The sequence below is a fragment of the Haliotis rubra genome, unplaced genomic scaffold (genome assembly GCF_003918875.1).
Source record: "Haliotis rubra isolate DU_JTF1 unplaced genomic scaffold, ASM391887v1 Scf265, whole genome shotgun sequence".
NCBI lineage: Eukaryota > Metazoa > Mollusca > Gastropoda > Lepetellida > Haliotidae > Haliotis > Haliotis rubra.
Genome location: NW_025766725.1, coordinates 1,097,295 through 1,207,833, shown reverse-complemented (window position 1 = coordinate 1,207,833; position 110,539 = coordinate 1,097,295). Strand labels below are relative to the sequence as shown.

Here is a 110,539-nt window from a genome sequence, read left to right as displayed (position 1 = left end):
GGTGCTTTGATAAAAATAATCCCGAATACTTAAATCGTTTATTGTATATTGTCATTGTTTAGAAAATCATAAAAATATATATATCATCATATTGAAAGTACAAAGAACGTAGCTAACAGAATTGTGTTGCCTCATGTGAAGTATTTAATAAGGATAATGCCATGGGCGGTGAGAGATTCATATACACGTACGTTTGTTTACATTCGACTCTCCTGTGAGTGTTTTCTCGGGCGATATGCGAGCATGGTTTGGAGATTCTACGTGCGCTTCCAAAATATTTAGTTAATGCAATTATAAATAGCCATGAGTTGCAAAAACAATATATAACTAATCAAATTTAAACTATGTTTACATGATGTTTCTAGGGTCCTCAGTATTTAGTCAGCTTATTTATCATAAATTCCACCTGGGGTATGGCAGCAAGGTTACATGCAAGTTCAGACAACTGGTAGACACGGTGTACACTAATTCATGAGAGAACTCAAATCATCGTCATTATTATTATTATTTATTTAATAGGTTAAATCTTTTAATTTTTTAAAGCAGCAATTTTCGAGCTCGCTTGTAATGTATATAACTGTTGAAATTGAGTTGTCGTCCTTCGCCAATATCAAATCCTTCCAGAGGGGCACGAGTCGATATTCGGCTTGTCCCGGAATAACACGAGTTGGTCACGAATGGGAAAGCTGCAAGTGGTGACGAATCACGTGCCCTCGTGTCTTTGCGAGGATTAATGATTAAAACAATATTGTTTTTGAGATGACCCCCGACTCGAAATGCTTCACAGTACAATACATCATAATGTATTATACTGTGAAGCATTTCGAGTGAAGTATTTAATACATCATAATGTATTATACTGTGAAGCATTTCGAGTCGGGGGGTCTTCTCACATTTTTGTATATATTTTATATAATCTTTAATCCTCGCAAAGACACGAGGGCCTGTGGCGAATTGGGTTGCCAGCACTTGATGGGTTATTTCCCTTATATCTAAACTTCCTCGACATCATTCCGTAATGACCTGTGTAGAGGTAAGGTTTGAGAATAGTAATAGCATTGTCAGAATTGAGATACTTATCGACACATTTTAACATAGACGTTGTGAGACTTGTTCTACGGTATACAAGTGAAAGATGACTTCGTATTTTGACATGATTCACGACAACTTAACAACTATATCTTCCACTCCAAATACTACACTCGCATTTGTTATCTTGGACTTCAAAATGATGTGATGCAACCCGAATATTAGACTAACAACTAGTCTCTGAAATGAACATATTTTACTGAAAAAAGTTCATACTAAAAAAAATATAATATAATGAAAAGGAGCCCTGAGACTTTCTTCATTTTCATTTTTCTGAAGCTGAGGAAATCTAGACTTGCCACATTTTCTAGACTTGCGTGGGCTTTCTTGGATATATTTGCTTCAGGGTCTGTACGACAGACTACCCGAATATATACTGTTGTTCATAAATTAAATGAAAAATAATAATAAAAATAATTGACCTTGAAGACGATTATACAGAATGGTTTTCAACTGTATATGAAAAAGTAAGATAGTAATTTGCCTAGCTGACTGACTGACTGAGTTTGGTTTTACGACGCTTTTAGCAATATTCCAGCAATACACGGCGGGGAACACCAGAAATGGGCTTAACACATTGTGCCCATGTGGGGAATCGAACCCGGGTCTTCGGCGTGACGAGCCAACGCTTTAACGACTAGGCTACCTCACCGCCCCTAATTTGCCTGGTAATTTCTCAGCGTGCCGTATGTCATTGTTTGCTTCTTAAATGAGTCAGGTTGGTTGAATGGGGACCATTTCATTCAGCACGCCCCTATTATTCAACTGGTGGTTCCCTTCATAATCAACTGTCAAACTGTATAATACATAATTATCCTTCAAAGGTTCCACCAATGGGGCGGTGAGGTAGCCTAGTGGTTAAAGCGTTCGCTCGTCACGCCGAAAACCCGGGTTCGATTCCCCACTTGGGTACAATGTGTGAAGCCCATTTCTAGTGTCCCCGCCGTAATTTTGCTGAAATATTGCTATAAGCGGCGTAAAACTAAAGTCTCTCGCTCACACTTCGCTGAACAAGACTAATGGTCGACATAGCGGATAGAGCGAGAGACCGAAATGTTCGTAGTTCGAATGCTAAAAGGCGTTACAAGATTATCCAGAGGTGGTTACCATCCCTGACGTTCGGCATTAAGGGGTCTAAAGAAGGACTGGTCGACAGGGAGTCAGTGTATTGTATCTGAGTGGGTATCCAAGTTACGTAGACTAACATTTAGTCTCTGAAATGAACATGTTTTGCAGTAGAAATCTATAGTTAGGGAGATATCAAAATACTATGAAATTACAAAATATATTGCTTACTCTACATGCAGTAACAGCGAGTTCTTTACCTTCTAGTCATTCTTCCACAATCTCTTTACTGAATATATTAGGTCATAAAACATATTGTAAAGTGTATTTACAAAATCACTATTACCACTATCACTATGGCCCCCCTGGCCAGATGGTAAAACAAATGTTTTGCAGAAGAAAAAAAAGTTCCCAAATTATATTCATAAAATTTGGTTTGAAAAAGGGCCCAAGAGACTTGAGGTGAAACTGTAGAAATCTAGATTTGCCACATATTGTAGACTTGCCACATATTCTAGATTTGCCACATATTCTAGATTTGCCACATATTCTAGACTTGCATGGGCTGTATTGGGTATATTTGTTTCACGGTCTCTTTAAGAAACTACCAAGTTAAGCTGCGGAATGGTATCGGTGGTTGCAAGCACTACAATACCGTAAGTAGTTAACGCACATGACACACAATCACGCACATTCGCACATACACTACGTGGACCTATCTTACATCAGACGTTAGATCCCAGCCCAAATCAACTCACCTATATTTTATTCGAATATTAAATGAATACGTCGACATATAAACCTGAATGGATTTCGTATTCATAATCAGCCAAGAGAAATACACGTGAAGATCTGGGTTAGAAATGGTCTTGTCGTTCTGGTCTTGATCGCAGAGAAATAATAATGAGCTTGTAATCCATATCGCATTATGGCGGAAGTTCTCAAAACAAATGTAAAGTGATTTGAACCTTCCAACACAAAATGCAGCAACATCATTGACGCAGGGAATTGCCTTGTAAGAGTTATCTCCCTTCAGCAATCGGCCTGTCTTTATCAACACAAGAAATGCTCGTTTCCTGCTCTCTCAGCAAGGAATAAAAGTTACAATTATGTTTTCTCACAATTATAAAAGTTAAATCTGAAAAATGTCATTAATATTCGTTTAATACTGTGATAACATTAGAAAGGTTCGTTGCAAAGACAAAATAAATTCCATCGCTTAAATCGTTTTTTAAACAATGAAACACGATGCGCATAACGTTACGAAGTGGTCCTAAACTCCATGTGTGTGTTATCAGTTGCATCTCTACGCCTGTCACATTCTCCACAGATTGGGGAATCAGGATGTCCACGGTCTGATGGTAAAGGCCAGTGTAGGTCTAGACAATGTGTTAATGTAATCAGGGGCCTGGCATTTTAATTAGGACTGTGTGGGGTATATATAGGGTTACACTCTATAAATAGAACGGCTACACCCCACCATGGTGACTGTTGTAAACAAGCATATACCTTCAACTCGCGACCTCTGTCTGATCCCAGGTGTGGTTTCAGAGGAAAAATACATTTCCGTAGACGCTTGCTTAAAGAATGGACACAAATGTTGTTTGTGGGTTTGCTTGTTTGCTATTGGCTGTTTTTCTGGGATTTTGTGTGTGCGTGCGTGTGTGTGTGCGTGTGTGTTATGTTAATTGTTTGCATTTTGTTTTGTTTGTTGTTTTTAGTTTTGTGTGTTGTTTGGTGTGTTATTTTTGGTTTTGTCTTTGTTGGGGGGTAGGTTTTGTTGTTGTTGTCTTGTTGGGGAATCGTCGTTGGTTGGGGATTTTTTTTCCGTTCGTGTGTCGGATGAGGATCATTTCATTTTCTTCTTTTTTCGTGGTTGCTGTTTTTCTGTTTCTGCAATCAGCAATATTTTGTATCTGTCTTGGCGTATTGTGAGTATGTCAAGTGTGAGTCAATTAAACCAGTGGTTGATAGCCTCAACAACGTTTCATGCCTTACGGTACGATGACACAGTATTGGCCTTGTCACACACCTTAGGCCTTGTGGGTGCCGCTACACAAAGCCAGCTTACCGCTGAGAAAAACGAAACAAAACTACCGTAATATAATACATACTAACAACTGTACTGTGCACAAATGAATAGCCCTTAGATATCAGTGTGGAGTGAGTGGGTGAGTTTAGTTTTACGCCACACTCAGCGATATTCCAGCTATATGGCGGCGGTCTGTAAATAATCAAGTCTGAACCAGACAATCCAGTGATCAACATCATGAACACCAATCTACGCAATTGGGAACCGATGACATGTGTCAACCAAGTCAGCGAGTCTGACCATCCGATCCCGTTAGTCACCTCTTACGACAAGCATAGTCGCCTTTTTGTGGCAAGCATGGGTTGCTGAAGACCTATTCTACCCCGGATCTTCACGGGTCGATATCAGTGTGGAGCGGGGATCAGTGGCTGATGGTAGGAACGACCATCCACGCCATCGGTGTACGACTACACGTGCATTCAGTCGTATTGTATACACAGGCCTGTAAATTTCTGTTTCTTTTTAAAACAGTTTTAACCGAGAATAGCTCTCTATCCCTTGACTCAGCTGTTCGCATATAGTCTAAAAAACACAGTATTTCGCATCTGCATAAATACAGAGTATTTGCAGCGATATAAAATTTCGAATACATTTCAATTTATACAGATTCAATTATACTAGTGATATAGGACAATGTTTCCTACCAACTCCCCATATACATTGAAAAATAATATACAAACCTTCCTCCTGCGTATCCAACATGGGTACAATGTGTGAAGCCCATTTCTGGTGTCCCTGTCGTGATATTGCTGGAATATTGCTAAAAGCGGCGTAAAACTAAACTCACTCACTCTCCAGCATATAGACTCTCACAACAGTTTTAAGATTGCTGAAATTTAATTGAATGTTTCCCTCCCTGCTCCACGATATCCCCATATAACTGGATATTTAAACATGAATTGGCTAGTAGAGATCATGACACCCCGGTACATTACAAGCTGGTAGGGGTCCCAGTCATACGCCATGCTGTGCCCCTGACCATGGCAACACGTGTCCAGTACCATACTATAACTCAATAAATGATCTTAAAATATTATTGATGATCAGTTGTAACAAAAAGAATAAAAACGCTGACTGTTCTTTATCAGTTAACTGCCTGCCAAATGCCTTTGAAAGATGTGTCAAAATAAATTTCCAGGCGCTGCTTCATTACTTCGGGATTTTGTCCCCATCAACAAGGGGGTGCTTGGCCTCAATTACCGACAGCTGTCCTCACGAGTGGAGGTCCGTGCAACACAATGGATTTCCGCTTGAGTGACTCCCAATGCAACAATCACATTTGGCACGTGGTTGGCTCTATGTAACAATTGTCCGATTACACAATTCCCACGACCACGGCGTTTCTGACAAAATTCAATTTTCTCTCGTTTACAGTATTAGGAAAGTGTTTTTTCTGTGTAGAAATTCAGAACGAATTAATTCCTATTTAAAACGTTTCGGTTGGAATTATTTTTAAAAAATTACGACGTCATTCCCTTGACCTTTCTGGCGTTAAGAACGACATATGTACAATAAATGGCGTCCCTCAATTTTCATGACAATCAGGCGGGATATTTAGCGCCATCTGCCGCTCTGAAGCAAGCGAACACTCAAAGTATACGCCACGTCCCCAATATATATTTAACTCAAACATGTTCCCAAATTAAACAGACTCTTTGTTTTTCGTTGACTTTTAAACAAACATTTATTTAATATGTCGAACATATTAATGTCGTGTAATGGATACGGTTTCTTTCGATATATATCGATCAGACTAAAATTGTATTCAATCGTTTAAATTATCCACAGATTAAATTAACTGTAGATTATTTGAAATATACCAAGAATCTGTGAATCGCAGAGACCTCTTTCCATCTGGCTTTAGATGTGGTGTGATTATTGATTTCACGATTACAGCCTATGACAGAAAAGGGAAATCCACGCTGTTAAACTTGTGACGTCACATGATATTGCGAGTCACGTGATACACCAATATAGCTCGCCATTTTGGTTTTCTATTATGGCTCATTTGGACAGAATATGAGTCACTTAGAAAGAGTATATCTATTTTATTTCATTGGTTTTAGTCAGTTTTTACTCCACAGATGTTAGTAGAATGTGTAATAAGTCTGTCCAACCGATAAGGGAGCTTTCTAGACGAGGTGAGTAATGTATGTTGGTAAGTTAGCGAGGCCGACCCTTGTTTCGCTGGCCGCGACCATAGTATCGCTACATATGGCGACGATGTTGGGTCTGTCAAGTTTCCTTCGGAAATTTGTGCACCCACCCCGAGGGAGCAAACTTCGTGTTACAGTGTATACAATTCTAACCGATGAATTGTTCGCCCTCCAATTCCAACATGAGACCTTCAACGTAGCACCATTGATTTTTTTCTTCAGCAATGGGTATGTTTTCGCTTGACAACAAAGGCCAGGAAAGTAGTGTCATTGTACAATGGGATAATTTTATGTTGAAAGTACTCTTTGTGTTTTATATTTTCTGTTAATGGTACTGCAGGTAGATTACTAAATAGGTCTGATACACAAATACTCTGAGAATCACATTATGATCCTATTCTGTCTAAATCGTCAGCTGGGGAGACACGGCTTGACCTGAACAAAAGAACGTGACATTGTTTGGGGCATGTGTTGAGCGAACGCTGGAAAAGGCCATGTTAAGTAACAGCTGATCGAAGTGTCCTCTTCTTTATTCATATTTCATTGTGCATTAGTAACTTTAATTCCAATCAGCTAATTTGATTTGATAAAATCGACACAACAGTCTTTGTTTACAAACAGTCATTGAACAATGTTATGACTTTGGCATAACAAAGGCATAGACTACCCTTTGTCATAATCAGCTGTTCGGTGTCGTTCTTTTATTTTTGTTAGGCCTTAATGGTTCATTTCACTTTCAGTGTTATAGAATGTTATAAAGTATTATTTCAGTTATCCAGTTATGCTTACCAAGGTGTTGTACATATTGGTATAGACTTGAATATACAACATGATCAGACACATTTTGTCAATTGTTTGTTTGGTGTTTGGGGCATATTATTTTCACAGAAGAATGAGCATATGAAGAAGTATTAACCTTACTATCCTTATAAACATGAGTTAGTAATGTACCAGTCTGTATGGCAAGAGACTTGATCAGCTTGTAACCATATTTGTTTAATGCTCAGGAAATACCTATGTAAGTTTAGGCTTCTTTCATTTACACCTTCAGGTGTTATGAATGAACCTTTTTTATAATCTGTTGACCAGCCAAATACATTGTGTGCAAAATATGTTTTGATTAATTCAACTATTGGTTTAGTAATAAAAATTGTCCCATTTTTAACAAAATCAATTGTGTTCCTTCACTAATACAATATGTTTTTAGCCAAATATCTATAGATATCCTATTGAATGTATGTTATTATTTTATTACTCTACCCTTTAGTACTTCATTATGTATGAGGCGGTGGTTAAAGCGTTCGCTCGTCACACCGAAGACCTGGGTTTGATTTCCAACATGGGTACAATGTGTGAAGCCCATTTATGGTGTCCCCCCACTGTGATATTGCTGGAATATTGCTAAAAGCAGCATAAAACTGAATTATTTGCGTCAGCTCACAAGAAGGAACCTTTATAATTAGCAGAGGGAACTAAAATGATTCGCAATGTCTTTACAGATGATTCAAATAATATATATCCTTGGGTGTGTCTGTGTTAAAATTTGTAGTTCAGCATATATTAACACCATTATGGATTTTCCACAACTGTATGGTCAGGTTTCACTTTGAGTAGGTCCTTGTCAGTGTTTGTTTTGAAAGAATTAAGGAAATTACGATTGGATTGTACCAGTGTTTCATCTGGCACTTGTCAACAGTGATTGTGTCTGGAATAATAAGTAGTTTGCTTGTCTTGAATATTTTCCCCCTTAGGTTACATTTTTGCTCCAATTCACCACTGGGATGATTTTTCTCCAAAATGCTGAATCACCCTATAGTGGTTGTGCAAAATTCTTAGGTTTGTACAATTCTTGTGAGTTTTACACCAGTTTTAGCAATATTCCAGCAATATAATAGCGGGGGACACAAGAAATGGGCTTCACACCTTGTACGCATGTGGGGAATCAAACCAGGGTCTTTGGCATGACAATCGAACACTTTACCCACTAGGCTACCCCACCACCCATCTCAAGACAATTTGGGACCAACATATTTATGTGTCTATTGGCGGTATGAAACCATGAAAGCCCAGGAATCATGCACCATACATCAGCATGTGCATTCCAGGCTGAACAGAATGTCAGTAACCTAGGTTTGTCATGAGGTGACTGAAAACAGTGGGTATCTGATAGTCTGTCTTGTAGGTCTCTATTCCATTATTTACTGATATTTGTGCTGATGTCCGCAATAATCATCATTCACTTTGGGCAAAATATGGACCAAATATCAAAATAAGACATGTCCAGTGATATGCTTATTATCACTTGGGATTTTTCAGTTATGACAAATCAAGATGAGCTATAAACATTCAATGATTCATTGGCCAATAAATTGTGGATAGTAGTTATTTTATTGCCACTATCTGGTTGACCTCAGTTTCTTATACATCATTTCCTTTCCCTGTACATTGAAAGGTGACTCAATTTTGTGAATCTGACGTGAAAGGAAACAATATTTAGATAAAAAGCTATTAATATTTGTAGTCGAAGTAATAATTGTTTTGTGTGTCTGCACTAAAATGTATACCTGATAAATGATTAAAAAAAGCATGTCATGCGCAATTAAATACATTCCAGTGACGTGTCACTAACTATTGTACTTAAAAAATATTTGAAGATCCCAAAACACATATTCTGTTAATTTGTTCACATAAGCAGCCACTGGGTTTTCCTGGATCTACAAAACTGACAGATTCACGGGACCCCTTATGTGAAAGGGTCATATGTACTTCCGGGACAAGTGGGATAACCTAGTGGTTAAAGCGTTAGCTCGTCACTCCGAAGACCTGGGTTCGATAATGTGTGAAGCCTATTTCTGGTTTCCCCCGTCCTCATAGTGCTGGAGTATTGCTAAAAGTGGCATAAAACTAAACTCAATCACTTCAGTATAAGATGTAATAATTGTGTTCACAACAGAAACTTCACATTTTGTGTTGAGAATTTGGGTTCAGTGAATATTATTATGTGTCCATCGGGATGCAATATATATTTTTCTACAGCCATTCTAAACATTTGTGCATACTGGATGCCCATTTCTGCATCACATAGAACCCTGATTCATCGTTTATCAGATTTTATTCTCTCATGATTAGCAACAATCAAAGTTGTTGACTTAGTATGGAAATTACTTGAATGTGCATCCATGCATTCTACATCATAGATGTGTGCTATTAGCGATACATTAGTTGAAGGATCCCTCGGCTATTGAACTCGTTATGACCCAGTGCTACCCCCTTGTGGGCCTTCAGCTGATGAGCGACATGTGCTAATCAGTGGATTACGTAACGTTACTTCTAGAATTGTTGCATAAAGCTTTTGGGTCAATTCTCAGTCAATGATACTCAGGAGATATTTTTCTTTTCACTAATTTTGCATGCTTGCCACTTTTGGATGGTGGTTGACAACAGATGGAAGTAAGATTTTTGATCACTTTTTATAACACTTGAAAAAAGCTTCAAGTCTCATGACACGTGCGGAAAATTATTCTTATAAATTGAATTTTTAGGGTTTGGATGACTAAATTCTACAAACAGTGGTTTATTCAGCTAGATAATGGATATGCCTATTGCAGTGTTGCAAGTTCATATGGGTCTGTGAGATTACGATTGTGAGCGATATGATGTCGGTTTCTTACCACCAGAAAATACGTTTTAACAAAAGTGTAACCTGTAGATAAGCCAACCCCTTTCTACGGACTGCTTTTTAGGTCCTCAAAATTTTGGCTTATCTTATTCTTTTGTATTGTATTCAAGGGCCCTCAGTTTCATTATTAATTTTGAAACACAACTCAAAACAATGGTAAAAAGTCATCTTGATTTTTACCCAAGACGTGTGTGTATATATGATTTTACGCATCCAAAATACAATTGGTCACTTACAATGAGTGACAGGCTATGCACATGTCTAAATACCAAACAGTGTCTATTTTGGTGTATATTTCCCAGTACAGATTCTGAACGTGTATCATGAATGTGTACTTTGTGTCCATGGTATTGCCAGTTTTGTAACTTGTTTGTATTTTAAAGTAATGTAAAACAAATGGGTGTTTCTTTAAAATATGAAATACAGATCTTGTTGGACAAAGTGCTTTTGTTTAAAATAATTGGAACGTCGTTGTGCTTTACAGCAATATGACTCTAGGACCTTCTAAATTTCAACTCTTTGTTACAACAAGGACCTTACTTTCAGGCTTACTTTAAAGCGATAGTCACCGTAAAAATTGAGCTTTCTAGCCCAAACATCATACCTTGCATTATTAACAGTGTTTAATGTTGTTACATGAACTGTTGCAAGATCAGCTTACTTGACTTAAGAGGATTTTTATTAGTAGCAGGCTTCTTACCAGTGGCTAACCTCTCATTCTGAAACATTGAAATGTATTTCAGTTTACAATCATTAACCATTTGTCTGTGAAAACTGAGTAGAAATGGACTGAACTTAGATTAATTATCGAAGGATATTGAATTTTTGTTTGTGTATAAAATCGATTGTTTGTGTGTGATTAGTATGAAGATGAAGGTAAGTTCATGATCATGAGCCAGAAATGCACATTGTTGTTGGCATAGTGATATGGCAATATAGTATTTTATCACAATACAAGGCCTAGAATACATTGGTTTATAGCCTCTGTATCATCATCCATACAACACAATACAGGTTGTACTGGTGTAAATATGGGAATAATGACTTGGCTGTTCGACAACCAGCTGAAAAGTGTCATGCCCATTTCTGGTGTCTCTCGTCATGATATTGCTGGAATATTACAAAAGGCAGCATAAAATCGTACTCACTCCTCTACTTGCAAGGATTCTTAAGTATATCTCATCAACTAATTAAATGTTGAATCCATATAAAAATTTAACCCCCTACATAGTAGTGACATATTCATCATTTCACAACTTTACTGTATTGGTACACCTTATCGTCAGTATGTTTTTATGCTGCACTAGGTCCCAAACCACAAAGCGTTTGTAGCTTTACAAGCTATCGTAACTCGTACAATATCATTGGCTTATAAATGGCATAGTGCTATGAACGCTTTGAGCATCGGGCCACTGGTCACTTAGTTGTTAAAGATGGCTCACAATCACAATCACATCATTTGATCCCCTAATTATGTTTTAAGGTTTGTCAGTGTCATGCCTTTGCTTGTGTGTTCCACCAGTGTAGTTACAGACTTTCCTCTCACAAAGATATGCCATATAGTGATAAATCAGGAATACTGGTCAAAGCAGTGTTGGGGCGGTGGGATAGCCTAGTGGTTAAAGCGTTTGGGGGATCTGGATTCAATTCCCCACATGGGTACAATGTATGAAGCCCATTTCTGGTGTCCCCTGCCGTGATATTGCTGGAATATTGCTAAATGCGACATAAAACCCTACTCATTCATTCAAAGCAGTGTTACGGTATCTTTAATATCTCTAAAAATGTATGTAAAAATGTTCTGTTGGCCTTTGTCTCTAGCAAACTGAGGTTACCAGTGTTACTTACTTTGCTTCGTCATGATCAATTATTTGGGGTTTTTTCACCCCATCTTTGTGATTTTTTTTTATTTGTTATCTGAAAAAAATGTGACTTGTGTTTTCTGTTGTCAGGAAAGGTGTTGTTGCCGGAGCCAGGAATTGTGTAAGGCAGGCAGTGTTGTCCAGCTACCCACCCTGTCAAATGAGCAGTGCTAGTGTAGACTCAGTCTGCTGTTTAGGATCACTGTGATCACGATACAGTTTCCGTGTACTGGTTGTGTAGTTCAAGAAATGAACATGGGCCAGAAAGTATCGGGTGGTATTAAAACTATTTCTAATTCACGAGAACCAACATACAAGGCTATCAACAGAGAGCCAGCGTACAATCCAGATTTCCAAAAAACCTAGTCGTCTTGACGCGCTTCTGGACATGCCTCCAGCGCCAAGGGACGTGCAACTGTCTCATGCCTGGAATCCAGATGACCGATCTCTAAATATATTCGTAAAGGATGATGATGCCATGACGTTTCATCGGCATCCTGTTGCTCAAAGTACAGATTGTATTCGTGGCCGAGTGGGCTACACAAGGGGACTCCATGTTTGGGAAATTGTGTGGAGTACACGACAAAGAGGGACCCATGCAGTGGTGGGCGTGTCTACGACCGATGGGCCATTACACTGTGTGGGATACCAGAGCCTAGTCGGCAGTAGTAAAGAATCCTGGGGCTGGGATCTCGGCAGGAATAAACTCTACCACGATATGAAGAACAATCCTGGACTAACATATCCCACGCTGTTGAACCCAGATGAGAATTTTGTGGTGCCCGGACAGTTTCCTAGTTGTGTTAGATATGGATGAAGGAACTCTTAGTTTTGTTGTAGACGGACAATACCTGGGTGTGGCTTTCAGGGGACTGAAGGGGAAGAAGCTGTACCCCATAGTCAGTGCTGTGTGGGGCCATTGTGAAATCACAATGAGGTACATCGGTGGCCTTGATCGTAAGTATTTTAACATCAGTTTGCTTACCAGATTCTGCCTCTGCAGTGTTCTTATAAAAATTTCAGGAATTTATCCAGACCTGCTAAGATGCTGATATTTAATCCCATAATTTCGACAAGTACATTGTTTTCCAATTTCGTTGTTTTAGTGTTAACAAATGTAATGACTTTGTGGGGGTGACTTGTAATTCATTGATATAAAAGGACCAATACAGTGGAAGCTGTCTAAACCGGCACTCGTCGGGACTAAAGAAATAATCCGGTTTGGACAGCGTGCCGGATTGTACAGATGACACGTTACCTCCGACTAGAAGTGAACAAGTTTTGTCTGTCTCATATACATTGTTCTATCACAATAAAACATGTCAACTCACTCAGATTAAAATGTCTTTGTGGGCAACCATGTTGTTTCAACGCAAGATTAATTGGTGACAATAAACATCCAGCCGAATCCTCGCCACACGCCGGATTAGACAGCGCTGATTACAGCATAAACCCACATTCGGGCGGCTCATTTCATGCCGAGGTCCGGAATAGACAGCTGCCGGATTGCAGAGCTTTTAAATGATGATAATTGCACTAGCCACGGATGGGACTGAGATTTTATGCCGGTGTTGACAACTTGCCAGGTTGGACAACTGCCTGTTTTGACAGCTTCCACTGTATAGAGGAGTCCATGAAGATTCGGGTTAGAATTGATCTTCAGTAACCCATGTTTGTCATACGAGGCAACTAATGGGATAAGGTAGTCAGGCTCGCTGATTTGGTTGACACATGTCATCGTAATCCCTATTGCACAGATCGATGCTCATGCTGTTGATCACTGGATTGTCTGGTCCAGACTCGATTATTTGCAGACCAGCACCATATGGTGGCGTAAAACTAAACTCAATCAATCAATATAGAGAAAGAGGCTTTATTGCTTAGTTTATCAATAATGCATTAATGTTGCAACAATGTGATTTAGTAATATAGTATAGAGCCCCTGAATTAGGGAAAAAACAGTTTTCAACAAGAGAATTTTCCCCAGATATGTCCAATGTCTTGGTGACAGTGTTGACAGAATGACACGATCTAGGTGATATAGGACTTAGTAATGCTGACTCTGCATTTTGATGTAGGGCTGTTTGGCTGTAAAGTTTGTACAGCTGTCACCTCTGTCACAGTCCAGATACATATGTAAAATGATCCTAACAAATAATCTATTATTCGGCTAAAAGCAGTTTTTGTCTTCATATATTCTGTTTGATTGTTTCAGTTTAAGCGAGTATTTTGTGTCAGTCACAGTTCGTTTTCCTTTTGATTTTTGGCTATTTTTAAAACTGGAGAAGTGAAACGTAAAATGGCAATTCTTATTTTATGTGTTTAGGTGTAATGAATCAGATGTCATTAAAAATTTTGGCCTTTAGTCAACAGTTATTATGTTTGGCTAACTTAGTACATAAAGCATGTAAGTAGCAAACTAGCTGTCAAGCTGAATGTGACCTGAATGCCTGTTGGGTGTCTGCAAGGAAACATTGGGGCAGCTCATTCTGCTTTAATTTCAGTACTGAAATTTGTATTTTACAAATGCCAAACAACTGGTTTTGTGTTTCCAGGATCACATGCACAACTTTTACAAAGCAGTTTTATCCTGTTTATGTATATTTTGTGTTGGTTTTTATGATATAAAATTTACTCATCTTGGGTATATAAAAGGCTACATGGAATACCCCGTCAGAACCCATGGTTCACCATTAGGGGCGGTGGGGTAGCCTAGTGGTTGAAGCTTTTGCTGAAGACTTGGATTTGATTGCCAACATGTGTACAATGTGTGAAGCCCATTTCTGGTGTCCCTCGTGATATTGCTAGAATATTGCTAAAAGCAGCATAAAACCATACTCACTCCATTGCCCATTCTGTATTTTTTCAGTATGTGCATACACATTTTTACTAAAATTCACAACAGTCCTATCAACCATTATGTTGTAAGCTAGAGCTGTGACGATATATCGTAGTATCGATAATCGTGATACTTTTTCTGACAATAAATATATCGATACTTTTTTTCGTATCGTGATATGTATCGTTGACCTTAAAATTATTAATTTTTACCAGAAATTGGCGGTTATGTCAAAATTTACACTGTTACTTGCTATCAAAATATACATTTTGAAAGAAAATAACTAAAGATAGCATATCGTGATATGCATCGAATCGAATCGTATCGTTCCAAGATATCGTAATACGTATCGTATCGAGATATTTCTGTATCGTCACACCTCTATTGTAAGCGTGTGTTTGATAAACATAGTTTACTGTTATATTCATCAATTCCATTTTACAATTTCAACCCTAACAAGTCACCATAACTGTATGTTTATGAAGTGTTCATATCTATTTCAGCTGAGCCGTTGCCTCTTATGGACATATGTCGACGCACCGTTCGACAACAGTTGGGCAAGAACAGATTACATGAAATACACCGACTTCCTCTACCCAATTCCCTTAAGAGTTACTTGCTGTACCAATCATAGCGTGGACCGACGTCGGACGCATACACAAGAATAGTTGTGATCCAGGAACCCCATACTGTTTGTCTGCCTTGAAGCAGACCAGTTCATTCTTCTTGTGAAGGGGGTGTTGGAGATGGCTTGTTCCACTCTTCCATTGGGGAGGCTCTGGAATGCAATTTACACAACACTCCATATCACCAACTTTGACACGCTGGACAATTGAGCCAAATTAGGAACATTATATATTTTTTAAACAATGATGCCGCATGTTCTATGAAATGTGTGATTTTTTTTAATGAGTCGTGTGAATGCAGCACTGATAATATGTGATTTTTGAGATTTTATGTGGGTATGAACTTTGTTTTACAATGATTCCCAATGCTGGTAATTGCTCTAGGACAGACAGTTGCATTGAAATATGTCAGTGACAATTCTAAAAGTTGTTTTGTCTCATGCTTTTAGGTAGCAACTGATTTCAGTGGCCATACCTCGTATAACGCTTTTTTTAAAAAAGTCTTGGCTGCCCAATACTTCATTGAATTATCTTAAAATCGAAAGCATTTTCTGCTTTTTCTTTTATGGTAACTTGTTGAAGTTTTACAATTTTATTGTAACAATGGTATTTATAAGCCCACTTTTTGAGATTGAAATGTTTAAGCAGTGTGTAGCTGAGCTCACAACACACTGTCCTTGTTATCAACACCTTTACCATTAGGAAATCAGTGCATATTTGACAATGTTTGCTACTACAACTATTGCACAGATTTTACCAAATTTCCTCAAGTTCCAATTACCACATGTTTATTCCCGTTTGTCAGCAAGAGGGCGAGAGTGGTGCTCAAGATAGAATTTCCTGAAGAAACCAATTTACACAATGGTTATGTGACAGTAAGGTTCATGACAAGTTTTCTACACATATCAGTATGCAAACTCCAAAGAATGTCGAGATATCCATAGAACATGAATTTTATAGTTACCATGGTAACTGAACATCTGCTATGGTCATGTGAGATTGTAGTAGTAGTTACGGCATCTTCCTAATATTCACCAAGAACGCCTCCTTGTCAAGTTTGGTAAGTTCCAAAGGATTGCTGCTAAAGCTGAAGAAATGTCCATATGTTCTTTGTAAAAATATCCAATTTAATCTGTAAATATTTTGGTGCTACTGGCATAATTCTGTTAGTTTTATGTACATTGAATTGCAGTGTTTCTGTAAGAGTATCAGTACTGCTATTTACTATGTGCTGTGCTGCTATTTAAAATATCAACCTGACCATCTGTTCTCATGGAAGGGCATCTTGATATGTTTCACTGACATTCAGCATAAAATTACAGGAAATACTATAATAAGATACAAATTAATCAAATAAATTAAAATAAAATATAAATGACAGGCAACTGGAAACAACAGCTAATTCTTTGTTGCCAGTCTCAGGAACTGTTAGGTGCAAGCAGTTGTGTAAAACCCTTTTCCGTTGACTTGTTAGAAAATGAATATTCCTTCATCTTCCATTTTTAACTGACTACATAACTGACTCACTTTTTAACTGATCTCACATTTAGTATAAGATTTCTGGTGTCCCCTGCCGTGATGTTGCTGGAATATTGCTAAAAGCAGCCTAAAACCAAACTCAGTCAGTCAGTCAGTTTAGTATAAGATTCAACCATAACCATATTGATTTTATTTACTACCGAGCTCGTCAGTATTCTCTTATAAAGTTGGATTACAGTCAATATCACTACTGTTGAGGTGGAAACACTATATGAAGTTTCTACAGTACAGATCATGATAATTAGCACAAAATTTATATAATATTTCAGAGTCAAATGTTTGTAATTTACTGGCAGGAAAAGAAAATCTGTGTATCATCCACAACGTGTACAATGTGTCGATACAGATTGAAGCAGATTTGGAATTATAATCATGGATCATATTAGTGAATCATTACACCTTGTGGTGAAGGACAAATTCCCAGAGTGATGTGTGTTAGTAGGCTAACATGTCATACATAAGCTGGCAGGTTGTTGGCCTGTTATCTGGGGTAAAACAAAACAGTTTAGCTCCAAGAAAATAGGTTTAAGAAGGAATATGGAAAAGGTCACTTTCTACTGGGTCTGATTAAATCAATTCTGGGTCACCAAATTTGGAACATTTGTTAGGAATTACATCATTGGTCATTAATTGATAATCAAATTGTCAGTTGTGATATATATACTGTTCACACTTTGCTAAGGATCAAATCACTGATTCAACAGAAAAATATGATGTGGGGTCTAATTTGGTTTGAATATGTAAGCATGTTGTAAGCATGGATCCTAGATTTCAGTATGTCGCTGCATCTTGTGGATCCCATACCTGCTATTGACAGGTGTTGTGTACTTGTCAATGACTCGTTCCGTTATTTTCAAAATGGTTGATTGGTGCCATGAAAACCAGGTTTATGGTTACTCATGTATCAGGTGCATAAGTTTAGATTAAAGTGGCTGTTTGCCTAAAGAGGAGTTACCATAGCACTATTTATCCAGTTTTGAATGGATACAATTTCAAATTATAAATCTGTTTAATTAAATTTGGGAATTTTTGTGATCCTTAACAACGTGTGAGTAGTATAGACTGATACATGGCAATGCAAGAATAGCAGTTTGAATATTTGACTCATAACCAACACTTGATATTTTTAAAGATCATGGCCACGTTTCTTCAGCTATCAATTTATGAATATTCCTATCAATCTTGATGAAGAGGCAGTTCACGTATGCTTGACCCAGTTTGGGTTTTCCTCCAGTGAATGCTAGTCAAAGAAGTGAGGTTTTAGTCAACCAGTGTACGCGAATGGATAAATTAATTTAATTTTTTTACAAATGTGTCATTGTGTGTGTACATATGATGTTTACATGATGTTCTCACAATGCAGTGATGTTCTGTTGCCTTGTGGGATACTGTGCAATACTATTCATAGTCTAAAATGCCAGCTCCAGGAACAGGTTGGAGGTCATATTGGCTTTCTTCTGGCCAGAGCACAGGCTGCTGGGAAGGTTGTCTTCTGGGGCAATGGATTCTGGGAAGGTTGTCTTCTGGGGCAATGGATTCTGGGAAGGTTGTCTTTAGGGGCAGTGGATTCTGGGAAGGTTTTCCATCAGGCAATGGATTCTGGAAAGGCTGTCCATCTAGTTTTGAGTTATTATTTTGAAACAGGGCTATGGGGAAATATTGATCAAAAACTTTTTCAGTATATTTCTATTTATAAGTCATATAGTTAGGGATGGATGGCTTTTTAATTCCCTTTCTGATATATGGATGCTTTGAAAAATGGTCAGTTGCATTTAGAATCTTATGAATGAGAATAGTGATTTCGACTTTCCTCCCAGAATTTCTCCACTGATATTTGATCCAATTGCTGCTAATGGCTTGAAATTCTCAGTGCCACCTTTGCAAACATATTTGGTTGATTGAGTGTGTCTGTACTCCATGTCTGAGTGGGCAGGTATGTCTCTCCCTGTAACTGGGGCTGATAGTTTGGGCTGTGCAGTCTTATCTGTATAGCAACTCTGGTCACTGATTAGTGACAACCTGTAGATATGCGTTATATTTAAAAATTGCTTACTTATTAATATATATCTTTGTTGGTCATTTGATAAGTGTGCTTCTGTAGCAAGTGCTTCAGGTAGATGATGAGAATAGCTGTAGCAAATCTGAAGGTGTATGCTTCATGAGGTGTCCTGATGGACTTGGTTAACGGGTTAACATTACAGTTTTCATAGTTAACTCTTCTTTTTAATGACTTTGCAAACTCAGGAAATGTGCAGTGCTGCAAATATTTAGGAATAGTGACTATATAGTTCAGTATCACACTGGCATTATCTTGCCGTATTGCACCAGTGAGGACTAGACAGATTACTGCTTTGTTATTATCATGGGATTATCGGATGAACTGGTTATATTGGACATTCAGGTCAGAATGGTTACATTGTTTTGTTTAATTAAATGTTTTGGTTTCTTTTCTTTTCTTTTCTTTCTTTCTTTTTTTCAATTTTTTTTCAGTGTTTAATAATTTAGCTTTATGGTTTTTTTAACAGATTTCACTAGGTCAACAATTCTGTTAAGACTCATTTTCCTGCATTTAGTACATTATTGTCTCTTGGCAATTTTGTATGAGGAATCTCAAACTAGTTACCCATTGTCAAGTGCTTTTGATTTGTTTTAAAATCAATACATTTGGTTGGTCAAATTTCAGCTCATTGTAAGTTTCAAATTTCATTGTTTCTTTTTGGGGGAGGTTATCTATCATAATTGTCAGAGTGTCTCTTGTCATATCAACGTCGTCATCCACCAGATTCGCTTTGTATGTTCTATCGGATACACCCAACCATTTCATTTGTACGACATACACCTTCAGATTTGATAGTTTGTATGTATACTTTCACCATTGGTATATGAAGGAGCTACAGTGGGGAAGGAGCCACCTTTACAGTGCTGTTTACTTGATTCATTACTATGTTCCTTATGAAAGCCCTCTGCGACCGGAATCAAACAATCAGCTTTGTATTACTGTAGTACCAACTGCTCATATGTCATGTGATAAAATCATTCTCAGTTGACAGTAATGGCATTTAAAGGACTTTTTTCAGGCTTTAAATTGTTGACTGTGTCAGTTTAATTTTAAGACCTAACTTGGTATTCCATTGTTTAACATTTTGATGAAAATGTTTTTAAAATTTTATTCTCTGGAGATGTTGATGGATAAATCAAAACTCAAGCCTGTCAAGAAACCGACAATAAAACTATTATTCATGATTTTTTTTTTAACAACCAAAACATTTTGTTTAATTCTGGGATCTACTTTTGAAAAGTTGAAAACTTTTCCAAAGTGTCAGATTACACCTGGAACAAATGTTTGGAAGTATGAGCTCAATTACCAGATCATTTTTTAAATTTAACCCTGAGAAAAAGACAGTGGTTTTAGTGAAGGTATTGATTGAATAATCTGAAATATTTAAATCCGAATTATATTCCTACTTTCTAAAAATCACTGTTAAAAGCTTTTTGTGAAGTAAAACAGATAATTAGAAATAGTCCTCACAGATTGGATATCTTCCAGGTTCTAAGAACAGTTTTAGGTAATATGGGCATGGCTTGGTTTTGATTTTGAAATATCACTGGCTCTGTTAATTTTAGTTCATCATTTTATACTTTTACGACAATTATTTTAACCACCTTTATTTCCATAATAAAATGTTGATACTCATTTTAAGTTTTAAACATCTCCATAAGATGGTTCTGTGACAGATTGAAGATGATAGCGCTAAATGTTTCACACTACTAAATAATCCATTTCTTATTGTCAAATGTACTTGAATCTACACTCTTAATATTGTTCGAACCAACACTTGAAAGTTCATAGAATGAACATAGAAATGACCATGCCAAAGTGTAAGAATTAACCATTTGATGACAAATATCCTAGGCTGGACTAGAGTTGTGGTACTGTGTTGTTGAAAGGGTTAAGCTGTGTATAGTGTTGTATTTATTTGCAGCTTGCTGCTAGATAGACTGACTGGGAGGGAGTGTGGTAGTAGTAGTAGTAGTGAGAGAGTGTTGACGAGTGAGTGAGTGAGTCAGTTGGAGAAGGTGTGTTTGAGATGGATGATGACTCATTTTGTCCCAGCACAGCACAATGTCCTGGAAGTTTTTACAGCCGAATGTTTTGTACATCTATAACATAACTCCTCATACGTCATATTTACTGGGAAATGTGATTCAACCCAGCTCACTGTAATCTGTATAATTGTTAAAGATTTAGGTGTATAATATCATTGAATAAGAATTCCTTTTTTTTTCATTCTTGTGTATATGTTAATCTATGGTCGGACTATATTTGACAGATTGCAGGAAGCAATTTATGGGGTGGTGGAATCAATCACTGGAAATACTTTAAAATTTAGATGTCAGAGTTGATATAGAACATATTGTGTTGAAACCATTGGGGAAGAAAAAATATTTTCAACAGTCTCAACATTGCTATTTTCATTTTTCTACTTTTTAATTCTTAGGCTTGACTGTAAAACAAACAAAATTGGTCTGACGGTGAAAGAGTTTGTGACTGGAACTAGGTGAGTGTTGTGACAGGTGCTGTGCTGTGGATACTGTGAATGTGATGCTGAGCAAATTGTACATACATCCCAGCGTCTGTATGTTCGCGTGCATGTACTGCGTCCAGCGTCCCTGTCTATCTGTTGTGGGTCCACAGTCTAGATGTCTACGGTTGTCTCTGTGGCTCGAAGGTATTAATTTTATGTAATAAAACAGTCACGCAAAGCCTTACAAGTTGACTTGGTGTTGTTTTTACATGTTCTGTGATGGAACTCACTCTCACTCACTCAGGTGAGGTAGGAGGTTTGATAACTTTGTGAATAAATAGTCCATGCATCTGAAAGAACGTTGGGTTTTATGCCCCCTGGTCCTTCTTCAACAAAGCGGCCACAGCCCAGAGATGATCGGAACTCTTCACAACAGACTTACAGGATGATTGTGCTACCATAGCTTTGGGGAAAAGGGTGCCGTTCTACAAAGTGATGTTAGTGCTGAGGTGACCATAACTCCAATACCTTAACATTGACTTGGGACGGTGGGGTAGCCTAGTGGTTAAAACATTCGCTTGTCACTCCAGAGACCTGGGTTTGATTCCCCACATTGGTACAATGTGTGAAGCCCATTTCTGGTGTCCCATGCTGTGATATTGCTGGAATATTGCTAAAAGCTGCGTAAAACTAAACTCACTAACACTGACTTACTATAGTCTTAGTGCTAAGGTTTTGTACTACAGCACCCAGGAACCTTGATACAGTGTTGCAATGTTGCTTTATCTATTCTCACTGTAGCAAGGCTTATCTTTAAGTAATAATACAGATTTTGCTACATGGTCTGAAGCTCATTTCATTTGTCACTGTCAGTACTATTCCCTACAATATCATGGAGTAGTACTATTCCCAGGAATATATAGACTGCCCTCATTAATCACTGGTCTGTCTGGTCCAATATCCTACATTGTTGGGGATCAAAGACAGTCTTCCCAGTCATGAAGCAACATACATGTAGACTAAAAATATCAATCATAAATATCCACAAAGTGATCTTTGCTGTGATTATCGAACTCCCATACCAAGATTTACATAGCTGTAGTACTAAAAGGTTTTGTGAAGAGGAGCCCTGTTTGATATATTTTGTATTCACAACATTTATTCCATGTTATTGGTGACGCTTCTCTAACCTGGACAAGATGGTTAAACTTGATAAGATGTTCATTTTGTTGTCTGATAGCTCACAATTGTTTGAAAAGGCGACTATGCTTGTCGTAAGAGGCGACTAACGGAATCGGGTGGTCAGGCTCACTGACTTGGTTGACATGTGTCATCGGTTCCCAATTACGCAGATCGATGCTCATGCTGTTGATCTCTGGATTGTCTGGTCCACACTCGATTACTAGTATTTACAGACCGCCGCCATATACTAGTAGCTGGAATATTGCTGAGTGCAGCGTAAAACTAAACTCACCCAATCACTCAATTGTTTGAATGTTAAAATAAAAAAATGTGAATGGATTATTTTCACATCAAGCCGTTAGAAATATCTCGTGTATGTTTCACCCAACACTAATATGACTGAACCATCTTCCAATGGTTAACAGGTCCAATGTGAAGTGGTTAAGTGTGATCACCAAACACGGAGGTCAATATGGTTGTCAAAGGTCACACATAAACGTTCTTGTGGCACAAGTTCTCGAAAGTTCAAAAGCATTTCCTTATGTCTTTAGAATGTTCGGATTTACATTGGTTTGAAGATCATTTTCAAAGCATGTCACTTTAGTCACACAGTGTTGGAATAATGTGGAGGGAAGCCCAACACAATCTTTGGATGGGGTTTGAAATCCGCAGGCATAGGTCAAGTTCTGATAAACCAAGGATAATGATCAGTGACCCACTTGCACAAAGTCATCCTCATGCAATAAATATGCTAAGTCACTACGACAGATCTGGGCTGACAGATTCCTGGTACACTAAAGGGAGGAAACTGTCAATTACTGCACCTGAGATGGTTTGGCCATGAATGTTGGTTTGTTTGGTTGTTTAATGCCGCCCTCGGCAAAGCGGCCATATGTGAGTGAGTTTAGTTTTACGCCCCACTCAGCAATATTCCAGCTATATGGGTGTGGTCTGTAAAAAGAGTCTTGACCAGACAATCCAGTGATCAACAGCATAACCATTGTTTACACAATTGGAATACGATGATGTGTCAACCAAATCAGCGAATCAGACCACCTGATCACATTACTCGCCTCTTATGACAAGCATGGGTTACTGAACACCAGTTCTAACCCGGATCTGGGCCATGAATGACTTTGAGGGAGCAGCCCATGGCACTTGGGTTGTTGCACACTGCAGTCAGCCCTTTTTCAAAGTTTGGGATCCAGGATAGTTTTCTGAACTGAAATTTGAAATGTTAAGCATAAGAAGTGTTTTACAACACCATATACACACTGGACTTTCAGAATGGTTTTATTGTACCAATATAGGGACCACAACCTTAAGCGAACACTTGAACTACTGGCAACTCAACCACCTGTAGTGTTCTTTGAGAAGAAATAATATTTCAAAGAAAACATGAATACTTTTGAAACAGGGTGAGGTGTCACAATAGAAATTAAAACAAAGGACTGATGAATGCAGGATTATTTTTCATGTCCTGAATGATGGGGTTGTCCCATTTTATGTGTTATGATGGTTATGATAAGTATGTTTCAGAAATGGGTTCAAAACACAATCGGGGCAGGGGGGTGGTGTGTTAAAAAGCGTTGGCTCATCACGCCGAAGATCCGAGTTCGAATCCCCACATGGGTACAATGTGTGAAGCCCATTTCTGGTGTCCCCTGCCGTGATGTTGCTGGAATATTGCTAAAAGCGGCGTAAAACCAAACTCAGTCAGCCAGTCAAAACACACAATCACACCCTTGCTCACCCCAGCCATGGATTAGTACAGTCGAGCACCGTTGTTTCGAACTCTGATAACTCGATATCTTGGTTGTTCCGGCAAAATCCTTCATAATTTACCATTATTCAAGCTCTATTAACTCGATACGGATGTCTTGATATTTCGGATATCTTGATATAATTTTATTGTCCCAACAAGCAAAATTACCCTTTTAACTCGATATTTGCAAACAAACTCGATATTCACCTACCTTTCATGGGCAAGTATCCCTCTGTACTGAGGTTGTTTCCACACGTTTACACACGGTGCGGCATGAATCAAAGGGATGCGGTAGTGTAAACTAATTAGGTCTAATTGAGTTGAAGGTGTCACTTGTTTGTTATTTAATTAGGGTTAATTTAGAAAGAATTAATTAGGAAGTACCGTACTCACTGTTACGACTAAACTCTACTGATAATGGATTATAGTTTCGAATCAAAACATACTGAGAAGCGTTTTGTTTTCTTTCATAGAGATAAGTGATGATATTCCCTGGTCGGATGTCTCGAAGTTCGGATAACTCAATATTTTTTTCTTGGTCCCATGAATATCGAGACAACGGTGCTTGACTGTATATATTAGAAGTTTGAATCCTCATTTCTGCTGTGGGGCGGTGGGGTAGCCTAGTGGTTAAAGCGTTCACTCGTCACGTCAAAGACCTGGGTTTGAATCCCTACATGGGTACAATGTGTGATGCCCATTTCTGATGTTTCCCACCATGATATTGCTGAAATACTGCTAAAAGCAGCATAAAACCCAGCTCACTCACTCATTCCTGCTGCAGGTTTCAAATCATCGGTAAGTCCCCTCCATAGTCAACCAGCCATGGTGTGCACTTGCCATGTCACAGCTGTTGTTATTGCTTGGAATGATCAAACAGCTGGGACAATATTATGTTTGATGGAAGACAATGTTTATTGAGTTGTCCACATGAAGCACATTCTTCCTCGTGCCTGACATTGAAACTGTTTTACTCAGATGTATCCAAATGCTATGTTATTCTTTTTTATATTTCTTGCATTTAGATGGCTTAAAATTAGTTAAAATAACCAAGCACTTACTGTTTTTACTGAAAACATAAAAACTCAAGCTTGACACCTCTGAGTCAAAGTTTTACTGTCCCTTCATATGCTTAATAAGTCATGCGACACGTGAAGATCCAGGTTATAATTGATCTTACGACCAGATGATGGTCGTAAGAAGCGATTGGGTGGTCAGGCTCGCTGACTTGGTTGACACATGTCACTGTATCCCAATTGCGTAGATTAATGCTCATGCTGTTGATCACTGCCGCCATTTAGATAGAATATTGCTGAGTGCGGCGTAAAACTAAACTCACTCACTCACTAATAAGCAATGGATCTTTCATCCAGGAAGAATTGTAAAGAAAACAGACAGGAGGGTGTGATTGTAGTACTGGTGTTATTTCAAACAATATAGAGACGTAAAAGCACCTCGGACAATGGGCTGTCAGATTCATACAGTCAGATGCATTAAAGATAAAATTCATTTCCTGAGCAAATAAATCTGGCAATCTGATGAGAAAGCAAGTAACTAAACTGTAACACAGATAAGGAATAGGAATGTATAAAATAAAATAAGATAAAATATATTCATTTTAATATGCTATTTACAAATAAGAAATATTTACAATGTGTAAAATTTGATATATAGGACAAGAGAAAACTTAATACACAGAAAACAACAATACTGCGAAACTTAGCCTTCTCCAGGGCTGTAGAATATTCATCCCTCCCCAACCTGGAGAATAGAATTTTTCTGGGGTTTTTTTAACGAACCGAAAATGTGAAAATTTATTTTTCAGAATTACTATTAAATGTTTTGCTTGTTTGTTGTTTAACAATTATTACTCAGCAACATTCCAGCTCTATCAACAGTTTCGGTGGGCCGAAAATACAAATGCTTTAATTTCAACTCATATCCATTATTTGTGTATAATTTATTTGCAAACCATGAAGTAAATATTAAAAAGAACCAAAATCTCAGTACTGGTGTATTAAGTGGTAGAGAGTGTGTGTGAGCGGTATTGTGATTTGAGCCCCTGTTAAGACAATTAAATCAGTATATTATCATTATCATCAATATTTTTACAAATTCCATCTGTACAATCATTTGATGAAATGACAATCAGGGGAATGTTCTTGCTACAATCAGAACTGTTCCAGCAACACAATCAGAACTATTCCAGTGACACAATCAGAACTGTTCCAGCAACACAATCAGAACTGTTCCAGCAACACAATAAGAACTGTTCCAGCAACACAATCAGAACTGTTCTAGCGACACAATCAGAACTGTTCCAGCTACACAATCAGAACTGTTCCAGCGACACAATCAGAACTGTTCCAACAGCACAATCAGAACTGTTCCAGCGACACAATCAGAACTGTTCCAGCGACACAATCAGAACTGCTCCAGCAACACAAGCGACATAACATGGAACTAAAATACGTCATGTACAAACTGATCTGGTCACACAAGACAAAACATCCACACAAACAAACTCAACACAGATGTATCAACATTAGATATCTCCTATCATTCAAACATTGTGACAAATAAGAATGGCACCAATTAAGTACCATATTCACCATAGTAAATGACCTGTGTCTCAATCCACAAAGCATTAGTAACGACCAATCTTAACCCTATTCTTTATCATAGGCTTATAGAGCTGTGACGATATATCGTAGTATCGATAATCGTGATACTTTTTCTGACAATAAATATATCGATACTTTTTTTTCTAGCGTATCGTGATATGTATCGTTGACCTTAAAATTATTAATTTTTACCAGAAATTGGCGGTTATGTCAAAATTTACACTGTTACTTGCTATCAAAATATACATTTTGAAAGAAAATAACTAAAGATAGCATATCATGATATGCATCGAATCGAATCGTATCGTTCCAAGATATCCAAATTAGTATCGTATCGAGATATTTCTGTATCGTCATACCTCTATAGGCTTATGAATGGCATGGAGCTACGGACATTTTGTGAATAGGGTCCCTGGGCACTAAGAAAATTGACAGTATACAAGAAGTTAAGGATCAAATAAAAGTGAATAAATTCTTTCTAACCTGGTAGTGACAGGTGAATAAAACAGTTATGGTTAATAATCTTTTAGATTCCCTTTTCCGGACAGTTCCTCTCCAAAAATAATGTGTAATATGCACAAGCAAATATGGTCAGGTCAAGTTTGTTTAGAAGTTACACAGGCACATTTTTGGAGAGGACACTTACTACAATGAATGTGGTATTTGTTTAAAACGGACATGTTTTTACATCAAACATCCACACAATCTTATTAACATTAAAATCTATAGGGTTTCCTTGTATTAAAATATTCAGATCTCTTAAAACCTAAGTTTGTTAAGCGAAACATTACGGAGACACAAAAATACATATCAGATTCTCGGACAAATAAAAGACAACAATAAAACTTGTATTATGATTCAGCTGTTTGTTAAAAATACAGAAACAGAACCTGGAATGCCGACATTTCTCACACGTAGATACGAGGACTGGTCATCTTGGATTCGGTATAATGTGTCCAGATGGCTTCCATGTTAAACTGTGACATGGAATCAAAGTCGACATGCGCTATAAAAATGTGATACGTCAAGACTAGTGCAAGCACTCAAACCCATGCATATGGCTGACTCTATATAAGGCCACATAAAATAAAATTATTGTTTCCGATCACTTTTTTTTTTTAAATATGGGTCGGATGGGCAGATTTTATTTTTACATTTTATTTTATTTTATGTCCCAAACCCCTTAATTTCAGTGGAAATTTACACCTTTTCTGAGATAGAAAATCGAAACTTAGAAGTGTAAAAATTCATGCACATTTTGAAGTCAAAGTTGCATTTTCTCTAGTGTAAAATATTTGTAAAAATCGAGTTTCAGGTAGAATTTTTGGGACGGGTGGTAATGAGAAACAAGAATATTTTTATGTATGGCCTAAGTGCAGTAAGACGCTCTTATACATATATACATATTATTCAACAGAAATTAATTACACTGCAACAAAACATGTATACATGAAACAAAACATGTACTGTGTAGTGCCCCTGTGGTATACAAGCAGTAAGGTTTAACCGATGTTCTTAGTAAGGCAATATTCCAGCAATTTAACCGATGTTCTTAGAGTATGTACAAGGTGGAGAAACACTACATAAGCACATGACATTGAATCACAATTCATCAAAATTCATCCTTTCTGCTTCTTAAACTTAAATTTAATGTAAGTTAAATTTAATATGCATAAAAGTTTTAGACATACAAAATGGTATGTCACATAGAGACATCTATACAGTCTATAGCTAAGAATGAATTCTGTTATTAAGCATTGATAATAATACCTATCATGTATAGTCTACTACTCACACTTTGCTAAGGATCACAAAAATGTACAACTTTACTTAAACATAGATTTATAATTTGAAATTGTATCCATTTAAAACTGGATAAATAATAATATGGTAACCCCACTTTAGGCAAACAGTCTCTTTAATCTAACCTTATGCACTTGATACATGAGTAACCATAAAAATGGTTTTCATGGCACCAATCAACCATTTAAAAAATCATGGAACGAGTCATTGACAAGTACACAACACGTGTCAATAGCAAAAATGACATACTGAAACCTAGGATCCATGCTTACAATAAGCTTAGATATTTAAACCAAATTTGACCCCACATAATAGTTTTCTGTTGAATCCATGATTTGATCCTTAGCAAAGTGTGAATAGTATGTTTAATATTATTATTTTCTTTTAATGATTATGCCAGTGTCTGCATTTAAGACGACAGAACAACAGATATCTCAGTATCTAACTGGTGTACATTCCTTCATCACTGCTGAGTGCGCATAAAACTAAACTCACTCACTTACTCACATATGGCCGCTTTGTGGTGCAGAAATGATGTGTCTATTTTTATCACTTAATGAATGAGAATTTTTAACTCACAAATGTGAAATGAGTCTGTGCATGATTTATAAACCTTACCATTGCCTCATACTGAAACATTGACGGTAAAAAGGCTATGGCACTGTTATGTGAGAAACATGGCACTATGCACAACTTTCCCTAGAAGGGAGAGAGACCAGCTGGATCATCCACAACCAGTGAATATCACATGCCGTATGAGAAAAATGGCTGTTCCTCTGGAGGGTGGAGATGCCATAAGAGGATAAGGCCCCATTTCACAAAGCAGTTGCAGAGATACGACTAGTCTATGGCACAGGTTGTACGAGAAATATGGCATTTATAGACTCTTTTCCTCTGGAGGGTGGAGACGCCATCCAGAGGATCAGGCCCCATTTCACAAAGCAGTTGCAGAGATACGACTGTTGTTTTGTGAAACGGTGCCCTGCAACTAGTCTATGGCACAGGTTGTACGAGAAATATGGCATATATAGACTCTTTTCCTCTGGAGGGTGGAGACGCCAACCAGAGGATCAGGCCCCATTTCAAAGAGTTACAATTGTTACAAGTCTGTTAAACTGTGGAACTTTTGACAGTCATACACTACAATCGCTTTGTGAAACAAGACCCTTTAAAACTAGTCTATGGGACAGGCTGTATGAGAAATATGGCACATATAGACTGTTTTACTTGGACGAGAGCACCAATGAACATCTATGGCACATTATATACGAGAAATATTACTGGTTGTGAGATGAATTCTGGAATCTCATTGGTCAATGCACTCGCTTGAATCCCCTTGATTCTGTTTGATTCAGTGGTTTAAATTTTGCATTCACACATGATGTCTGTATACAAATTTGTGAAGTATTGATGGAGGACAGTACAATACATTAATCTCATAATTCTCACACAGCATGGGTAAGGATGTTTCAGATGTTCCATCTAATAATTACTTTTTCATTTTTAGCATTAATAAATACAAACCTATATTGATGCTTTTCATCAATAAAACAAATCATGTGATGTTGTCATCAATAAAGACAACTTAATAGTGATGTTTTTAACAATAAATATATATTAATTGTGAGTACTTCCTCATTAAACTCTACTGACTGTTGATATTTATATAAATAAACACAACATTAATGTTATACATGTATTTTCATTAGAGGTGTGACGATACAGAAATTTCACGATACGATACGTATCGCGATATCTTAGAATGATACGATTCGATACGATGCGTATCACGATATGCTATCTTTAGTTATTTTCTTTAAAAAAGTGTATTTGATAACAAGTAACAGTGTAAATTTTGACATTACCACCATTTCTAGTGAAATTTCACAATTTTTAAGTCAACAATACATATCACGATACGAAAAAAAGAATCGATATATTTATTGTCAGAAAAAGTATCACGATTATTGATACTACGATATATCGTCACAGCTCTAATTTTCATCAACAAACACTTATTTCTATTGATGTTTTCATCAACAAACACTTATTTCTATTGATGTTTTCATCAACAAACACTTATTTCTATTGATGATTTCATCAACAAACACTTATTTCTATTGATGTTTTCATCAATAAACACTTATTTCTATTGATGTTTTCATCAACAAACACTTATTTCTATTGATGTTTTCATCAATAAACACTAATTACTGTGGATGTATTCATTAATAACCACCACTTAATGTTGACGTTTTCATAAATAAACACAGCATGATTCTTATAGTTTCATCAACAAACACGTATTCATATTGATGCGTTCATCAATAAACTCCAGTTAATGTTGATGTTTTCAACAATAACCACCACTTAATGATGTTTTTATAAATAAACAAATCTGTACATTCATGTTAAAAGGCCAGACCAACGTAAGTACTTGTTTTACAGATCAGCTGTTATTTAGACATTTTCATAAACACAAAACAGAAATTCGGGAAACAATTACGTCCAGTAAATTATGATTACAATTGAAGCAAAAGACTTTTTACAGAACAAGAAGAACCAGCATATTATGCACAATAAAATACAGCAATAGACACAGTACAGTAAAAATATGTCAATTTTATCCTCTTAAGAGCTGTTTATTATATTCTCCCCCATCTGCCTGTATTTTCTGGATATACATCTGTACAACAATAATAAAAATTGGTCTGGCATAAAATTGATTTAAAGGATAAATAAATATTGGGGAACCATATCACATCAATAACATAATTATGGAATTGGTTCAATCACAAAGATACACGTTGGAAAGCACTGTCACAAAAATGCCTTCCATGAAAGACACAAAGGCATTCAAATAAGTCACACAACCTGTTGCTAGGCAACCGTCTAGGGAAAGCTTTGTTACCGTGGAAACAAAGGATTCCCTCCAGGTCCAGGTATATCAACAACTGTCCTTGAAACGACGAAAAGAATCAGCGTCAAAATGCCAATCACAACTGTCATTATTCCAAGGGCGATGCCAGAAGCTTTGATGGAACTCTTAAACTTGGCTGGTCCAATGGTGGTGAGCAAAGCTCCACACAGCAGTAGGGTGAAGATGATGGACACTGTGGTGTTGATGAGTACGATGTCTCCAAACTTTGAAAATGGCTGGATCGTGGTTTGTGTGAGAGGTATAGCTGCAATGATGGTGGTGATCGCAGAGCTGATGATGGCGACACCGATATGCCGGAGTGCGAAGCTCGTCCTCCATGCTCGCCTCTCAGCATTTTTCTGTCAAAGACATAAAGCATTTCATCACAAAATGTACAATAAAAACTCAAGTCTGAATGATGTGAAACAATCTATTTTCTGAGGATAGTGGCAATATATGGATGAATAACTTCTTCTTTACAGCGAGAGTGATGTTACGGTGTAGCTTCATCACTTGCATGATAACAATGTTAGAACCCACACCGAAGCTTTGGTCTCACTGTAATAAAGAATTCGTTCACCCATACATTGTCATCCTTCCTTACTGCTCCAAATACCTCTCAAAGAAAGAAATTAAACTGTTCCCTGTTTGTCAGTTTGTTCAAGGTTTGTCAGCTCAGCGAGAAAGAAAACTATTAATCCGTTGATGCTTTTGTTTATATAACACCACAGAAATATAATTCCAACAGCAATAAATCATACAAATGATAAACACTGGCTCTACATCATTCTGTCCTTTGTGTGATAAAAGAAAGAGGAATGGAGTTAAAATTCTCAATCACAATATGCAGCCACAAGTTAACTGAAACACACATATAATGTCCCTATATCTAAAGAAGCATTCATAAAATATTAAAAATTCCCCTCAGGTTGTTCTCTGACATATGCTGTTTTAGCCATCATCCAACCAAATGAAGTACCATTTGTTAAAGATAACTCATTGCATTTACTTAAAGAGCAGCAAACATTCAAAATGTAAACAGAACACCTTCGTAAAGAGCAGATAACTCTTTTCATTATATGAAGTTACCTCCCTTTGATAATTACAAACAAGCTCCTTTCCAGAGCACACTCCTTGTTCTGCTCCTAGTAGATTTGAATAGAATCTACGTTTGTCTTATCAAGTTAAAACTTGATTCAACCTAAATGATAAATTTAACTGATCCCACCATGAGACTAACTTTAAACTTGTTAGTTACTGATGGAATAGATCCGATTTTTAACCATACCAATACATGATAACTGAAATGAGAAATTCAACTTCACAAAAAATGTGAATAATTTAGCTGCAGGGAAAAGTTTTCAGCATGTTGACTTGTTTGAAACATGGCAGATATTTGGTAGTGAGTTAAACTCCACACATGGTTGTGGCTGCGTATTACTGTAGGGAGCTGTTTCTGGCAGCAGGCTTCATACAGAGAGCTCTACATAAGGGCTACTGCTGTGTGGAGTTTATAACATACATTTCGACGACAGCATTAAACCTAATTTCAAGAATTCCTTCTTACCATTTGCGCTGCTTCTGGTATATGTTTGATGGCGATGATGTAACCTTCCACTAGATGAATGCAGTAGTCGACCGACGAGCCCACTAGTATCGACAATGATATGGCCTCCACCGCACCCATCTCCCAGCCTGCTAGGTAGAAGATGGCTACCACCAGGCAGATCATGGCTGCAACATGAAAACAGATGTCAGACGCTTGATCAGTGTGAACAGTTATATTCAACGCTGTTACGATTCGCTCGAATTCGTTGAATTGAACCATATCCCTTCATGATTTCTGTTGGTTATTCACGATCACTAGAATCTAAGTCATGATCAAGTGGTGTTACTTCGATTTGAATGTTATTTATCAAAACAAGATATGCTTAATGGAATATATCTACGCCAGTCACAATAATTGTTTACACCTTTTACTTGAGAGTAATGTGGTCACTGATGATTGTCATGATAAATTAATACTGTTAACGTCAAAACATATCAAATAATATATTTTGTTATTGTTTCACTGAATATACTGTATAATACATCAGCTGACTTGTTACTGTATTCGCTAGCCAATACTCATCTTCGTTACCCCTTATTCGTGAAATGCATCATTTTCATCTCATGGTGGATTCGTTTTAGCCCTAGTCATATTCAACATCTTTGATTTCTGCAGTAAATCATTCTTCCTCGTCACGCCGAAGGCCTGGGTTCGAATCTCCACATGGGTACAATGTGTGAAGCCCATATCTGGTGTTCCCCCGCCATGATATTGCTGGAATATTGCTAAAAGCGTCGTAAAACCCAACTCACCAAACTAAATCATTCTTCCACTCTCTGACCCACCTGTTATTGTGATGACCACGATAAACAGCAGACCAAGGTGTCCAGTAAATATCGCTATGGCAATGATGCACACAAGCATCGACAGCGCTAGGCCGTAGATGGCGCTGCTCACAGCCACGACCTCCATCATCACCTACAACAAGTAGCAGACATGGTACACTTAAACAACACAACACAAACATTATCAAACATACTCATTTATGCTTCTTTAGGTCTGAATTACATAATTTCTATAATTACAGATTGTATTGGTCTATATATACTCCCCATCAAAAGGTTAGACTCACTAGTGAAAATGTAGCCACTTACTTCAGTCAACTGTTCTAAACTAGATTTTGCAAAATATTCCATACTGTTTAAAGCTACTGTTTACACATGAACTGATGTATTGTAAAACAAATTAGTAACGTTGAAAAAATTATTGTCATGACTTCAATAAATGATGAAACTCAGTGAAAATTGGCGAATTCTTAACAAAACTTTACACCAAAACGCAGTTGTTCACATGCACAATATTTGCACAGGCTTTTCATCAATTTGATGCATGATCCTCATGCAATTCATCTGCATAAGGTTTGAAGTTGGTTCCCCAAATTCATCGATGGAACCACATACATATACATAGCATATAGTGAATGCTTTGAGTGAGTCTAAACATTTGATGGGTAGTATATTATACGTTTTTCAGCAACCGATGTTTGTCTAAGAGGCGACTAAAAGTATCAGGTGGTCAGGAGCACTGACTTCATTGACAAAACATGTCATCGTATCCCAACTGCGATCAATGATTGTTTTAGTCAATATGTAATAAGAATGAAAGTAAACCTCTAAGAAATTAGAGTGAGTGAGTGAGTTAATATTTAACGTCACATCGTCCTAAGAAATTAGATGTTAGGTTGACATAAGATTAATTTCTCTTGTGTAAAAATACACAACCAAAAAGATTGTAAATAAACATTTCCAATCAAAACCATTGCCAAATTTTGTTTCTATCACTATTGAATTCCTTCAAACATTGATGAATCATATGAATCATGTCTGTCAAATATAAGTCTTTGACATTCACTGTGTAAGACAACAACCTGGAGATTCACAAAGAGAGCACCAACCTTCTTCCAGAAATCTGACGCCTGGAACATGTCCTTGAGCGGTGAGTTGGGGCTCAACTTCGTCTGCTTGATCTGATCAATGAATGTCTCCCACTTCTGGTACTGCTTGTAGGCCTTGAAGTACGACATGCCCTTGGAAGTTGTCTGTGATGTGAAGAAAATGGAGTTTAGTTGACTGAGACCATTGCAGTGACATTACCCATAACGGTGGAAGGGTAGTATGAAATAACTATATTTCCATGCATGTGTTAGCGATTCTCAAAGCTGATTGGTCCATTGAAGTAATATAAGCTCATGGTATAAATCAGTCATCAAACTTGTGTGGTATCGTAATGAAATTTCTTTTTATCAAGGGCATGCTACCAATGGTGATAATTATCCAACCGTCATGATCAAAATCAGTAATCAAAGTTGTGTGATATCATAATTAAAAAGAAGATCAGTGATGTAATATTCACAGTGGTATAATCCCCCAATTATCACAGCCAAAATCAATTTTCAGTTGTATGATATTGAACTTTCAAAAATACCCAATGAGGGCCACACTACTAACGGTAATATAATCCTCCAATTATCACAATCAATGCCAGGTAATGTACTTTAAGACCACATGATCAGGGACGTTCTATGAATGTTGATAAAACCCTTCAATCCTGGACTACTTACAGATTCGAATGCGAAGGCCAGCCAGAGCAGGGTGTTGTTGGGCGTCATTCCTCCCACAGCTTGGATGGGGGCTTGAAACTTGCTGAATGAGCTCGACTTGGGCAGATCCTTACACTCAGGTACCAGTTGCAGCATCATGATGTAGGACTGGGGTATCACTGTCCAACACAACCTTAGTATTATGATATATGTGGTGTGGAATATATAATATAATTCATCATCACCATCGTCATCGTCGTCGTCATCATCATGATCATGATCATCATCATCACCATCGTCATCATCATCATCAACATCATCATCATCATCATCATCATCATCATCATCATGATCATCATCATCACCATCATCATCATCATCATCATCATCATCATCATCATCATCATCATCACCATCACCATCACCGTCGCCATCGTCGTCGTCATCATCATCATCATCATCATCATCATCATCATTGTTGTTATTCAGTTTAATTATTATTATTATTGTTGCGGTTTACAGATTAAAAATATTTTGCAGCAGAGAGAGGTCAGATGGTCCTGGCATTATCATAATATATTATTATTATTATAAGTGGTCGTGGTAGTAGTAGAAGTAATAGTAGTATCCAAATAATTTTTTAAGGATAGACAGTTTTTTTATTGCAACGTATGTGACGTTTCAGTGTAGATGCTAACACTGTTATAAAGTAAGTAGTTATAACAGTGTTAGTATCTACACCGAAACATCACATCCATTACATTAAAGATGCTGTCTATTCATAAAAATTCATCCTTGTTCATGATACCAGCTTGTAAATGCCACTTGAAGAAGTAATAATGGTAGATCTATAATTTATGATAACTCTTTAAAAAAACTACGCCTAAATATAAGGCCATGTTGCCATAGTTACCTGGAGGAAGGCAGTGTGCGCTGCCTTTCTTCACGAGCTCTGTGTTGGCTGCGATCAGCTTGCACACGGAACACAGCTCCTTTAAGACAGGGAGGGTCATTGACTTCTGGCTGAATCCTTTGTCAAATGTGGCACGACCCTGCAAGGAAAGATGTACTAACTGTACATTCTGAAGTCACATTTCTACAATAATTAAATTGGTTGTGTTAAGGTAACAGTTAACACGATTTGGGAAAATATGTCACTAATATCTGTGCTCGTCTCCCTGTTGAGATTGCTGAACCGAACATGCATTCAGTACCCCATGCCCATCACCTTGCAATGATTTCGCTCAAAAAACAACCCCAACTATCCTGCTCTTGTCTGTCCATTAAGGTCAGGTCTACAGTGGGGGCGGTGGGATAGCCTAATGGTTAAAGCGTTAACACTAGCTTCAAGATCTGTGTGGAACACCAACGCCCAAAAAGTTGTCAGGCCGAAGGCCCGAGTTCGAATCCCCACATGGGTACAATGTGTGAAGCCCTTTCCTGGTGTCCCCCGCGGTGATGTTGCTGGAATATTGCTGGAATATTGCTAAAAGCGGTGTGTGACCATACTCAGTCAGTCAGTCAGTCAGTCAGTCAGTCAGGTCTACAGTACCAAACATTTCTTAACAAGCTGTCATGTGTGTCATTGTAAACTGAACATAGCTCAGACTTGACTGTTAATAAATTTAACTTTAATTCAATATGTGAAATACAACATTCACTCACTCACTCTCCTGCACACCCACTCAAACTCACTCACCCAACCATCCACTAACTCACCCATGCAGCCACTCAGTGATAGAACAAAGCTGCTCACTCCAGTTCCCACTCACTCGCTCACTCACCCACCCACCCACCCGCTCACCCACTCACTCACTCACCCACCCATCCACTCACTGCCCCATCCACTCGCTCAATGACAAGACCAAAGGTACTCACAGTGTATTCACTGAGAACATGGCCCTTCTGCACATTGCTTCTATCCAGTCCTTTAATTCCGAACACCACGTACACCTTGGTCCCTGTCCGGATGTTTGGCCGTTCCTTCAGATCATTGCATTTGTTTCCACCACAAGCATTGAAGTTCTCCGATACAGATCCAGGCTTGACCGTCGACGGGTGGTCTGCAGATACAGTAACGTGAAATTATAACATAGTTACACACAGTATCAGTTATATTCGGACACTGTAACACTGTGTACTAGTATAATATATACCCTGGACCAATGCACCATTATAGCCTGGTTTTGAGTGTGATACGAATAGCTCTCCATTCACATTACAGTGATCTTTCTGACTGAAATAACGGGGATATCACCTGTTCTTTATCTGCCTTGATGTGAAGCTTTCCAGCCAACGTTTCATTGCTAAAGTCTTCTGATTTGATTAAATCTATACCAGCATTTTGACAGTGGATATATGCCACAATTTTGAAAGTGGATCTATTCCAAAATTATGAAAGTGGATATTAGAGATTTTAATGTGGATCGATGTCACAAATTCAGAAAAGGCATTTTGATTATTTGACTGATTATTGATTTCGTTATAGATTTATTGATATTGAAGAGTAATGAAAGTGCAGTGGTAGGAGAGTTGGAGATGAAGCTATTACAGTGAAACCTGCCAACACCGGCACCTGTCTAATCTGGCATAAAATTTTGGTCCGGCCATTTTACAACGATATTATGATCATTAAAATATTGTCTAATCCGGCACCTGTCAATTCCGTATTCCGGCATGACTTTCCGGTCCCAACAAGCAAATTTAACTGTAATTACCACTGTCTAAACCAGCATGGGTATTAACAGTCCAATTAAGGACCCATAATCCAATACACTAATTAATCCTCTTGGCACGCTAGATAATCAGGAAGTAGTGATTGCGCGGTGAATCAAACGCTCTAAGCCGGCATGGGTATGAGCAGTCCAATCAATGTCCCTTTATCCAATGCACTCCTCTCGGCACGCTAGACTGAGAGACTGACGAGTGTGAATGGCAGCCATGTTGGAAAATGCTCGTCACTGTCTAATCCGGCACCCTGTCTAAATCGGCATTTTATTTCGGTCCCATGGGGTGCCGGTTTAGACAGGTTTCACTGTACTTCCTGAGTGTACTGTGTACCATAGCAGAATGAAAATATGACACAGTGGATAAAAAGGCTTTTGACCAAGTCTTTTCAACACAGACATGTCGCCATGCTTGGCAGCTAGCCTCATGAGCGTCTCTAGGACTTCAGTCCTTCCCCTGCTTGGCAGCTAGCCTCATGAGCGTCTCTAGGACTTCAGTCCTTCCCCTGAACATTGCACATGTTGTTAGTTTAGTTTTGTTTTACGCCGCATTCAGCAATATTCCAGCTATATGGTGGCATTGCACATGTAACACATGTGGTGTCCCCTTAGGTAAGTGACCTGCCTTTGTTCACCCTGCAGTGAATGGGTACCAGGTGGGATGAGACGGTCATATGACATTTAACCTTCTAGCGCATCACGGGCAGCTTGACCAGGGTGATGATGTTAGTTCTTTGTGCATACACCTTGTGAATCAGTGAATTCGTTTTACGTCATATGGCGCTGGGTCTGTAAATAATCGAGTCTAGACCTGACAATCCAATGATCAACAGCATGAGCATCGATCTACGCAATTGGGATACGATGACATGTGTCAACCAAGTCAGTGAGCCTGACCACCCGATCCCGTTAGTCGCCTCTTACGACAAGCATGGGTTACTGAAGATCAGTTCTAACCCGCATGGGTTACTGAAGATCAGTTCTAACTAACAAGCATGGATTACTGAAGATCAGTTCTCACCCGGATCTTCATGAGTCACCTAATGAATGATGTTAGTGTTAGTACACACATGATCAAAACACCCCACTATACCACTGATGAAGACACTCACCACTATAAGGATGGTGAGGTTGAATGTGTGGATGGTAAGCTGGCCTATGTGTAGTAGTAGTCGTTGTTGTTGTAGTAGTTGTTGATGTTGTTGTTGTTGAAGTAGTTGGTTTAGATGATGTTGTCGACGATTTTATACCTTTAGTTGAGGGGGGAAAGTTTGGAGCTCTTGGTGTAAGTGTTGTATGCCCAATAGGCATGTTGGTCGCAGGAGGTCTGGGGGTTGGGCAGGGGCTTGGGCTGGGGGCAGGGCTGTCGGGTTTACTGCTTTGGATGGCTTTACCTGAAAAATCAAATTTTAGATTTCATTATACCAAATACTCCACAAAGCCACAACATCAAGAAACAGGAAAATCTAACAACACTGTCCATTTTAGCCAAGAATTTGGCTCTAATCTGCTCCATATTCAACATAGGGTCAACCAAGCACATACATGTCCCTAACTAACATTGAGCAGTATGTCTCAAATCACTGAACCTGGCCACCTGATGAATTATAATGTACCACAAGCACAGATTACTGAGAATCAATTTTAGACCTCCCCCCTCCCCGTGATGTGTCAATGATGGAAGTTGGTGGTGATTATTATAATAATGATAATTTGGATGCTAAAAAAGATATAACAAATATACTGAATGCAAAAAAGTTGGGGGGCATGAAATATATTTTGCTTTTACATACTTTTGAATAAAAGTGCCCCTTCTAGAATATTCATGATCCCTTTTTATTGATGATGAGTGAGTGAGTTTAGTTTTACGCCGGTATTCAAGATGATGATGATGATGATGATAGGAAACATTATGATGATGGTCAGGATCATAAAATTATTGATCATAATATCCCTATGAAACATTGAGCAGTATTTTATATTGTTCGTACATTATAAAGAGCAGAACACTTGTAGCAGCTGAGAGACTCCAGCATGCTGAAGTTGGCCTTGAGGTCAAGCAGCTGTTGCAGGTTGGTGTTGGGCTTGAACAGCTGTGGTGGGTGTGTCGCCGGACGCAGCTGGACCATCAGACAAACAGAGCTAATGAGCATCACTGTGAAAATTCCTGAAGAGGAAGAATAATATATGAAGGAGATACGAAGAATTATACACAAGGGTGTGTCATGTTGATTCAGCAGGTTGTTTTTTCTTGACAACATGCAGAGTTTGGCGATATGATACTGACAACACCCCTGAAGATAAAGAATAATACATGAGGGAGATATGAACTATTATACCACAAGGGTGTGTCGTGTTGTTACAGGTTGATATTTTTATAAACAACTAGTAAGCTACATGCAGGTGTGTCACATTGTTTCAGTAGGTTTTGCTTATTTAAAAAACCCAATATGCATACATACAGTGAGTTTAGATGATTCAATAATAAGAGGCGTTAGTTTTGCACTATTGTCCTCCATTGTACTTTTTAGCTCCAAGGCTGAAAGTAAGTTTGCATAGCTCAATATTTTTATTTGCAGAAAGATGTTTGGGGTGGCCTATTTAAAAAAAGAATTACTAATAAAGGTAGGATGTTTAGTATTTTAAAAGTAACATAGACACATTTAGGGTCCAACTTTGTCTTTTATACAGTTCCTGAAGCATATTATTTCCCAAAACTCACTGACCCATTGTCCAATCAAACTGTCCAACTCACCGATGAGGACGTATCTCCCCTTCAGTATCAGTTTGGCCAGGTACTTTCCAATGAGAATTTGGAGCGCGCCTTCCCGATGTATAAGCTGTCGTTGGAGTCCGCCGCCGATGCTGCCGACTGGTTGCCGATACTGTAGGGGTCGGGGATCAACATGGGAACATCCCCATCATCGTCAGCTATGGTGTTCACCGGTGCTGTAAGACAAATTGATGTCTCAGTACAGTGAGCTTGCAGGTCAACATAGAATTAACAGTAGTGTAAAGTGCTTTTCAAATGATACATTTTGCAATATATTGGTGTGTTTCTGTATACATGTTATTCAGTAAAAAATTATGAAACAAGTTTCATTATTATTTATATCATAAAAGTACAGATTCCAGTAAGTTTGGGGCTTCAAACTCACACTTTCAGAGTGAAACACCTTATCAGCAGCACATGAAGTCAGCGATCTAACCCACTCAGCCAGCACACCACTGTAGCAGTGTATTTACCACAAGTAGACTTCTCAGTGAGATGATTATATTACCGATGTGTGATGTTCAAGATCACATTGTTTTCCATATACTGGTTAAAACTTAACTCTATTATGGGTAATATGTAATAAAGCATACAATTTTATAGATCACAACTTCTTGTTTATTGGACAGAGCTACGTTTCGGTGTAAGTTCTTACACCATGTTCATGCTAAAAGTCAGTGAATAAACTGTCTGCCTGTGTCAGTCTGTCTGTCAGTGTGTGTGCGTGTGTGTGCATGTCTGTGTTTGTCCTTCTGTCTGTGTTATTGTAAAGGGAACACCTAGTATAAATCCACCCTACTCATTGTGCGCAGAAACTCAGGAAATGTTCTGACAATGTATTTCTTGAAATGTTTAGGCACTTCTTTGAGGCTGACAAATGAAAATTCAGTTGTTATCTATAAAGTGTGTCTGTCATGGAAAGCCATTAAACGTTTAAAAACATTATTCTAAACTTTACTTTTGTTATCGTTTGGCAACCTGTAAACAACAGAAGGCATTGCTGAAGTGTACTCAAGCACACACACCAAACAGTGATAACATCTCGAGGGAAGACTAACAATTATCTCTCCAACCATAAAACAACTTTTTCTCCACGTTTAATGTATGTAACACAAAGTAAACTATCCGTGTCCAGGGATGTAAAACGTGTCGACATATCTGATCCAACCTGTCTGTGATTCAATGTGTTCATGGAGCATCAGTGATAGATGACTGTGTGACAGTTTAGGGGACTTCACTGAACATGTTGAAACAATGTTGTAACCTAACACACACTGTGAGATGTTACTACCACCCGCCATCTTGTTTTTGAGCAGACTATTGAGTTAACATTCAAAGTCACATGATTTGGGGTCTACACTGAAATGTATTGTTTCGTCACATGGTGTGGATTAATGGAGGATAATTAATAAATAAAGGTTGTATCATGATGTGACTAATCAATCAACATGAACCCATCCGTATCCATCAATGTGAACCCATCCTTATCCATCAAAGTGAACCCATCCTTATCCATCAAAGTGAACCCATCCTTATCCATCAATGTGAACCCATCCTTATCCATCAAAGTGAACCCATCCTTATCCATCAATGTGAACCCATCCGTATCCATCAACGTGAACCCATCCATATCCATCAACGTGAACCCATCCATATCCATCAATGTGAACCCATCCGTATCCATCAAAGTGAACCCATCCTTATCCATCAACATGAACCCATCCGTATCCATCAACGTGAACCCATCCATATCCATCAATGTGAACCCATCCGTATCCATCAATGTGAACCCATCCGTATCCATCAACATGACCAGGTTTTCCCCCTGTACACACCTGGAGCAACAGCGTTGTCGATGTGGAGCATGGGCACATCATCGTCTAGACCGGGGTTGAGGACGGTAGGGTTCGGAGCCTGCTGCAGTTGCTGGGCATCGAGGGGGTTGACCACACGCCTTCGTAGTCTACAACTGCATCTGCAACAACATCGGAGAGAGTGCCATAGTCAAGAATAGTTCCTAGATTTAACAAATTTCTTACAGAACTGATGATTTCTACAACAAAAACATTGCCACTTGAAGGCTGAGTGTTAGAGAGCGGTGTCTTGTGGTTAAAGTGTTCAGTTGTCACACCAAAGACCCAGGTTCGAATCCCTACATTAATACAATGTGTGAAGTCCATTTCTGTTGTCTTCAACATGGTATTGCTGGAATATTGTTAAAAGCAGCATTGAATGTAACTGGGCGGTAGCCTAGAGGTTACAACGTTCGCCTGTCACGCAGAAGACCTTGGTTCAGTTCCTCACATGGGTACAATGTGTGAAGCCCAGTTCTGGTGTTCCCCGTCGTGATATTGCAGGAATATTACTAAAAGGCATTAAACCATACTCACTCACTCAACTAAATATGAGTGCAGCGTAAAACCAAATCTCATTCACTCACTCACTCAAACTTAACTCACTCACTCCCCTGACTGACTACTTACAGTGTGAAGAAGAGCCTCTCACACTTGGAGAAGCAGATGACCCAGAGATACAGGGCTGGCGGCATGATGAGGATGACAGTGGCCCAGCAGGAACTGACAATCAGGGACATGAACAGCCCGAACTCGTACACAGCCGGGATCTGAAACAATACATCAGTGTTTGCCGGCTATATTCCAGTAAATATGTTGTCCCTAAAGCTTGCTTTATATTGTACTTCCAGGTTCTAAAATGCCACTGAAAGAAGTGATCATGAGTTGTGAATTTGTTGGTTTGGGGTCCTCTCAACAATGTAGTGATTTCCTAACAACCAGTAACAAGAAAGATACTAGATTCCACAAAACTGTGGAATATAAATTTTCAGTATTATTATCATTATTGTAAAAACTATATTTTCAATCTCATCATACACCTTGATAAAGATATACTACATATATTTTTTCTGGCATAACGGATGAGGCAACAAAGAAAATGTCTGGTAGTGAACTGTTTAAACGATCACATCACTATGGACTCACAGATGATGCAATGTTCGCTGCAAATGCTGCCGCAGTTGTCACTGATGTGAAGAACGTTGCCTTTCCTGCAGTCTTGACGGTGTACCACATCCGATCAGAGTTCACCTTGAAATGACTGGCTTGCCGGAATATGTTGACAAACACAAACACATCGTCCACTCCTGTAACAGGAAGAGTAGCTTACTCACTCACCCAAACATAACAAGCCTGGGTTACAAGGGACCTACTCTTTCTTGGAATCACTAAGGGGAGACAATCAAGGGGTACTACCTACCTAGTCTATCCAGTGTGTGAAATAGTTAACAAATTTTGCAAGCCTCTCGGACTAGCTATGCCTGAAAGCTATGCCTGTCAGGCTAGCTAAGCCTGAAAAATAATTCACTAGCCCGATGATTTAAAAGTGTATTATAACTTAATAAGTCAAAGAGCTTGGTATCTAGATGACCCCATGAAAATTAACTAGCCAGTTGGGCCAGTGACTGTGGAGATTTACTGCCCCAACTTGATTTTTACTTGCCACAGGCTAGCGGGCCAGTGGCTATTTTGCAAAATGTGACTATCGCAAACTTCTTACAGGTAGAGGGCAGTGGGGTAGCCTAATGGTTAAAGCGTTGGCTCGTCACGCCGAAGACCCGGGTTCGAATCCCCACATGGGCACAATGTGTGAAGCCCATTTCTGGTGTCCCCCGCCGAGATGTTGCTGGAATATTGCTAAAAGCGGCGTAAAACCAAACTCAGTCAGTCAGTCTTACAGGTAGAAGAACATTGGGTACTGGCGGTATGCCTGTATCTCCAAAGGGAGACTTGAGGAATCCCTACAGAAAGCAATACATCAGTACATGGGACCTATGAAGTCCTGTGGACATGTTCTGCTCCGCAATTCCATTAGGATGACAAGCATGGGTAAACAGGGACACTTTCTGGCTGAAATTCCTTGATCAACCTAATTTGAACCTCAGTGGGGAGACAATCATGAATTCAAGGTCTGGAATGCTTCTGTGAACTCTTACCGATCCCGATGATGACGAAGGCTGCAGCTCCGTTGAGGATGCCAAGTGCGTCAATGTGGAAGATGCGTCTGTAGAAGAAGAGGGCGAGGGGGAAGCTGAGGATGATGCTGAGCATCCCCCAGAAGGTGAGCCAGACGGAGAAGGAAGTGAGGATGAACATCAGCAGGATGATGAAACCCAGGGTGAAGTATGCCATCTTGATGTCGTCCAGAACGTCATGTCCACCTCGTAGTCGAACAGCTCATTTCCACCGTACAACACCTGGACCTTACTGTGAGGTAAAGAAATGAGGGTATTAAGACATAATTAAGTAGCATGTGTGTTGGGGGATTTGGACAAACATGGTATAGGCCAGTATTTCAGTTATATCAGTTTGGGTTTGGGAGGGTGGTGGGGGTTAGCTGCAACTTCAGTGCAATCAATAATCATTGACCACAATTTTCTTAATTTGGGCAGAGAACCAACAATGTGAGGACATTCTGGTTAAGGGAGGCAACTCTAGCAAATTGTGTTGCTTCAAACCACTGAAAACTACATATTGATAAGCAATAAAGCATATCATGTTTCACCTCCTACATGTTAACTCTAACTTCATGGCACCCTGATGCATTTGGACATTTCACCTTTGTGAAGTCTTCCATGACAGTAAAACTAAAGCAAAATAAAATGTCTTAACCCCTAAAGCAGCAATATTTATCTCCCATATTACAAGCAGTACATAAAGATCATATCTCTGTTGATATTGTTCTAACAGGATCTCTAATAACAAAACAAAACCATACAACATTAATATATAACATGTTTTATCAACCATACACGACTATTCATACACTTAAAATATATCCCTGTGAACAATTTTAATGCCCATTGTCGACAAGTTTTACTCTTCAAAATGTTTCCATCTTTATTGTATAAATTGTTTTTGTCACGATATGGCTGAGACATTGCCGATGTGACGCTAAATATTAACTCACTCACTCACATAAAACATATCCAGCCTATGTTAATTCCATTTGTTATCAACTCCACAAAACAACATGACCATGAGATATTGCCGATGTGACGCTAAATATTAACTCACTCACTCACTTAAAACATATCCAACCTATGTTAATTTCATTTGTTATCAACTCCACAAAACAACATGACCATGAGATATTGCTGATGTGACGCTAAATATTAACTCACTCACTCACTTAAAACATATCCAACCTATGTTAATTCCATTTGTTATCAACTCCACAAAACAACATGACCATGAGATATTGCCGATGTGACGCTAAATATTAACTCACTCACTCACTTAAAACATATCCAACCTATGTTAATTTCATTTGTTATCAACTCCACAAAACAACATGACCATGAGATATTGCCGATGTGACGCTAAATATTAACTCACTCACTCACTTAAAACATATCCAGCCTATGTTAATTTCATTTGTTATCAACTCCACAAAACAACATGACCATGAGATATTGCCGATGTGACGCTAAATATTAACTCACTCACTCACTTAAAACATATCCAACCTATGTTAATTTCATTTGTTATCAACTCCACAAAACAACATGACCATGAGATATTGCCGATGTGACGCTAAATATTAACTCACTCACTCACTTAAAACATATCCAGCCTATGTTAATTTCAATTCCATTTGTTATCAACTCCACAAAACAACATGACCATGAGATATTGCCGATGTGACGCTAAATATTAACTCACTCACTCACTTAAAACATATCCAGCCTATGTTAATTTCATTTGTTATCAACTCCACAAAACAACATGACCATGAGATATTGCTGATGTGACGCTAAATATTAACTCACTCACTCACTTAAAACATATCCAGCCTATGTTAATTTCATTTGTTATCAACTCCACAAAACAACATGACCAAGCTAGTTTGTGAACATTGTGGAACATAAAATGAAATAGTATGGTCTGATATTGATTATCCACAGACCATGCACTTTACGACATCCACACTGACAGCGTTCCCAGGGGAACGCCACACAAACAGCAGCTCAAAATATATGGCTGTTCAGGAAAATTATATTCCCTGTCAAAGAATCTTGAGATCAAACGTTGGTCCATATCTGATCTTAATGCTCGCCTCTCATTCAGGTATTTGTATAACATCTACTTTGTCAAGAAGTTGACTGATACCCAGATTATACTAGTACATAGTCACACCTCATTGGTTCCCACCTGACCGTTGAAGGTGGGGCATCGATTACTAAGATGAGATACAAACTTCACAGATGACATCTTGTTTACTGTATAGGGTGCAGGGTCAGATAAAGCTTTTAGAGATTCTAACAAGAGAGAGAGAGAGAGAGAGAGAGAGAGAGAGAGAGAAGAGAGAGAGAGAGAGAGAGAGAGAGAGAGAGAGAGGGTGCACACTCTTGAGAAAGGAGGGGGGTGCACACTTCATTTTCACCCGTTTCACTTTCAGGACAAAAGGGGGGTGCGCATCCCAGGAGTGCACCCCCATCTGTATCCACCTATGGAGCGACATTTCGGTGTAGATTCTAACGCTGTTATCAAGATACTTTGAGCTTCATCTTGGTGTAAGAATGTACATTTAAATGTTGTTCTATGCAATAATCAACAAGTTCTCATCCATAAAGTGGTATGTTTCATTTTTTACTGAAAAATTTAAAATATTGGTTGCAAAATATGGGTCTTTTAAATTAATATGACAGCTGCCTGTAAATGATTAAGTATTGGCCAGATAATCCAGTGATTGACATTATAATATTGATCTATGATAATGTTATATGATGACATGTGTCAACCAAGTCAGCCAGCCTGACCACCATACCCCACGACTTGCTTTTTCCAACAAGCATGAGTTACTGTGAATAATGGCATTATAAAGTTTGGATAAATTTTTAATTCCAGCATCTTTCATCAATATATATTGAGGACAAGGCATTAGAATTGGTTTCCTATCGTCTCCACTAACCAACATGAAACATAATACATCCAGTGTGTTATCTGGTGCTGGTGCCAATTGTGCTTAGTGGAACTGTATTGGATATTTCTTACAACCCCTAGTTATGAACATAGGGTGTTCTAATTTGTGTACAATACAACCCTGAGCATTTATTGGAAAACTATTTCTGTTTTAAATGATAAATGAAAAAATAATAGAATATTTCCCAAAAATCCAGTTTGTAAAATAAAGACTACTGACATATAATGCGAAAGAAGAAAAGATTTTCATGTCCCAAAATAGGAATTCATTTGTTTAACCTTTTGTACAGGGTGCAACTTAAAGACATACTTCCTAGTGGGGACTTCAAAGTCATAACACGAAGATCTATTTTGGAAGGCATGACACGCCATGAGAAGGAAAAACTGTGAATTTACCAAGGAAGCTGACAAGGGAGTGACTGTTTGAGCCATCAATGACCTCAAAAACACTGATGTCAAAGGTCAAAGTTCAGCAGGTGATCTGCCTCCAACCCCATGACCCTATCCATCAAATGTCAGACATTCTCCACACAACAGGAAGAGCGGTGACACAACATTCAGTCAGGTCAAGGCGTGTGTGCTAATATTTTTGGGACCTGCCCTTGCCGCAGCAGATCAATGGGTGTTTTGTAACTAAACTGATGCTGGCTCTCTCTCCAGGGAATAGCTTGGTTAAGATTATTGTTGACGTAAACAAATAGTTTCCAGATAAGTACACATTATGACACACCTGGGTGGAACTGAAAACCTATGAGGGACTTTACAATGACTCAGGCTAATATTTTGTCCCAAAAAGAAAATGTTCCATTTTGAAAATACATACCTAGAAAATGCAGTTTTAATCAAAATGAAGCCAGAACAATGCTTAAATTCAGGATCTGAGACAATCTAGATTTGCCAAATTATACCAAGATTTCATTTGGGTTTCATAGTTTCTCATATATTTTCTAAGGTCTGGGGGACACCAAAATGATCTGTGAGTGAGTGAGTGAGTGAGTATGGTTTTATGCCACTTTTTAGAAATATTCCAGCAATATCACCGCAGGGGACACAAGAAAATGCTTTAACCACTAGGATACCCTACCACCCAAACTGATCTGTCTTTCATGGTATTACTACAATATCTTTCATGGTATTATTACAATATATATAGACAGATATTTGTCTTCCAGAAGAATCTTAATACAGCGTTCCCATAGAAACACTAAACAGTGAGTGAGTGAGTGTATAACACTAAATGTGGGATTCAAACCTTCTTTCTGTTGTTTCTTTCTTTCCTTCAGTGAGTGAGTGAGTGGATTTTAGCAATATTCCAGCAATATCACAACAGGGGACACCAGAAAAGGGCTTCACACATTGCACCCATGTGGAAAATTGAACCCGGGTCTTCGACATGACGAAGCGAACACTTTAACCACTAGGCTACCCCTCTCCCCTGCTGTAGAGACCTATAGCATTACCGTTCGCTATAGTATTACAGTAATGGCTGTGTGAAAGGGAATACAACGTGGTCAGGGATTGTAATACAAACCTCTGCAACAATCAGACCACAACGAACAATGGCACACTTATCACTGCACACAAGCTTACTATAGACAACTAGTCTGTCTCACAGTCCCTGAACTTAACTTTTTTATCCTCTCACTAGTCTGTCTCACAGTCCCTGAACTTTAAACTCTTTCATTATTTCTTTTTTTAACAAGATTCATACCTACACTAGGTACAGCCTGACACCGATTCCTACTCGGTATTGAAAGTTATCAATATCATTTTTTATACTAGAGTGGAAATGTGTATGGTCAATGATGAGTGAGTGAGTGAGTGAAGGGGTGAGTGAGTGAGAAAGCAGAGAAGAGTGAGTGAGTGAAGGGGTGAGTGAGTGAGAAAGCAGAGAAGAGTGAGTGAGTGAGTGAAGGGGTGAGTGAGTGAGTGAGAAAGCAGAGAAGAGTGAGTAAAGGAGTGAGTGAGTGAGTGAGTGAGTGGCCTGGGCGCTTACAAAACTGAGGATCCTGAGGCTGACTTCATGATCAATGATCTGCGTTATTGAGTAACATCAACCATGTCAGCAAGCTAGTCACCTCTTCTGGATCTTCAAAGGGGAGAGTGGTCTAGCTGCTTTATCAGGGATACTTATTGGTTTTGTGTTAAATTTGCTGATTGTGCCAATGCTCCAATCATTCAAGTCTGTAAATGACATGTTTCAGAAAGTGTACTAGGTATGCCGCCTCTCAAATTTCTACTGACAGCCAACCGCTGAGCCATTCATGAGACTTGCTATCTAACCAATGTCACATTGCAGCTCTATGAGGACAGCCGCACCGAAAGTTCATTTACATCACACTGTCCCTGACATATAACATTGTAACTGACACAACGAAGGCTATCTTCTACCACAACCACTGTCTGCTCATTTACAACTACCTGCTCCTGATACACGTAAAATGTACTTAATTACAGTAATTAATACTGACAAGAACCTTCTCGTACTTTGGTTGAAAAATATTTTCGCAGAGTCAGCTTGACATTCAGAGGCCCAGATAAGCTGCGTATCCGGGTAAAATACCCATATAAAATTTCCAATTACACATTGAAAAATAATTGTTGCATACCAATTACGCATTTAAAATGTTAGATATGCAAAAAGTTTAAAACAAATGCGTATGGAATATATTTATAAAAATCGCTTTCGTAATGAAAAAGACATCGATTGCTATCAAGTTTTATTACCCACGTGGTCAACGTATGGGTAGTTGCATACTAATCTCGTACGTCACACGAGTGTCGTATCGCGTTGACCTGTGTCGTAACGACTTGACCTGAGATTCTAACAATAACCAATGACCTCTTAATGAGGTCACATTCTGACGTAACTATTTTTTCATTCTTAACAAACACGTGAATTCATTCATTCTACAACTTAAATGCATTGTGGGAATGTAAACATTGCGAACGTTGCCGTGTCGCTATTTAATTATGAGTCGAACTGAGACATTATATCCGTCGAAAAACATAAACAAAGGGATCGTGACGTCGGTTACCAAGGCAGTGACGTCATTATAGTGTGACATCATGCAAATATTGTACTACAGTACAAACTCTTCCGCAACCTCTTTATGAAACCGGTTTCGGTTTGAAACCATAAAAATAACAAAAATACGCCATTTTGTCAATTTAATGCATGTAAGACGTGGGTAATAAATAAAATACCACACTCGGTCTCATTACATACAAATTATACGAAACTCGTGACCTTCCTATGGTATCTGACCTCGCTTTCGCTCGGTCAGATACCATAGGAAGGACACTCGTTTGGTATAATGCGTATGTAATGAGACCTCGTGTAGTATTCTCTATGTACTGTTAGTATAGGACAAGTGTTGTACTGTCAGTATAGGATGAGTGATTTTTGATGAAATCATTTCCATTATATTTAAGTTGGTTTTGAAAAGGTATGATATAAGGCAGAACATACCTGCTTAGTAAACTTACTCAATGACATATATTTAGGTGAGTAAAATGACACATATTTGAAAGCAGTGGGTAATGGAAAATGAAATACTCACTCAACATTCATAATATCCACTCCAAAAAAATACAGTGGGTACAGTACCCACATGAGCTAAATCTTATCTCGAGCTCTGACATTATTCAGGTGTAAATAATAATAACCTTTTCATGACACACAAAGCATAGATACAATAAAAACTTCATTTAAGTCAGTCAAGATTACGGTAAATGATATTTGTTCTGCATTAATACAATTCACAAAATACTTCAGTTTGTTTTGATATAATTCAAAATATGCATTTTGCATGAATATAATTCCCAATTGGAATCATTTTGTATAAATACAATTCACAATCTGCTTCATTTTGACTGAGTAGGTTAGACGGCTATCTTTGCATGCTGGCAATTAGGTTGCATACAGAAAGTGTGGGTTTGAATCCTTCATGGGACTCCCCCCAAAACAGTACTAGAATCTTTACTGAGAAAGCGTAACCCCAAATATAACATATTTTGCTTATTTTGCCTCAATACAATTTTTAAAAAATCCTTTTTTTTCCACACATTTGAATTCTCATGCATCATTCCGTATTGATGCAATTCACAGTATGTCTCATATTGTATCAATACAATATAGAACATGTTTCATGTACACTCCTAAGATATCAATAAACTTTTGATGACAAAATGCGAGGAAATAGTCTACCTTGTAAAAGTATGTCAAAACAAGTAAACAACATCCCAATATTACTCGATGTATTAACAATGGATGACTATCATCATAAGGGAGGTTGGGTAGCCTAGTGGTTAATGTGTTCGCTCGTCACCGAACACCCGGGTTCCATTCCCCACATGGGTACAATGTGTGAAGTCCATTTCTGGTGTCCCCTGCCGTGATATTGCTGGAATATTGCTAAAAGTGGCATAAAATCAAAATGGTCTGTATGTGTCATGGCTTTTGTTTGATGTATCATTACTTCAATTAATTTTAATGTTCTTCCTTAATTGACATACAGAAATGAGTAAATGAGTAAAATCAGCAATATCTGTGTCATCTCGCAAAATGACATATTTGAAATATTTCCTGTTTGCATATCAAGTCACACAAAGACACCGTGTAACTGTCGGCCTCCTGTCGGCCCCCTCAGCTACTATGACGCTAGGGGTGTAATAACAATCTTTTCAAAATGGTCCTATATATCATAGCGTCAGCTGACAACAGCATGTCACGCTGACCCAACCTGACTCAGTGTCGTGTATATACATCGGCTATGGTATATTACAGTCACAAAAACTCAATAAAAATATGGTGGCTTGTAACTTGGTTTACCTGCATGACAGTATATTTTATTATCGGCTTATCACTGCTATAACTCTGTCTGTAGTCATATGCCAGAAGACTGTAACATTTAGGAGACATATGACCCGGATATGCGTTATCATTTGCATGTAAAAGTGTTCTTGCATTGTTGGAGGTTTGAAATGAAGAAAAATTTGGGCAGTCACGTTTACATGCAAGGCTGAAAACGATGTTTATTGATGCTTTAAATATGTAAAGTTATTAGAAATGTTTCAAATTATTGTCTTGAGGCATGATGTCAGTCGGGAATACTATGAAGCCGTGATTCCATCACAACTGAATTTTTTTTAAGAAACTCATTTTCAGTGCTCCTACTCCCACTTTTCAATGTCTTCATAACAAGTGTCTGCCACTAATATGGCAATGTCTCCCACCGCTAAAGGAGAATGAAATAGTTACTGCCTTATATTTTTTGGTCACATACAAGATGCCTGAAATGACTGGTGTCTGCATAATCACCCAATGTAGGCTGTCGACATAATTGAAGACATTGGGTGCAATGGAGTGAGTGAGTGAGTGAATTTAGTTTTACACAGCTGTTATCAATATTCCAGCAATATCATGGCGGGGGACACCAGAAAAGGGCTTCACACATTGTACCCATGTGGGGAGTCAAACCCAGGTCTTCAGTATGACGAGCCAACACATTAACCACTAGGCTACCCCTCACGATTTCAGAAGATTTAGAAGGACAACACATTATGACCAAAAACTTGGGTAAGGTGAGCTACAACAGTTCCAGCACAATGACCTTCTCTCACCAACTACCAATATTAGCACACGGTCACCAACTCCTCTCCCTAACTACCAGTGTTAGCACACGGTCACCAACTCCTCTCCCTAACTACCAGTGTTAGCACACGGTCACCAACTCCTCTCCCTAACTACCAGTGTTATTACTATTGATGTCGAGATATCATTGAACCACGCCAGATCACGGCCAGCTATTCCCTTGTCAGATGAACAAAGAAATTCCCATAATGCGTGGGTCTATTCCAGCACTGTAAAACAACAGGTGCTTGATTGTCCAGAATGAGGTTGTTTCAAATGCTCAGAGCATATGATGGCATTTTACTGAGCTGAACTGGCAAGTTTCCAGCAGGTCTGTGTTGAGCAACATCACATGATATTTGAAGAAAGGAACACGTTATTGTCAGACAGTTAGGTCATGGTTCAGTTCAGAGACAGTGTATAAATCCACATATCCAATACATGCCATGTTTCATTTTTAACTGGAATACAATAAAGAATAAAGAACAATGGAAACTGAATCTTAGCAAACCATCATCCCCCTCAAAAAGAATCTGATACAATATGCCTGAAACTACCATTAGAACAAACAAAAGAGGGACCACTAATTGTATTTTGTTATAACTGTATCCATTAATTATTTCGACTAAAACATGGGGTAGCCTAGTGGTCAAAGCATTCACTCATCACAGCAAAGACCCGGGTTCAAGCCCCCATATGGCTACAATGTGTGAAGCCCATTTCTGGTGTCCCCCGCCATATTCCTTCTGTAATCATGGTAATTACTAATCTGGAACGAAGGGGAGGAATCTGGGTGGAATGACATTTTTAATATGTATGAGGATGGACTGAAATTCTGTGGTCAGGAGACATTTGATCATTCATGCAAAGGTATTAGACTTTGTTGTTTTTAGAGATGCTGAAATTGTTAATATATAGAAGAACTACTATATTAGAGTAGGAGCGATGTTTTCATATAGGTTATAACAGTTATCAAGTGAGTGAGTGAGTTTAGTGTTGGGCCGCACTCAGCAATATTCCAGCTATATTGGGGGCGGTGGGGTAGCCTAATGGTTAAAGTGTTGGCTCGTCACGCCGAATCCCCACATGGGCACAATGTGTGAAGCCCATTTCTGGTGTCCCCTGCCGTGATGTAGCTGGAATATTGCTAAAAGCGGCGTAAAACCAAACTCAGTCAGTCCAGCTATATGGAGGCGGTCTGTAAATAATTGGGTCTGGACCACACAATCCAGTTATCAGCAGCATGAGCATCGATTTACACAACTGGGATACGGTGAAATGTCTCAACCCAGTCAGCAAGCCTGACTACCCAATCCTGTTAGCCGCCTCTTAAGACAAGCATGGGTTGCTGAAGACCAATTGTAACCGGGATCTTCATGATTAGTTATCCCACAAGTGGTGAAAAAGGAAGAAGTTGAATGTGAATGAAGATAGGACAACCAGACAGACAGACAACATCAGCTCTCTTGACTCAAAGTCTTTTAAGCTCAAAATAATTTTTCCAAGTAAAAGCAATAAACATCAGAAAACCGTGACAACTGATAAAGATTTTTATAAGCTGACTTACTCTGTGGATGCCTTGGACAGTATATCGATATATGTGATGACGAATTCCTTAAACTTCCTTTCTTGTTCTCCCCGAGTTGATCCAATACAGTAACCTGCACAAATAATTCATATAAACAGAAAAATAATGACGAAAATAATTTATTGCCATCAAAGTCTTCATAAGACAGATGCTTTAAATATTTTTATTAGTGGTTTGATAAGATTGTTGTTTAACTTTGAAAATGACGCTGGCTTGAGTGCTGATGAGGCAATTCCATGATATAACGCCTTCTATCAATAGTCGCATTGATATGCTTTGAATCCCCTGATCAATTTCTGCTGTGTCATGTTATATTGATTCCTGAATGAGAAATGAGGTCTGTTAAGTTGGTTCAGGTTACCATGTGTGGAACAGTGGGACAGCACGCAGGCAAAGAGATTATATTCTCCTCACAGCTGTAACCTGCTTTCCTAAGAACTAATCTCCTGATGGACAATATGAGAATGAGTGTCACCATGACTTTACTACTTATTTCATAGAAATAAATTTAGTCCATTTTTGAGAAATAACAAGGGGTTTGATTTCTAGGTTAAAGTATAGATTGAAGTAACTTTAATTTCATGTTTGGCACTCGAGAATGGTTCGATTTCTTACGTCAGTCACCTTCCAGCCATACTTTTTTAAAGAGGTTTCTTATGATTATGGAAATAATTTCTTCCCTTTTTTCTTGTACACGCAACAATGGCAATTAGATAAAAACAATATGATTTGGTTTTTTTTGTTTAACGCAGCACTCAGTATTCCAGCTATATGACGTCAGTCTGGACCAGACAATCTAGTGATCAACAGCATGAGCACCAATCTATGCAATTGGGATACGATGACACCGACCACCCGACCCCGTTAGTCGCATCTTACAACAAGCATGGGCTGCTGAAGATCAAGTCTAACCCGGATCTTCACGGGTCAATTTCCATTGAATAAATGAACAATAATTACCATCAAGTGGAGCTCCAAACACAACCTCTGTCCGTAACAGCTTGCTGTGGTGATAGGTACTGTTGATTTTCTCGTCCACATAATAATAAAACGTTTCCTGATTCATAGCTAATTTCAGCGCACTGTCGACTTGATCCAGGTTGTTACCCAGCCCATCATAATGAATATTGCCATGTTTGTCCTTCGTGGGGTAGAAGTACGTCAGCAACGAGTTGAGAGGGGCACAGTTACTCTGAGCCCACACAGCAGGATCAAGCTGACCAAGTTTGTAATCCTTAAAACAGAAATCCCTAAATTGAGGATGCGCTAAAACCAATTTTTCCACTTTGTGTACAGTCTCTATCCTCTCCTTGGTGAACATGTTATGATTGTCATCCCCCTGAGCTAGGAATATCACCTGCATCTTCCAACGAGGATACACCTGGGTTCCAAATATACAACCAGAATGGGCACTCCTTTTGACTCTTGACTTTTCATCAACTTCATTTACCATTTTGGCGGCAATGGTATCGACTTCGTTTATTAGTTCTTCAAATGGTTTGTACTGTAACGTTTCTTCAGGTTCGAAACTCTTGAAGTTCAAGTTTGTATCTCCTGTGTCAATATTATGTCTCTCAAGAGCACCAGATAACACGCTGGACGTATCTCTACGTGAACGTCTTGGTATCGACACATTATGCTTCAAGGCAAGGGCGAAGGAATTATATCGCATATATGCAATGTGATTGGGAATGTTGAAAGCCTCTATAGATATGTCAATGACTGGCAATGGAATCATACTGGTAATTCCAATTCCAAGACAAATTCCAGTCGTGGCCACCAGCAAAATCACTGACACAATAACGCCACAAATCCTGGTGTTGAATTTCTGTTTAAATCCAGCCGCACACCGACACATCATACTGAAATGGCAGCAGAGTTTGGATCGCCAGCCTTGAGAGTCAGAGGTAGTATCTGTGTCGTTTTCGGCAATGAATCGCGCCAGTTCGTCCAGACCCATTTCATTGTCCTCGTCATCCGATGTCAAAGCTGCCCATCCTTCACTACGATCATGACTCCACATGCTAGGCATTGTGGGAATCTGAAAAAATAAACAAAATATTTGAGCGATCCTCACGTGTCATAACAATAACAATATCATAACATCAGCTGAACAGGTTGGTGCTCACTGGTATAGCTGGGTACAGTGTGTGGTGTACATTTCTGGTGTCTCTGCTCCGATATTGCTGCAGTAGTGAGTGAGTGAGTTTAGTTTTACGCCACACTCAGCAATATTCCAGCTATGTGGCAGCAATCTGTAAATAATCGAGTCTGGACCAGACAATGCAGTGATCAACAGCATGAGCATCGATCTACACAATTGGGACACGATGACATGTGTCAACCAAGTCAGCAAGTCTGACCACCCGATCCCGTTATCCGCCTCTTACGACAAGCATGGGTTGCTGAAGATCAGTTCTTACCAGATCTTCACGGGTGAAAACATACATGAACAAAAAGAATTTACAATTTCCAGAGTATTCAGCATATACTTTCATTTCAAATGTTGGGTAAATATTGAACAATGTCTTTGGAAAAAAATACAAATCATTATCTTTTCAAAGTCCACCAAATTCTCACCTAAGTAAGTCCTCCCAAAGAAAGTCCTTAATCTTTCAGAAGTGAGAGATGTGTAAACACCTTAATCGCATGTGATAATATACAATACACCACAGCTAATCACTTTCCAACGCCGTAATTCCCACGCTAATGACAGCAGTAATACATCCTGGGGAAGGAATGATGGCATGCTACGTAAGAGCTTCACTACAAAGGATATCTCATGTTCCACGGCGACCTTATTCGCCAGTCACAAAGCCTGTTTCATCATAGGCAATAGTGACACTTCACAGGAGATGTCATTTCCTACCGGTCAGTGACCCAACTAAGTACAATAAACAATGACTGCAGACAGGAGGCGCAACCAGTACATTGTTCCTTCATCTTCCTGATCAGCTTTTTCAGGACAATGAAACATTGATTCTGCCTTAGTCATCAATAATTAAATCTAATTCCTTTACAGTCTGCCTGCTGATGTGATTTTGATAGAATCAATGAACACTATCGATAACAGACTTAATTCAAGGTCAGTCGTTGACTGGAAGTTGCAGTAACTTATTCAAATTGTTTGACTGCACTGAGAACTTGCCTGTCGGTATGATGTCTAGTCTAGAGCAGACAGTGTTGTTGGGGAACAAAGCCTGATCATTTAATTCCCATGCAGAGTTGTCTAACTTAGCTGCGTCAGGATATGCTGACATGGTTTGGATATTACAGAAGATAACTCAGAAGATGACCAATAATGCAATTTACTCAGTAAAAGAGTCAAGCAAAAGATTATCAGTGGATTGTTTGTTTTCAGCCATCATACAGTCATGTTTATCATTTCTCACACAAGGAGGGTGGCGACGCACAGACCTTGTAATAACCACCATCGTGTCTTGTTTTTAACCGAAAAAATTATCATTTATGGGTGAGGGGTGGTGGGGTAGTCGAGTGGTTAAAGCGTTCGCTTGTCACGCCAAAGCCTCGGTTTCGATTCCCCACATGGGTAAAATGTGTGAAGCCCATTTCTGGTGTCCCCCGCCGTGATATTGCTGGAATATTGCTGAAGTGGCGTAAAACCATACTCACTTACTTAAGGGTGAGTGAGGTGTTCTACATTAGCGGGAAAACAACAAATGCAACGTACCAATTTAACCACTGAGTTGAAGGGTAGGTGGTAGCATAGTGCTTAAAGTGTTCCCTCGTCACCACGAGTGCCCAGGTCCAATTCCCCCCATGGGGACAGTATGTGATACCCATTTCCAGTGTCCCCATGTGGTATTGCTGGAATATTGCTAAAAGCGGCCTAAAAAACAAATCACTCCCTCACTGAATGATAGAACAGAACGCAAGTTCGAATCCTACATTCATCGTTATAATTATTCTGGGTGTGTTCGTCAAACTGATTCAGTTAAGAATAAAGCAAAGAATTAACTAAACTCGTTGAGTCGGAAAAACCAGCAGGTGAGTCCTACCTACATCCCAATATGTCCCTTGGTAAATTAGCATCACATTTCAGTTTGAAACACTTTTTACTATGACCTGAATACTTTTTCCAACACGGAAATCCTATATTTTGATGCAGGAAATTAAACTAATTAAACCAACTCAGCTAGAAATATCATGACCAACAGAAGCTCTGTACAATAGCGGCCATGTAAACACAACACCAGCTACCTGTATCAGGTTAAACATCACTCTGTGTAGTATTACCTGGGACGTTACTTCTTTACAACTAGTTATACATGCCAATTAACCAAATCCAGGAAATAGATACACATGGCAGGAGACAAAGTGGCTCAGTCTTTCATCATCAAGTATTTTTTTAAATATTTTTTTTTTAAAGTATTTTTATTTCCCATCAGTATGTTGTACATCGTATTTCAGAATCAAATGCAATTTTTACATGTTATAAAATACAGTTTTTGCGTTACACACCACTTTCAAGCGTTATACATATCACATTTTCAGTATTTGATTTCTGCTATTTTCAATTTTCATCAGCAAGTATATTGTTGCGTAATTCCCCTTCGTATTTTTTCATAACACTCCAGCTTATAAAGCATAGGAAGAGTGAGTGAGTGAGTGCTGATTTATGTTGCTTTTAGCAATATTCTAGCAATATCACGGCAGGGGACACCAGAAATAGGCTTCAAACATTGTACCCATGTGGGGAATCAAACCCAGGTCATCGGTGTGATGAGCGAACGCTTTAACCACTAGGCTGCCCCAGGAACTTTTGACAAGTGGGCACGTGGAATCCTAAAGTTCACGACTTTGAAACTAGTAGATCCTAGAAGCAATGGGACATAATTCTGCACAGCAAATTAAAAGTTAGCAAAAAAAATAACCATACTCACATTTCCCACATTCCAAATAAATACGTATCATTACGTAAAAATATTATAAAAAGAAAAAAGGAATATAGCTTTTTTTTAGCTATTCCCTTACTTATTGCCATGAGTATACATGACACATGGCAGGTAGTCTCATGGTTATATTGTTAATACCTAGACTAAGGCTTAGTCTCTGAATATATATAATTTTGATAGTAACAAACAAGCCCATTTATATTGAAAAGGAGCCCTAGGGAGACCAGAGATTCAGAACCTGAGGAAATCTAGACTTGCTTTATTTACGGCTTTAGCACTGCAGAGAGGGCTTGGCAGTGGGGAAATTAATGTGGTTCAGGGACTGTGAGACAGACTATGTTAATACCCAACATGGGTACATTATCTGGCACCTGTTTTGCCCTGTTATCAGATTGCAGAACTATTGCTAAAAGCTGTGTAAACCCTCAATGATTCACTCACACACATACACACCTTCCCAACCACCCCAAAACAACTATATTTCACTTTCATTGTATAATAGAGTGAATGTAAATTTAGTGATTAGTAAAACTAAACTCACTCACTGTGTGGCGTAAAACAACAAACCAAAACCAAACCACTCATATAAAACAGAAATAAAAGTTATACTTCTAGATTTTACACACCAGTACAAGGAGAAATTTGAATGAATTTGTTCCCAAATTCAGCTGATGTAACAAAACCTCACCTTGGCTTTACTAGACTGAGAGTCGTGAGATAGATGTTTGCTCATGCTACAAGATCCATTGCTCAATTCAACACCCTGCTGAGACAACTGTGTACATAACCCTACAAACATACCACAGTCGTGTCCGTGAATGAAATACGCATTATGACGCATTATACGCATTATGACGCATTATACGCACAATAAATCTGCAAATCATCATCATCCCTACTACATCTGTATTCGTCGCAACAGATGCTGAAACCACTGTAGGCATTTAGAGTAGCCATGCTACAACCATGCAATTTTTAATTACTTTATCAAGAACGTTTTCAACGATAACCCAGCACTACCAATGATCGAAACAATGTGTTAAAATTCAGTGTGTTATAGTTAAGGCGTAACGTTTCCTTGAAGGTGTAACTAACACAGATTGATCTAAACTGGAATCAATCATTATCGTTTCATTTCATTAATACAGATGCTTAAACCACTGTAGGCATGTCAAATAGCCATAATACAACCACATTTTTTAATTACTTCATCAAGAACGATTCCAACGACAAGTGGATACCAGGACGACCAATGATTGAAACATATACTAAGGCTCCAGATAAGGGCCGTATCGACGTATGTACGGATACAAAATATGCACGATTCAGGAGGAAATAAATTAGAAAACGTAGCAGATACGCACCACAGCAATGGTGTACAATCTTAGAATCATTTACAGTCGTACTTATCTGAAAAAGTATTGTTTTATTGTTTATTGACCTGTTTACACAAGAGTAGCAATGTTGTGGTGCATATATGAAACGAAACACAAGATTACTGATACTCCATTAAATTCCATTCAGCACTCTAAATGTATTCTTAAGTTTTTCCAGTACTCCTATATTGAAAAAAAATAGGGAGTACGTACTCCTGATGTTGAAAAATTACACTACATTCAATGTAACCTGCTGGGACTGTGTGCTATTATCAGGACAGACGAGTTGATATGCGGGTATGAACAGGGTGGCTGCAGACAGGTGCAGGAAGTAGGTCACTCTTGGGAGAAATCTTCATATTCAAGAAATAGAATCAACAACGAAGAAGGAACATATTAGATAGTTGATATATATATATTTATCGATAATTTTGCATGATGACGAGTGGTTGTGTCAGTTTTACGTATTTATACGAAAGTTCAGGAAAGCTAATGAATTCTCTGCTCCAAATCATCATCATCATCATCATCATCATCATCATCATCATACATATATTTGTATAGCGCCAATATCCAGGTCAGCTGCTCAAAGGCATTTTGTTTTCTCCTGAATCATAAATAACTATATTGTGACGTCATCATAATGTTTAAATCCTGTTTTAGCTAAAATAGCATTGAAAATGCTCACGTACAGATCTTAACATGGACATTGTAATAAAATTGGTAATTTTTAATCAGTATTATAACAATTATTTATCTTAATTACATCTCAAAATGTTGAAAATACTTGAAACATATTATATGTCAATCCACAGTTTGAGGATAATGTATACCCCAAAAGAAAGACTTGTGAATTCTATTTTGATTGTTTACCATATCTTTATACAAAAATATACCTCTTCAGGTAATTGATACAAGACAGATATTCCAAAAACTGAGGTTTTCAAATGATTTACCTGAGAACCTACTTCCCAGCGTAACAGTTGACAAAATGGCAGGTGTGATATTCAGTGACCACCTAGCAGGATATGGCTAACGCAACCTGCGTGAGCCCAGACATGCAAGCAGACAACTTCCTCTTCACCCTGTTATGACGAATACTGTGGTTTACCACCGTCATGAAGTGGTCTCACGTCGACTGACTGATCTAATTGTATATCATGGACCCATACACAGCGGGGGTCATGTCACAGTCACGCTTTAGTCGACATCAGTCACAATCGCGATATTCTGTTTGAGTTTATTAGCATACCTCTGTTCACATTAACATTATAGCATCAACATATCCCTTGTCATACTAGTATTAACAAAATACTATCAACATACCCCTTGTCATACTAGTAGTAACAAAATACTATCAACATGCCCCTTGTCATACTAGTAGTAACAAAATACTATCAACATACCCCTTGTCATACTAGTATTAACAAAATACTATCAACATACCCCTTGTCATACTAGTAGTAACAAAATACTATCAACATGTAGTCTCCTTGTCACATGAGTATTAACAAAATACTATCAACATACCCCTTGTCATACTAGTATTAACAAAATACTATCAACATACTCCTTGACATACTAGTAGTAACAAAATACTATCAACATACCCCTTGTCATACTAGTATTAACAAAATACTATCAACATACTCCTTGACATACTAGTAGTAACAAAATACTATCAACATACCCCTTGTCATACTAGTATTAACAAAATACTATCAACATACCCCTTGTCATACTAGTATTAACAAAATACTATCAACATACCACTTGTCATACTAGTAGTAACAAAATACTATCAACATACCACTTGTCATATGAAAACTAACAAAATATATTAGATGTACCCCTTGTCATAACAGTATTAATAAAATACTATCAGGGATTTAAAGTATTCGCTGTAATAAGCAAACATGGTGCTTAGAAATTGTTCAGAGAATGTGCACATGAAAGCACATGCACAACAACTTTAATTCATTGTCAGTGATCCAGCTGCATGAGTGAGTGAGTGAGTTAGTTTAATTACAACAGCAGTCTGTAAATAATTGAGTCTGGACCAGACAATCCAGTGATCAACAGCATGGGCATCAATCTACACAACTGGGATACGATGACATGTGTTAACCAAGTCAGCAAGCTCCAGCAGCATAAACAAAAGATACTAAAAACTACTTAATAATAGTTCTAGGCAATTATATACCACATCTGCACTGCGGAATAAATCTGTAACACAAGGAAGGTAACATGGCCTGTTATGATAAATGGTCAGTGGGTCATTTACTGAAGCAAGATGATTAATGCAGTAAATACAGTATTTAGGACTCTGAACTGAGTTTCCCAGGAAAGCAAACTGGAAAAATTATAACCTGTAATCTAATTTTAATGAAAATGAGGCATTCACCACAAAACATGCATCAGGACCCATAACTGCAGATCACCAGCACACCTAAGGGACACAACTCTGCAAGGTAACCCACAGGGACAAATGCCAACACTACAGACTGTAGCAAGCTCATTATCGCTACAGCACCAATACATGTCACTACAGAGATGACTGAAATAGCCATTAGATAACAAGAAGATGAAACAATCAGTTATTACATGGGCAGGGTCCTATATAACCTGCATGGCTGTACATCGATCGTAAAAATGTTTTCACCTTTAGCTACAAGTGGAAACAATGAGAAATAAATCAATAAACTTTCAGCCATACAATGTTGCAAGGACAACACAAGCATAGCCATTAGATACACAGATGCATGCCCTGGCCTTGACAGTTCGATTCAACAATAACACAGAAGCATTGAGACAGTGTCAAGGGTGGGACGGTTCAGCGATGACAGATGAGAATTATTGAGGATCTTGTTGAATATATATTTTAAAAAGTATTGTACTAGTATATGTTCATTTAAACAAAATTTTCAGCAACCCATGCTTCTCGTAAGAGGCAACTAATGGGTGGTCAGCCTCACTGACTTGGTCGACACATGTCATCGTATCCCAATTGCGTAGGTTGATGCTCATGATGTCGTTCACTGGATTGTCTGGTCCACAATCGATTATTTACAGATCGCTGACATATATCTGGAATATTGGTAAGTGCAGCGTTAACAACTAACCAACCAAACAAACAAAAAATAGAATGGAGACAATCTCTGAGAAAAGCATCAGAACTTGTCATGCAACGAATCTGTAATTCATTATGGGTTTTTTAAAATTTAATATGAAAAAAGTATAATTTTCTTTTCATGAAATCATGGTTCATATTTGTGACTTTTAACAATGTGGGAATGGCACTCCACAAAAAATGAAAACATAATAATTTAAAACTACCCCAAAACATTACCAATAATTTATCTATGATTCAAAACTAAGGTATTTTGCAAGTGATTCAGAAATAAAACAAACTGTTATATTATTCAAAATTAGAATTTCTAAAAGTTTTTATTTTTTCAATCAGAGGTATTCTTAATTGCATTCATACTTCATTCAATGGGATAATATAGAAAGTAAACATACAAACTGTCTTTATTGGTCCAGTTTTAAGTGATGTAGATATAAGTTGTTTTTTTAATTAAAATAAAATAACTTTAATCCAGAGGCTAAATGTCAGTCTCTCAGCCTCTGAGCAGGTCAAGATGACACAGTGGAAGCTGTACAACCAACAATTGAGCAAGTGCAGAGTATCTCACGGTATTTACATTTGACGGTATCCCACCCTATAATCTAGTGGTTATGTCACGGCTGCATCCAATAGTGTTTGCACTGACACAGATGGTACTGCTTATCTCCCACTCAGAGGGCAATAAATGTGTCAGATTGTACTCTATAGGTCCTGGTGCACCTACTGACCCTTGGCTATCTTGACTGACCATCCACTGGGCAGGGGACATTAAGGAAGTGTTTCATGGTGGGAAATGTTCAGAATCTTCTTTAACTGGGTCATGTCTAAATACCAATGACTTTTTGAAGAATGAAAGTTATGTCAAAATTCTGGAAATGTTTTGAAGAGAAACAATTTGTAAATGCTAGACAATGGTATAAGATTATGTATCGAAGCATAACACTCTTGAAATAAAGAAGTGATACATAAAGTTTGTCTACATTGTGAATATTTACTGTTTAATTAATTTGCAAGAAAATTATAATAAAATGGTATCTACAAGATGCTTAGATTTAAATCTCCCTTGATTTCCAAGAATAACTAGAATAACTTATTATTCTCATTCTATTTTTAGCAAAATGTAAGAAACATGCTTTATAACAATGTCTTCCATCACTTGTCAGGTAAGCATGTAAATCTGTCTTTGTAATGCAAAAATGAGAGAGCAGGTCCAATGACTTTCAATATTTCATCATGCGTTAAATACCTTCCCATATATAATTGGTCTGTTGAAGTCAGATGTCACAACAACGCATCATTAAGAACAATGTGAAATATTATCTATTGTCAATAACTCTTGAACTTTAGATAAACAAGAAAAAAAATTGTGAAGCAACATTTAATCATTTTGAACACTGTCACTACAGTGTCATCTGTGTGCTATATTATCAAGAAAGGACAACACAGAACGTAGAGAATTACCCCAACCAAGCCAGGAAACAAAACAGAATTGGAGAGACAGCTCAGAACTTTTACCATCCACACAACTCTAATTCATTATGGTTTATGAACAATTTTATAATAATAAAAACAGTATAATTATTATAATTAAATTAATAATACAAATATCTACAATATTAAAACAGTAATAATAATGAACAACCTTAATAGTTCCTTCTTTGATGGCATTTTTAGAAGTTGGAGAGTCAGATAAGGACAAACTTTATATATGCACAATAGTTGCATAATATATGGTCTGTCTCTTAGGAACATGGTCTTAAGTAGGTCACAGTGATATATATACTGAGAGAAACAAATAATCTCCGGAATATGCAAGCATTCCTTTATTATTTTTAAGTTTTCATCGCCACAGCGCTTTTAAAAGCTGATGATGAAAACTGGAACATATTAAAGGAACGCTTGAATGTTCCTGTGATCCTTTATTAGTTTCTCTCAGTATATTAGACAGAATCTGTGTATGTTGTAAGTGATACGTAGGATGTTTGTGTATGTAGAGCTACAACAACTTTCAAGGTCATTCTTGAGTAGTTCAACAAAGGGTCTCAAGCGTCAAGGAAATAGTCCATTCAGAGTATTTCAAGTGTGAGTGATTTGTCTTTTGAGAAGGATATCTATACTGATGTAGACATTGTTTTCCTGAACACTGATCTTCACTACTGGCTTACAGTGTGATTCACTACACCAATATAATGTACATGCATAATACTTCACTAGCATAAGGACACCATAATGTTTTGTGCATACAATATTTAATATTTAAATTGTTACAGAGCATAAAAGTAAAAAGTCTTTCATCTTTTCACTTTCCCCAAATTTTAAAGTGAAAATGAGATCTTTATAAGCTTTGCTGTGACAAAACCACTTTTGCCATGGCAAGAGACATAAGTGTCAAACTGGATTTTGAACCTGTAATGCTGCAGACTAAAGTGGTTTTGATTTGCTGGTTTTCTGCTGTTGCAAGCTATATTTTAATTATATTTTAATCACTATTTCCTGTTTTTGCTGTAGAGGTTGCATATGGCTACATTTTGCAAGGTAATACAAAAATAATTTATTTCAATTGCAACCGTGGGCTAGAACACCCAGCAACTGATTTCATGAGCAGAATCTCACAATGTTGACTCAAGTTACCATGACAACCAATCCAAGCAGTCAGTTCCTGCTACAAGCAATAGAGAACAAAGACCTAAATCTCTGGTACATACCCCAGAACATATATTCACATATCTAATCCCACGACTATCATCCCCTTTTGGCTCTAGCAAGCTATGGCCATTCTCCTTTCAACCTGATCTTCAGAGAATGGAGATTTTGTAAATATTCACGGGTCACTATAGAATCTATTCTAATTTAACTTTATCATAGGAATTACAATAAACTACAGTAATTAAGAGCTGAAAGGGAGCAATGTTTAGTTTTGGTGGGTGGGTGGGTGAGTGAGTGAGTGGGTGAGTGGGTGAGCGAGGTTTTATTCTACTGAGTTGGACAATGTTACAGAAGTATTAATGCAAGGGACAGAAGATATGGCTTCACATATTCTACCCATTTCAGGATTCAAACCTGTGCATTCTGTGTGACGAGGAAATACTTGTTTAATCAGAATAACTAAATAATGAGATCACTAATACAATGGATAAAGACTATGAAATAAAGTTGTTTTTTTCCTGTTTACGTCATAAAAAAAGCTACTTAATGACCACTTAATGACATTATTTTAAAAATTTAATTAAACAATAGAATCCAGACCAAACTATTCAATTATCAAATAATCAAACTCCAATGATTTCCAAGTGCAGCAAAAACACCCCCTGAAGAAAGACATCTCAGTCCAATGAGGCTGGAGATGTGGGCTTGGTGTTATAAGCCTGCAGCCACATCACACCCTTAGGTAGATAAGTAAGTAAGTATATGATAGGCTATAATCAATCACTTGTGACAAATCTACAACAAGGAAGAGAACCGATACACCCAGTCAGGCTTGTATCCTCAAGCTGCAATCACTGACTATGAAAGTAGCAATGGCACTTATTTGATTTGTATCTTTATCAAGATAATTATGAGTTTTTATATCATCCCAGTAGTATCATTGTTCTTCCATCCATCCACTGACTATGAAAGTAGCAATGGCGCTTATTTGATTTGCATCTTTATCATGACGATTATCAGTTTTTATATCATCCCTAGCATCATTGTTCTTCCATCCATCCTGACTATATGAAAGTAGCAATGGCGCATATTTGATTTGCATGTTGAAGAAAAACAGAAGTTGACCCTTTGCTGCCATTTCCTACAGTTACAAAATACCATCGTTCCCTTTCAGCCTAAAAAAATTGTTTCACGACCTTGACCTTCATTCAGTGTGGACAAGTACAACAGAAATGAGCAATGAATGATACAACCATGTTTCATGATAACCTCAAAGATGACCTTGACCTTTCAAAGACATGGCACCTGCATACATGCAACTATGAAACGTCATTCACGTAACCATAACCCCAAAACTGAGGGCATAACTATGTTTTACAAAAAAACTGAATGGTGACCTTGACCTTTGGCTCATGCTGACCATGACCTTTAGAAAGCAGGGCTGAATCATATAGAAATGTATGCCAAATATAATGACAAAATATCACACTGAACCTTTTTGAGAAAGTGTAAAGACAAACTCTTCTTACAGTCTTTTTACAGTCAGTGATTTTGGGAAGAATAATTTCTCATATCAATAATCTTTGTATAGCAGACATTACAAAATAGCAGCAGTGAACTTCAAACAGAAGCAGTCTCTGTTAATGACATTCACTCACTCATTAGCTGGGTGTCATTACAACAGTAACTGTAATAGTGAGACGATTGTGTCATAGATGTTAACAGAAACATCCAACAGTTACAGAACTTGACACCACAGTGTGGAACTGGATCTAGCTGATCTTGTAGAGACCTGTTTCATTGTCACTCGATTGGCACAACTGGCTTAGACTTGATTCACCCTAAAAATGTGTGAACAAATTTAGAATTGTTCTTTTCAAAGGTGTTTGTATTTAATGAACATACTGTTATGTCAGCGCCGTGGATAATGGCCTTGGTGTACACTTTTGATACTTAAGTATCAATAACATTTTACCCGATCCCCGCTGATATTACAAACCCTCCTGACATTGGTCTTTGGGTTGAATCATATCATGCCATCCACATTATTTTAGCCAAATAAATTTATGGACCCCAAATGCAAATTTCATACTCATCTCCAACCTCTTATAATAAATGACAAATCCTCTCTCAAAATATAACGTTAAATTTCTTATATTCTCATTTTTTAAAAAAGATGGCAATTCTTTCTCTCTCTCTCTCTGTTGCGTTGGGGAATCTTTTCTCAAATATCATAAATTTGTCATGGCCTAGTCAATCCATATCATGATGCATTGCCCAGGTTTTGTTATCAAATACTTATCGGCGACATAACGAACATTCATTAGTAACGCTACCTTCCAACATAAATATTCCACCGAACTGCTTTGCCGTAATAAATATTAAGAGATATCTTTTAATATTCATGTCGCGTTATATCACCATGCGTGAGAAATCAAAACAACCATTATGGAGAATAACAGCACGGTTATAACAGCCCGTATACCCCACCACGATGGTATTATTGAACAAACGTATTCATAAAGCACCGTGTCGGCGTGTGAGATATCCATCCGTTACGTGGACAGTATAGACAAATAACAGTCACCGTGAAATCCTCACAGCTGATCAAAGGACAATGAAGCCCAATGAACGGAATCGCTAAATTTAGACACAAAGACCGAAAAGCAAAATTAACAAAGGTACTCGCTTAACTAGAAAAACGCTAAACCTTTGGGATTGAAAGTTCTAAAAGATAAATAAACATAAATACTGCGACAGATAGATGACTTACTTGATTTCGTCCTTATCACGCTCTTCGTGGTGGTTTTGCTGCGAGCGAAACATCTAACAGTAAACACTTCTCTGTACTATAGGCATACAACTGCTTATATATGGGGCGCAAGCTTGGTCCGGTCGTTCCGCTTTAATGCACTACCCGGGAAGTGAATTCACAATAGGGGCTGTGTTTGGATAGTGGGGCTAATTGAAACAAAGATAAGAAAAGCCCTCATTTATTTTATTGGTAATTAGCGCTTAAAGAGCTTAATTTCAACAGACAATGTGTGTGATTTAGTCAGTAATTAACACACTCTTTTTCCCGAAATCTTAGCTTAAAGAAAAATGACATCATGATGCAAGAACTCGACCCGTATTAGTTCTTGATATAATACTGTACATATGTAAATGGAAGTACAAATTTTAAATGTGAATAGTTGTCTTGCAAATAGTTTGAAGTTATTTATAGCCCAAACCATGACGTAATGACAACATTGAAATCCTCAAACCACGTGGTTTACAAACCGAAGCTGTTTACATTCTACAAAGAGTGCACACTATATGAACCTACATCTATACAATTAAATTAAGAATATTCCAGACAATAAAATATTCTCAATCAGATATTTTCGGCGCCTTTCCTCCTCCGCCATGGTTGGGTGATACCAGAGACCATATATCTTTCACACATAATTTATGTTGATTTACCGCGAAAATAAATTACATAGTAACTGCATGGTTTTACTATGCAACCCTCGAACAAAGGATCCAGATGGCGTTTTATTTGTTGAAAATAGTCGGATAACTGTGGAGGGACAGGATTCCGTTGATGGACAGTTACATCACATTTTCAATTGTCATTTACTGGACCGGAAAACTCTTTGTCCTGAGAGTTTATTAATTGACCATTGAAACTCTCGTGAAAATGAAGTGTGCAACACCCCAACCCCCTCTCCCGTGTCAAGAGATAGCAAACACCCCAACCCCCTCTCAAAAAGCTGTATCCTACAAATATTGTCTGCAATAATTTTATGTAGGGTGGAGTAAGGCATGATAAGTTACCTGTTATGTAATAGCGAGTGAGTTGTAGTTTCGCACCGCATTTAGCGGGGGACACCAGAAATGGGCTTCATACATTGGGCTTCACACATTGTACCCACGTGGGGAATCGAACCCAGGCCTTCAGCGTGCATGACGTGCGGACGCTTTTAACCACTAGTCTACCCCAACTGTTATATTATAAAATTGTTGGTAGTACTATGTACGTTTGTACATGTTGCACAGACATATATCTTCCTCTCTGCACACACGCACACGCATACGCATACACACATACAAACGTCTTCCTCTACCTCATCTGTATCTTAACAAAATAGGCATAAAAAAAACCAAAAACAAACCCCAACTATAACAAAACAAACAAAAATAGTTTTTATATAAATATACATTAACACGGGAAGTAATAAATAACATTCTTGTTAACATTTTAAAGTTGACCCATTTCGAAACCCTTTGTACTTTTATAAATGGGACAGAGCTCGTTGACCAACTTGACCAAGTGATCTATTTAACGACAAGCCAGGTAAAGCCCACGCTGGGGCGACACAAAAAGACAGGCGGAACATTAGGTTAAGGGGTCGCGGCATACAGATATCAGAAGAATTATTGGACCGGAAAACTCTCGGATATCTCTTTGTGGGGGAATGATACGTCATTACTTCAGCCTGACTCGACATTTTTCTTTGCTTGACTCAAATACGTACTTTGATAAATCTATATATATATCTTTGCGTGAACACAACCTGCGAATTATTATACAAAGGCTGTGTGTATGTGAAGTCGATGTGAGAGTAATCGTTGTTTAGGTCAGATCTTTCTTGACCGACTTTATGGCTTGAAAAAAAATCAAAACCGGTCAGTAGCTTGTCAGCCGTGTCCAATACATATATTTATGCTGGTAGAATGTCATATGATGTATACATAGAGCTTATCAATCTCTTGTGGAATCAGTTGTATGGCGATAGCATCACGGGTATGGTAATGTATCGGGAAGTAGTACACAATAAACTGGCAGGATGTTTCTGGGGTGATCGGAAAAAAGTAACAGGAAAAAAGAAACACTTTTCAGTTGTTTGTTTCTTATTTATTAACAAAGTATAACAAAACAATTACGAGCACGTGTTTGCATCCATAAGTAATGTTCTCAGTTCTCAGTTTCTGGGTGTGAATATTTTGAATATTGCAACCGTACTGTAGCAACCCGTTAGAACACGTAGCTTGCCTCACAGTCCATCAACCACATTATTGTCACTTCTACTTCTTTTCTGCAATACGAAAGTCTAGATTAAGCAAGTCTAGATTTTCTTCAGGTTCTGTATCTCCCAGTACACTGGAGTTCATGTTCAGTTTAAATGGAGTATTTGTTTCTATCATAATTCGGTGTATGAAATAAGGCCCGTCCGGCCGCCTGAGACGGTCTAGATTTCTGACGGACGGTCTAACTTTACAGCTAGCCAGCCCGATGGTCCGGTAAATTTTTTAGATGTTCCATACATCTGAATGTAACCTCACCATTTTTTGTGGTTAAATCCATTTTGGCTGGAAACATTTTGAAGTTACCAGCCCTGATATCTGGCTGGATTTTTGGCTTATTTCATACACTGCATATTTATATATATATTCAGAGACGTTAGTTTAATGGACATGAGATTGTGTTCAGTTCATGTATATATGGTATCATAAAGATATTCTTATCATTTTAATTCTGTTTGGATGATATAACATTTGTGGAATTTTCCCAAAGGTACCTATGGCAGTTTGACGCCACGGGTCAGTAATCAGTGTCAGATAAGTCAATTAAAACGCTTGTCACTAATTAATCTGAGGCTAATTAACACCAAATTGAACCCTTGTTATACCTCCAGCCCGGCATGAAATTAAGAGACAAGATAGGTGTAATTGGCAGCTTACTGGATAATCCGTTGCATTACAATTAAGAATTCCAAAGTCCAAATGAGCGTTCACCAATAGACCAATGGGGTATACGCTTCAAAAATAAACCATATATCACATAGAATTGGAAACAGTACAACGTGACTCAGTGAGTTTCTTAATTTGATGGGACAATTTACGAATAGATTGCTTGTAAATCTTAACAGACAGAGACTTGTAAATGTTTTCCACGTGGAAATTACGTGTTTCAGTGTGGGTCATGAGCAATCTACAGAAGATGCATATGCTACTTACCTGGCTGATCACATGACGTGGTACCCGACCGCGTAGCTCCTTCTTCATGTGAGTTTAGTTTTACGCCGCACTCAGCAATATTCCAGCTATATATGGCGGCAGTCTGTAAATAATCGAGTCTGGACCACACAACCCAGTGATCAACATCACAAGCATCGATCTATGCAGTTGGGATACGATGACATGTGTCAACCAAGTCAGCGAGCCTGATCACCCTATCCCGTTAGTCACCTCTTACGACAGGCATGGGTTACTGAAGACCAATTCTTTCCGGATCTCTGAGTCTGTAACAATTATAATAATATCATATAGGATGCTTATACAGAAATACTCTTGGTGACGTGACGTCATGAACAATGCTATGACGCCACGTTTCATCTGTGACTTTGCGTTCTACATGCGGCGAAGGCGAGTAGCCTGCCTATGTTTGAACGTAGATTTTGGTTTATTGACGACTTCGGTAATAAACAGAATATTATATGAGTGCCCATATCATACTATGTTTACGACACTCGTGCCTAAATATCGGTATATCCCTCGCTCTCGCTCGGGAAATACCAACATTTAGACACTCGTGTCGTAAACATAGTATGACATGGGCACTCATATAATATCCTCAATTTACTATCCGGATAACCCAGCTGCATGTCTCTCAAAGAAGTTGCATGTGAGTCGCTAGAAGATTAATATTCATATGGCTTATCCCACCGGGTACCCATTTTCTGTTGTGTGAACAAACTCACTTGCCTAAGGTGAGACCACGTGTGTATTGTTGTGAGGCAGGAGAGAAGTCCTAGAAACTCTCACGAGTCAAGCTGCCAAGCACCTGGGCCCTCATTCTCGAAAAGTTCGTAGCCCCAAGAATTCTTAACTTTGATCGTAGCCAATGTGTTAAGAATGGGCTTAAGAAGTTCTCAGGGTTACGAACGTTTCCAGAATAGCTAGCCTGGGTTCCATGCACAAGACCACACATCACCATACAGTGGTGGAAAACGTTGATGGAATCAGTTGTTATAACTAATATTCAATGCACACCACAGCCCACACATACCAAAGATATACGCTGGGGGGATTGTATATCGCTGACGTTTCGAAACGTCATGAATACGGATGGCTGGTCTTCAAAGCCATAACCATGCACTACAGCTATGGTCTTGACTGATTTGTGCAAGGTGTCTTGTCCTGCTGGATCAACGCTCCATAGTGACGTGGTAGATGCCATGAGTGAGTGGGTTTAGTTTTACGCCGCACTTAGCAATATTCCTGCTATATGGCGGCGTAGATGCCATGAAACCTTGTCAGCTGAAATATTGCCTCTAATTACAGAACTCAAATACATTTGTATTTAATTCTCTCAATGTGATGTATATATGTATACCGTTGTGTCAATATTATTGGCGAGGAGTCTTATTATTGTAGGGCGGTGGGGTAGCCTAGTGGTTAAAGCGTTCGTACGTCACGCCGAAGACCCGGGGACGATTCCCCACATGGGAACAATGTGTGAAGCCCATTTCTGGTGTCCCAAGCCGTGATATTGCTGGAATATTGCTACAAACTGAACTCACTCACTTATTATTGTAATCATACAAGATGGCGTTTTCATGGTTTATTTTTTGTTTTCTTTTTCTCTTTCCATCTTGGACACTGGGGCCAACGTCTTTACCATGCCAAAGAAAGGCATGGAATCCTGGAAGGGACATTGTGGCGTTGTCGCCCTTACAAAAACAGGCCAAAAGTGTCCATATTAACCTAAGTGTGACAATACGCGACAAGTTAACACCATGGAAGGCTGTTGGAGTTTGTCCTTTCAGGTGGAGACGGCTGATGACAGGGCGATATAACCATTTCGACCACTGTCATGGACAGTGGATGTCTGTAGTGACATTGATTCCTGTAGAAATCTGCTGTCTGGCTGTGTATTTCGTTCAAAGGCAGTCCGTAAGTATGGCAAGTATTGTACTTAATACCGTTCAGGGTGTACCTTGACTATATCTAGTCTCTGAAATTAGCACGCCTTGATGATAAACAACAGTTCCTAAATTTTTTCATAAAATATAAAGAATAATCCAGAGAGTTTGTTTAGTCGGAACTGCTGTTATCCAATCTTTCCACATATTATAGACTTGCAGGGTCTGTGTTAGGTATATTTGTTTCAAGGTTTGTATGATAGACTCTGGTGTATCATAATCCTTCGTAGATGGGATCAGCCACCCAACGTTACTGAAACACTGTTCCAAGCGATGTTATACCCACTCGTCTCGACGTCTCTCCTCGAACTATGGATGACGTCATAATGCATTGACGTAATAGGGCTTCAATTGACCAATCAGAAGTTGGAACTGCTAAAATGCACATGTGCAAAGTTTTATCACTCGAGTATTTTATCCTAACGAGTAACGTGAAACATATCTCCTTGGAGCCAACTTATCGCGATAACTAATACTAGGTCAGACCTCTAGGACCTGCATTAAGACGACAGCATGCATCTGCTGAAGCGTTTCCGTCTACAATACAGAGTGGTTTCAAATTGCACTCCAAAAATACGAGTAAGTCCCACATTTGCTGATTATAACTTATGCCTGAAAGGAAGTCGATAACAGATCATAGCAATAACATTCAACCCACACACAAAATATGCCAGTCAGTCTTCCTGTTTATTTTCGCTGATACATGCACTATCTGAATGTGATCAGAGAAGATCTGGGTTGGTCTTCAGCAACCCGTGCTTGTCGTAGGAGGCGACTATCGGGATGAGATGGGATGGTCAGACTCGCTGACTGAGTTAATACATGTCATCGTATCCAAAATGGGTTGATCAATGCTGACAAACACTTAGTTTTTTCGTAGGTTGAAATTCGACCTTACGTGTCTGTTCAGGCAGTAATAAATCGTTTACAACTGACTACTATGATTTCTGCGGTATGTGTTTTATGTCACCGTGCAGAGAAAACAACAGTTCAGCCCCTCCTAAAATCTTCAATGATGTTTGCTCAAACAGGGCCCCCCCCACACCCCCACCCCACACACACACACACTTTTTTCAAGACGAAACCATATCTACCTTACCATAACTACAATTTCATTTTGATTTTCAATCTTATTCATAAATTAGCTCCCCGCTCTGAAAACCGTTCTTACGCCCCTGTCAAAGTGAGTGATACAATCCATTGTTTGGGATATTATGCGCAGTTTCTAAAATTATCTCAGTTTAGTACGATAAAACAAAGAATTACGACATTTCAAACTGCAGTACTCTGGACCTGCAAAATATACTTCATTGAACAGTATTGGATATGCCTGTTTCACGGTCTGTATAACAGATCACAGATTACATGCGAGATCCTATAAATAAGTATTTGACACTAACCACTATTCCTGCGGGCTATATGGATTTGGCCTAAGGTGTCTACCCGGCTACATAGCGACAGCTTACAGAAGACATAACCAGGAAATCTTAATGTTTGACAAGGAAACGGGAAACAGCCTTCTAATTTTATTGTCATTTTAAGGTATATAAGGTACGTAAACCAATGAAGCGTGTTGGGCCTGGAGAAACAATAGCGGGGCCGTAACAACTGTTATACACTTTTGGTATTGGGATTACGGTCTCTTAGTAACGTACACATTGTAGTACGTTTGGGGGTTGAGTCCCATTCGGGATTCGAACCCTCATTCTCAGATTGGGGCATAAATGGCCACTGAACCGTCACAGATCAGTTACGTTAAGGGGGAAGTTGCAAGATATTCTAGCTACCTTGCAGACAGAACGAGGGCGTGGCAACATGACGTCAGTGCTCTAAAGACACACACCCATTCGTAACTACTCCCCTCTTTCCGTGACCTAGACGTCATCCGGCTTGCCGGAATGACACGAGTAGTTACGAATAGACACACACGTTGCCTTACTCGACGTTACGGTATCGCAACGAATATTTATCAGCTAGCAGTCTCTCCAACTGCTAATATGTTGCCCTTGTGATTTTCACTAGCCTCTGGACAGAATAGTTATCGCATACTGAACTATTGAATATTGTATTGAATAATGCCAGTCGATCTACATGTCAGCAACATTTAGGCAAGTTGTTGTTTTGTGTTGAACATTGTTCATTTTTATCAGTGTATACGTCTTTTTGTGCCAGCAATCGTGGACGTTTACGCATCACAGTCACCGTAGAAAACACAGTAACATCCTCAAAGTTTTGTAATGGCAGCAGTTGTAAATATATTAGAATGTTCTCGGAAGATGTGTCACTGACATTTAATCAGGATTGCATATTCTTATATATCTTTAAACTTTATCAATACGAAATGTGACTAGAATTATCTCCTTCACACAACCTCCACCTTAACTTCTACATGGAACGTCTGCCGTCCTTTAAACAATGGAGGCGATTATATTCGCCATCAGGGGGTAATCAAAGTCCCACGGTGGATGTTATGCCGTAACAGTGATACTTGCACGTAAGTCATCCCCAGAAATACACCTTTGTTTGGGATTTCGGTTAAACGTTCTTTCTGACACATATGTAAGCTGGAGTCCTTGTTGGCCATGATTGTCTTCAAGGCCTCCCAGCACCGTGTGCTTGTGGATAGCAATAAGGGAGTGAGTTTAGTTTTACGCCGCTTTTAGCAATATTCCAGCAACATCACGGCGGTGGACACCATAAATGGGCTTCACACATTGTACCCATGTGGGAATCGAAACCGGGTCTTCGGCGTGACGAGCGAACGCTTTAACCACTAGGCCACCCCACCGCCCCGATATATCAATAACTGGTAAACGCCTCAGACTGCATCACTCCCATGAAGCTTACACACCGTGACAAAGTATGATTTACAAATACTCTCCAAAACAGATGGTAAAATTCACAACCCAAACCATCACCAAGTATTAACACACAGTAACACACACACACCCCCCCCCCACCCCCCGCAAAGAACAAAAACTTTTAAAAGCCACAAAATACAACAAACAAACAAAAACAACCCCCAAAAACAACAGCAACAAACCAACAAAACCAAAAACCCAAACAAAACAAACAATCAAACCAAAACAAAACTCACTCATTCGTAGAAATATTTCCACTGTTGTATTTTGACAAAACAATGATTTGAAACAATCTTTGTAGCTTCCAAACAGGCATCTGTTTCATTTCTGGTGTCAGACACCGGCTTGTACCGATTCGAGTTAGATCACAGCCGTTTTTTCATGGCTCTCTGCTGTTAACTATTCATGCTGATCTGTTCCTCTGATGATCTGATGCCGTGCAGCATGTGGGATATCTGACAGCCATACCTCGACGGTCGATCGTCGAAGCCCCAGATCCATATGTCTACAAGTCTTGTACCTTGAGCTCAGGTCACTTTCAGCTTGTTATCCTCCCTGTGTCCAGAAAACAAACTTTATCTCCCATCCTTTCAAATTAGCCATTTGTTGTTGTTGTAATTTCTTACTCTCTGATAGGGGCGGTGGGGTTAACGCGTTCGCTCGTCACGTCGAAGACCCGGGTTCGATTCCCCACATGGGTAAAATGTGTGGAGCACATTTCTGGTACTTGCTGGAATATTGCTAAAAGCGGCGTAAAACCTCACTCACTCGCTACTCTCTGATAACCCAGGACTAACGGGATCGGGTGGTCAGGCTCGCTGACTTGGTTGACACATGCCATCGGTTCCCAATCGCGCAGATCGATTGCTAAGTGCGGCATAAAACTAAAATCACTCACTCACTCACTCACTCACTCACTCACTCCAGAGTGGCCAAGCATGCCATATATATAGTTCGTCAAACCAGGGAGGATTTCATCAGTAAAATTTATTACATTTTGCAACCTGGAGATTCCGGACAAGACAATACGACCCAGACACGTGTTCGCAAGGTCAAGTTCGGTGGCTGGCTTGATATCGTGGTGTCGTCGCCAGAGGGCGGGGTATGATGCTCATGACATCAATCACAGGATTATGTGGTCCAGAATCCTAATGAAAGACCGCCTTCATATAGCTACGGGTTAACGTCGTGTTAACATCATTGTAAGTTTGCGACGTGCAAGCAGGTGCGTGCGTGCATGTGTGTTTGTGCCCATTCATTGTGCTTGAACCCCGAGAAAACATGCCACGAATACGCCACTCAGACACAGTACACTGACTCCGAGCCTACAAGTCCTCGGTATTCCTCTCATTGCCGTTTCTAACTACAAACAACATCTTATATGACATTATACTGCAGATGGAACCACCGCCCTCTTCACCTCCGAACAGGTGCCCATCCACTTAACTACGCAGTCAGAGCTGGCAAACAAACAACCAATATCGGCAACCCGACATACGAAGTTTGTTTTTGGACATGATGGGTCAGTGGGACTCTATAACGAAATTTGGTACTTTATGACATGACGCATGGCCAGTTCCTTTGAACATCCCGTGTGTGGAAGAAATGGCGTAACATTTTATGGGAAATCAGATACGAGAACAGTAAACGATATACGAGGCTGTAAAAGCCTATACCCACAATGCTTCAAGTTTCACATCGGAGTTTTCTGTTAGCATAAAATTAATGGCGAAGTTAGGGTTGGTAGACTTTGCATGATACTCCAGCTTGATTACAGTACTTCTGAATAGATACCAGTGAGTGATTGAATACGGTTTAAGGCCGCTTTTAGCAATATTCCAGTGAGTGAGTGAGTTTAGTTTTACACGCTTTTAGCAATATTCCAACAGAATCACGGCGGGGGACTCCATCAATCGGCATGACACTAACACATAAAATATCAGAGAATGAATTTTCTAGACAGATGTATTTATCTCTTCTGTATTCTGTTGATAAATACAGTAAACTACGGTTGTAACGACCTCAAAGGGACCACTGATTTTAGTTCGTCATAACCGTAGTTCGGATGAAGTTGGGTGGCAGCAGGTATTGGTGTGTGTGGTGTGTGTGTGTGTGTGTGTGTGTGTGTGTGTGTGTGAGAGAGAGAGAGAGAAAGATAGAGAGAGAGAGAGTGTGTGTGTGTGTGTGTGCGTGCGTGTTTCCTTATATTCGTCAGTTCGCTATCAGCGTGTTCGTTATAAACGTATTTAACTGTATAAGTTTGTAACCTTGTCGTCCAGGAGAGATGTGAGTCCAATGTTGCTATGTGGAAATGAAAGTGTCTGTCACCATGTAGATGAATCGGGAAAAATCTCCCTTCACTCGTATCCATGGTGACCAGATATGAGCCACGAACTATTTTTTATCAGAATGACTATTCATCTGTTATTTGATGAATATACTTCTAGACGATCTATAAAGGGTTATAGGGTACACTGCATTCAGAAGAGTGAGAGTTAATAAGGCCATTTTTCACGGCGATTCCATTGTCGTGAAAAACATACTGGTTAAGACTTGTAGAGGTCAATGCATTGCCGCTATCGTCGGTCCGTCCATTTGTATATTTAAAGGAAAGTAAAGCCTATAGTTATGCAGGTCGATTATTCATCTGTGAAAAAAGACATCCAGTCACCTAGGATAGTCAGTGATTCGTGGACAAATGTCGACATCGCTGTTAACACTGAGCATTAAACCCTGACGAGGTTAGGGACCACCCTAACGCCATTATTGTCGACCTTTTATCTGAAAACGTTTCACGTGGATATTTGTCGATACCTTTACATCCGTTCGACTATATATTAACAGGTTTGGTTATTTCAAGAGGAAAACTGTGTTTGATAGCTAAAATCAGACTGGTACGTTTCGTCGACTTTTATGCCTAATAGGAAATATATACTACCCATCAAAAGTTTAGACTCACTAGAGTAAATGTAGCCACTTACTACAGGCAGCTGTTCTAAACTAGATTTTGCAAAATATTCCATACTGTTTGAAGGTGCTGTTTACACATGAACTGATGTATTGTAAAACGAATTCGTAACGTTGAAAAGATTATTGTCATGAGTTCAATAAATGATGAAACTCAAACTGAACAAACCTTTACACCAAAACGCAGCTGTTCACATGCACGATATTAGCACATGCTTTTCAGCAATTTGATGCATGATACTGCATGATGTTGCAGTTGGTTTTCCCCAGTTAGTGAAGAAATTCATCTTCGATGTTACCATATATATATTCATAACATATAGTGAGTGCTTTAGATTAGTCTAAACTTTTGATGGGTAGTATATAATATACCAGGACAGCTAAGTGAGAGAAAGACTTGTGTTCAGAGTTTTCATTTTACAGAATGGATGATTATGAGTTAAAGTTTCCCGTAACTCAGCAAACATGCTACGTTCATTAAGTAAATTTAAACACTGAAGTGGAGAAGTTGACACTACCGTTCTTGGAAGTCCTCGACAGCATTGCGACATAACGAGCGTGCTCTCTCTCTCTCTCTCTCTCTCTCTCTCTCTCTCTCTCTCTCTCTCTCTCTCTCTCTCTCTCTCTCTCTCTCTCTCTCTCTCTCTCTCTCTCTCTCTCTCTCTCTCTCTCTCTCTCTCTCTCTCTCTCTCTCTCTCTCTCTCTCAACTTATACCATTGTACTGCTTCCGTAAAGCGGATACGATGTATTGGGTCTCGAAGTGTTGCGCAGATCGATGCTCATGGTGTTCATCACTGGATTGTCTGGCCCAGACTTGATTATTTATAGACCGCCGCCATATGGCTGGAATATTGCTGAGTGCGGCGTTAAACAACAAACTAACCCCACAAATAGTTTAATGTTGCAGCAAATGTGTGCGTGCGACTGCCGGTGAGCCGATAGACGGATCTTACGACAAGCATGGGGTGCATTCCTTAACCCTTCTACCTTTACAATAATGGAATCTTTACGTGTTACAATTTGCGTAAGGTTGGCTTAACGCGCTGTTATGCAAGTGATGCAGGGGTATTATATCAAAATGGGTTTTACTCTGTCATCATTGTATAACAGTATAAAATGTCAACTCATCGTTATGAAACAGGGGAATACAGATCTCTATGACGCTCTATCAAGACACTGTAGGGAGACGTCACACCTAAGTAATCGGTGACAATGAGATAAGGGTCACTGCACGTTGAGCGTCAGTATCTTCAGTCCAAAAGCATCAGACCGGCAAGGCATGGCGAACCCGAAATATAATGTGTACTTTTAGATATCAACGTGCTCTGGCTCCATGATTATGTGAAGGAACCCCTGATTTATCGTAAGCTTAGCGTCGTTTATCAAATATGTCGACAACAAAAGACAGTTTGGGTTTGAGGTACTAAGACACCCAACCCCATCCCGTGACATACACGTGATGCAAAACGAACCCTGACAAGTTCTAACCCAGATTTTCACTGGGTAAATAGGGCAGTGAAAATATTTGACTTCTGACACTATTCCCGTCAAATCTCGGCCGTACAATCACGGATCCAGTACCTTGGGTCGAAACTGACATAAACTGAAGCATAATATATACACATTGTCCACTGTTATCACGTTCTGTTTGACACGTATGTGATGATCTTTAAAAACAGAAAAAACTCAAACAAATATAGAAAACTAAACGCGTAGATATTAGCCCTTGCGTTTAAATTAGGAAACATAGGATGGTTGGTTGTTTTGTTGTTTAACGCCGCACTCAGCAATATTCCAGCTATATGGCGGCGGTCTGTAAATAATCGAGTCTGGACCAGACAATCCAGTGATCAACAGCATGAGCATCCATCTGCGTAACTGGGATACGATGACATGTGTCAGCCAAGTCAGCGAGTCTGACCACCAGATCCCGTTAGTCGCCTCTTGCGACAAGCATGGGTTAGACAAGGCCAATTCTAACCCGGTTCGCAACAGTTAAAACTCAAACAAATACACAAAACAAAACGCAAAGATATTAGCCCTTCCGTTTAAATTCGAACATATATGATGGCCTTTTGACAGCACGACTTATGCTTCACTCGTGTACCCGAAACTGTAGGTCAAACACATCTATAGGGCTCGGGTGTTGAAAGCAATATGCCACGTTTCGCGACAAGTGAGTGAGTGAGTTTAGTTTTACGCCGCACTCAGCAATATTTCAGCTATATGGCGGCGGTCTGTAAATAATCGAGTCTGGACCAGACAATCCAGTGATCAACAGACTGAGCATCGGTCTGCGCAATTGGAAACCGATGACATGTGTCAACCAAATCAGCGATCCTGACCACCCGATCCCGTTAGTCGCCTCTTACGACAAGCAAAGTCGCCTGTTTCGCGACAAGTACCCGCGAGGTAATGGAAATCGCTTATTGACCCAGTCGTTTAAATCTTGTGACGAATGATTACGCTCCACAATCACGTAAGTAAACATTTTACACTTAACCTGATTGCTCTCTGAGATTTCCATCCATCTTGTGCAATGGTCGCCCATTGATGCAGTCAAAGTCATGCATAATATTCCATTGCCTCAAGAAATCTTGTTCGGAATTGGTATTGGTGATTCAAATTGAAAAGAGATTTCCACAGAAGGTAAATCTGTAATCCCAAGGTGATAATGATTTGGTAGATCCACACAACATGACCATTGTATGTGACTTGCTGCTTGACCAGCGGTTGTACAAGCGATAATCCCTATCGTGTTTGTTTGATCAGCGTTAAAGACCCTGTGGCGAGGCTAGGTGAGTGAGTGAGTTTAGTTTTACGCCGCATTCAGCAATATTCCAGCTATATGGTGCCGGCCTGTAAATAATCGAGTCTGGACAAGACAATCCAGTGATCAACAGCATGAGCATCAATCGATCTGTGCAATAGGGATACGAAGACATGTGTCAACCAAGTCAGTGAGCCTGACCACCAGATCCCGTTAGTGGCCTCTTAAGACAAGCATGGGTTACTGAAGATCACTTCTAACCCGGATCTTCACGGGTGGTCCGGTTAGGAATAGAAGTCCCAAGCTGTATATCCGCTTAGTAATTGGCCCTTAAATGGAGTGAGTGAGTATTGTTTTACGCCACTTTTAGCAATATTCCAGCAATATCACTGCGGGGGACACCAAAAGTGGGCTTCACAATGCCGAGCGCCATACCCAAGTGGGGCAGTGGGGAATTGAACCCGGTCTTCGGCGGTCAACTAGGCCACACCACCGCCCCAGTAAATGTAGGGTGGGTTGTCTGGTCCAGATTTGATTTTTTACTGATCAACGTTAAATATGGAATATTGCCTAACACAATGATATTATAATGCAAACAAACCAGCAAATACATGGTTAAAACAGTTGAATGTCGTTCCTTCAAAAGATGTTCCAGTTTATAATTATGCCAGTATTATTTATTTGTCTCAACAGCATTTCAAGTATATATATGACGAAGGCTTGTACATAACAAGCCTAGACCAGACAATCAAGTGATCGATATTATGAGCAGCGATCCGCGCCGCATGGATACGATGACACACTGTCAATAGAACACCGAGCCTACCCCAGATAAAGAAAAACCTTAAAGATACGAGGGTTACGATGACACACTGTCAATAGAACACCGAGCCTACCCCAGATAAAAAACGAACCTTATAGGGAGTGGGGAGGTAAGGATAGCCTAGTTGTTAAACGTTAGCTCGTCACGTCATGCTGACAGAGACCCAGGTGCCATTCCTCAAATGGGTATGTGTGCCACCGCCGTGATATTGCTGTAATATTGCTAAAAGCGGCATCTTCAAAACCGTATGTCTAAAAGCGGTGCCCTTTAAGCCAGTGTGATGCTTATAGAGGGGTATTCGATATAGCCAAATCTGTCGCCTTAAACGTGTTACATGCATGGAGTACAAGAACGTTTCACGCAGGTATAGTTGGTTATTGCAGCTACCCGGATGTGCACTTGTAGTGGTCTGACAATTATTGAGATGAGAGCCCAGCAAACCATGCCTCAGGGCTTTTGTATTACGGGTGCGTAGACCACGTGGTGTAAATAGGTTAACTGACTTCCTGGTTGGGGGTGCCGCACCCATACCGCTACGACCGTCTTAAGTGCATGTTTAGTATGGCAGTTATGTCATCCTAGCGCTAAGATCGCTTTGTACAACAGTACTGTGGGCAATGGATATAAATTGTACCTAACTAGAATTATCTGGCAAGGCTTTATTGCTCTAGGATTCTAAAATTAATGCTGAAGGGGTAGTTGTCGGCACAGGTACAACAGGTGTGTACCCCAGGTACGTTTCTATGACGGGTACAACAGGTGTGTACCCCAGGTACGTTTCTAGCCAAAATCAGAATACAGAAACGTACCACACTGTGGCGCTTTCTTGATCAGAACTGTCATACTGTTGTATTGGATGCATTTGATGGCGTTATATACCATTAAAAAAAGTAGGGGATATTCCGTTTTTCGAGCATACCACTAGCCAATGTCAATGCATATGAGAAAAAGTAATAAATATCCATACAGATGAAACATTTCCAAAGGAATGGAATAAATTGTCACATTTTCCCTTAATTTCCCATCGTCTGTTACCTCCTTGGCTTCATCATTTGCATTTTATCAATCTTGTAAATCCAATATCCCCTACTTTTTTTTAATGGTATATCAGTGGGCGGATACAGCTTTTTGAGAAAGGGTGTGTGTGGGAGGTGCACACTATTGAGAAAAGAGGGGGTACACACTTCCACCCGAGTTTCAATGGTCATATAACAAACTTTCTGGACAAAGGAAGGACCTGGGGTACATACCTGTAGATACCTGTAGATACCTGTGCCAAAATGCCCCAGGCCTTGTCAAAACTAACAAACGACAATAACAGTACAGAGTTCGTGAAATGTTTTATGATTATTTACATGACATGTAAACATGATTTGATTTACACATGTATCAAATATTTACAGGGTCCTGTCCACTGATATCAAACTTCAGTGATCTTGTATTGTATTTACAGCAGCAGCAGGTAGGAATGAATAATGGCACATAAGGACTTTTCCTTTACAAATTATGAAAACTAAACAACATATGTACCAGTACTGTGTTTAACAAATCTTATAAAGGGGTCTGCAAATCAGACTGACTCATTTAATTTGGAGATGTGAATGAGCAGATTGGCTTCAACACTGGATCCTGCATTGTTAAGGGCCATAACTCTGCCCAGTCACGCAGTAGCAGTACAGTGAGATTGCTTCAATGCCAGTGTAACAGCTTAAAGGCTTGACGCTAGATTAAAGCACAAAATAATACAGTACATCAGGTGACTGGATTGGTTAACCCATGACACCAAGTATGACTGTATCAAACTTACAAACGTCTTTAAGTGAATCTGGAATTTGAAAATAGATCGTTTCTAATAATGAGTGTGGTGCTGACAAACCTACAAACAGAATCAGCAAACTCTGGGATTCAAACTGAGATCACTCCTGCCACACCTAAGGGACACAACTCTATACAGAGACTGTCGCCATGGTTGCGAATAGAGGGGTGGGCACAGGTATTGGCTGTACAATATGGTCCCTCATGTTTTAATAAGGTCATGAAAATTAGGAAATCGGCAAGCTTGCATTATGGACTTGCTGTACCCTCCGATATTGTTGGTTTGGAGCAGATCATGAAACAATGATTTGAGGTTCACGGAAGGCACATTGTTGAATCGTTCAGTTTCCTATAGCTGGTGCTGCAATGGATAACAAGCTCAATGAAGTCCTTGATTCTTGAAGACTCTTGTTCTTACAATTTAACCAACCAGACACTTTCATAATGTTCCAACAGCCAGTGGATGATAAGGTCTTACACCAAGGGTATCTTGCTGTTCAAAAGAGACAAACCCAGACTCTCAGGCACACACACTATCTACTGGACTACAGACACTTACAGCATGCCTTCAACAGCTTTCTCTGTATGGGGTATGTAAGAAACTGCAGCGAAGATCTTGTAGCTTGTTTAACATGTGCGTAGTTTGAGGTACACGAGACACCACTGAGGGGAAATCATGGTGCTTGTTGTTGAGCCTGTGTGTTTCTGGGTACTTGACTCCAACTGCTTCCTTAGTGCCCGAACTTGAGGAGAAATCCAGGTCCCTGTGCAGATGCTCCCTTCACAGCATTGGCCATGTGGAAGCCGAGAGATTCATCATCATCGCCCTGGAACAATCAGTTCAAATAAATGAGTGAGTGAGTGAGTGAGTGAGTGAGTGAGTGAGTGAGTGAGTGAGTGAGTGAGTGAGTGAGTGAGTGAGTGAGTGAGTGAGTGAGTGAGTGAGTGAGTGAGTGAGTGAGTGAGTGAGTGAGTGAGTGAGTGAGTGTGAGTGAGTGAGTGAGTAAGTCTGGTTTAACTCCTCTTCTGACATTGTTTCAGTTACACAGTGTGTCAGTCCAGTATGGGAGAAAGTTTATTTTCTTGTTGCAGTGTGATATTTTACAGCCGCTTCTAGCAAGTATTCTAACAACAATGTTCAAGAGATGTCAAGCAGTCATATAAATACATACATATGCCCTTTACCCATCCTATCTCTAATATATATTTCGTATTATAAGTTATCACATCGTGTCAAGGGAAATACGAGGTTTTATCAGTCCCGAGTAAGGTTGAATACAACCTTACAAGGGACTGATAAAACCTGTATGTTTTTACTAAATCAAAAGAAAACAATATGCATCAATTTCATTCTCAGTTACGGCAAAACGTTTCCTTGCTGCCATGTTGACACCAGCTGATCGATTGACCTCAATGCAGCGCACGTTACTAAAGGCTTAGCGATGCACGCTTGTCTCACTTCGCGTGGTCAATGAGGCGTCGCGGGATGATACGACTTTTGTACTCCCTGCTCGCAAATCGTGACGGGTGTACATGGTATTTTATCAGAGTCACGTGAACCAATCAAAACTCGACATTCTTACATGAGGCTGGATAATGTTTTTTATGTGGCCTTTTATCACTATTTATTGTTTTACATGTAAAGAGTGTCTCATAGGCCACAGGGCCGGACGTCTGTTCGCATTTAATGTACTCTGTACTATGTACATTTTAATATGTTTTACATTTTGTACGCTACAGATGTATCACACCTGAATAAAATCATTTCTTCAATATGGCTACACAATGCCTTTTTAGATATTCTATATCTATACACATTCCATATGGTTACTGAAGATCAATATTCTAACCCGAATCTTCACGGGTCATATATATCTGAAAGATTATGACTGACTACATATATATATACAATTCTTGTGCTGAGAAACCATGACAGATCTACATTACCCCGGTGATTGAATCAATGTTTACTCAGTTTTCATTCTCAGCATCTGATTCTTATGGGTCCTTGTAATGCCAAAGATCTGGGTTTGATTCCCCACAAGTGTACAATGCATGAAGCCCATTTCCTGTGTCCCCGGTTCACATACCAGTAGCTTGGAGTAGGCCTTGCCTCCTGAGGGGGGTTTGGGGGAGCTCTGGTGTTTACGTGGCTGTTCGCTCTTGGCCGGCCAGGTGGGGAACATGGAGGGGAGGACCGGCTGCGGAGACTCCTTGAAGTAGTCATGTGTCAACGCATCTTCCGCAGTGATGCGCTTTGTCGGATTGTAAGTGAGGAACCTGTTAAGGAGAATGGTTGAAATACAGGCAACTCCTGAGATGAACCAATCAAAATGTTATCTTATTTTATCAAACAAAGGACTCAATTCAATAGAAGGTATATACCTAGTATAAGGAAATTATCAGCGATCGAAATACCTGCCTGTCCGACCGCCCGGGACGAGTTATTTTCAACACGGACTGCCAGATTCTCAAATTCACCTGCCCGACTGTCGGGTTAAAATTAGACATGTACATGTATATGAAGATATTTTGTGGGCAGTAAGTTTTGGTCTGGGCTGGCAAGTTTTACATCTAACCAGCCCTGAGGTTGGGCTGAAATTTTCGGAAGTTTCATACCCTGAAATTATAGCTTAAAACCACAAATTATTTTGTGAATGTTTTCTCTCTTGTAACCGTGACCCCATTTAAAATATTTATGTGCCAAACGAAATTCCAAGATTCATTTGGAAGAAGTCCATCAAAGAATAGTTAGTGAGTTTAGTTTTACGCCGCTTTTAGCAATATTTCAGCAATATCTGCAACAGAAATACAGTCAACTCTCGTTAATCCGACACTTGTGGTTGCAGAGAAATATGTCGGATTAAAGAAAATGTCGGAAAATATCAGAAATTGTAGATCTGGTTATCGTCTTCGTTTGTAAAAACATTCACAGTAATAAAAAATATAACAATACATCCTTGATATCATTTATTAACAATCATAGATGGCATAACATACATATAAAATCACGTGATCGATTTCAAAATCACATTGGCACAAAACTCACGTTTGTTTTTATCAGTCGTCGCTATGTCACTCTCAGCAGCCATTATGACCCGGATGTTGAATGAGTCACTGTTTACATACAACTAGTTCCACACTAACATATGGATGTCTGGTGAACAATTATTTACAACTTGAAATAGTCTTTGAGGGTTTTTTGTTGTTCATTTTTTTCTGAGGTCTTCAGCATTTTAGTTTTCAAAGTGTCAATGAAGTCGAGGTCATTCACATCAAACACGTCTAAGTGGTGTGTCACAAATGTCTGCAAAGTTTTCAACAATGTTTTGACCTCAGGTAGCTGGGGAACGACTGGTTCGGTTGTCTGGTCTTCTTCAGTGTTGATTTCTTCTTCGGCAGTAGGTCGGACAATCTCGATTATTTCATCTTCAGTCATGGCTTCCTCACATGGCAGATTTGCGTCATATTCTATGAATTCGCTGACAGGTACGGGTGCATCTGGGTAGAGCTTGTGAAGAGTTTCCTGTAAATCTCGGACGTCTTCAGTCGGTTCATTATCGGGCTCGATCTGGCTGTCAGTAGGTGGCAGGATTTTTGTATGACGCCAGCAGTCTTCACATCAAACTTCTGCGCAGCAAAAGTGATGACTTGTTGTTGTGTTGTCTGGGGTTTGTCCTTCTTCAAAAGGCAGATTTCTTTCTTGATTTCTTACTCGGGCTCGCTTAGCAGTTGGTGTACTCGTGACAGACATCTTGTCGTGATGAATGCTCAGGTCGGTTGTAAACATTTTATACAGCTCGCTCTATTGTTATTTCTTGATTAAATCGCCTCAATTAATTATCTTGTGTTTCTAATTAACAAGTGTGATGTTCACCGACGTGGGTGTTAAGCAGCCAGTAAGGCACGCGCTAATCACCTTTCATGTGTGATGTTTGTATACGGTCGGATCATCCGACCGGCTGTGTTGATTGTCGGATTAACGAATGTTTTTACAATGTATTTACAATGATCGGTTGCTAGATTGGTGTGTCGGAGTCGGAATGGGAGAATGTCGGATTAACGAGAGTAATTATCACTGTTTTAAATGGTTCCCTAATCTTTGTCGGATTAACGTGATTGTCGGATTAATGAGTGTCGGATTAACGAGAGCTGACTGTATGCTTCACACATTGTGCCCATGTGCAGAATCGAAAGTGGTTCTTCGGCGTAATGAGAGAACACTTTAACCACTAGGCTACCCCATCGCCCCTCCATCAAAGAATCAGCTCTAATGTCAATACTGAGTCTGGAGTAGCAATTAGAAAAATTACTCACAAAATTTAAATTACAATTCTAACAAAACTTTCAAGCAGTCATGTTTTCCATTGCTGCCAATAAGGAGATGCTGTCAATAGCAGATCCTCACCTGTTTGCAGCAGTGGGGTAGCATAATGGTGAAATTGTTGGCTCATCACCTTGAACACCAGGGTTCTATTCCCCACAAGGTTACAATGTGTGACACCAATTTCTGGTGTCTCCCCACCATGATATTGATGGAATATTGCTAAAATCGGCATAAAAGCTAACTCACTCACACCTCACCTGTTCATAAGATCGAAGCCAACGTCGGTGAAGTAGGAACCGAATCTGTTGCGGAGGGTGTTGTAAGGGTAGTCGGTGAAGGTGCACTTCTTCATGCCTGGCAACTCCTCAACGCCCGGCCAGATCTTCTTGTTGGGAGTACCCAGATCCTGTAACACACACAGCTCAGCCTTCATCTTTAGATTTAATATGTTTGTTGGCTCACATGTAAAGCTACAATCCACAACATTCAACCACTGTGACGGTGGACTGTAAAAAATGAGTCTGGACCAGACACTCGAGTGACTGACATCAGGAGAAACGATCTACAAAATCAGGTACAATGACAGTTGGGATCTAACGATGCATCGAACTATCGATGGATTGCAATTGTTGAGTCTGCGATAGGAATTAATTGATGGCAGAAACGAAAAAACTATCGATGGTTTAGTAATTGACTTCCGTTGATAAATGCGCAGCACAAAATACAGGAAGTACTCAGATTTGTTCACTTTGAGTTAAGAGTTATCTGCCCCTGTTACCTCTTAAACACACTTGATCTGGGCTTAAAGTTTCTTGTCAGTTATTAAAAGAGACTGAAACTACTTCAACTTGTTAGCATTTCATATAAACTATATACATTCATTTGGGAAATGACTTCAAATGAGACAATTCAAAGGAAAAAAAAATATTGCAATAGTTGGTCGCAATAGACTATCGCTATCACAATAGTTGTTTCTCCCTCAATAGTCACCCCTAAATGACAGACACCAACCCCGTTATTCACCCCTTACAGCTGTAATATTGCGGAGTAGACTGTTACACAAAGAAACACATACAAACAATACACGAAAATATCACACAAGAGGATAACAATGAATTCTGATAGTTTAATGACACGAAAGGTCATTTGTAGCCAGATCTGGTCATGATATGATACTTATCTTGATACGCAGAAACAACATTCAGGTCTTGAACTTATGCATTTCACAGGAGAGTAAGCTTTGTAACAGACTCTTTCTGCCATTCTGAGTCCGGGCGGTGGGGTAGCCTAGTGGTTGAGGCATTCGCTCGTCACGCTGAAGACCCGAGTTCGATTCCCCACCTGGGCACAATATATGAAGCCCATTTCTGGTGTCCCCCGCCATGATATTGCTGGAATATTGCTAAAAGTGGCGTAAAAGCAAACTCACTCATTCCATAATGAACTGAAGACCCTAAAACACACCTAAGGTACAATAGATCACCTTGCCCAGAACAGACAAGAGTGGCGATCCTTTGTTGCTGCCTAACATGGATAAGTAAGTAAGGAACGTTCATAATTTATGGCTGGGGGTGGGAGTGTTTGGGGGTGGGGGTGTGTGTGATGATGATGATGATTTTTATGGAGAAGCATGTACAATCTGAATGAAACCCCCTAAAATTTACGTACAAAGTAAGTGATTCCCCCTGCATGTCATGTACAAAATCAATTACCCTCCCTCCCCTTCCCATAATTTTGAAGCATAATTTAATAAAATAGTTATGTACAAAATTGCTGACCCCCCTCACGTCCCCAGATAAAAATGGGTGACCCACCCTTAAAATCATCATGACACCCCTCCCCCTTGCTATAACTTAAGAACGGTCCCTAAGTCCATAAGAAATGTGGAAACCAAAACTATCCAAAACAGCCCATAAGTAATTAAAAAATGTTTGAATTGTCATGCATCTTGATAGAGGTTTGTATGCATCATGTATCGTATCGAAGACCTCGTATCATGGTACATCACCCTTATTGGATACAGGAAGTCTCAATGTTCTTTTACTACAAAATTCCATGAAGTGTTGTCATGACAACCATACCTTGAATATCCTGTTGAGTTGATCTATTTCAGACTTGCCGGGCCACAGTGCTTTCATTGTGAGGAACTCGGCAAATATACACCCCACGGACCACATGTCAATAGCACAGGTGTACAACTGAAATACACAACAACTCACTCAATACATCATCAAATACTGCTGTACATGTCAATAGCACAGGTGTACAACTGAAATACACAACAACTCACTCAATACATCGTCAAATACTGCTGTACATGTCAATAGCACAGGTGTACAACTGAAATACACAACAACTCACTCAATACATCGTCAAATACTGCTGCACATGTCAATAGCACAGGTGTACAACTGAAATACACAACAGCTCACTCAATACATCATCAAGACTTGATTTGCAATTGTATGCTTATAATTTTGTTTATTTGTTTTTTCATGATCAGCAATGTATATTATATGTCATGAATAAGTGATAATTGTGTTTTAATTATGTTTGTTTTTTGGTTGCATGTGACCTTTAAGCATATCTTTGAAAGTTTATGTTAGATTCTTACGGCTCCGAGTGAACTTTCATTCCCAGTTTGTTACAAGACAAATTGAGAACTAGACTGAAAAGACACTTCTCAGATGAGATCTACCCAATGGGACTTATGTTAATACTTCAGGTTATGCAAGGTGCATCAAAAACACGAAATGACGACAGTGTGGAATACAGGGATGGGAAGTTTCCGTGGATTTGATTCCACTGGGGTTATTCTTGTGAATCGTCAAAACCTGCGGCCTATACTCATTCTCATCCCTGGGAATATGCATTGACTAAAGTTGTACATAGAGACATCTGTAAATTTGACACATTGGCATTTCACTGTATTTAAAAACACACTTGACATACATATAAAATGAATCAGTTTTCGGTATCATGCAAAGCTAAAAATACCCCGACCAAAGATGAAGTAGCATAGTTATCTTATTTTTAATAAACAAATAAAGAAAAGAAAGGAAACAACTGATGGATGTCAAATCACCTTTGTTCCTAGGAGTAGCTCTGGAGCTCTGTACCACAACGTGACTACAATGGGCGTGTATTGTTTCAACGGGGAGCCATACTCTCGCGCCAGACCGAAGTCTCCGACCTTCAAGATACCCTTGTGACTGAGGAGGAGGTTCGAGGTCTTCAGGTCGCGATGGAGGATCCAGTTGTCATGGAGATGGGTCACAGCACGAAGGAGCTGCTGCATCAGCGTTTTTACTTCCCCTGGAAACCAGCCTCAGAGTTAGTGAGGGCTTGTGACCCAAGGCATCATATAAGGGTTGGACATGAACGACAACATATTCCTATCACACACAGTGAGTGAGTGAGTTTGGTTTTACACCCCTTTTACCAATATTCCAGCAATATCATGGCTGGGACACCAGAAATGGGCTTCACACATTGTACCCATGTGGGGAATCGAACCCGGGTCTTCGGTGTGATGTGCGAACGCTTTAACCACTAGACTACCCCATCGACCCCCTCTACCAGACACAGGGACCAGTCACTATCTGGTGTTTGTTCCATATATACTAAGAATCTTTGAATTTCTTTGGTTGGGGACTGCTGACTCAATATTAAGAAAACCATTCTGACCACTAATTCTGACAAGACAACTTGTAAGTGTTAATGCTGACTGAGTTTTCAATTGTTCAGTCAGCATTTAAATATATTATTTCCTAACATGATAAGGATTAACCCCTGAAAACATTTTCAAAACAATTAATCATGATAGATACTAATATGAACTAATATGAACAGGTACATGAAATCTATTGTGGTACTACTTTCATTCACAAATCACGTGGAGGAAATGAAATGAATCTCCCAGACTCCTGTTACTTCGAATATTTCAAGGTGACAACTCTGGTGAACATCCCACCAGTCAATCTCTAAAAGGAGGTGTTCAGTCACCCAGACAAGGGAGATAACTCTGTATGTACTCACCAACAAGGAACGGTTGTTTCATGGTCTCCATTAGACTTTTGAGGTCGTGTTCGACGTAGTCCATCACAATGTAGATCTTGTCCATATTGCTGCCGACAACGATCTCCTGACAACAAAAACATGGACACTGTCAACAAAAGGCCTACCCAGACCTACGCTAATCAATATTTGATTTACCCTGAACTAAACTCCTCACCTAAATTAGCCAAAGCTATCTTTGACCTACCTTACAGGGGTGGAAATAACTTTAAAATTGCTAGTGTACTCCGGTACAGTGGCACATGTCAAATCACTTGCCCTGATAATTTTTCCACTATACTGGCCGATTTTCTTGTTGAGTTTTATACAACATAATAACATTGGAAAGTCAACTGCACAGGTATAACGTGGCAAACAAATTTGCTAGCCCGACAGAAAAAAACACTGGACTTGGGCTTCGGGCAATGGGTTATTTCCATCCCTGCCTTACAACAACACTGACCTTTCCTTTGCTACCCTCAACTAACATGGCCTCCCCTAAACCTACCCTATATAACCCTGATGTCTTCAGAAACATCTTGACATACTCTGTAACACCTTGGAGCACAATAACAGCCTGGACCTATTCATCAATACCATGACATATCCTGGTGACCATGACCTGCTCCATGTTATCTTGGACTACCCTTGGCATACTCTACAACCCTGGAGCTACCCCAGATAACCCTGACCCATGAAAATCCTGTTTGGAATTGGTCTTCAGCAAACCATGTTGTTGGATGGGTGGTCAGGCTTACTGACTTGGTCGACACATGTCATCGTATTTCAATTGTGTAGATCGATGCTCATACTATTATTCACTGGACTGTCTGATCAAGACTTGATTATTTACAGACCACGTCCATATAGCTGGTATATTGCTGAGCATGGCATTAAACAATAAATCATCCTAAAACACCCTGAATCAACCCTATAACATCCTCACCTAAAGTGACCTGACCTATCCTCAAACATCTTGACATACTCTCTAACATGCTGACCTACCTAAATCCCATGATGTACCCCAGAACCTCTGACCTACCCTGAAGACCCCTGACCAATCCTCTAACACACTGACCAACCTTGAAGTCCACTGACCTATCCTGAAGGCCGAAGCCCCCTGACCTACCCTGAAGCCCCCTGACCTACCCTGACCTCCCCTGAAGACCCCTGTCCTACCGTGAAGACCCCTGACCTCCCCTGAAGCCCCCTGACCTATCCTGAAGCCCTCCGACGTACCCTGAAGCCCCCTGACCTCCCCTGAAGACCCCTGACCTACCTTGAAGCCCCCAAAGCCCCTGACATACCCTGAAGCCCCCGACTTACCCTGACCTACCCTGAAGACCCTGACCTCCCTTGAAGCCCCCTGACCCCCTGACCTACCCTAAAACTCTCTGATCTATCCTGAAGCCCCCTGACATACCCAGAAGCCCCTGACCTTCCCTGAAGCCCCGACCTACCCTGAAGCACCCTGACCTACCCCGAAGCACCCGACTTACCCTGACCTCCCCTGAAGCTCCCCTGACCTACCCTGAAACTCTCTGATCTACCCTGAAGCCCCGAAGCCCCCTGACCTACCCTGACAGTGACAATGTTGTAGTGTTGGGCCTTCAGTAATGTGTTGATCTCCCTGAGAGATGTGATTGGGAAGCCCTCTTTCTCCTTCTCCATCTTCAGCCGCTTCAGAGCCACGATCTCGTTTGTCTTCTTGTCCTTGGCTCGGTACACCACGCCGTACGTCCCTTCCTCGATCCGGTTCAGGCAGCTGAACTCTTCAACACTACGACAGCCCTGAAACACCAGAGCGACATCTTGATTCCACAGAAAATTCCAGTGCCTGAAACCCAAACTGCTTACTGCCTCCAAAATATTTAGTCAGTCTGATACTTCAATGTCACGACAATAAAATACCTGTAAACTGAGGGAAGCATCTTTTCATAATATGGCATCATGGATAGCACAAGCCATATTCCACAGAGTAATCTTAGCGCAAAGAGGAACTCCCATACATTAACACAGACCTTAGCGCAGAGGTGATCGTAACTCCCATACACAGACGTACAAATGTCGTAACGCTACTACTGTTTTGGGGAACCTGGCCCTGGAGAAACGGTGCACCCTTAAGAGATTGAGATTTGACAAACTTCACAGCGTTCAGTACCTGTAATGCTGGGAAATAGGGAGGGAGTTTAATCTCTTGTTCCAGCGGTGAAGGTGGTGGGGAGTCTGCAATGTAGTCCACGTTGTTGTTCGCGTTGAGCATGTCAACGCTCTCTGTCTCACTCTCATTCTCTGACTGGTCATCAAACTTGGAGCGTACTTTCTCTGGAATTCAATTAATGAAAATTCAGTTCAATTTATCTTACATATTAACAGCAACTAGCTTCTACTGACGTTGAGAGGAGCAAAATTAATTAGTGACGTCATTAATTGAGAGCTGTGTGCGAGTGAAATCTATGCCGCTTTTAGCAATATTCCAGCAATATCACGGTTGGGGACACCAGAAAAATTGAGAGCTGAACAAAGTTGATTTAAATGATGTCAGATGACAAAGTGATGTAGATGTTTATTGATGAGTGCTGTACCATGATGGCCGTTGCTGCCGACGCCCTCGCTGACCTTGCTGCTGGATGTGCTGCTGCTGTTGTCACTCTCTGAAACAGACACAACATATACTGATACACTGAATACAGGCCAAATGTATAGACACATTGTATACGGGCATGTTTTATAAACACATTGTATACAAACATGGCCAAATGTATGGAGACACATTATATACAGGCAAATATACAGGCATGTTTCATAAACTTTTACATTATACAGTATACATACACATTGTATGCAAACAGTTTATAAACTTGTGTATACAGGCCCAAATATATAGACACATTGTTGTATAAACATTTTCGACTGAAAAATGTCCTGTGATTGTATCAAGGCAAAATGTATCAGGACACATTGTATACCAAATCATGTGAACAGAATTGGGGGAGGCGGGCCCTACCCCAAGGACGACTAAGAATTGAACACATGTATACATGTAAAGCACACTCAAAATATAGCGTCGTATGTCACTTTCGACCCAGTTTGCACAGCGAGAGAGGAAGCATTGCAACTGTATGTAATGAGACAGGCAGCAATCCGTTGGCTTCTTTCATAAACACATTTGGGGAAAACAAAATATCACTACAGGCAAGATGGAAGGGGTACATTTGTATATGACCCGCACCGGTCGGGGTGGGACACTGTCACTGGAGAACATGCAAAATGCATTAGAGCTTTTGATGTTGTATACAAAATACGGTTTACGATGCGATAAACACACTTATACTGGGTAAGCAAATGTATGATACTGTATAGTCAGCGCCCGGTCGGACGACATAGCATGCAAATTCATAAACACAACTGTGGAAATAGCCCGATGGGTGTGAGGGGACAAATGTGGACTAGAGACATTGTATACAAACATGTTTTATAAACACATTGTATACACTAAATCCGCGCAAGGTGTATAGAATCCGCATTAATGTCTGCAACTGCTGCAGGAATTCAGCGTGCCTCGAGGGTTAGACCTGACAGAGGCCAAGCCACCCACTGTCCGTTTATAAGAATGTCACAGGAGGCAGGCCAGAAACCTGAGAATTGGCCGCACAAGTAGCGAAACTGGCTGGGTGAACTGTGAAAGAACCACGGGAATGATGGTAATGGCGAGAACGCCAAAGAGCGCTTGCCCGTCCAAACCAGCAGGAAGGCGTCGGCATGCGCGCTAAGGTCCATTATCGAGAGCAGAACGGTGTCTGGTCATAAACACATTGTATACAGCATCCACTCGTGCAGGGCCAGGATCCGGCCGAGAAGCGCATCTGCTGCACGGGCATGTTTTATAAACACATTGTATACAGGCAAAATGTATAGACACATTGTATACAGGCCATGTTTTATAAACACATTGTATACAGGCAAAATGTATAGACACATTGTATACAAAAATGTATAGACATGTTTCATAAACACACTGTATACATGCAAATTGTATGGACACATTGCAACTGTATACAGGCAAGTTGTATAAACACATTGTATACAGGCAAATTTTATGGACACAATGTATACAGGCAAAATGTATAGACACATTGTATACAAGCATGTTTTATAAACACACTGTATACAGGCAAAATGTATAGACACATTGTATACAAGCATGTTTTATAAACACAATTGTATACAGGCCAAATGTGTAGACACATTGTATACAAACATGTTTTATAAACACATTGTATACAGGCCAAATGTATAGACACATTGTATACAAACATGTTTCATAAACACACTGTATACATGCAAATTGTATGGACACATTGCAACTGTATACAGGCAAGTTGTATAAACACATTTGTATACAGGCAAATTGTATGGACACAATGTATACAGGCAAAATGTATAGACACATTGTATACAAGCATGTTTTATAAACACACTGTATACAGGCAAAATGTATAGATACAGTGTATACAGGCAAATTGTATGGACACAATGTATACTGGCCAAATGTATAGACACATTGTATACAAACATGTTTTATAAACACATTGTATACAGGCCAAATGTATAGACACATTGTATACAAACATGTTTTATAAACACATTGTATACAGGCAAATTGTATAGACACATTGCAAAGCTGTATACAGGCACATTGTATATAAGCAAATTTGTATACAGGCAACACAATGTATACAGGCAAAATGTATAGACACATTGTATACAAGCATGTTTTATAAACACACTGTATACAGGCAAAATGTATAGATACAGTGTATACAGGCAAATTGTATGGACACAATGTATACTTCTGTGTATAGACACATTGTATACAAACATGTTTTATAAACACATTGTATACAGGCCAAATGTGTAAGATTGTATACAAACATGTTTTATAAACACACTTGTATATTGCACACTGTATACAGGCATGTTGTATAGACACATTTGTATACACATTGTATAAACACAATGTATACAGGCAAAATGTATAGACACATTGTATACAAGCATGTTTTATAAACACATTGTATACAGGCAAGATGTATAGACACATTGTATACAAATGTATAGACATGTTTTATAAAAACACATTGTATACAGGCAAAATGTATAGACACATTGTATACAAGCATGTTTTATAAACACATTGTATACAGGCAAATGTATAGACACATTGTATACAAGCATGTTTTATAAACACATTGTATACAGGCAAATTGTATAAACACATTGTATACAGGCCAAATGTATAGACACATTGTATACAAACATGTTTTATAAACACATTGTATACAGGCAAAATGTATAGACACATTGTATACAAATGTATACAAACATGTTTTATAAACACATTGTATACAGGCAAAATGTATAGACACATTGTATACAAGCATGTTTTATAAACAAATTGTATATAGGCAAAGTGCACCAACACATTGTATACAGGCAAAATGTATAGGCAAAGTGCACCAACACATTGTATACAAGCATGTTTTATATACAAATTGTATATAGGCAAAGTGCACCAACACATTGTATACAGGTGGGTTGGTTGGATTGTTGTTCAACAATACACTGAGCAATATTCCAGCTATATAGCAGCGGTCTGTAAATAATCAAGTCTGGACCAGACAATCCAGTGATCAACAGCATGAGCATCAATCTACGCAGTTGGGATATGATGACATGTGTCAACCAAGTCAGCGAGCCTGACCACCAGATCTTGTTAGTCGCCTCTTACGACAAGCAAGGATTGCTGAAGACCAATTCTAACTTGGATCTTCACTGGTCCAATAGGGTACATCCAGGGTGTTATTTGGGTCCAAGTGGGGGAATGGGCATTTTGCCTAAGATCAGTGTAATTTAACTGTTTAGATTTTTGCAATTATTCTGTCCAACATATTCAGAGATCGAATAATTTTTTCTGTCAAATATAATGCAATTTTTGCATAGTTCTTTTCACAATTATGAGCCAAAAGTATTTTTGTAAAATAAAACAGGAGATTTACCTTTACAAATAAACTTCAAAATTGTCCAGTTGAAATATATAGAACACAAACATGGTTAATGTCTGTGAATATTGCTCACCCCTCGAATCCTGTGATTCTGCCGACTCAGCATATTCCTCCTCCTCCTCTGACTGCTCTTCTTTTTCTTCTTCTTCCTCCTCCTCTTCTTCTTCCTCCTCTTCCTCATCAGACAGGTATTCCTCATGAGCCTCGATGTGAACCTCTCTGTGATCTTCCTCCTCCTCCTCTTCCTCGTCTTCTTCCTCTGGGGTGTGTGGACCCACCATTCGCCCTGCAGGACAACAGAGAAGTGGAACTAGACATGGGAATCTCCTAGTAAGTGAGTTGGGTTTTACTCAGCTTTTAGCAATGTTCCAGCAATATCAAGGCAGGGTGGCACCAGAAATGGGCTTCACACACTGTACCCATGTGGGGAATCAAACCCGGATCTTCGGCGCGACGAGCAAAAGACATTAGGATACCCCACCACCCTTAGTGAATGAGTGCATGCCCCATCTCCCAGTGAACGTACAACACCAGTGTATCTAGCATCTTATTATACTGTACTCCTCACCACTGCTATGCATCCAAATTGGGTACAGTTTTTTGCCACTTTCATCAATATTCTGTAAATATCACAGCCGGGGACACCAGAAATGGGCTTCGCACATCCAAGCCGGGTGTTTGGTGAACGCTTCAACCACTAGGCTAACCCACTACTCCTATGACTGCTAGAGTCTACTAGCCAGAACAAGGGAGATAGAGAAAGAACAATAAAATTTTCATGGATTTAACCGCATAGATAAAACTGAATACGCAGACACCCACCTCGATGTTCACCCTCTTTCCGATGGGATCTTCCCTTGTTATCTGCTTCACGCTGATGGCGCCGATCTCGACTGCGACTGCGGACACGCTCACCATCTGTGCGGACAACCTTTTGTCTCTTTACATGATCTGGGGAGAAACGTCCATAAATCACCTGAAGAAGTATTATCAGGAATAAAATGTTCATGTAAACTTACATCACTGTGACCAGTCATTACAAACAACTGAAGGTTAAATTGTGAATTTATTCACCAAATTTCAAACGTGAAATTTATTAAATTTGCTAATACACTAGCGACACCTGTCACTACATGTCACATGACTGGTCACGTGATTAAAGTGTCGCCTCACAGTTGGTATTATTGCAACTGCATCATGGAGGCATTTAAAGACCTGACTCAGCAGTATAGGTATTCACAGACTGAGAACTGAGTGAGTGAGTGAGTTTAGTTTTATGCCGCTTTTAGCAATATTCCAGCAATACTGTAAATCACGAATTTTTTTGCGGCACAGTATTTTTGCACGTGGCGACCAACAGATGATTTTGTGTCATGATAAAGAACCTTGTAAGGATCTAGATCTACTCAGCTATGTGTCAACCAGTGTGGCGTTTGACATTTCTAGACGGAAAACCTTCGCTTGCGGTGAATACTCGGTGAAGGCTTTGATGTGAGCTATTTTTCTAATGTTTTGTTGATATTTCACAGGCACGAGCTTTTTATATGTTACGATAGTACATTACCGATTTAACTGTTTATATAATTTCATTTGTCTATTTCACCACATGTTCTTCTTACCGAGTCACTTTCTCAGTTCGATACTTAAAAGCAATGTCATTATCTAGCGTTGACAGAATTTCTAACTGTGATATAGATATGTCGTTGTCACAGACAAAACTCAATGTCGGACACCTATGTGTCTGCCTGCCTGTCTGCTAATGACAATATTCAATACACAACTTCGATCACTGACCACATGCAATTTGAACTTAACACCCATCAGGCTATACACCATAAACAAAACACATTGATTTACGGCCCGAGTTCTGTCTCTGTCACATTATGTAATTACACAGACATGCAGGTGTGATACTTGTACACATGACATGTTATGATGTCTTTTGATTGCAAAATGTTATACACAAAAAATGAACATGTATTTACAAAACCCAACATCTCTATATACACACGCGCAATGAGGTGAGGTGAAATTGGGTTTAACGTCGTACTTGAAATATTTCGCTCATATGACGACGTGCATGCAAGTGTATGTGTATGTGCGGCTGCTTGTACTAGCCCAGACTGAAGTTGGTTTTATAGTGCTAGCCCACTGAGATACCATGCCGCAGTGAAGCACTCAGACACATTATACTGACTCCGAGCCGACCAGTCCTTGTTGTACCCATTATGGTCGAGCGCAAGGCAGGGACCAACAAGTACCATATTTTAACGTCTTTTGGCATGACGCGGTTGGGGATCGAACCAGCGACCTTCCGCTCTCCACACACACAATGAGCCATGTGGGCGTTGGCAAATGAGCCATTACACTTGAGTGCACACCCACCCGCTCTGACTGGGTTCGGTATCCCGGGTGCTTCGTTTCGAGGGAAGAAAACCCAAGTACAAAATATTTCACTTTTGATTTGCGATTGTACGCTTATAATTTTGTTTATATGTTTTTCCATAATCAGCAACGTATATTATATGTCATGAATAAGTGATAATTGTGTCTTAATTATGTTTGATTTTTTGGTTGCATGTGACCTTTAATTTATGCATTGTCTAGATCTCTTGTTGATTATATGAACTGGTGAATAATAAAGAGATAATGAGACACGTTATTTGTCGATTGTTTACTGCCTTTGACCAGCAAATTGCGTCATGATATTTTTGCGAGCTCAAGTCATTCGCAGTTTTCACAAAATTATCATGCTCTCAAAAGTTTCGTGGGGACACCAGAAATGGGCTTCACACATTGTATCTATGTGGAGAATCGAACTTGGGTCTTCGGCATGACGAGCAACTGCTTTAACCACCAGGCTACCCCACCGCCGTACAGCAACAAGAAATCATGTCATTTGTTCAGCTATGACACCAACCTGTACGATCATGTCTAGACCAGACAATCCAGTGATTGACAACAGTCAACAATGATCATGATGATCCCTGCCCTAAGCCAGGTAGCTTTGCACAAAGTGATCTTCATCCTAGACTCTGGGGCCGTGGCCTAGTCGAGTAGTTAAAGCGTTCGCTCGTCATGCCGAAGACCCGGGTTCGATTCCCCACATGGGTACAATGTGAAGCCAATTCCGGTGTCCCCCGCTGTGATATTGCTAGAATATTGCTAAAAGCGGTGTAAAACCAAACTCACCCACTCACTCATCCTAGGCTGATGTTACCTCCATACATTGACAGACTTAGAGCTAAGGTAGTTTTGTATAATGACCCCCAGGTTGATGAATCTGAACACAACATGCATCTGGTCATCTCTTATGTCGAGCATAGTTTGCTTCGGCCCATTACAACACAGAATCCACTTGAGGTAGAATCCACCTTACGCAATTATGTGAATCTACGTATCTGACCTGGCAAACATTTATCTGTCTTTTCGGTCATGGTGTCCAGTGCAATGATTTTCCATTATATTTTTCCACTTGTTGACATGGTAATTTTTTGCGTTAAGCTTACTCTCTGATCTTGATTGCTGGGCTTGCCTTCTGTCTTCCTCCTTCCTACGAGCTCTCTCCCTCTCCTCTCGTATTCTTCTAGCTCTCTGCTTCTCTCGTTCAAGCTGTTCAAGTCTCTCTCTGGGAAGGAAGGAATGATCACTGTACAGTGTTGTGTACAGTATTATGTACAGTATTCATTGTGTAACAACGGTCCAAGTGTAATACATTGTACATGAAGATTCAGTAAAGGACAGTGGTGTGCTATATTTAGACTTGGACTAGATTTAGACAGAAAGATCTGGGAGTATTGCAGGGTTTTGGTCTCACTGTCCACTTGGTTTTTTTTGGTTTAACGCTGCACTCAGGAATATTCCAGCTACATGGCGTTGCATATAAATAATCGAATCTGGACCAGACGATCCAGTGATTAACATCATGAACATTGATCTATGCAGTTGGGATACAATGACATGTATCAACCAAGTCAACGAGCCTGACCACCTGATCCTGTTAGTCACCTCTGACAAGGATGGGTGGCTGAAGACCAGTTTTAACTGGGATCTTCACTGTTACATCTTGTTTTACATGATATGAAGCTGAGATGACAGACAAAGATCATTTACCTTTCATCTTGAGATTCTTGTCTCTTCCTCATTTCACGAGCCTCGCGCGATTCCATTTTTATTCGCCTCTCTTTTTCCTTTTCCTTTCTTTCTCTCTCAGCCTCTCTTGCCTTCTGTCGTTCCCGCTCCACTTCACGTTCTCTCTGCCACTCCCTGTCCATCTCCTTCTGTTCCCGGTGTCGATCCCGCATCTGGACCAATCTGTGACGGTCTTGTTCTTGTTGCCGGCCTTGGTGACCTCCTTACAACAAACAGGTAGGCGTTATGATAGTTTAACACCATACTCAGCAATATTACAACTATATGGCTGTAGTCTGTATATAATCAAGTCTGGACCAGGCAATCCAGTGATCACCAGCATGAGCATCGATCTACTCAATTGGGATACGATGATATGTGTCAACAAAGTCAGCTAGTCAGACCACCACACTCAGCAATATTCCAACTATATGGCAGCAGTCTGTAAATAATCGTGTCTGGACCACACATTCCAGTGATCAACAGCATGAACATTGATCTACGCAACTGAAATACGATAACATGACCATCTGATCCCGTCCGTCGTTCGCCTCTTATGACAAGCATGTGTTGCTGAAGACCAATTCTAACCCAGACCTTCACGGGTTCCACTTTAGTTGTATTGTATGGAATGGTATTGTTTGTAGACTCTGTACAGATAAACACTTACTTTCTCGGTCTCTGTACTCTCTCTCTCGGTCTCGTCTGTCCCTCTCTCGTCGCCGCTCCTCTTTATGTTTATGTTTACGGGATTTCTCCTTGCGGCCTGCATGAGTTTGAGGAGGTTTTATGTCCAGGCCATCCCCGTCTTCTCCCCCACTTCTGTAACCATGGCAATAAGACATCAAATCAATACAACCACTTTTGCATACCATGTGAACATGGTGAAGATTTCCCATTGTTACATCTTGGTTGATTTTGGTTTGTTGTTTAATGCAGCACTCAGCAATATTACAGCTACATGGCGGATGTCTGTAAATAATCTATTCTGAACCAGACAATCCAGTGATCAACATCATAAGCATTGGTCTACGCAGTTGGGACATAATGACACATTGTAAAATCTAATTACAAGCAACAAGAACATGTTATCTGTACAACTTGTCATGTAATCCTGTTCGTCCAACTTCTAACTCAACTACAAGAAACAAGTACTTGTTTCTGTCAATACTAACATGAAACAGCTACCATATGTTGAAACACAGTTTGGTTTGGGATACACCCAAACCGGCCCCAAGCCGAACCGGCCCCTGGATATTTAACCCAAACCGGCCCCTGGATATTTAACCCAAACCGTCCCCGCACCCGAACCGGCCCCTAGGTTAATTAACGATAATCAGACAGACAATTAATCAGACCGACATGAAGATTTCAGTTAATTTATTATATATATACAGACATGAAGATTTCAATTAATTTATTATATATATATAGACATGAAGATTTCAGTTTATTATATATATATACAGACATGAAGATTTCAATTAATTTATTATATATATATACAGACATGAAGATTTCAATTAATATATTATATATATATACAGACATGAAGATTTCAATTAATTTATTATATATATATAGACATGAAGATTTCAGTTAATTTATTATATATATATACAGACATGAAGATTTTAATTAATTTATTATATAGGCACTGTTGTCTTTCGCGGCATCTCAATGAGCAGTAAACGCAAGAATCGGGTCACGTTATCCATGATGAACAAATTATGAATCATGTCCTTCAGATAATGTCTTTTATATGATTATACGCAAGGTGAAGATAACAGTATACGGTGCAGTTGACATTGAGTGAACGCAATCAGTGTCAAGTAAGAGCATACGCTTAAGACAACATGTACATTAATTCGCTCACGATAATCCGTTCAAAGAAATATTAAAACAACACATTCACTTTAATCGCTCAGTGAGACATGCGTAAAATAACAGTTTAATTTTGGGGCTGAAGAATGTTTTAGTTTTCATAATGTTAGCAGAATTCACTCTGTGATTGTGAAAGGTGGTTAATGTGTGTTGAACATCTTGACAAATGTTCCACACATGGAAACATGCGAAAAGATGAAGGACGACATTATTTTTCGATACTGGAAACTTGGGCGTAACAAAGGTGAAACGTGAATTCATTATATTGGATTTATGTGCTACTCTTGTATTGAATTAATGTGTCAATTCTGTGGATACGATACAACGAAATGTAAGTACACGTTTTACTTTAGTATTGTTTTGCAATTGATTTTTTAGATTCTTAAAAGAATTACATAAAATGTCCTCTACCACGGGATCTCCGTGATCAGCAGCACTTGCATGTTCACTTGCCTCTCATCGACACTAATATTCGCTAATATATTTTCAAAAATCGATATTACATGTAAAGACATATGAGTAATATGTTTTCGTCATTTATGTTAAAGGAACTTTAATTCATATGTCAATGTAGAAATATTTACTTCTCGGGGCCGGTTTGGGTCAAATATCAGGGGTCGGTTCGGGTTAAATATCAGGGGCCGGTTCGGCTTGGGGCCGGTTCGGGGGTAATTCTTTGGTTTCATGGAACTTATTTGCCTTGAAACATGGTGTGTCAACATAATGTTTGATGAAAACCTAAATATTAGGTTCACAACCCACAGACACCAGATATTCGCATGACCAAAGTTATTTTGTGTAACACGACACTAGAGCCATATTCCAGCCATACGAGCCATCTCCAATAGAACTAGAAATATTTCTAAAAATGTCTCCTCGTTGGTTAACACAACTCAATAGACTGGACACAAAAGAGTATAAATATATCTAATGCCCCAAAAATACCAATATCCAATGTGCATGATATCATGGGTAAATACTTCATGGTTCCAAAAAAGGAAAGATCAGACAGGTGCATTTCGTGGAAATGAATCATTTCAAAAGAGAAAGAATAATTCAGATACCTAAAACTACACAGCTTTCAGCAAATCTTAAAAAGGATAAACAAAATTAAGATCTTGAACTTGAAGTATGTGACTACCTGTCTTTGTCTGAGAAGTCCTGATCTTCTGGGTCATCAATAACAATTGCCTCCTGGGATTGTGGGGAGAGAGACAGCTGACGTTCATTGTCCGAGGCCCGGTGGTGATCAGGACTCGGTTCCAGCTCACCCTGCTCATACGAGCTGTCGGCATCATCGGACATCTGTCAACACAAAACAGGAACCTCAGCATAATTGCAGAATGACACTTTGGCCATGAGTCAGAAGCCTCAACCACCTTGAGGTAGGCTTCCTGTTTATGCTTTTCCAAGCAGCTCCAGCTCAAGTCTGGTCACAGTGTTACAGAACAATGTAACCACCATAAAAGCTCAACAGAAGAACAACTCCCAAAATTAGGAACATCTGTTATTTGTATTATCTGTGTAACCATGGTAACATCATGAGATTTGTTGTATACATGAGCATGTTGAGGGCTGAGACCACATTATTGGCAACAATGCTGTGATAAAGTGGAAAGACTTCCGCCCGTATCCCCCCTTAAATTTCATTCTAGTCAAATCATATTACCTGAACATATATTCCTCATTTCACAAGGATGAGTTTTAACATGTTTCTTTAATTGCATCTGAACTAATCTAACCAACTTCTAAAAATGCCACTCGAAGAAATTGTTCAAAGTGCTTGTTCGGGAAGGGGATCCATGGTAAAGGGACACAACTAGTAAACTTGGAATCGAAGAGTCACTATTGATCTGTACAGTGACAGCCCAAAACGGCAGACAATTAGCGCTACAGTGAATTGCGCCCGCTTAACTATACCCTCGCTACGGAAATACGTCATTTTACTTAAAAACATTTCGTGGTATTTGATTTTCTCGATAGGCAATCCAACATGTTCATTTCTGATTCTGCCCATCATCACTCCAACATGCAATGTAGCATCTACGATCCTAAATTAAATATTTCTGTGACTGGTCATTCAATATACACTGACGACTTACCGTCTTTGTTTTGTATGTTTTGAGCAAACTATCTTAAAAGAAAGTCAATAAACGATAGACGTTCAAAAACGTTTTTGTTTTCGGAGTGAACCGGAAACGGAAATGTTGCAAAGGGACATAACCCAGAAAGTTTTATAATGTTCGAAGCACTCATACAATCTCAATAATTACCTATACAATCCTCGTTGACTGCTCATTAAATTGTCGAAAAATATCGAAGAAGTAAAATATCGAAATGAATGATTCACGCACATAAATAAATATGAGAAAAGAAGTGGATATTTGGAAACAGCTTAATATTTCCAAAAACTAAGAGTTATTAGTCTCTAGTAATTTTAATAGTTGTGTGATAATAATGGACGATTTGGCAACATACTTCAGACGGAAGTGAGGTTTGATAGTACATACTGTAGTTGTTATGTGTAGATTTCTAAATTGAAACAATCAGTTCACTAAGTGTAAAACCAACAAACAACACACAAGTTTTATGCAATTAACAAATTATTACAGAATTGATAAACTTTGCAAATACAAATTACTGCAAAGAAGGAAGAGAGCTTATTTATAATGGTGAGGTGAAATGGGGTTTAACGTCGTGCTTGAGAATATTTCGCTCATATGACGACGTGCATGCGTGTGTATGTGTATGTGCGGCTGCTTGTACTAGCCCAGACTAAAGCTGGTTTTATAATTCTAGCCCACTGAGATACCACGCCGCAGTGAAGCATGAATACCCTACTCAGATACAGTATACTGACTCCGAGCCGACCAGTCCTTGTTGTACCCATTAATGCCGAGCGCCAGGCAGGGACCAACAAGTACCATATTTTAACGTCTTTTGGTATGACGCGGCTGGGGATCGAACCCGCGTCTATATAATGAGGAACACAAGGTTTCGGAGTATATATTTACACCTTCATCAGGTGAATGAATAGTATGAGGCAGAGAGCATATATACTGGCACACAGAAAATATAAATATAGGCACACAGCGTCTTTATACATAAATACAAGTGTGAACATAGCAAGTGTTGGAGACAATCAAACGCTCAAGAACGTGCCAGGCGA

At 39.2% G+C, this 110,539-nt stretch overlaps 3 protein-coding genes and 2 long non-coding RNA genes across 5 annotated transcripts; 3 read left to right on the top strand and 2 right to left on the bottom strand.

Moving 5' to 3' along the window:
- Positions 1-6,203: 6,203 nt before the first annotated feature.
- Positions 6,204-16,886, top strand: LOC124280352 (SPRY domain-containing SOCS box protein 1-like). The gene is given in 5 exon segments (XM_046716257.1): positions 6,204-6,387; positions 12,034-12,300; positions 12,302-12,724; positions 12,726-12,900; positions 15,286-16,886. Coding segments are annotated over 4 exon segments (837 nt in total). The 5' UTR covers positions 6,204-6,387; positions 12,034-12,192; the 3' UTR covers positions 15,417-16,886.
- A 944-nt stretch (positions 16,887-17,830) lies between these two features.
- Positions 17,831-21,717, top strand: LOC124280351. The gene is made up of 2 exons (XR_006899660.1): positions 17,831-18,431; positions 18,463-21,717. It is a non-coding gene; the product is annotated as an uncharacterized LOC124280351 (long non-coding RNA).
- A 9,296-nt stretch (positions 21,718-31,013) lies between these two features.
- Positions 31,014-70,562, bottom strand: LOC124280316 (protein dispatched homolog 3-like). Its single transcript, XM_046716215.1, is given in 19 exon segments — positions 31,014-32,126; positions 33,335-33,501; positions 34,162-34,294; positions 35,271-35,414; positions 35,937-36,094; positions 36,829-36,967; positions 37,794-37,978; positions 39,754-40,035; positions 40,202-40,238; positions 40,633-40,935; positions 41,427-41,590; positions 43,250-43,389; positions 43,898-44,037; positions 44,414-44,574; positions 45,424-45,633; positions 45,636-45,694; positions 55,615-55,708; positions 56,596-57,676; positions 70,474-70,562. Coding segments are annotated over 18 exon segments (3,960 nt in total). The 5' UTR covers positions 57,668-57,676; positions 70,474-70,562; the 3' UTR covers positions 31,014-31,754.
- A 7,176-nt stretch (positions 70,563-77,738) lies between these two features.
- LOC124280350 lies at positions 77,739-86,642 on the top strand. Its single transcript, XR_006899659.1, has 3 exons — positions 77,739-77,751; positions 80,703-80,707; positions 86,580-86,642. It is a non-coding gene; the product is annotated as an uncharacterized LOC124280350 (long non-coding RNA).
- On the bottom strand, positions 86,419-109,574 carry LOC124280349 (cyclin-dependent kinase 11B-like). The gene is made up of 16 exons (XM_046716256.1): positions 109,473-109,574; positions 108,512-108,675; positions 106,157-106,308; positions 105,469-105,709; positions 104,865-104,983; positions 102,178-102,306; positions 101,429-101,641; positions 97,876-97,944; positions 97,452-97,615; positions 96,869-97,081; positions 95,273-95,378; positions 94,320-94,549; positions 93,316-93,432; positions 91,492-91,640; positions 88,998-89,187; positions 86,419-87,734 (listed from the first exon to the last, which is right to left on the bottom strand). Exons 2-16 carry the CDS (start codon positions 108,673-108,675, stop codon positions 87,639-87,641), a joined length of 2,352 nt encoding a protein of 783 aa, XP_046572212.1. The 5' UTR covers positions 109,473-109,574; the 3' UTR covers positions 86,419-87,638.
- Positions 109,575-110,539: the final 965 nt, after the last annotated feature.

Excerpts from the sequence above, each read along its gene's own strand:
- LOC124280349 (XM_046716256.1), bottom strand. The coding sequence starts at position 108,675 with ATGTCCGATGATGCCGACAGCTCGTATGAGCAGGGTGAGCTGGAACCG. Across the intron at positions 101,642-102,177 it reads GAAAGAGGGTGAACATCGAG|GGCGAATGGTGGGTCCACAC; the intron begins GTGGGTGTCTGC and ends GTTGTCCTGCAG. Across the intron at positions 89,188-91,491 it reads GGCTTCGATCTTATGAACAG|GTTCCTCACTTACAATCCGA; the intron begins GTGAGGTGTGAG and ends TCTCCTTAACAG.